At 46.4% G+C, this 144,179-nt stretch overlaps 1 protein-coding gene across 2 annotated transcripts; it reads left to right on the forward strand.

The window, feature by feature from the left end:
* Positions 1 to 10,840: 10,840 nt before the first annotated feature.
* Positions 10,841 to 120,071, forward strand: TIAL1 (TIA1 cytotoxic granule associated RNA binding protein like 1). 2 transcript variants are annotated; one of them, XM_056552754.1, is made up of 12 exons: positions 10,841 to 11,057; positions 43,464 to 43,560; positions 85,031 to 85,180; positions 90,348 to 90,402; positions 90,733 to 90,820; positions 108,704 to 108,779; positions 108,857 to 108,965; positions 109,037 to 109,150; positions 109,561 to 109,645; positions 109,729 to 109,852; positions 118,876 to 119,015; positions 119,088 to 120,071. In XM_056552754.1, exons 1-12 carry the CDS (start codon positions 11,029 to 11,031, stop codon positions 119,206 to 119,208), a joined length of 1,188 nt encoding a protein of 395 aa, XP_056408729.1. In that variant the 5' UTR covers positions 10,841 to 11,028; the 3' UTR covers positions 119,209 to 120,071. The 2 variants fall into 2 exon arrangements, with proteins under 2 accessions (XP_056408729.1, XP_056408730.1); XM_056552755.1 differs by having other exon boundaries at positions 10,843 to 11,057; positions 109,055 to 109,150; positions 119,088 to 120,070.
* The last annotated feature ends 24,108 nt before the right edge of the window (positions 120,072 to 144,179 follow it).

Below are 144,179 nucleotides of genomic sequence, written 5' to 3' on the forward strand. Positions count from 1 at the left end.
CAGGATACAGAGGGGGATAATATGGGGCAGGATACAGAGGAGGATAATATGGGGGCAGGATACAGAGGAGGATAATATGGGGGCAGGATACAGAGGGGGATAATATGGGGGCAGGATACAGAGGAGGATAATATGGGGCAGGATACAGAGGAGGATAATATGGGGCAGGATACAGAGGAGGATAATATGGGGCAGGATACAGAGGAGGATAATATGGGGGCAGGATACAGAGGAGGATAATATGGGGCAGGATACAGAGGAGGATAATATGGGGGCAGGATACAGAGGAGGATAATATGGGGCAGGATACAGAGGAGGATAATATGGGGCAGGATACAGAGGAGGATAATATGGGGGCAGGATACAGAGGAGGATAATATGGGGGCAGGATACAGAGGAGGATAATATGGGGCAGGATACAGAGGAGGATAATATGGGGCAGGATACAGAGGGAGGATAATATGGGAGCAGGATACAGAGGGGGATAATATGGGGGCAGGATACAGAGGAGGATAATATGGGGGCAGGATACAGAGGAGGATAATATGGGCAGGATACAGAGGAGGATAATATGGGGCAGGATACAGAGGAGGATAATATGGGGGCAGGATACAGAGGAGGATAATATGGGGCAGGATACAGAGGAGGATAATATGGGGGCAGGATACAGAGGAGGATAATATGGGGCAGGATACAGAGGAGGATAATATGGGGCAGGATACAGAGGGAGATATTATGGGGGCAGGATACAGAGGAGGATAATATGGGGCAGGATACAGAGGAGGATAATATGGGGGCAGGATACAGAGGAGGATAATATGGGGCAGGATACAGAGGGAGATAATATGGGGCAGGATACAGAGGGGGATAATATGGGGGCAGGATACAGAGGGAGGATAATATGGGGGCAGGATACAGAGGAGGATAATATGGGGCAGGATACAGAGGAGGATAATATGGGGCAGGATACAGAGGAGGATAATATGGGGCAGGATACAGAGGAGGATAATATGGGGGCAGGATACAGAGGAGGATAATATGGGGGCAGGATACAGAGGAGGATAATATGGGGCAGGATACAGAGGGGGATAATATGGAGCAGGATACAGAGGGGGATAATATGGGGCAGGATACAGAGGGGGATAATATGGGGGCAGGATACAGAGGAGGATAATATGGGGGCAGGATACAGAGGGGGATAATATGGGGCAGGATACAGAGGAGGATAATATGGGGGCAGGATACAGAGGAGGATAATATGGGGCAGGATACAGAGGGGGATAATATGGGGGCAGGATACAGAGGAGGATAATATGGAGCAGGATACAGAGGGAGATAATATGGGGGGCAGGATACAGAGGAGGATAATATGGGGGCAGGATACAGAGGAGGATAATATGGGGCAGGATACAGAGGGGGATAATATGGGGGCAGGATACAGAGGGGGATAATATGGGGCAGGATACAGAGGGGGATAATATGGGGGCAGGATACAGAGGAGGATAATATGGGGCAGGATACAGAGGAGGATAATATGGGGGCAGGATACAGAGGGAGATAATATGGGGGCAGGATACAGAGGGAGATAATATGGGGGCAGGATACAGAGGAGGATAATATGGGGCAGGATACAGAGGGAGGATAATATGGGGGCAGGATACAGAGGAGGATAATATGGGGGCAGGATACAGAGGGAGGATAATATGGGGGCAGGATACAGAGGGAGATAATATGGGGGCAGGATACAGAGGAGGATAATATGGGGCAGGATACAGAGGGAGGATAATATGGGGGCAGGATACAGAGGAGGATAATATGGGGGCAGGATACAGAGGAGGATAATATGGGGCAGGATACAGAGGGGGATAATATGGGGGCAGGATACAGAGGAGGATAATATGGAGCAGGATACAGAGGGAGGATAATATGGGGGCAGGATACAGAGGAGGGATAATATGGGGGCAGGATACAGAGGAGGATAATATGGGGCAGGATACAGAGGAGGATAATATGGGGGCAGGATACAGAGGAGGATAATATGGGGCAGGATACAGAGGAGGATAATATGGGGGCAGGATACAGAGGGGGATAATATGGAGCAGGATACAGAGGGGGATAATATGGGGCAGGATACAGAGGGGGATAATATGGGGGCAGGATACAGAGGAGGATAATATGGGGGCAGGATACAGAGGAGGATAATATGGGGGCAGGATACAGAGGAGGATAATATGGGGCAGGATACAGAGGAGGATAATATGGGCAGGATACAGAGGAGGATAATATGGGGGCAGGATACAGAAGGGGATAATATGGGCAGGATACAGAGGGGATAATATGGGGGCAGGATACAGAGGAGGATAATATGGGGGCAGGATACAGAGGAGGATAATATGGGGGCAGGATACAGAGGAGGATAATATGGGGGCAGGATACAGAGGAGGATAATATGGGGCAGGATACAGAGGAGGATAATATGGGGCAGGATACAGAGGAGGATAATATGGGGCAGGATACAGAGGAGGATAATATGGGGCAGGATACAGAGGAGGATAATATGGGGCAGGATACAGAGGAGGATAATATGGGGGCAGGATACAGAGGAGGATAATATGGGGCAGGATACAGAGGAGGATAATATGGGGCAGGATACAGAGGAGGATAATATGGGGGCAGGATACAGAGGAGGATAATATGGGGGCAGGATACAGAGGAGGATAATATGGGGCAGGATACAGAGGAGGATAATATGGGGGCAGGATACAGAGGGAGATAATATGGAGCAGGATACAGAGGGAGGATAATATGGGGGCAGGATACAGAGGAGGATAATATGGGGCAGGATACAGAGGAGGGATAATATGGGGCAGGATACAGAGGAGGATAATATGGGGCAGGATACAGAGGAGGATAATATGGGGGCAGGATACAGAGGAGGATAATATGGGGCAGGATACAGAGGAGGATAATATGGGGGCAGGATACAGAGGAGGATAATATGGGGCAGGATACAGAGGAGGATAATATGGGGCAGGATACAGAGGAGGATAATATGGAGCAGGATACAGAGGGGGATAATATGGGGGCAGGATACAGAGGGAGGATAATATGGGGCAGGATACAGAGGAGGATAATATGGGGCAGGATACAGAGGGAGATAATATGGAGCAGGATACAGAGGGAGGATATTATGGGGGCAGGATACAGAGGAGGATAATATGGGGGCAGGATACAGAGGAGGATAATATGGGGGCAGGATACAGAGGAGGATAATATGGGGCAGGATACAGAGGGAGATAATATGGGAGCAGGATACAGAGGGGGATAATATGGGGGCAGGATACAGGGGAGGATAATATGGGGGCAGGATACAGAGGAGGATAATATGGGGCAGGATACAGAGGAGGATAATATGGGGCAGGATACAGAGGAGGATAATATGGGGCAGGATACAGAGGAGGATAATATGGGGCAGGATACAGAGGAGGATAATATGGGGGCAGGATACAGAGGAGGATAATATGGGGGCAGGATACAGAGGGGATAATATGGAGCAGGATACAGAGGGGGATAATATGGGGGCAGGATACAGAGGGGGATAATATGGGGGCAGGATACAGAGGAGGATAATATGGGGGCAGGATACAGAGGGGGATAATATGGGGCAGGATACAGAGGAGGATAATATGGGGGCAGGATACAGAGGAGGATAATATGGGGCAGGATACAGAGGGGGATAATATGGGGGCAGGATACAGAGGAGGATAATATGGAGCAGGATACAGAGGGAGATAATATGGGGGCAGGATACAGAGGAGGATAATATGGGGGCAGGATACAGAGGAGGATAATATGGGGCAGGATACAGAGGGGGATAATATGGGGGCAGGATACAGAGGGGGATAATATGGGGCAGGATACAGAGGGGGATAATATGGGGCAGGATACAGAGGAGGATAATATGGGGCAGGATACAGAGGGGGATAATATGGGGCAGGATACAGAGGAGGATAATGGGCAGATAGGGGATATGGGGGCAGGATACAGAGGAGGATAATATGGGGGCAGGTTGCAGAGGAGGATAATATGGGGGCAGGATGCAGAGGGGGATAATATGGGGCAGGATACAGAGGGGGATAATATGGGGCAGGATACAGAGGGGGATAATATGGGGCAGGATACAGAGGGGGATAATATGGGGGCAGGATACAGAGGAGGATAATATGGGGGCAGGATACAGAGGGGGATAATATGGGGCAGGATACAGAGGAGGATAATATGGGGCAGGATACAGAGGGGGATAATATGGGGGCAGGATACAGAGGGGGATAATATGGGGCAGGATACAGAGGAGGATAATATGGGGGCAGGATACAGAGGAGGGATAATATGGGGCAGGATACAGAGGAGGATAATATAGGGCAGGATACAGAGGAGGATAATATGGGCAGGATACAGAGGAGGATAATATGGGGGCAGGATACAGAGGAGGATAATATGGGGCAGGATACAGAGGGGGATAATATGGGGCAGGATACAGAGGAGGATAATATGGGGGCAGGATACAGAGGGGGATAATATGGGGGCAGGATACAGAGGAGGATAATATGGGGGCAGGATACAGAGGGAGGATAATATAGGGGCAGGATACAGAGGGGGATAATATGGGGGCAGGATACAGAGGGGGATAATATGGGGCAGGATACAGAGGAGGATAATATGGGGCAGGATACAGAGGGAGATATTATGGGGGCAGGATACAGAGGAGGATAATATGGGGCAGGATACAGAGGGAGATAATATGGGGGCAGGATACAGAGGAGGATAATATGGGGCAGGATACAGAGGGGGATAATATGGGGGCAGGATACAGAGGAGGATAATATGGGGGCAGGATACAGAGGGAGATAATATGGGGCAGGATACAGAGGGAGATAATATGGGGGCAGGATACAGAGGGAGATAATATGGGGCAGGATACAGAGGGGGATAATATGGGGGCAGGATACAGAGGAGGATAATATGGGGCAGGATACAGAGGAGGATAATATGGGGCAGGATACAGAGGGGGATAATATGGGGCAGGATACAGAGGAGGATAATATGGGGGCAGGATACAGAGGGGGATAATATGGGGCAGGATACAGAGGGGGATAATATGGGGCAGGATACAGAGGAGGATAATATGGGGCAGGATACAGAGGGAGGATAATATGGGGGCAGGATACAGAGGAGGATAATATGGGGCAGGATATAGAGGAGGATAATATGGGGGCAGGATACAGAGGAGGATAATATGGGGCAGGATACAGAGGGGGATAATATGGGGCAGGATACAGAGGAGGATAATATGGGGGCAGGATACAGAGGAGGATAATATGGGGGCAGGATACAGAGGGGGATAATATGGGGCAGGATACAGAGGAGGATAATATGGGGGAGGATACAGAGGAGGATAATATGGGGCAGGATACAGAGGAGGATAATATGGGGCAGGATACAGAGGAGGATAATATGGGGCAGGATACAGAGGAGGATAATATGGGGCAGGATACAGAGGAGGATAATATGGGGGCAGGATACAGAGGAGGATAATATGGGGCAGGATACAGAGGAGGATAATATGGGGCAGGATACAGAGGAGGATAATATGGGGGCAGGATACAGAGGAGGATAATATGGGGGCAGGATACAGAGGAGGATAATATGGGGGCAGGATACAGAGGAGGATAATATGGGGCAGGATACAGAGGAGATAATATGGAGCAGGATACAGAGGGGGATAATATGGGGCAGGATACAGAGGAGGATAATATGGGGCAGGATACAGAGGAGGATAATATGGGGCAGGATACAGAGGAGGATAATATGGGGCAGGATACAGAGGAGGATAATATGGGGGCAGGATACAGAGGAGGATAATATGGGGCAGGATACAGAGGAGGATAATATGGGGCAGGATACAGAGGAGGATAATATGGGGCAGGATACAGAGGAGGATAATATGGGGCAGGATACAGAGGGAGATATTATGGGGGCAGGATACAGAGGAGGATAATATGGGGGCAGGATACAGAGGAGGATAATATGGGGGCAGGATACAGAGGGGGATAATATGGGGCAGGATACAGAGGGAGATAATATGGAGCAGGATACAGAGGGGGATAATATGGGGGCAGGATACAGGGGAGGATAATATGGGGCAGGATACAGAGGAGGATAATATGGGGGCAGGATACAGAGGAGGATAATATGGGGCAGGATACAGAGGAGGATAATATGGGGCAGGATACAGAGGAGGATAATATGGGGCAGGATACAGAGGAGGATAATATGGGGGCAGGATACAGAGGAGGATAATATGGGGGCAGGATACAGAGGGGGATAATATGGAGCAGGATACAGAGGGGGATAATATGGGGCAGGATACAGAGGGGGATAATATGGGGGCAGGATACAGAGGAGGATAATATGGGGGCAGGATACAGAGGGGGATAATATGGGGCAGGATACAGAGGAGGATAATATGGGGGCAGGATACAGAGGAGGATAATATGGGGCAGGATACAGAGGGGGATAATATGGGGGCAGGATACAGAGGAGGATAATATGGAGCAGGATACAGAGGGAGATAATATGGGGGCAGGATACAGAGGAGGATAATATGGGGGCAGGATACAGAGGAGGATAATATGGGGCAGGATACAGAGGGGGATAATATGGGGGCAGGATACAGAGGGGGATAATATGGGGCAGGATACAGAGGGGGATAATATGGGGGCAGGATACAGAGGAGGATAATATGGGGCAGGATACAGAGGGGGATAATATGGGGGCAGGATACAGAGGGAGGATAATATGGGGGCAGGATACAGAGGGAGATAATATGGGGGCAGGATACAGAGGAGGATAATATGGGGCAGGATACAGAGGGAGATAATATGGGGGCAGGATACAGAGGAGGATAATATGGGGGCAGGATACAGAGGGGGATAATATGGGGGCAGGATACAGAGGGAGATAATATGGGGGCAGGATACAGAGGAGGATAATATGGGGCAGGATACAGAGGGAGATAATATGGGGGCAGGATACAGAGGAGGATAATATGGGGGCAGGATACAGAGGAGGATAATATGGGGCAGGATACAGAGGGGGATAATATGGGGGCAGGATACAGAGGAGGATAATATGGAGCAGGATACAGAGGGAGATAATATGGGGGCAGGATACAGAGGAGGATAATATGGGCAGGATACAGAGGAGGATAATATGGGGGCAGGATACAGAGGAGGATAATATGGGGCAGGATACAGAGGAGGATAATATGGGGGCAGGATACAGAGGGGGATAATATGGAGCAGGATACAGAGGGGGATAATATGGGGCAGGATACAGAGGGGGATAATATGGGGGCAGGATACAGAGGAGGATAATATGGGGGCAGGATACAGAGGAGGATAATATGGGGGCAGGATACAGAGGAGGATAATATGGGGCAGGATACAGAGGAGGATAATATGGGGCAGGATACAGAGGAGGATAATATGGGGGCAGGATACAGAAGGGGATAATATGGAGCAGGATACAGAGGGGGATAATATGGGGGCAGGATACAGGGGAGGATAATATGGGGGCAGGATACAGAGGAGGATAATATGGGGCAGGATATAGAGGAGGATAATATGGGGGCAGGATACAGAGGAGGATAATATGGGGCAGGATACAGAGGAGGATAATATGGGGGCAGGATACAGAGGAGGATAATATGGGGCAGGATATAGAGGAGGATAATATGGGGGCAGGATACAGAGGAGGATAATATGGGGCAGGATATAGAGGAGGATAATATGGGGGCAGGATACAGAGGAGGATAATATGGGGCAGGATACAGAGGAGGATAATATGGGGGCAGGATACAGAGGGGGATAATATGGGGCAGGATACAGAGGGGGATAATATGGGGGCAGGATACAGAGGGGGATAATATGGGGCAGGATACAGAGGAGGATAATATGGGGCAGGATACAGAGGAGGATAATATGGGGCAGGATACAGAGGAGGATAATATGGGGGCAGGATACAGAGGAGGATAATATGGGGCAGGATACAGAGGAGGATAATATGGGGCAGGATACAGAGGAGGATAATATGGGGGCAGGATACAGAGGAGGATAATATGGGGGCAGGATACAGAGGAGGATAATATGGGGCAGGATACAGAGGAGGATAATATGGGGCAGGATACAGAGGGAGATAATATGGAGCAGGATACAGAGGGGGATAATATGGGGCAGGATACAGAGGAGGATAATATGGGGCAGGATACAGAGGAGGATAATATGGGGGCAGGATACAGAGGAGGATAATATGGGGCAGGATACAGAGGAGGATAATATGGGGCAGGATACAGAGGAGGATAATATGGGGCAGGATACAGAGGAGGATAATATGGGGGCAGGATACAGAGGAGGATAATATGGGGCAGGATACAGAGGAGGATAATATGGGGCAGGATACAGAGGAGGATAATATGGGGCAGGATACAGAGGAGGATAATATGGGGCAGGATACAGAGGGAGATAATATGGAGCAGGATACAGAGGGGGATAATATGGGGGCAGGATACAGGGGAGGATAATATGGGGCAGGATACAGAGGAGGATAATATGGGGCAGGATACAGAGGGAGATAATATGGAGCAGGATACAGAGGGAGATATTATGGGGGCAGGATACAGAGGAGGATAATATGGGGGCAGGATACAGAGGAGGATAATATGGGGGCAGGATACAGAGGGGGATAATATGGGGCAGGATACAGAGGGAGATAATATGGAGCAGGATACAGAGGGGGATAATATGGGGGCAGGATACAGGGGAGGATAATATGGGGGCAGGATACAGAGGAGGATAATATGGGGCAGGATACAGAGGAGGATAATATGGGGCAGGATACAGAGGAGGATAATATGGGGCAGGATACAGAGGAGGATAATATGGGGCAGGATACAGAGGAGGATAATATGGGGGCAGGATACAGAGGAGGATAATATGGGGGCAGGATACAGAGGGGGATAATATGGAGCAGGATACAGAGGGGGATAATATGGGGCAGGATACAGAGGGGGATAATATGGGGGCAGGATACAGAGGAGGATAATATGGGGGCAGGATACAGAGGGGGATAATATGGGGCAGGATACAGAGGAGGATAATATGGGGGCAGGATACAGAGGAGGATAATATGGGGCAGGATACAGAGGGGGATAATATGGGGGCAGGATACAGAGGAGGATAATATGGAGCAGGATACAGAGGGAGATAATATGGGGGCAGGATACAGAGGAGGATAATATGGGGGCAGGATACAGAGGAGGATAATATGGGGCAGGATACAGAGGGGGATAATATGGGGGCAGGATACAGAGGGGGATAATATGGGGCAGGATACAGAGGGGGATAATATGGGGGCAGGATACAGAGGAGGATAATATGGGGCAGGATACAGAGGAGGATAATATGGGGCAGGATACAGAGGGGGATAATATGGGCAGGATACAGAGGGGGATAATATGGGGCAGGATACAGAGGGGGATAATATGGGGGCAGGATACAGAGGAGGATAATATGGGGGCAGGATACAGAGGAGGATAATATGGGGGCAGGATACAGAGGAGGATAATATGGGGGCAGGATACAGAGGGGGATAATATGGGGCAGGATACAGAGGGGGATAATATGGGGGCAGGATACAGAGGAGGATAATATGGGGCAGGATACAGAGGAGGATAATATGGGGCAGGATACAGAGGGGGATAATATGGGCAGGATACAGAGGGGGATAATATGGGGCAGGATACAGAGGAGGATAATATGGGGCAGGATACAGAGGGGGATAATATGGGGGCAGGATACAGAGGGAGATAATATGGGGGCAGGATACAGAGGGAGATAATATGGGGGCAGGATACAGAGGAGGATAATATGGGGGCAGGATACAGAGGAGGATAATATGGGGGCAGGATACAGAGGGAGATAATATGGGGGCAGGATACAGAGGAGGATAATATGGGGCAGGATACAGAGGGAGATAATATGGGGGCAGGATACAGAGGAGGATAATATGGGGGCAGGATACAGAGGAGGATAATATGGGGCAGGATACAGAGGGGGATAATATGGTGGCAGGATACAGAGGAGGATAATATGGAGCAGGATACAGAGGGAGATAATATGGGGGCAGGATACAGAGGAGGATAATATGGGCAGGATACAGAGGAGGATAATATGGGGGCAGGATACAGAGGAGGATAATATGGGGCAGGATACAGAGGGGGATAATATGGGGCAGGATACAGAGGAGGATAATATGGGGCAGGATATAGAGGAGGATAATATGGGGGCAGGATACAGAGGAGGATAATATGGGGGCAGGATACAGAGGGGGATAATATGGGGCAGGATACAGAGGGGGATAATATGGGGGCAGGATACAGAGGAGGATAATATGGGGGCAGGATACAGAGGAGGATAATATGGGGGCAGGATACAGAAGGGGATAATATGGAGCAGGATACAGAGGGGGATAATATGGGGGCAGGATACAGGGGAGGATAATATGGGGGCAGGATACAGAGGAGGATAATATGGGGCAGGATACAGAGGGAAGTGTCATGGGGGAGGATACAGAGGGAAGTGTCATGGGGGAGGGGCCACCAAGGGTCAGGTACACTCAGGTTTCCCCCTCAGGCCGCTGTGCACGTTTCCCGCCTTCACTGTGACACGTAGAATAAAGCACGTAACGTGTGCGCGCATGCTCAGGGGAACACGTTACGTGTACGCGCAGTCTAAGGGAACGGCGCCTGCGCAGTAAGTGGATTCTCTCTGACTGGTCCGTGGTGGCGGCCGCCATTTTGCTGGGAACTGGACGGAGGTTTACGAGGCTTTCCGCCGGCTCCGGTGACGTCCTCGGCCTCCGCCGTCTTCTTGTGTGCGGAATCTTCTCACAAGAGCAGTCGGAGGAGCCATGGACGATGACGGACAGCCGCGGACCCTGTGAGTATGGCAGCTGCCGGTCCTGTCAGGTGTTATGGATGATGGGAGTGATTGTCCTCCGCTCCTGTGGTGGATGATGAAGTGAGCTCTGGTGTCACCCGGGTGGTCGTCATGTAACATGTCATGTGACCGGGGACCAATCCTTAATATAATATATAGAAGAGACCCCCCCCCCCCCCCATATGACAGCGACGACTACGGATAATATCACCGGGGTCCAATCCTTAATATAATATATAGAAGAGACCCCCTCCCCCATATGACTGCGACGACTACAGATAATATCACCGGGGTCCAATCCTTAATATAATATATAGAAGAGACCCCCCCCCCCCATATGACAGCGACGACTACGGATAATATCACCGGGGTCCAATCCTTAATATAATATATAGAAGAGACCCCCCCCCCCCATATGACCGCGACGACTACGGATAATATCACCGGGGTCCAATCCTTAATATAATATATAGAAGAGACCCCCCCCCCCCCATATGACCGCGACGACTACGGATAATATCACCGGGGTCCAATCCTTAATATAATATATAGAAGAGACCCCCCCCCCCCCCCCCATATGACTGCGACGACTACGGATAATATCACCGGGGTCCAATCCTTAATATAATATATAGAAGAGACCCCCCTCCCCCCCATATGACCGCGACGACTACGGATAATATCACCAGGGTCCAATCCTTAATATAATATATAGAAGAGACCCCCCCCCCCCATATGACCGCGACGACTACGGATAATATCACCGGGGTCCAATCCTTAATATAATATATAGAAGAGACCCCCCCTCCCCTATATGACAGCGACGACTACGGATAATATCACCGGGGTCCAATCCTTAATATAATATATAGAAGAGACCCCCCCCCCCCCCCATATGACTGTGACGACTACGGATAATATCACCGGGGTCCAATCCTTAATATAATATATAGAAGAGACCCCCCCCCCCCCCCATATGACAGCGACGACTACGGGTAATATCACCGGGGTCCAATCCTTAATATAATATATAGAAGAGACCCCCCCCCCCCCATATGACCGCGACGACTACGGATAATATCACCGGGGTCCAATCCTTAATATAATATACAGAAGAGACCCCCCCCCCCCCCCCCCCCCCCATATGACAGCGACGACTACAGATATCACCGGGGTCCAATCCTTAATATAATATATAGAAGAGACCCCCCTCCCCTATATGACAGCGACGACTACGGATAATATCACCGGGGTCCAATCCTTAATATAATATATAGAAGAGACCCCCCCTCCCCCATATGACAGCGACGACTACGGATAATATCACCGGGGTCCAATCCTTAATATAATATATAGAAGAGACCCCCCCCCCCCCCCCATATGACCGCGACGACTACGGATAATATCACCGGGGTCCAATCCTTAATATAATATATAGAAGAGACCCCCCCCCCTCCCCATATGACAGCGACGACTACGGATAATATCACTGGGGTCCAATCCTTAATATAATATATAGAAGAGACCCCCTCCCCCCCCATATGACAGCGACGACTACGGGTAATATCACCGGGGTCCAATCCTTAATATAATATATAGAAGAGACCCCCCCCCCATATGACAGCGACGACTACGGATAATATCACCGGGGTCCAATCCTTAATATAATATATAGAAGAGACCCCCCCCCATATGACTGCGACGACTACGGATAATATCACCGGGGTCCAATCCTTAATATAATATATAGAAGAGACCCCCTCCCCCCCATATGACTGCGACGACTACGGATAATATCACCGGGGTCCAATCCTTAATATAATATATAGAAGAGACCCCCTCCCCCCCCCATATGACAGCGACGACTATGGATAATATCACCGGGGTCCAATCCTTAATATAATATATAGAAGAGACCCCCCCCCCCCCCCCATATGACCGCGACGACTACGGATAACATCACCGGGGTCCAATCCTTAATATAATATATAGAAGAGACCCCCCCCCCCCCCCATATGACCGCGACGACTACGGATAACATCACCGGGGTCCAATCCTTAATATAATATATAGAAGAGACCCCCCCCCCATATGACAGCGACGAATACGGATAATATCACCGGGGTCCAATCCTTAATATAATATATAGAAGAGACCCCCCCCCCCTCCCCCCCATATGACAGCGACGACTACAGATAATATCACCGGGTCCAATCCTTAATATAATATATAGAAGAGACCCCCTCCCCCCCCATATGACTGCGACGAATACGGATAATATCACCGGGGTCCAATCCTAAATATAATATATAGAAGAGACCCCCCCCCATATGACCGCGACGAATACGGATAATATCACCGGGGTCCAATCCTAAATATAATATATAGAAGAGACCCCCCCCATATGACCGCGACGACTACGGATAATATCACCGGGGTCCAATCCTTAATATAATATATAGAAGAGACCCCCTCCCCCCCCCATATGACTGCGACGAATACGAATAATATCACCGGGGTCCAATCCTTAATATAATATATAGAAGAGACCCCCCCCCCCATATGACTGCGACGAATACGGATAATATCACCGGGGTCCAATCCTTAATATAATATATAGAAGAGACCCCCCCCCCCCATATGACTGCGACGAATACGGATAATATCACCGGGGTCCAATCCATAATATAATATATAGAAGAGACCCCCCCCCCCCTCCCCTATATGACAGCGACGACTACGGATAATATCACCGGGTCCAATCCTTAATATAATATATAGAAGAGACCCCTCCCCCCCCCATATGACCGCGACGACTACGGATAATATCACCGGGGTCCAATCCTTAATATAATATATAGAAGAGACACCCCCCCCCCCCCATATGACCGCGACGACTACGGATAATATCACCGGGGTCCAATCCTAAATATAATATATAGAAGAGACCCCCCCCATATGACCGCGACGACTACAGATAATATCACCAGGGTCCAATCCTTAATATAATATATAGAAGAGACCCCCCCCCCCCCCCCATATGACCGCGACGACTACGGATAATATCACCGGGGTCCAATCCTAAATATAATATATAGAAGAGACCCCCCCCCCCCCCCCCATATGACAGCGACGAATACGGATAATATCACCGGGGTCCAATCCTAAATATAATATATAGAAGAGACCCCCCCCATATGACCGCGACGACTACGGATAATATCACCGGGGTCCAATCCTAAATATAATATATAGAAGAGACCCCCCCCCCATATGACCGCGACGACTACGGATAATATCACCGGGGTCCAATCCTAAATATAATATATAGAAGAGACCCCCCCCATATGACCGCGACGACTACGGATAATATCACCGGGGTCCAATCCTTAATATAATATATAGAAGAGACCCCCCCCCCCCCCCCCCCATATGACTGCGACGAATACGGATAATATCACCGGGGTCCAATCCTTAATATAATATATAGAAGAGACCCCCCCCCCCCCATATGACTGCGACGACTACGGATAATATCACCGGGGTCCAATCCTTAATATAATATATAGAAGAGACCCCCCCCCCCCATATGACTGCGACGAATACGGATAATATCACCGGGGTCCAATCCTTAATATAATATATAGAAGAGACCCCCCCCCCCATATGACTGCGACGAATACGGATAATATCACCGGGGTCCAATCCTTAATATAATATATAGAAGAGACCCCCCCCCCCCCCCATATGACTGCGACGAATACGGATAATATCACCGGGGTCCAATCCTTAATATAATATATAGAAGAGACCCCCCCCCCCATATGACTGCGACGAATACGGATAATATCACCGGGGTCCAATCCTTAATATAATATATAGAAGAGACCCCCCCCCCCTCCCCTATATGACAGCGACGACTACGGATAATATCACCGGGTCCAATCCTTAATATAATATATAGAAGAGACCCCCCCCCCCCCCATATGACTGCGACGAATACGGATAATATCACCGGGGTCCAATCCTTAATATAATATACAGAAGAGACCCCCCCCCCCCCCATATGACTGCGACGACTACGGATAATATCACCGGGGTCCAATCCTTAATATAATATATAGAAGAGACCCCCCACCCCCATATGACTGCGACGACTACGGATAATATCACCAGGGTCCAATCCTTAATATAATATATAGAAGAGACCCCCCCCCCCCATATGACAGCGACGACTACGGATAATATCACCGGGGTCCAATCCTTAATATAATATATAGAAGAGACACCCCCCCCCCCCCAATATGACAGCGACGACTACGGATAATATCACCGGGGTCCAATCCTTAATATAATATATAGAAGAGACCCCCTCCCCCCCCCCATATGACAGCGATGACTACGGATAATATCACCGGGGTCCAATCCTTAATATAATATATAGAAGAGACCCCCCCCCCCCCCCCATATGACAGCGATGACTACGGATAATATCACTGGGGTCCAATCCTTAATATAATATATAGAAGAGACCCCCCCCCCCCCCAATATGACAGCGATGACTAAGGATAATATCACCGGGGTCCAATCCTTAATATAATATATAGAAGAGACCCCCCCCCATATGACAGCGATGACTACGGATAATATCACCGGGGTCCAATCCTTAATATAATATATAGAAGAGACCCCCCCCCCATATGACTGCGACGACTACGGATAATATCACCGGGGTCCAATCCTTAATATAATCTATAGAAGAGACCCCCCCCCCCCCCCCCATATGACAGCGACGACTACGGATAATATCACCGGGGTCCAATCCTTAATATAATATATAAAAGAGACCCCCCCCCCATATGACCGCGACGACTACGGATAATATCACCGGGGTCCAATCCTTAATATAATATATAGAAGAGACCCCTCCCCATATGACTGCGACGACTACGGATAATATCACCGGGGTCCAATCCTTAATATAATATATAGAAGAGACCCCCCCCCCCATATGACAGCGATGACTACGGATAATATCACTGGGATCCAATCCTTAATATAATATATAGAAGAGACCCCCCCCCTCCCCCATATGACAGCGATGACTACGGATAATATCACCGGGGTCCAATCCTTAATATAATATATAGAAGAGACCCCTCCCCCCTCATATGACCGCGACGACTACGGATAATATCACCGGGGTACAATCCTTAATATAATATATAGAAGAGACCCCCCCCCATATGACAGCGACGACTACGGATAATATCACCGGGGTCCAATCCTTAATATAATATATAGAAGAGACCCCCCCCTCCCCTATATGACAGCGACGACTACGGATAATATCACCATGGTCCAATCCTTAATATAATATATAGAAGAGACCCCCCCTCCCCCATATGACAGCGATGACTACGGATAATATCACCGGGGTCCAATCCTTAATATAATATATAGAAGAGACCCCCCCCCCCATATGACTGCGACGACTACGGATAATATCACCGGGGTCCAATCCTTAATAAAATATATAGAAGAGACCCCCCCCCCCCATATGACCGCGACGACTACGGATAATATCACCGGGGTCCAATCCTTAATAAAATATATAGAAGAGACCCCCCCCCCCCCCCATATGACAGCGACGACTACGGATAATATCACCGGGGTCCAATCCTTAATATAATATATAGAAGAGACCCCCCCCCCCCCCCATATGACCGCGACGACTACGGATAATATCACCGGGGTCCAATCCTTAATATAATATATAGAAGAGACCCCCCCCCCCCCCCATATGACAACGATGACTACGGATAATATCACCGGGGTCCAATCCTTAATATAATATATAGAAGAGACCCCTCCCCCATATGACAGCAACGACTACGGATAATATCACCGGGGTCCAATCCTTAATATAATATATAGAAGAGACCCCCCCCCCCCCCCCCCAATATGACAGCGATGACTACGGATAATATCACCGGGGTCCAATCCTTAATATAATATATAGAAGAGACCCCCCCCCCATATGACAGCGATGACTACGGATAATATCACCGGGGTCCAATCCTTAATATAATATATAGAAGAGACCCCTCCCCCCTCATATGACCGCGACGACTACGGATAATATCACCGGGGTACAATCCTTAATATAATATATAGAAGAGACCCCTCCCCCCATATGACTGCGATGACTACGGATAATATCACCGGGGTACAATCCTTAATATAATATATAGAAGAGACCCCCCCCATATGACCGCGACGACTACGGATAATATCACTGGGGTCCAATCCTTAATATAATATATAGAAGAGACCCCTCCCCCCTCATATGACCGCGACGACTACGGATAATATCACCGGGGTACAATCCTTAATATAATATATAGAAGAGACCCCCCCCCCCATATGACCGCGACGACTACGGATAATATCACCGGGGTCCACTCCTTAATATAATATATAGAAGAGACCCCCCCCCCCCATATGACTGCGACGACTACGGATAATATCACCGGGGTCCAATCCTTAATATAATATATAGAAGAGACCCCCCCCCCCCCCCCATATGACTGTGACGACTACGGATAATATCACCGGGGACCAATCCTTAATATAATATATAGAAGAGACCCCCCCCCCCCCTCCCCTATATGACAGCGACGACTACGGATAATATCACCGGGGTCCAATCCTTAACATAATATATAGAAGAGACACCCCCCCCCATATGACTGCGACGAATACGGATAATATCACCAGGGTCCAATCCTTAATATAATATATAGAAGAGACCCCCCCCCCCCCATATGACCGCGACGACTACGGATAATATCACCGGGGTCCAATCCTTAATATAATATATAGAAGAGACCCCCCCCCCCCCATATGACTGCGATGACTACGGATAATATCACCGGGGTCCAATCCTTAATATAATATATAGAAGAGACCCCCCCCCCCCCATATGACCGCGACGACTACGGATAATATCACCGGGGTCCAATCCTTAATATAATATATAGAAGAGACCCCACCCCTCCCCCATATGACAGCGACGACTACGGATAATATCACCAGGGACCAATCCTTAATATAATATATAGAAGAGACCCCTCCCCATATGACTGCGACGACTACGGATAATATCACCGGGGTCCAATCCTTAATATAATATATAGAAGAGACCCCCCCCCCCCTCCCCCATATGACAGCGACGACTACGGATAATATCACCGGGGTCCAATCCTTAATATAATATATAGAAGAGACCCCCCCCATATGACAGCAATGACTACGGATAATATCACCGGGGTCCAATCCTTAATATAATATATAGAAGAGACCCCCCCCCCCCATATGACCGCGACGACTACGGATAATATCACCGGGGTCCAATCCTTAATATAATATACAGAAGAGACCCCCCCCCCCCCCATATGACCGCGACGACTACGGATAATATCACCGGGGTCCAATCCTTAATATAATATATAGAAGAGACCCCCCCCTTATGACCGCGACGACTACGGGTAATATCGCTGGGGTCCAATCATTAATATAATATATAGAAGAGACCCCCCCCCCACTATGACCGCGACGACTACGGGTAATATCACCGGGGTCCAATCCTTTATATAATATATAGAAGAGACCCCCCCCCCCCATATGACCGCGACGACTACGGGTAATATCACCGGGGTCCAATCCTTAATATAATATATAGAAGAGACCCCCCCCCCCCAATATGACCGCGACGACTACGGATAATATCACCGGGGTCCAATCCTTAATATAATAAATAGAAGAGACCCCCCCCCCCATGTGACAGCGACGACTACGGGTAATATCACCGGGGTCCAATCCTTAATATAATATATAGAAGAGACCCCTCCCCCATATGACAGCGATGACTACGGATAATATCACCGGGGTCCAATCCTTAATATAATATATAGAAGAGACCCCTCCCCCCTCATATGACCGCGACGACTACGGATAATATCACCGGGGTACAATCCTTAATATAATATATAGAAGAGACCCCCCCCCCATATGACTGCGACGACTACGGATAATATCACCGGGGTCCAATCCTTAATATAATCTATAGAAGAGACCCCCCCCCCCCCCCCATATGACAGCGACGACTACGGATAATATCACCGGGGTCCAATCCTTAATATAATATATAAAGAGACCCCCCCCCCATATGACCGCGACGACTACGGATAATATCACCGGGGTCCAATCCTTAATATAATATATAGAAGAGACCCCTCCCCCCATATGACAGCGATGACTACGGATAATATCACTGGGATCCAATCCTTAATATAATATATAGAAGAGACCCCCCCCCTCCCCCATATGACAGCGATGACTACGGATAATATCACTGGGGTCCAATCCTTAATATAATATATAGAAGAGACCCCTCCCCCCTCATATGACCGCGACGACTACGGATAATATCACCGGGGTACAATCCTTAATATAATATATAGAAGAGACCCCCCCCCCCATATGACCGCGACGACTACGGATAATATCACCGGGGTCCAATCCTTAATATAATATATAGAAGAGACCCCTCCCCCCTCATATGACCGCGACGACTACGGATAATATCACCGGGGTACAATCCTTAATATAATATATAGAAGAGACCCCCCTCCCCTATATGACAGCGACGACTACGGATAATATCACCATGGTCCAATCCTTAATATAATATATAGAAGAGACCCCCCCTCCCCCATATGACAGCGATGACTACGGATAATATCACCGGGGTCCAATCCTTAATATAATATATAGAAGAGACCCCCCCCCCCCATATGACTGCGACGACTACGGATAATATCACCGGGGTCCAATCCTTAATAAAATATATAGAAGAGACCCCCCCCCCCATATGACCGCGACGACTACGGATAATATCACCGGGGTCCAATCCTTAATAAAATATATAGAAGAGACCCCCCCCCCCCCCCCATATGACAGCGACGACTACGGATAATATCACCGGGGTCCAATCCTTAATATAATATATAGAAGAGACCCCCCCCCCCCCCCATATGACAACGATGACTACGGATAATATCACCGGGGTCCAATCCTTAATATAATATATAGAAGAGACCCCTCCCCCATATGACAGCAACGACTACGGATAATATCACCGGGGTCCAATCCTTAATATAATATATAGAAGAGACCCCCCCCCCCCCCCCCCATATGACAGCGATGACTACGGATAATATCACTGGGGTCCAATCCTTAATATAATATATAGAAGAGACCCCCCCCCCCAATATGACAGCGATGACTACGGATAATATCACCGGGGTCCAATCCTTAATATAATATATAGAAGAGACCCCCCCCCCATATGACAGCGATGACTACGGATAATATCACCGGGGTCCAATCCTTAATATAATATATAGAAGAGACCCCTCCCCCCTCATATGACCGCGATGACTACGGATAATATCACCGGGGTACAATCCTTAATATAATATATAGAAGAGACCCCTCCCCCCATATGACTGCGATGACTACGGATAATATCACCGGGGTACAATCCTTAATATAATATATAGAAGAGACCCCCCCCATATGACCGCGACGACTACGGATAATATCACTGGGGTCCAATCCTTAATATAATATATAGAAGAGACACCCCCCCCCATATGACTGCGACGAATACGGATAATATCACCAGGGTCCAATCCTTAATATAATATATAGAAGAGACCCCCCCCCCCCCCACATGACCGCGACGACTACGGATAATATCACCGGGGTCCAATCCTTAATATAATATATAGAAGAGACCCCCCCCCCCCCCCATATGACTGCGATGACTACGGATAATATCACCGGGGTCCAATCCTTAATATAATATATAGAAGAGACCCCCCCCCCCCATATGACCGCGACGACTACGGATAATATCACCGGGGTCCAATCCTTAATATAATATATAGAAGAGACCCCACCCCTCCCCCATATGACAGCGACGACTACGGATAATATCACCAGGGACCAATCCTTAATATAATATATAGAAGAGACCCCTCCCCCATATGACTGCGACGACTACGGATAATATCACCGGGGTCCAATCCTTAATATAATATATAGAAGAGACCCCCCCCCCCTCCCCCATATGACAGCGACGACTACGGATAATATCACCGGGGTCCAATCCTTAATATAATATATAGAAGAGACCCCCCCCATATGACAGCAATGACTACGGATAATATCACCGGGGTCCAATCCTTAATATAATATATAGAAGAGACCCCCCCCCCCCATATGACCGCGACGACTACGGATAATATCACCGGGGTCCAATCCTTAATATAATATACAGAAGAGACCCCCCCCCCCCCATATGACCGCGACGACTACGGATAATATCACCGGGGTCCAATCCTTAATATAATATATAGAAGAGACCCCCCCCTTATGACCGCGACGACTACGGGTAATATCGCTGGGGTCCAATCATTAATATAATATATAGAAGAGACCCCCCCCCCACTATGACCGCGACGACTACGGGTAATATCACCGGGGTCCAATCCTTTATATAATATATAGAAGAGACCCCCCCCCCCATATGACCGCGACGACTACGGGTAATATCACCGGGGTCCAATCCTTAATATAATATATAGAAGAGACCCCCCCCCCCCCAATATGACCGCGACGACTACGGATAATATCACCGGGGTCCAATCCTTAATATAATAAATAGAAGAGACCCCCCCCCCATATGACAGCGACGACTACGGGTAATATCACCGGGGTCCAATCCTTAATATAATATATAGAAGAGACCCCTCCCCCATATGACTGCGACGACTACGGATAATATCACCGGGGTCCAATCCTTAATATAATAGATAGAAGAGACCCCTCCCCCATATGACTGCGACGACTACGGATAATATCACCGGGGTCCAATCCTTAATATAATAGATAGAAGAGACCCCCCTCCCCATATGACAGCGACTACTACGGATAATATCACTGGGGTCCAATCCTTAATATAATATATAGAAGAGACCCCCCCCCATATGACTGTGACGACTACGGATAATATCACCGGGGTCCAATCCTTAATATAATAGATAGAAGAGACCCCCCTCCCCATATGACAGCGACTACTACGGATAATATCACTGGGGTCCAATCCTTAATATAATATATAGAAGAGACCCCCCCCCCCCCATATGACTGCGACGACTACGGATAATATCACCGGGGTCCAATCCTTAATATAATATATAGAAGAGACCCCCCCCAATATGACCACGACGACTACGGATAATATCACCGGGGTCCAATCCTTAATATAATATATAGAAGAGACCCCCCCCCCCATATGACCGCGACGACTACGGATAATATCACCGGGGTCCAATCCTTAATATAATATATAGAAGCCCCCCCCCCCATATGACCGCGACGACTACGGATAATATCACCGGGGTCCAATCCTTAATAAAATATATAGAAGAGACCCCCTCCCCCCCATATGACAGCGATGACTACAGATAATATCACCGGGGTCCAATCCTTAATATAATATATAGAAGAGACCCCCCTCCCCCCCATATGACCGCGACGACTACGGATAATATCACCAGGGTCCAATCCTTAATATAATATATAGAAGAGACCCCCCCCCCCCCCATATGACAGCGACGACTACGGATAATATCACCGGGGACCAATCCTTAATATAATATATAGAAGAGACCCCTCCCCCCTCATATGACAGCGACGACTACGGATAATATCACTGGGGTCCAATCCTTAATATAATATATAGAAGAGACCCCCCCCCCCCCCCATATGACTGCGACGACTACGGATAATATCACCGGGGTCCAATCCTTAATATAATATATAGAAGAGACCCCCCCCCCCCCCCCCCATATGACAGCGACGACTACAGATAATATCACCGGGTCCAATCCTTAATATAATATATAGAAGAGACCCCCTCCCCCCCATATGACAGCGACGACTACAGATAATATCACCGGGGTCCAATCCTTAATATAATATATAGAAGAGACCCCTCCCCCATATGACAGCGACGACTACGGATAATATCACCGGGGTCCAATCCTTAATATAATATATAGAAGAGACACCCCCCCCCCCCCCCATATGACCGCGACGACTACGGATAATATCACCGGGGTCCAATCCTTAATATAATATATAGAAGCCCCCCCCCCCCCATATGACCGCGACGACTACGGATAATATCACCGGGGTCCAATCCTTAATAAAATATATAGAAGAGACCCCCCTCCCCCCCATATGACCGCGACGACTATGGATAATATCACCAGGGTCCAATCCTTAATATAATATATAGAAGAGACCCCCCCCCCCCCCATATGACCGCGACGACTACGGATAATATCACCGGGGACCAATCCTTAATATAATATATAGAAGAGACCCCTCCCCCCTCATATGACAGCGACGACTACGGATAATATCACTGGGGTCCAATCCTTAATATAATATATAGAAGAGACCCCCTCCCCCCCATATGACAGCGACGACTACAGATAATATCACCGGGGTCCAATCCTTAATATAATATATAGAAGAGACCCCCCCCCCATATGACCGCGACGACTACGGATAATATCACCGGGGTCCAATCCTTAATATAATATACAGAAGAGACCCCCCCCCCCCCATATGACCGCGACGACTACAGATATCACCGGGGTCCAATCCTTAATATAATATATAGAAGAGACCCCCCCCCCCCCCATATGACCGCGACGACTACGGATAATATCACCGGGGTCCAATCCTTAATAAAATATATAGAAGAGACCCCCCTCCCCCCCATATGACCGCGACGACTACGGATAATATCACCAGGGTCCAATCCTTAATATAATATATAGAAGAGACCCCCCCCCCCCCCATATGACCGCGACGACTACGGATAATATCACCGGGGTCCAATCCTTAATATAATATATAGAAGAGACCCCCTCCCCCCCCCATATGACAGCGACGACTATGGATAACATCACCGGGGTCCAATCCTTAATATAATATATAGAAGAGCCCCCCTCCCCCATATGACAGCGACGACTACGGATAATATCACCGGGGTCCAATCCTTAATATAATATATAGAAGAGACCCCTCCCCCCTCATATGACAGCGACGACTACGAATAATATCACCGGGGTCCAATCCTTAATATAATATATAGAAGAGACCCCCCCCCCCCCCATATGACAGCGACGACTACGGATAATATCACCGGGGTCCAATCCTTAATATAATATATAGAAGAGACCCCCCCCCCATATGACAGCGACGACTACGGATAATATCACCGGGGTCCAATCCTTAATATAATATATAGAAGAGACCCCCCCCCCATATGACAGCGACGACTACGGATAATATTACCGGGGTCCAATCCTTAATATAATATATAGAAGAGACTCCCCCCCCCCCCCATATGACCGCGACGACTACGGATAATATCACCGGGGTCCAATCCTTAATAAAATATATAGAAGAGACCCCCCCCCCATATGACCGCGACGACTACGGATAATATCACCGGGGTCCAATCCTTAATATAATATATAGAAGAGACCCCTCCCCCCTCATATGACAGCGACGACTACGGATAATATCACTGGGGTCCAATCCTTAATATAATATATAGAAGAGACACCCCCCCCCCCCCCCCCCCATATGACTGCGACGACTATGGATAATATCACCGGGGTCCAATCCTTTCAGGTGCTCCGGTGGGCTGGAAAAGGTGGATACATTCCTAGGAAAGAGTCTCCTAGGACTGTATCCACCTTTTCCAGCCCACGGGAGCACCGGATAGCTGAACTAATTTATGCAGGAAAAGTAATCAACTGCTGAGCTGAGAAGTTCGTGACGAATCGAATTTACTGTAAGTTCGCTCATCTCTACTACAGGGGTTAAAAATGGCAATTAAAAAAATTAGAAAAAGTTCAGAATGAGTAAAACATGACGTAAACGATACAAATCTGGTATTACTGTAATCAGGCGCCTAAAGTATAAAACTAACATGTTACCTCAACCACAAGGTAAATGGCGCAGAAAAGAAAATCACCAAATCTGCTAAATTATCTTTTACTATTTCCATTTCACTTCCCTTAATATATATATATATTTTTTTGGTTCAGAGAATGTTATTGAAAAATTTAAAGGTATCCTTATAGTAGGTAGTTATCATTATAGCAGGTAGGTAGCGTTATAGCAGGTAGGTAGCGTTATAGCAGGTAGGTAGCGTTATAGCAGGTAGGTAGCGTTATAGCAGGTAGGTAGCGTTATAGCAGGTAGGTAGCGTTATAGCAGGTAGTTATGGCTATTCTAGGGCGAGGAGGAAAAAATTAGAGCGTAAAAGCGAAAATTGGCCGAACAAGTGGATCGTCAGGAGGGACAAGTAGATTGTGCTCCGCTTTGGTCCCGTGGACGAGTAGATTGTGCTCCGCTTTGGTCCCGTGGACGAGTAGATTGTGCTCCGCTTTGGTCCCGTGGACGAGTAGATTGTGCTCCGCTTTGGTCCCGTGGACGAGTAGATTTTGCTCCGCTTTGGTTCCGTGGACGAGTAGATTTTGCTCCGCTTTGGTCCCGTGGACAAGTAGATTGTGCTCCGCTTTGGTCTTGTGGACGAGTAGATTGTGCTCCGCTTTGGTCTTGTGGACGAGTAGATTGTGCTCCGCTTTGGTCCCGTGGACGAGTAGATTGTGCTCCGCTTTGGTCCCGTGGACGAGTAGATTGTGCTCCGCTTTGGTCCCGTGGACGAGTAGATTGTGCTCCGCTTTGGTCCCGTGGACGAGTAGATTGTGCTCCGTTTTGGTCCCGTGGACGAGTAGATTGTGCTCCGCTTTGGTCCCGTGGACGAGTAGATTGTGCTCCGCTTTGGTCCCGTGGACGAGTAGATTGTGCTCCGCTTTGGTCCCGTGGACGAGTAGATTGTGCTCCGCTTTGGTCCCGTGGACGAGTAGATTGTGCTCCGCTTTGGTCCCGTGGACGAGTAGATTGTGCTCCGCTTTGGTCCCGTGGACGAGTAGATTGTGCGCCGCTTTGGTCCCGTGGACGAGTAGATTGTGCGCCGCTTTGGTCCCGTGGACGAGTAGATTGTGCGCCGCTTTGGTCCCGTGGACGAGTAGATTGTGCGCCGCTTTGGTCCCGTGGACGAGTAGATTGTGCGCCGCTTTGGTCCCGTGGACGAGTAGATTGTGCTCCGCTTTGGTCCCGTGGACGAGTAGTTTATTATATTTCCCACCCCTGATGTAGAAAGTGTTTTCCCATTGAATTTAAGGTAATTTAGCAGCAAAGGAAAATGTTTTGCAGGCGAGACATGGAATACACCCTAAAGAACTGTGTGTGAACATTGTCTAAATGGCGCTGTTCATTTGTCCGTGGTTTTAACCCCTTGCAGTGGGGGAAATCTTTAGTAGAATGTGCCAACCTGTTACCGTGACTATTGGGTATACTTGTTTGGTATATGTGAGGCTGAAGATGTGCTCCGCATTTGTTCACACCTTACAGATTTCATCCATCTGTGCATTTGGTGTACGGGAAATCCACCTTGTAAAATCCATAATGAAATTGATCTTATCCAAGGACAGAGGTGTCAGAGGAGGAGCAGATATTGTGTATTACAGGGGTATCACAGGAGTGGTGATGAATGAGGCCCCCACCGGTCAGAAGAACGGGATCTCTTATAACCCGGTGGGTGCGCGCTCTGTAGGGTGATAGCGGTGGACGGTGCTCAGCAGTCCTGTGGTGAGTGAATGGAGCTACAGTGGGCATCTCTTGTGATCAGCGGGGTCCCAGCACTCTGTTCCTCACCAATCTGATATCTATAGTCTATCCTGAGGATAGCTGATTAATTAGTCTTGGGAGGACCAGGTCGTTTTATTTTGGTGACCCTAAGGAATGAAACATTGATACAGATGTCGGAATGTGAGAATGGGCGAGCCTGAGAATTCCCTTATCAAAGATGATGGAGGGGCAGATGACAATGTTCTTACACAGAGGTGTGATCAGGAGATGCTGCACTGGTGATTGGTTTGTAGTGTGACAGGGACCTCCTGTATAAGGACAACCAGTCATACCAGCTGTATCCCCAGAGAGAACCCCCTGTATTCTGTGGAATCGGTAGATAAATGTTCGGACTCCGACAATTTTTGTACTTCCGACTCCCTGACTCCTCTGTATTAATATGCGAATGTATTTTATACATTCCTTGAAGGAAAGAAAGGTAACATACCGGTCATTACCACAGGACTACTGGCTGGGAAGCCAACAGTCTACTGTATTGAACAGTTTGTGTGCTGATCTGCTGCTGAAGATAGGGCAGTGGGAGGATCAAGGAAGGGGCATTTATGATAAAACTTGATTTCCCTAGTAGAATCCCATAGTCATGTTTAACCTCTTAAGGACCCATGACGTATACATACGTCATGTCTTTTCCTGGTCTCCGCCGCTCACCCGGCGGAGATGGGAAGCGGATCCCTGCTGAAATCCTTCAGCAGGGATCCAGGGCAAACGCCGAGGGGGGCCATGTAGGCCCCCATGTCGGCGATCGCCGCAAATCGCAAGGGAAATCGCCCTTGCGATCTGCGGCGATACCGGGCTGATTGGGTCTCTGTGACCCGACCACCCGGTAATTTTGCATGATCCCGGCTGTCAGACAGCCAGGACCATGCTGGAGGCTAGGAGCGAGGTTGCAAGCCTGCCACCTCCTCCGATCCCCTGCGATCTGTCGGTTAGTTAACCGACCAATCGATGGGGAGGGGGCGGTTACTTCCTCCCACCCTGCCCGGCCCCTTGAAGTCTGGAGAGGACGGGAGGAAGACCGGAGGACGCGGCGGGGGACGGGGGAGTGCTGAGGACCGGCCCCGGTACTTACCTCGTCCCTGAAGACCCGGATCCCTGCGATGAAGACGGCGGCGGCGACGGGTGAGTGGATCTTCAGCCGTGGTCGGGCCCTTTACAGCAATGCACGTTGCCGTAAAGCGACATGCATTGCTGTATTGGGACCCTGTATACTACAACTCCCAGCATGCCCAGACAGCCCTTGGCATCTGGGCATGCTGGGAGTTGCAGTTTTGCAACAAATTGAGGTCCGCAGTTTTGGGACCACTGTGCCCTTCCAGATGTTGCAAAACTACACATCCTCAGCATGCCCTTACTGTCAAGGCATGCTGGGAGTTGTAGTTCTGTAACATCTGGCCCTTCAGATGTTGCAGAACTACAACTCCCAGCATGCCTGGACAGTTTTGGCATACTGGAAGTTGTAGTTTTGCAACATCTGGAAGGGCACAGATTGGGAACCACTGTATTAGTGGTCTGCAAACTGTAGTCCTCCAGATGTTGCAAAACTACAACTCCAAGCATGCTGGGAGTTGTCATTCGGTAACATCTGGCTCTAAAGATGTTGCCGAACTACTAATCCCAGCATGCCTGAGAATGTTTGGGAGTTGTGGTTTTGCAATAACAGGAGGCACACTGGTTGGGAAACATTGTCTGTTTCCTAACTCAGTGTTTCCCAACCCGTGTGCCTCCAGCTGTTGCAAAACTATAACTACCAGCATGCACTGATAGCATGCACCCCCCCCCCCCCCCTGTGAATGTAGCAGGGGCTTACAGTGAGTATCAGGCTGCAAGTTTGCGATGCAGCAAATTTTGCGCGGCAGCTGAAACTCGCAGCAGGAAACTCGCTGTAACCCCCCACCCATGTGACTGTACCCTAAAAACACTACACTAATACAAAATAAAATAAAAAGTAAAAAACACTACATATACACATACCCCTACACAGCCCCCCTCCCTCCCCAATAAAAAGGTAAGCGTCTGGTACGCCACTGTTTTCAAAATGGAGCCTCCAGCTGTTGCAAAACAACAACTCCCAGTATTGCCGGACAGCCGTCGACTGTCCAAGCATGCTGGGAGTTTTACAACAGCTGGAGTCACCCTGTTTGGGAATCACTGGCGTAGAATACCCCTATGTCCACCCCTATGCAAATCCCTAATTCAGGCCTCAAATGTGCATGGCGCTCTCACTTTGGAGCCCTGTCGTATTTCAAGGCAACAGTTTAGGGACACATATGGGGTAACGCCGTACTCGGGAGAAATTGCCTTAAAAATTTCGGGGGGCTTTTTCTCCTTTCACCCCTTATGAAAAGGTGAAGTTGGGGTCTACACCAGCATGTTAGTGTAAAAAAATAAATTTTTTACACTAACATGCTGGTGTTGCCCTATACTTTTCATTTTGACAAGAGGTAAAAGGGAAAAAAGCCTCCCAAAATTTGTAACGCAATTTCTCCCGAGTACGGAGATACCCCATATGTGGGCGCAAAGTGCTCTGGGGGCGCACAACAAGGCCCAGAAGGGAGAGTGCGCCATGTACATTTGAGGTGATTTGCACAGGGGTGGCTGATTGTTACAGCGGTTTTGACAAACGCAAAAAAAACAAAACCCCACATGTGACCCCATTTCGGAAACTACACCCCTCACGGAATGTAATGAGGGGTGCAGTGAGAATTTACACCCCACTGGTGTCTGACAGTGGGCTGCGCAAATTAAAAATTTTGTACAGCCCACTGTTCCAAACATCTGACACACCAGTGGGGGGGGGGTAAATGCTCACTGTACCCCTTGTTATGTTCCTCAAGGGGTCTAGTTTCCAAAATGGTATGCCATGTGGGGGTTATTTTGCTGTCCTGACACCATAGGGGCTTCCTAAATGCAACATGCCCCCCGAGCAAAATTTGCTCTCAAAAAGCCAAATATGACTCCTTCTCTTCTGAGCATTGTAGTTCGCCCGTAGTGCGCTTCAGGTCAACTTATGGGGTACCTTCATACTCAGAAGAGATGGGGTTACAAATTTTGGGGGGGTATTTTCTGCTATTAACCCTTGCAAAAATGTGAAATTTGGGGGGGAAACACACATTTTAGTGGAAAAAAAAATTTTTTTTTGACGTATGCAAAAGTCGTGAAACACCTGAGGGGTATTAAGGCTCACTTTATTCCTTGTTACGTTCCTCAAGGGGTCTAGTTTCCAAAATGGTATGCCATGTGTTTTTTTTTTTTTTTTTTTTTGCTGTTCTGGCACCATAGGGGCTTCCTAAATGCAACATGCCCCCCAAAAAACATTTCAGAAAAACGTACGCTCCAAAATCCCCTTGTCGCTCCTTCCCTTCTGAGCCCTCTTCTGCGCCCGCCGAACACTTTACATAGACATATGAGGTATGTGCTTACTCGAGAGAAATTGGGCTACAAATAGAAGTATAAATTTTCTCCTTTTACCCCTTTTAAAAATTTAAAAATTGGGTCTACAAGAACATGCGAGTGTAAAAAAAATGAAGATTGTGAATTTTCTCCTTCACTTTGCTGCTATTCCTGTGAAACACCTAAAGGGTTAAACACTTACTGAATATCATTTTGAATACTTTGGGGGTGTAGTTTTTATAATGGGGTCATTTGTGGGGTATTTCTAATATGAAGACCCTTCAAATCCACTTCAAACCTGAACTGGTCCCTGAAAAATTGTGATTTTGGAAATTTTGTGAAAAATTGGAAAATTGCTGCCGAACTTTGAAGCTTCTGATGTCTCCAAAAGTAAAAACTCATAAATTTTATGATGCAAATATAAAGTAGACATATTGTATATGTGAACCAAAAAAAAATGTATTCGTAATATCCATTTTCCTTACAAGCAGAGAGCTTCAAAGTTAGAAAAATGATAAATTTTCAAATTTTTCATAAAATTTTGGGATTTTTCACCAAGAAAGGATGCAAGTTACCAAAAAATGTTACCACTAAGTTAAAGTAGAATATGTCACGAAAAAACAATCTCGGAATCAGAATGATAACTAAAAGCATCCAAGAGTTATTAATGTTTAACCTCCCTGGCGGTATGATTCTGTCTGGAAATGTGCACCAAAAGCGGCACAATTTTTTTTAACTGAATTTCACATCTCTCCCTTCTCCCCCGTCACATTCTCCCCCCCCCTTGTCACATTCCCCCCCCTTGTCACATTCCCCCCCCTTGTCACATTCCCCCCCTTGTCACATTCCCCCCCCTTGTCACATTCCCCCCCCTTGTCACATTCCCCCCCCCTTGTCACATTCCCCCCCCCTTGTCACATTCCCCCCCCCCCTTGTCACATTCCCCCCCCTTGTCACATTCCCCCCCCTTGTCACATTCCCCCCCCCTTGTCACATTCCCCCCCCCTTGTCACATTCCCCCCCCTTGTCACATTCTCCCCCCCCGACACATTCCCCCCCCCCTTGTCACATTCCCCCCCTTGTCACATTCTCCCCCTTCATGTTACATTCCCCCCCTTGTCACATTCCCCCCCCCTGTCACATTCCCCCCCCTGTCACATTCCCCCCCCTGTCACATTCCCCCCCCCTGTCACATTCCCCCCCCCCTGTCACATTCCCCCCCCCCTGTCACATTCCCCCCCCCCTGTCACATTCCCCCCCCCCTGTCACATTCCCCCCCCCTGTCACATTCCCCCCCCCTGTCACATCCCCCCCCCTGTCACATCCCCCCCCCCTGTCACATCCCCCCCCCCTGTCACATTCCCCCCCCCCCCTGTCACATTCCCCCCCCCCCCTGTCACATTCCCCCCCTGACACATTCCCCCCCCCCCTGACACATTCCCCCCCCCTTGTCGCATTCCCCCCCTGTCACATTCCCCCCCCCTTGTCGCATTCCCCCCTTGTCGCATTCCCCCCCTGTCGCATTCCCCCCCTGTCGCATTCCCCCCCCTGACACATTCCCCCCCCTTGTCACATCCCCCCCCCCCCCCCCCCCCCTTGTCACCTTGTCCTGCAGCAGTATACACTGGGTTGCCGGCAGATTTCAAACCTAGTGTATTTCCTGCAGAACAAGCCCTTTCCCCTTCAGCCAATCACAGGCTTTACACCACTGCGGCCTGTGATTGGCTGAAAAGTGAAAGGTCCTAGAAGATGAATAGTGAAGAGAGGACACCCCGGACCGCACGGAGGGGAACGACATCTGCAGGGACCGGGTCTAGGTGAGCAAAAGGTTTTTTTATTTTACTACTTCTTCCTTTTACACTTTGCTCAGTGTTTTTCTACCAGGGGGCCTCCAGCTGTTGTGAAACTACTACTCCCAGCATGCCCGGACAGCCTTTGGCTGTTCGGGCATGCTGAGAGTTGTAGTTTTGCAACAGCTGGAGGCCCCCTGGTAGGGAAACACTGACTTTTAGTATTTTTCTTTACCTGCTCTGGCCGTCCCCCGCAACGGGAGCCGACCAGAGCAGATAATCGCATGTTTTCCCGGGGGGCCGCATCGCTATATCGCATTGCTTTTGTGATATATCGTGCAGCCCGGCCGGGAACTCTGCAATTCTACCCCGAGCGTGACTCTGGGTTACCGATCCTGGAAGGGAAAATTAACCCCGAGTCACGCTCGGGATTACCGCTCAGGAGGTTAAAGTGACAGTGGTCAGATGTTCAAAAAATGGCCGGGTCCTAAAGGGGTACTCCGCCCCTAGACCTCTTATCCCCTGCCCAAAGGATAGGGGATAAGATGTCAGATCGCCGGAGTCCCGCTACTGGGGACCCCCGGGATCGCCGCTGCGGCACCGCGCTTTCATTACTGCACAGAGCGAGTTCACTCTGTGCATAATGACGGGCGATACAGGGGACGGAGCAGCGTGACATCACGGCCCGCCCCCTTAATGCAAGTCAATGGCAGGGGGCGTGACGACACAATAGGTCTGAGTTTTACATACGAAATCCATCCCACAGAAATTGCCTTCTTAGATCTCCTCCTTAAAAGAAAATAAGATTGCTTTCACCGTCAGAGTACATCCCAGTCTCTGGGAGAGGGTGGCATCCCGAAAGGCCAATATCTTGGGAGTATGAATTCCATACAGTACGAGATCTACTTCAGAGGTTTACCAATACGGGTTATCCAGTAGAGACCCCCCTTAAGAAGGCTTTCAAGTTTGCTGCGTCTCAAACATGAGAACCTCCTAGTACCCAGACAGAACCAGACCGACTCCAGAATAATTTGTCTTATTGGTACATTTGACATATCAGGCTGAACGTGTCAAAGGGATTCTGTCTGGCCATTCAGGGCCACCCTGCAGTAACTTATGGTAGGGGAAAGACTTGTTCATGGCCGTTATCAGAGACCGACTCCCGAGGCATCATGGCTTCAGCACTTTCATATGTGGAGGGGCGGAGAGCATGTCCATCTATTTCACGTACACGAGTTCACTAGTGTAACCACTGGTATCACTTACTCTGTGAGGGAGTAGTATATCTAGCCAAATGCACCTGCCCTCTTAATTATATTGGGAAGACCAAGAGGGAATTGCGTAGACTAATACATGAGCATCTTAACGACATTGTACATCAGAGAGACACCCCACTAGCCCATCACATCAATGACAGGGTCCCTCTATAAGAGGATAACCACTCCTACCAGCTGTATCCCCAGAGAGAACCCCTGTATACTGTGTGCTGTACTGGTAATAGGTCTGTAGGGTGACAGGGACCCTCTATAAGAGGATAACCACTCATACCAGCTGTATCCCCAGAGAACCCCTGTATCCTGTGCGCTGTACTGGTGATAGGTCTGTAGGGTGACAGGGACCATCTATAAGAGGATAACCACTCATACCAGCTGTATCCCCAGAGAACCCCTGTATCCTGTGTGCTGTACTGGTGATATGTCTGTAGGGTGACAGGGACCATCTATAAGAGGATAACCAGTCATACCAGCTGTATCCCCAGAGGACCCCTGTATACTGTGTGCTGTACTGGTGATATGTCTGTAGGGTGACAGGGACCCTCTATAAGAGGATAACCAGTCATACCAGCTGTATCCCCAGAGAACCCCTGTATCCTGTGTGCTGTACTGGTGATATGTCTGTAGGGTGACAGGGACCCTATATAAGAGGATAACCAGTCATACCAGCTGTATCCCCAGAGAGAACCCCTGTATACTGTGTGCTGTACTGGTGATATGTCTGTAGGGTGACAGGGACCCTATATAAGAGGATAACCAGTCATACCAGCTGTATCCCCAGAGAGAACCCCTGTATACTGTGCGCTGTACTGGTGATATGTTTGTAGGGTGACAGGGACCCTCTATAAGAGGATAACCACTCATACCAGCTGTATCCCCAGAGAACCCCTGTATCCTGTGCGCTGTACTGGTGATAGGTCTGTAGGGTGACAGGGACCATCTATAAGAGGATAACCAGTCATACCAGCTGTATCCCCAGAGAACCCCTGTATCCTGTGTGCTGTATTGGTGATAGGTCTGTAGGGTGACGGGGACCCTCTATAAGAGGATAACCAGTCATACCAGCTGTATCCCCAGAGAACCCCTGTATCCTGTGTGCTGTACTGGTGATATGTCTGTAGGGTGACAGGGACCCTATATAAGAGGATAACCAGTCATACCAGCTGTATCCCCAGAGAGAACCCCTGTATACTGTGCGCTGTACTGGTGATAGGTCTGTAGGGTGACAGGGACCATCTATAAGAGGATAACCACTCATACCAGCTGTATCCCCAGAGAACCCCTGTATCCTGTGTGCTGTACTGGTGATAGGTCTGTAGGGTGACAGGGACCCTCTATAAGAGGATAACCACTCATACCAGCTGTATCCCCAGAGAGAACCCCTGTATACTGTGTGCTGTACTGGTGATATGTCTGTAGGGTGACAGGGACCCTCTGTAAGAGGATAACCACTCATACCAGCTGTATCCCCAGAGAGAACCCCTGTATCCTGTGTGCTGTACTGGTGATATGTCTGTAGGGTGACAGGGACCATCTATAAGAGGATAACCAGTCATACCAGCTGTATCCCCAGAGAACCCCTGTATACTGTGTGCTGTACTGGAGATATGTCTGTAGGGTGACAGGGACCCTATATAAGAGGATAACCAGTCATACCAGCTGTATCCCCAGAGAACCCCTGTATACTGTGTGCTGTACTGGAGATATGTCTGTAGGGTGACAGGGACCATCTATAAGAGGATAACCAGTCATACCAGCTATATCCCCAGAGAACCCCTGTATACTGTGTGCTGTACTGGTGATAGGTCTGTAGGGTGACAGGGACCATCTATAAGAGGATAACCAGTCATACCAGCTGTATCCCCAGAGAACCCCTGTATCCTGTGTGCTGTACTGGTGATATGTCTGTAGGGTGACAGGGACCCTCTATAAGAGGATAACCACTCATACCAGCTGTATCCCCAGAGAACCCCTGTATACTGTGTGCTGTACTGGTGATAGGTCTGTAGGGGGACAGGGACCCTCTGTAAGAGGATAACCACTCATACCAGCTGTATCCCCAGAGAACCCCTGTATCCTGTGTGCTGTACTGGTGATATGTCTGTAGGGTGACAGGGACCATCTATAAGAGGATAACCAGTCATACCAGCTATATCCCCAGAGGACCCCTGTATCCTGTGCGCTGTACTGGTGATATGTCTGTAGGGTGACAGGGACCATCTATAAGAGGATAACCAGTCATACCAGCTGTATCCCCAGAGAACCCCTGTATCCTGTGTGCTGTACTGGTGATATGTCTGTAGGGTGACAGGGACCCTCTATAAGAGGATAACCACTCATACCAGCTGTATCCCCAGAGGACCCCTGTATCCTGTGTGCTGTACTGGTGATATGTCTGTAGGGTGACAGGGACCATCTATAAGAGGATAACCAGTCATACCAGCTGTATCCCCAGAGAACCCCTGTATACTGTGCGCTGTACTGGTGATATGTCTGTAGGGTGACGGGGACCCTCTATAAGAGGATAACCACTCATACCAGCTGTATCCCCAGAGAGAACCCCTGTATCCTGTGTGCTGTACTGGTGATATGTCTGTAGGGTGACAGGGACCCTCTATAAGAGGATAACCAGTCATACCAGCTGTATCCCCAGAGAGAACCCCTGTATCCTGTGTGCTGTACTGGTGATATGTCTGTAGGGTGACGGGGACCCTCTATAAGAGGATAACCACTCATACCAGCTGTATCCCCAGAGAGAACCCCTGTATACTGTGTGCTGTACTGGTGATATGTCTGTAGGGTGACAGGGACCCTCTATAAGAGGATAACCAGTCATACCAGCTATATCCCCAGAGAACCCCTGTATACTGTGTGCTGTACTGGTGATATGTCTGTAGGGTGACAGGGACCCTCTATAAGAGGATAACCAGTCATACCAGCTGTATCCCCAGAGAACCCCTGTATCCTGTGTGCTGTACTGGTGATATGTCTGTAGGGTGACAGGGACCATCTATAAGAGGATAACCAGTCATACCAGCTGTATCCCCAGAGAACCCCTGTATACTGTGTGCTGTACTGGTGATATGTCTGTAGGGTGACAGGGACCCTCTATAAGAGGATAACCAGTCATACCAGCTGTATCCCCAGAGAACCCCTGTATCCTGTGTGCTGTACTGGTGATATGTCTGTAGGGTGACAGGGACCATCTATAAGAGGATAACCAGTCATACCAGCTGTATCCCCAGAGAGAACCCCTGTATCCTGTGTGCTGTACTGGTGATAGGTCTGTAGGGTGACAGGGACCATCTATAAGAGGATAACCAGTCATACCAGCTGTATCCCCAGAGGACCCCTGTATCCTGTGTGCTGTACTGGTGATAGGTCTGTAGGGTGACAGGGACCATCTATAAGAGGATAACCAGTCATACCAGCTGTATCCCCAGAGGACCCCTGTATCCTGTGTGCTGTACTGGTGATATGTCTGTAGGGTGACAGGGACCCTCTATAAGAGGATAACCAGTCATACCAGCTGTATCCCCAGAGAACCCCTGTATCCTGTGTGCTGTACTGGTGATATGTCTGTAGGGTGACAGGGACCATCTATAAGAGGATAACCAGTCATACCAGCTGTATCCCCAGAGAACCCCTGTATCCTGTGTGCTGTACTGGTGATATGTCTGTAGGGTGACGGGGACCCTCTATAAGAGGATAACCAGTCATACCAGCTGTATCCCCAGAGAGAACCCCTGTATCCTGTGTGCTGTACTGGTGATATGTCTGTAGGGTGACAGGGACCCTCTATAAGAGGATAACCACTCATACCAGCTGTATCCCCAGAGAGAACCCCTGTATCCTGTGTGCTGTACTGGTGATATGTCTGTAGGGGGACAGGGACCCTCTATAAGAGGATAACCAGTCATACCAGCTGTATCCCCAGAGAGAACCCCTGTATCCTGTGTGCTGTACTGGTGATATGTCTGTAGGGTGACAGGGACCATCTATAAGAGGATAACCAGTCATACCAGCTGTATCCCCAGAGAACCCCTGTATCCTGTGTGCTGTACTGGTGATAGGTCTGTAGGGTGACAGGGACCATCTATAAGAGGATAACCAGTCATACCAGCTGTATCCCCAGAGAACCCCTGTATACTGTGTGCTGTACTGGTGATATGTCTGTAGGGTGACAGGGACCATCTATAAGAGGATAACCAGTCATACCAGCTGTATCCCCAGAGAACCCCTGTATCCTGTGTGCTGTACTGGTGATAGGTCTGTAGGGTGACAGGGACCATCTATAAGAGGATAACCAGTCATACCAGCTGTATCCCCAGAGAACCCCTGTATCCTGTGTGCTGTACTGGTGATATGTCTGTAGGGGGACAGGGACCATCTATAAGAGGATAACCACTCATACCAGCTGTATCCCCAGAGAACCCCTGTATCCTGTGTGCTGTACTGGTGATATGTCTGTAGGGTGACAGGGACCCTATATAAGAGGATAACCAGTCATACCAGCTATATCCCCAGAGAGAACCCCTGTATACTGTGTGCTGTACTGGTGATATGTCTGTAGGGGGACAGGGACCCTCTATAAGAGGATAACCAGTCATACCAGCTGTATCCCCAGAGAACCCCTGTATCCTGTGTGCTGCACTGGTGATATGTCTGTAGGGGGACAGGGACCATCTATAAGAGGATAACCAGTCATACCAGCTGTATCCCCAGAGAACCCCTGTATACTGTGTGCTGTACTGGTGATAGGTCTGTAGGGTGACAGGGACCATCTATAAGAGGATAACCAGTCATACCAGCTGTATCCCCAGAGAACCCCTGTATACTGTGTGCTGTACTGGTGATAGGTCTGTAGGGTGACAGGGACCCTCTATAAGAGGATAACCAGTCATACCAGCTGTATCCCCAGAGAACCCCTGTATCCTGTGTGCTGTACTGGAGATATGTCTGTAGGGTGACAGGGACCATCTATAAGAGGATAACCAGTCATACCAGCTGTATCCCCAGAGAGAACCCCTGTATCCTGTGTGCTGTACTGGAGATATGTCTGTAGGGTGACGGGGACCATCTATAAGAGGATAACCAGTCATACCAGCTGTATCCCCAGAGAACCCCTGTATCCTGTGTGCTGTACTGGTGATATGTCTGTAGGGTGACGGGGACCCTCTATAAGAGGATAACCACTCATACCAGCTGTATCCCCAGAGAGAACCCCTGTATACTGTGTGCTGTACTGGTGATAGGTCTGTAGGGTGACAGGGACCATCTATAAGAGGATAACCAGTCATACCAGCTGTATCCCCAGAGAACCCCTGTATCCTGTGTGCTGTACTGGTGATAGGTCTGTAGGGTGACAGGGACCCTATATAAGAGGATAACCAGTCATACCAGCTGTATCCCCAGAGAACCCCTGTATCCTGTGTGCTGTACTGGTGATAGGTCTGTAGGGTGACAGGGACCATCTATAAGAGGATAACCAGTCATACCAGCTGTATCCCCAGAGAACCCCTGTATACTGTGTGCTGTACTGGTGATATGTCTGTAGGGTGACAGGGACCCTCTATAAGAGGATAACCACTCATACCAGCTGTATCCCCAGAGAACCCCTGTATACTGTGTGCTGTACTGGTGATATGTCTGTAGGGTGACAGGGACCATCTATAAGAGGATAACCAGTCATACCAGCTGTATCCCCAGAGAACCCCTGTATACTGTGTGCTGTACTGGTGATAGGTCTGTAGGGTGACAGGGACCCTCTATAAGAGGATAACCAGTCATACCAGCTGTATCCCCAGAGAACCCCTGTATCCTGTGTGCTGTACTGGAGATATGTCTGTAGGGTGACAGGGACCATCTATAAGAGGATAACCAGTCATACCAGCTGTATCCCCAGAGAACCCCTGTATCCTGTGTGCTGTACTGGTGATATGTCTGTAGGGTGACAGGGACCATCTATAAGAGGATAACCAGTCATACCAGCTGTATCCCCAGAGAACCCCTGTATCCTGTGTGCTGTACTGGTGATATGTCTGTAGGGTGACAGGGACCATCTATAAGAGGATAACCAGTCATACCAGCTGTATCCCCAGAGAGAACCCCTGTATCCTGTGTGCTGTACTGGTGATATGTCTGTAGGGTGACAGGGACCCTCTATAAGAGGATAACCAGTCATACCAGCTGTATCCCCAGAGAACCCCTGTATACTGTGCGCTGTACTGGTGATATGTCTGTAGGGTGACAGGGACCATCTATAAGAGGATAACCACTCATACCAGCTGTATCCCCAGAGAGAACCCCTGTATCCTGTGTGCTGTACTGGTGATATGTCTGTAGGGTGACAGGGACCATCTATAAGAGGATAACCAGTCATACCAGCTGTATCCCCAGAGAACCCCTGTATCCTGTGTGCTGTACTGGTGATAGGTCTGTAGGGTGACAGGGACCATCTATAAGAGGATAACCAGTCATACCAGCTGTATCCCCAGAGAACCCCTGTATACTGTGTGCTGTACTGGTGATATGTCTGTAGGGTGACAGGGACCATCTATAAGAGGATAACCAGTCATACCAGCTATATCCCCAGAGAGAACCCCTGTATACTGTGTGCTGTACTGGTGATAGGTCTGTAGGGTGACAGGGACCCTATATAAGAGGATAACCAGTCATACCAGCTGTATCCCCAGAGAACCCCTGTATACTGTGTGCTGTACTGGTGATATGTCTGTAGGGTGACAGGGACCCTCTATAAGAGGATAACCAGTCATACCAGCTGTATCCCCAGAGAACCCCTGTATCCTGTGTGCTGTACTGGTGATATGTCTGTAGGGTGACAGGGACCATCTATAAGAGGATAACCACTCATACCAGCTGTATCCCCAGAGAACCCCTGTATACTGTGTGCTGTACTGGTGATAGTTCTGTAGGGTGACAGGGACCATCTATAAGAGGATAACCACTCATACCAGCTGTATCCCCAGAGAACCCCTGTATACTGTGTGCTGTACTGGTGATATGTCTGTAGGGTGACAGGGACCATCTATAAGAGGATAACCAGTCATACCAGCTGTATCCCCAGAGAACCCCTGTATCCTGTGTGCTGTACTGGTGATATGTCTGTAGGGTGACGGGGACCATCTATAAGAGGATAACCAGTCATACCAGCTGTATCCCCAGAGAGAACCCCTGTATCCTGTGTGCTGTACTGGTGATATGTCTGTAGGGTGACAGGGACCCTCTATAAGAGGATAACCAGTCATACCAGCTGTATCCCCAGAGAGAACCCCTGTATCCTGTGTGCTGTACTGGTGATAGGTCTGTAGGGTGACAGGGACCATCTATAAGAGGATAACCAGTCATACCAGCTGTATCCCCAGAGAGAACCCCTGTATCCTGTGTGCTGTACTGGTGATATGTCTGTAGGGTGACAGGGACCATCTATAAGAGGATAACCACTCATACCAGCTGTATCCCCAGAGAACCCCTGTATACTGTGTGCTGTACTGGAGATATGTCTGTAGGGTGACAGGGACCATCTATAAGAGGATAACCACTCATACCAGCTGTATCCCCAGAGAACCCCTGTATACTGTGTGCTGTACTGGTGATAGGTCTGTAGGGTGACAGGGACCCTCTATAAGAGGATAACCACTCATACCAGCTGTATCCCCAGAGAGAACCCCTGTATCCTGTGTGCTGTACTGGAGATATGTCTGTAGGGTGACAGGGACCCTATATAAGAGGATAACCAGTCATACCAGCTGTATCCCCAGAGAGAACCCCTGTATCCTGTGCGCTGTACTGGAGATATGTCTGTAGGGTGACGGGGACCATCTATAAGAGGATAACCAGTCATACCAGCTGTATCCCCAGAGAACCCCTGTATCCTGTGTGCTGTACTGGTGATATGTCTGTAGGGTGACGGGGACCCTCTATAAGAGGATAACCACTCATACCAGCTGTATCCCCAGAGAGAACCCCTGTATACTGTGTGCTGTACTGGTGATAGGTCTGTAGGGTGACAGGGACCATCTATAAGAGGATAACCAGTCATACCAGCTGTATCCCCAGAGAACCCCTGTATCCTGTGTGCTGTACTGGTGATAGGTCTGTAGGGTGACAGGGACCATCTATAAGAGGATAACCAGTCATACCAGCTGTATCCCCAGAGAACCCCTGTATCCTGTGTGCTGTACTGGTGATAGGTCTGTAGGGTGACAGGGACCCTCTATAAGAGGATAACCAGTCATACCAGCTGTATCCCCAGAGAACCCCTGTATCCTGTGTGCTGTACTGGTGATAGGTCTGTAGGGTGACAGGGACCATCTATAAGAGGATAACCAGTCATACCAGCTGTATCCCCAGAGAACCCCTGTATACTGTGTGCTGTACTGGTGATATGTCTGTAGGGTGACAGGGACCCTATATAAGAGGATAACCAGTCATACCAGCTGTATCCCCAGAGAACCCCTGTATCCTGTGTGCTGTACTGGTGATATGTCTGTAGGGTGACAGGGACCATCTATAAGAGGATAACCAGTCATACCAGCTGTATCCCCAGAGAGAACCCCTGTATCCTGTGTGCTGTACTGGTGATAGGTCTGTAGGGTGACAGGGACCCTCTATAAGAGGATAACCACTCATACCAGCTGTATCCCCAGAGAACCCCTGTATATTGTGTGCTGTACTGGTGATATGTCTGTAGGGTGACAGGGACCATCTATAAGAGGATAACCAGTCATACCAGCTGTATCCCCAGAGAACCCCTGTATACTGTGTGCTGTACTGGTGATAGGTCTGTAGGGTGACAGGGACCCTCTATAAGAGGATAACCAGTCATACCAGCTGTATCCCCAGAGAACCCCTGTATCCTGTGTGCTGTACTGGAGATATGTCTGTAGGGTGACAGGGACCCTCTATAAGAGGATAACCAGTCATACCAGCTGTATCCCCAGAGAACCCCTGTATCCTGTGTGCTGTACTGGTGATATGTCTGTAGGGTGACAGGGACCATCTATAAGAGGATAACCAGTCATACCAGCTGTATCCCCAGAGAACCCCTGTATACTGTGCGCTGTACTGGTGATATGTCTGTAGGGTGACAGGGACCATCTATAAGAGGATAACCACTCATACCAGCTGTATCCCCAGAGAGAACCCCTGTATACTGTGCGCTGTACTGGTGATAGGTCTGTAGGGTGACAGGGACCCTCTATAAGAGGATAACCAGTCATACCAGCTGTATCCCCAGAGAGAACCCCTGTATCCTGTGTGCTGTACTGGTGATAGGTCTGTAGGGTGACAGGGACCCTATATAAGAGGATAACCAGTCATACCAGCTGTATCCCCAGAGAACCCCTGTATCCTGTGTGCTGTACTGGTGATAGGTCTGTAGGGTGACAGGGACCCTCTATAAGAGGATAACCAGTCATACCAGCTATATCCCCAGAGAGAACCCCTGTATACTGTGCGCTGTACTGGTGATATGTCTGTAGGGTGACAGGGACCCTCTATAAGAGGATAACCAGTCATACCAGCTGTATCCCCAGAGAACCCCTGTATACTGTGTGCTGTACTGGTGATAGGTCTGTAGGGTGACAGGGACCATCTATAAGAGGATAACCAGTCATACCAGCTATATCCCCAGAGAACCCCTGTATCCTGTGTGCTGTACTGGAGATATGTCTGTAGGGTGACAGGGACCATCTATAAGAGGATAACCAGTCATACCAGCTGTATCCCCAGAGAACCCCTGTATACTGTGCGCTGTACTGGTGATATGTCTGTAGGGTGACAGGGACCATCTATAAGAGGATAACCAGTCATACCAGCTGTATCCCCAGAGAACCCCTGTATACTGTGTGCTGTACTGGTGATATGTCTGTAGGGTGACAGGGACCCTCTATAAGAGGATAACCACTCATACCAGCTGTATCCCCAGAGAACCCCTGTATCCTGTGTGCTATATGTTTCCAGCCTCTTATGCGGACATTTTCCTCTTTGATTTTCAGGTATGTTGGAAATCTCTCCAGAGACGTCACAGAAGTCCTCATCCTCCAGTTATTCAGTCAGATAGGACCGTGTAAAAGTTGTAAAATGATCACTGAGGTAAGTCCACAAATCTGCACCTTCCCAACTACAGCAGCACTTGTGACTGAACAACCATGTTATTTGGATATGTCAGAAGGTTTGATTGCACATGTTCTTACTTCTGAGAACCACTGTGATCGCTGGTAATAAGCCAGGGAAGTGCGCAGCATCGCACTTTACTCCCCAGACGGCAGATCTGACCTTTTCTCCGAGAGCATTTGCAGTGAGTCTGAGGAGTGAGTTGTGCTCTGCTGGGAGTGTTTGCAGTGAGTCTGAGGAGTGAGTGGTGCTCTGCAGTTAGTCTGAGGAGTGAGTGGTGCTCTGCAGTGAGTGTTTGCAGTGAGTCTGAGGAGTGAGTGGTGCTCTGCTGTGAGTGGTGCTCTGCAGTGAGTGAGGAGTGAGTGGTGCTCTGCAGTGAGTCTGAGGAGTGAGTGGTGCTCTGCAGTGAGTCTGAGGAGTGAGTGGTGCTCTGCAGTGAGTCTGAGGAGTGAGTGGTGCTCTGCAGTGAGTCTGAAGAGTGAGTGGTGCTCTGCTGTGTTTGCAGTGAGTCTGAGGAGTGAGTGGTGCTCTGCAGTGAGTGTTTGCAGTGAGTCTGAGGAGTGAGTGGTGCTCTGCTGTGAGTGGTGCTCTGCAGTGAGTCTGAGGAGTGAGTGGTGCTCTGCAGTGAGTCTGAGGAGTGAGTGGTGCTCTGCAGTGAGTCTGAGGAGTGAGTGGTGCTCTGCAGTGAGTCTGAGGAGTGAGTGGTGCTCTGCAGTGAGTCTGAGGAGTGAGTGGTGCTCTGCAGTGAGTCTGAAGAGTGAGTGGTGCTCTGCTGTGTTTGCAGTGAGTCTGAAGAGTGCGTGTTGAGGGATATTATGTTAGCTCTTCCTTTTCAGATGTGGATTCAGCCTGATGCAGAATATTAAAGCCTTACTGGGATTGATCCCCTGGTGCACTAGAAGTGTCCACAAGATTAGTTTAATCAGTTGATTGGTGGACATAATTGTGTGATAAATAGTGGATAGGGGATGTTTGTAAGATATTAAGTTATAAAGCCCCCCCCCACCACCAGCTCCATTTGCCGTGGCCCCGCCCCGACCACTTAAATGACTGCTCGTGTCACCGTCAGTAAAAAGTATTCAAATGTTTCCCAGTAACTAGTGTAAAAATAATAACTACCCTTTCTTAATAAAGCCCAATATTATCATAAAAAATAACCCTAAAACAATTATTGTGGTCACCTTGCCTTTAAAAAAAACCTAATAAAAATGATCAAAGGTAGAATGTATTGCAAAAATGGTACCAATAAAAAGTACAGCTCGGCCCGCCAAAAATAAGCCCTCAAACTGTCAGACGAAAAGTTATGGCTGTCAGAACATGCAACGCAAAAAAAACCACAAACAATGTTTTGCCATAATCATACTGACTCGCAGCATAAAGAGAGCGCCATTTTTACACCTTCCTTGTCTCCCAAAAAAGTGGAATAAAGATGATAAAAAGGTATCATGTTCTAATTAAAAGAACAAATATAAGCGCCACCAATGAATGGCGGACACTGAGTAACAAAAGGCGTGGGGCCTTCTAGAATAATGGCTATACTTGTACACATAACTCCTCCCATCCTATGACGGGTGTTTATGGTTCGAGTGATCAGTCACATATTTACGGTATGTTTCGCATGGTCCCTCATGGTGATATTTTTGGGATCGCTATCTGTAGCAGACGATTACAGTAATGCTGGAGAACCAGTTGGAGCGGTTCCACCATGTCGTTGACTGTGATTGGTCAGTTAGTGCTGAGTGACCAATCGCAGCAGTTGTGATGGTGTCTGGTGCTGCTTGATGCTCGGCAAAACCATTCCAGCAAAATGTGTCCTCCATTTATCCCTGGACCACCAGTCTGCATAGAGCATGCCACATATTGCTTGTACCCAGGAGAACCCACAAACCTTTCCTGGAGTGTCCGGCTTATCTGTGGGAAACCCCAAGTGTCACAATCGCTCTGCACAATCCCCATGACCTCTGTGGGGTCACATAGCTCAGGACCCCTGTATATGAATTCCATGAGGGGTGCAGTGTCTATGGGGTCACACAATGCAGTAAATGGGACTAGAACTGGAATTTGGTTTGGTGACATTTCTCTCCCAACCATAACCTGCCACATATGGGTACTGCTGTGTTCAGGAGAAATAACGTAACAAGGTTTGGGTGCCATCATGCCCGGCTCTCTCTGGCGAAAGTGAAAAATATTATAAAATTGAAACAATTTAATCTTCACGTCCCAACTCTAAAATGTTTTTAAACACCTGTGGGGTCTAAGGGGAACATTTATCATAGTGTGCAGTAGTCTCTAAACTGTAGCCCTCCAGATGTTGCAAAACTGCAAATCCCAAACAGCAAACAGCTGTCTGGGCATGCTGGGAGTTGTAGTTGTGTACCTTGAGCTGTTGCATAACTACAACTCCCAGCATGCCCTTTGGAGATCAGTGTGCCTCCAGTTGTTGCAACACTACAACTCCCAGCATTTCCGTATAGCCACTGACTGTCCAGGCGTGCTGGGAGCTTCGCAACAGCTGGAGGCACCCTGTTTGGGAATCACTGGTGTAGAATACCTCTATGTCCACCCCTATGCAATCCCCAATTTAGTCTTCAAATGCACATGGTGCTCTCTCACTTTGGAGCCCTGTTGTATTTCAAGGAAACGGTTTAGGGCCACATATGGGGTATTTCCGTACTCAGGAGAAAAAGCCCCCAAAATGTGTCCCTTTACCCGTCATGAAAAGGAAAAGTTGGGGGCTACACCAGCCTGTTAGTGTGCAAAAAATAAAACATTTTACAATACTTTTTATTTTCACAAGCGGTAAAAGGAAAAAAAAGACCCCCAAAATTTGTAACGCAATTTCTCCTGAGTACGGAAATAACCCATATGTGTTCGTAAAATGCTCTGGGGATGTTTGTAAGATATTAAGTTATAAATATTATCCAAAGGATAGGGGATAAGATGTCTGATCACGGGGGTCCCGCCACTGGGGACCCCCGCAATATAGAATGCAGCACCCCCCTGTATTTGCTTCCAGCAGGTTCTGGCCCTCGACCACGGGAACGGAAGATCGTGATGTCACTACTCCGCCCCTGTGTGACATCATGCCCCGCCCCCTCAATGCACTTTTTTACGTTTTGCCTGCAGTTGGGGTAGCAGTTGTCACATTCCAGTGTTCAGGGACACTTGTCAGTTTTTACGTTTTGCCTGCAGTTGGGGTAGCAGTTGTCACATTCCAGTGTTCAGGGACACTTGTCAGTTTTTACGTTTTGCCTGCAGTTGGGGTAGCAGTTGTCACATTCCAGTGTTCAGGGACACTTGTCAGTTTTTATGTTTTGCCTGCAGTTGGGGTAGCAGTTGTCACATTCCAGTGTTCAGGGACACTTGTCAGTTTTTACGTTTTGCCTGCAGTTGGGGTAGCAGTTGTCACATTCCAGTGTTCAGGGACACTTGTCAGTTTTTATGTTTTGCCTGCAGTTGGGGTAGCAGTTGTCACATTCCAGTGTTCAGGGACACTTGTCAGTTTTTACGTTTTGCCTGCAGTTGGGGTAGCAGTTGTCACATTCCAGTGTTCAGGGACACTTGTCAGTTTTTACGTTTTGCCTGCAGTTGGGGTAGCAGTTGTCACATTCCAGTGTTCAGGGACACTTGTCAGTTTTTATGTTTTGCCTGCAGTTGGGGTAGCAGTTGTCACATTCCAGTGTTCAGGGACACTTGTCAGTTTTTATGTTTTGCCTGCAGTTGGGGTAGCAGTTGTCACATTCCAGTGTTCAGGGACACTTGTCAGTTTTTACGTTTTGCCTGCAGTTGGGGTAGCAGTTGTCACATTCCAGTGTTCAGGGACGCTTGTCAGTTTTTACGTTTCGCCTGCAGTTGGGGTAGCAGTTGTCACATTCCAGTGTTCAGGGACACTTGTCAGTTTTTATGTTTTGCCTGCAGTTGGGGTAGCAGTTGTCACATTCCAGTGTTCAGGGACACTTGTCAGTTTTTATGTTTTGCCTGCAGTTGGGGTAGCAGTTGTCACATTCCAGTGTTCAGGGACACTTGTCAGTTTTTACGTTTCGCCTGCAGTTGGGGTAGCAGTTGTCACATTCCAGTGTTCAGGGACGCTTGTCAGTTTTTACGTTTCGCCTGCAGTTGGGGTAGCAGTTGTCACATTCCAGTGTTCAGGGACACTTGTCAGTTTTTATGTTTTGCCTGCAGTTGGGGTAGCAGTTGTCACATTCCAGTGTTCAGGGACACTTGTCAGTTTTTATGTTTTGCCTGCAGTTGGGGTAGCAGTTGTCACATTCCAGTGTTCAGGGACACTTGTCAGTTTTTACGTTTCGCCTGCCTCACAGATCTTTTTCCAGGGTGCCATCGGTAGGGAGTTGAGACACCTAGTTGTACCGCCATCACTGCCCACCTGGGTTTGACACCTACAAAAATGACTAAATGTGTCCACAGCACAGAAGAGGCCTATGCGATGCTGTTTGCTGATTCTGGCTCTGGCAGTGGAGAGGATCTGGAATATTTAGTATCCTCATCCGATGAATCCCCTGAAAGGCGCCCTGGGCCTAGTGCACAAGAGCAGCCAAGTTCAGATGTCCCTACATGAATCCCCACTAATCATTTTATACCCCAGATTTCTGATTTTACAGCCACTCCAGGCATCCATGTAGACGCACAAGGGTTTCGGTAAATTAATTTTTTTTTAATAGGTTTCCTCGGATGACCTAATAAACCTCATGGTGGCTGAAACAAGTTTTTATGCGGAGCAATTTATTGCACACAATCCCAGCAAATATTATGCTAAGCCCCACAAATGGACCCCCTACTGATGCCACAGAAATGTGCAAGTGTTGGGGAAAACTTCTGGGGGTTTTGGGCATTTCCAAAAAACCCGCTATAAGGTCCTACTGGGATACAGACCACCTATACCATATCCCTCTTTATCCCGTTGTGTCTAGGACTCGATTTGAATTTTTGAGATTCCTGCATTATAATAATAATAATAATAATGATGATGAATGCCTTCTCCAAGGTGACCTTGCCTTTGATAGGCTATTTTAAATTCGCCTTTAATTACCCATTATAATTCTAAATTTAGTAAAGTTTATACCCCCAAAAAACACATTTCAGTGACTGAATCTATGGTCCAGGGGCAGGCTATGTTTCAGGCAGTACCTTCCCAATAAAAGGGCTAGGTACAGAATAACGTTGTACAAACTTTGCAAAAGTGAAACAGGTTATACTTTTAAGTTTTAGGCTTCATGAAGTAAGATATATCCATTCAGCCCCCAGAGTGTCCCCCTGTCCTTAAAACAAGTGGGAGGATAGTATGGGATTTAATTCATCCCTTACTGGACCACAGTTACACCTGTATATTGATAATTTTTAGAAGTACAGCTGCGTTTGGCACCATCAGAGAAAATCAAAAAGACCTACTAAAAACCTTTCTTGTTACATCCGTGCCCAGAGGACAACGTAGGGCTGTTTGTTTAGACACTCGGATGTTGCTCAAATACAAGGACAAATGAGATGTCTTTGGTCACCATGGAGTGTTGTCAACCCCAGTCCCAATCCGAGGAACCACAGAGCATAACATCAAGCCTGTGTGTATCCAGAATTATAATAAATATATGGGAGGGGGTGAACCTTTCCGATCAGGCCCTACAGCGCCTTAAGAAAATCTAAGGCATGGTATAAAATGGTGTCCGTGTACCTGATCCAAGTTGGGTTATATCATTACCTTGTCCTTTATAGAAATGCTGCTCATGTAGGGACCTTCTTAGAATTCCAGGAAGCAGTGATTAAATCACTCCTATTTGGGGAGCAGGAAGAAAAGGCCACCAGTTCTTCCCAAATGGGGGTCTCAAGAATTGTCCATGGGCAGCATTTCCCTGGCATATTACTTCCCATAGAAAGGAAAAGGAGACTCAAAAAACGTTGTCATGTCTGCTATGCGAGAGGGATTCGAAAGGACACATATTTGTGAAATGTGCCCCTATAAACCAGGCCTCTGTATTGGCGAATGCTTTCAAGCTTACGATAGTCACTGATTTGAAAAAATTGTAAAAAAAATAAATAAATTCCTTATACTCCCTGGATTTTGTTTTATATTTTACATCCGCTTTCTCCCCATTTTACCATCTGACATTCCCTTCAAAGTAAAACAAATTCCCATTCTATCCCTACATGAATACTTTGATGGGTTACATTTTCTTCAAGGAGGCATTCATGTTCTTGGATCTCTTCCTAAAAAAACATTTAGCTCATATACCCTTCATATATTAACTCAAAAAGTGTACAGTAACCCCCCCCCCCCCCCCCCCGACCTACGATGGCCCCGCCATCGCATTAACTGCTATCCGACAGCGCAAAATGCTTAAGCTGCTGTCAGATAGCAGTGCATCCAGGGCAGGTTCACTTACCTATCCCCGCTGCTCCGGGTCCACTTTGCGATCCTCCGGCGTCTTCTGTATCTTCTCCAGGGTCCGGGCCTCGCTTTCCGGCGTCGTTATTACGTCACTACACATGCCGTGCCGGCGCAGCAGCATAATAACGTCACCAGAAAGCGAGGCCCGGACCCTGCAGAAGATGCGCAAGACACCGGCGGAACCTGAAGAAGACACCGGAGCAGCGGGACAGCATCGGGAGCCCCTGGGAAAGCATCGGGAGCGGTGAGGACGTGGTCCAGAGCGGTGGGGACAGGTGAGTACAGCTTCCTATACTTTACATTGCACGGATCCCTCAACATACGATGGTTTCAACAAACGATGGGTCATTTGGAACGAATTACCATCGCATGTTGAGGGACCACGGTACAATAGCAAAACGGATGCTCTGAAATCCTCTGGGGGCTCCTATAGTTTTGGACCCTGCCATGTGTCCAGACTTCGAGTACTGACCACAGTGGGGATATTTCTAGAAGTTAATAGCAAAAATAACAAAATGCACCACAAAACTTCTATGATCACGGCGCAAAAAATGAGCCCTCATACCGCCGCTTATACGAAAAAATGAAAAAGGTAGGTCTTCAAAATAGGGGGATTTAAACGTACTAATTTGGTTAAAAAGTCCGATTTTTTTTTTTTTTTTTTTTAAGCGCAACAGTAATAGAAAAGTATTTTATCATTTGTATCATTTTAACCCCTACAGGACCCATGACGTTACGTCCCGACACCCTGGGTCTTAAGGACCAAGGACTTACAGTTACGTCATGGGCAGTTCTGGTCCCCGCCGTGCGCTGGGCGGGGATCGGACCGGGATGCCTGCTGAAATCATTCAGCAGGCATCCCGTGCAAATGCCCAGGGGGGTCATCAGACCCCCCATGTCGGCGATCGCGGCAAATCGCAAGTGAATTCACACTTGCGATTTGCGCGATTCCGGGTCATTACGGGTCTATAGTGACCCAGTGACCCAGAATGTAAGGGGGATCGCGGGTGTCTAAGAGACCCAGGATCCCTCTGAAGCTATAGGAGTGAGGTGGCAGGGGTGCCACCCCTCCTATCCCTGCTATTGGTGGTCTAGACGCGACCACCAATAGCAGATCGGGGGGGGGGGGGGGGGGTTTACTTTTGTTTTCCCCGTCCTGCCCTACCACAATAGGCGGAGCAGGACGAGGAAACGACGGGGACCGGCGCCGAAGATCCACTTACCGATCCGGGCAGGCGACGGAGGCTGCGGGCGACTGAGATCGGCGGGCGGCGATGACGTGCGGCTGGATCCAACGGAAGCTGGTGAGTTGCCTAGCAACATCTGGAGGGTACAGTTTGAGACCATTATACAGTGGTCTCTAACTGTAGCCCTCCAGATGCTCTAAAACTACAACTCCTAGCATGCCCAAACAGCTGTTTGGTCATGCTGGAATATGTAGTTTTGCAACAGCTGGAGGGCTACAGTTTGAGACCACTATATAGTGGTCCCTAAACTGTAGCCCTCCAGATCTTGCAAAACTACAACTCCTAGCATGCCCAAACAACTGTTTGCTGTAAGGGCATGCTGGGAATTGTAGTTTTGCAACAGCTGGAGGACCACAGTTTGGATATCACTTTGCAGTGTTCTCTAAAACTGTAGCCCTCCAGATGTTGCAAAACTGCAAATCCCAGCATGCCCAAACACCAATCAGCTGTCTCGGCATGCTGGGAGTGGTAGTTGCGTACCTCCAGCTATTGCATAACTACATCTCCCAGCATGCCCTTCGGCGATCAGTACTTGCTGGGAATTGCCGTTTCGCAACAGTTGGAGGCACACTGGTTAGAAAATACGGAGTTAGGTAACTGAAGGTTTTCCAACCAGTGTGTCTCCAGCTGTTGCAAAAGTACAACTCCCAGCATGCACGGTCTGTCAGTACATGCTGGGAGTTGTAGTTTTGAAACAGCTGGAGGTTTGCCCCCCCATGTGAACGTACAGGGTACATTCACACTTGCGGGTTTACAGTAAGTTTCCTGCTTCAAGTTTGGGCTGCGGCAAATTTTTTGCCACAGCTCAAACTCCTAGCAGGAAACTCACCGTAACCCGCCAATGCGAATGTACCCTAAAAACACTACACTACACTAACACCTAATAAAGAGTAAAACACTACATATACACCCACTTACACTGTCCCCCCCCAATAAAAATGAAAAACATATTGAATGGTAGTGTTTCCAAAACGGAGCCTCCAGCTGTTGCAAAACAACAACTCCCAGCATTTCCGGACAGCCACTGACTGTCCAGGCATGCTGGGAATTTTGCAACAGCTGGAGGCACCTTGTTTGGGAATCACTGGTGTAGAATACCCCTATGTCCACCCCTGTGCAATCCCAAATTTAGTCCTCAAATGCGCATGGCGCTCTCTCACTTCGGAGTCCTGTCGTATTTCAAGGAAACGGTTTAGGGCCACATATGGGGTATTTCCGTACTCGGGAGAAATTGCACTACAAATATTGGGGGCTTTTTTTCTCCTTTTACCCCTTATGAAAAGGAAAAATTGGGTCTACACCAGCCTGTTAGTGTAAACTTTTTAATTTTTTTACACTAACATGCTGGTGTTGCCCTATACTTTTTATTTTCACAAGCGTTAAAAGGAAAAAAAGACCCCCAAAATTTGTAACGCAATTTCTCCTGAGTACGGAAATATCTCAGATGTGGGCGTAAAATGCTCTGCGGGCGCACAACAAGGCTCAGGAGTGAGAGCACTATGCACATTTCAGGCCTAAATTGGTGATTTGCACAGGGGTGGCTGATTTTACAGCGGTTCTGACAAACCCCCCACAAAAAAATACCCACATGTGACTCCATTTTGGAAACTACACCCCTCACGTAATGTAACAAGGGGTACAGTGAGCATTTACGTCCCACAGGTGTCTGACAGATTTTTGGAACAGTGGTCCGTGAAAATGAAAAATGTAATTTTTCATTTGCACAGCCCACTGTTCCAAAGATCTGTAAAACGCCGGTGGGGTGTAAATGCTCACTGCACCACTTATTAAATTCTGTGAGGGGTGTAGTTTCCAAAATAGGGTCACATGTGGGGGGGTCCACTGTTCTGGCACCACGGGGGGGGGGGGGGGGGGCTTTGTAAAAGCACATGGCCCCGGACTTCCATTCCAAACAATTTTTTTCCCAAAAGCTCAATGGCGCTCCTTCTCTTCTGAGCATTGTAGTGCGCCAGCAGAGCACTTGACGTCCACACATGGGGTATTTCCATACTCAGAAGAGATGGGGTTACAAATTTTGGTAGGTATTTTCTGCTATTAACCCTTGCAAAAATGTGAAATTTGGGGGGAAACACACATTTTAGTGAAGAAAATTTTTTTTTTTTTTTACATATGCAAAAGTCGTGAAACACCTGTGGGGTATTAAGGCTCACTTAATTCCTTGTTATGTTCCTCAAGGGGTCTAGTTTCCAAAATGGTATGCCATGTTTTTTTTTGTTGTTGTTTTTTTTTGCTGTTCTGGCACCATAGGGGCTTCCTAAAGGTAACATGCCCCCCAAAAACCATTTCAGAAAAACTCACTCTCCAAAATCCCCTTGTCGCTCCTTCCCTTCTGAGCCCTCTTCTGCGCCCGCCGAACACTTTACATAGACATATGAGGTATGTGCTTACTCGAGAGAAATTGGGCTACAAATATAAGTATAAATTTTCTCCTTTTACCCCTTGTAAAAATTCAAAAATTGGGTCTACAAGAACATGTGAGTGTAAAAAATGAAGATTTTGAATTTTCTCCTTCACTTTGCTGCTATTCCTGTGAAACACCTAAAGGGTTAAAACGCTGACTGAATATCATTTTGAATACTTTGGGGGTTCAGTTTTTATAATGGGGTCTTTTATGGGGTATTTCTAAGATGAAGACCCTTCAAATCCACTTCAAACCTGAACTGGTCCCTGAAAAATAGCGAGTTTGAAAATCTTGTGAAAAATTTGAAAATTGCTGCTGAACTTTGAAGCCTCTGATGTCTCCAAAAGTAAAAACATCTCAACTTTATGATGCAAACATCAAGTAGACATATTGAGGGGCATTTACTAATCTTTTACTATGTAGTCTGGTTTTTACCCTGTTTTTTTCTACTTCCTTTTTGACTATGTGCGACATATTTACTAAATTGTTGCCCGGCATTAATAAATTTGGCGCACATAGGCAAAAGTGGGAAATTTACTTCATGTAGTAGAAAAAATAGTCTGTTCCTTTTTCCTGCTGTCTGAATAGGTTTGGCTGCTGGTTTCCTTCTGGATCTTTTTATTTTTATTTATTTTTAATCTTTTTCACCACATCTAAATAATTCAATAACTACAGTGGTCCCTCAAGTTACAATATTAATTGGTTCCAGGAAAACCATTGTAAGTTGAAACCATTGTATGTTGAGACCATAACTCTATGGAAACGTGGTAATTGTTTCTAAAGGCACCAAAATGTCATCCAAAATAGGAAAAAGTGACAAAGAAAAATAAGTAGATAACTAATATAGATAAAGCAAATCCTTACATATAAAAGTAATAAAGATCTGCTGGGAGCTGTAAATCACTGTCTATGTCAGTGTTTCCCAAGCAGGGAGCCTCCAGCTGTTGCAAAACTATAACTCCCAGCATGCCTGGACAGCCAAAGGCTGTCCGGGCATGCTGGGAGTTGTAGTTTTGCAAAAGATGGGGCCACCCTGCTTGGGAAACACTGGTCTATGTAGAGGACAGGAGCTTCTTCAGGGGTCCTGTACAGTACAGGCAATGTCCCAAACAAGTAATGGAGTCGCCCTCACCTGGTGTCCAAAAGAGCAGCTAACCCTGATACAGGTAAAGTCTACAGAACATGTAATACCAGACACCAGTCAGTGCATACACTTCAGTAATACAGGGGTTTTACCAGTGAATGCCCATTTTGATTGGTTGCTTCTTCCAGCCATTGACACGTTTCACAGATCTGGACTGTCTGTAGCATTGTATGTTGAGTCTGGTTTCAACTTACGATGGTCCAGAAAAGACCATTGTATGTTGAGGCCATTGTAAGTTGAGGGATCACTGTAAATTGTAGTCATGGCTCAGAAGTGGTAAGCGGTGTTTAGTGTGTGTGTGTGTGTGTGTGTGTGTGTGTGTGTGTGTGTGTGTATTACATTTTTTTAACACAGTTTTTTTTCTCCCTAAATGTACTTACACTTTTTTTTTTTTGGTTACTTCTTCTACAGATCGGTGTATCCTGTGGACTCCTTCGGATTCGGTGGACTACTTCGACGACCAGCGTTTTTCTTTGCTTGATGTTAATAAAATGGTTAACGAGGGCTTGTGGGGGAGTGTTTTTTTGTAATAAATTTTTTTTTAAACCTGTTGTGTTTTTTTTTATTTTACTATACTAGACAGGCTTAGTAGTGAAAGCTGTCTTATAGACTGAGTCCATTACTAAGCCGGGCTTAGCGTTAGCCACAAAAACAGCTAGCGCTAACCCCCAATTATTACCCCGGTACCCAACACCACAGGGGTGCCGGGAAGAGCCGGTACCAACAGGCCCGGAGCGTCAAAAATGGCGCTCCTGGGCCTAGGCGGTAACAGGCTGGCGTTATTTAGGTTGGGGAGGGCCAGTAACAATGGTCCTCGCCCACCCTGGTAACGTCAGGCGGTTACTGTTTGGTTGGTATTTGGCTGAGAATAAAAATAGGGGGACCCTATGCGTTTTTTTAATATATTTAATTATTCATTAAAAAAAAAAAAAACGCATAGGGTCCCCCCTATTTTCATTCTCAGCCAAATACCAACCAAACAGTAACAGCCTGACGTTCCCAGGGTGGGCGAGGACCATGGTTACTGGCCCTCCCCAGCCTAAATAACACCAGCCTGTTACCACTTAGGCCCAGGAGCGCCATTTTTGACGCTCCGGGCCTGTTGGTACCGGCTCTTCCCGGCACCCCTGTGGCGTTGGGTACCGGGGTAATAATAGGGGGTTAGCGCTAGCTGTTTTTGTGGCTAGCGCTAAGCCCAGGTTAGTAATGGACTCTGTCTATAAGACAGCTTCCACTACTAAGCCTGTCTAGTAAAGTAAGAAAAAAACACAACAGGTTTTAAAAAATTTTTATTACAAAAAACACTCCCCCACAAGCCCTCGTTAACCATTTTATTAAAATCAAACAAAGAAAAACGCTGGTCATCGAAGTAGTCCACCGAATCCGAAGGAGTCCACAGGATAAACGGATCTGAAATGAGAAGAAAACAAAAAAAATGGGTTAGTACATTTATTATCACCTGCTCACACATCTCCCGCCCCGCACGACTACAACTGCCAGCATGCCCTTACAGTAAGGACATGCTGGGAGTTGTAGTTGTGTGGTGCAGGAGATGTGTGGGCAAGTGACAAGCTTGTCCCCTGCCCCCAACTGCAGGACTACAACTCCCAGCATGCCCTTACAGTAAGGTGGGGCGGAGGCCGGGCACAGTGTTTCCCAACCTGGGACTTGTAGTTTTGCAACATCTGGAGGCACCCTGGTTGGGAAACACTGTTTTAGGCCAGTGTTTCCCAACAAGGGTGCCTCCAGCTGTTGCAAAACTACAAGCCCCAGCATGCCTGGACAGTCAAAGGCTGTCCAGGCATGCTGGGAGTTGTAGTCTTGCAACATCTGGAGGCACCCTGGTTGGGAAACACTGTTTTAGGCCAGTGTTTCCCAACAAGGGTGCCTCCAGCTGTTGCAAAACTACAACTCCCAGCATGCCTGGACAGCCAAAGGGTTTCCAGGCATGCTGGGAGTTGTAGTCTTGCAACATTTGGAGGCACCCTGGTTGGGAAGCTTGCGCAACTTACCGGCTTCCGTAGGATCCAGCGCTGCACGACGATCTCCATCAGCGATCGTCGCTGGAGCCTCGGAAGGGTAAGTGAACGTTTTCGCCGGTCCCCTTCATATGTTTAGTTTTGCAACAGCTGGAGGACTACAGTTTACAGACCACACACCAGTGGTCTGCAAACTGTGGCCCTCCAGCTGTTGCAAAACTACAACACCCAGCATGCCTGGACAGCCAAAGCCTATGGCTCTCAGGGCAGGAGCCCGGGCTGACATTACAGTGCAGCCGCCCGGGCTCCTCATACGGTCTCCCCGCTACCCCCCCTTGTCTCCCGCCCGGGCTCCTCATACGGTCTCCCCGCTACCCCCCCTTGTCTCCCGCCCGGGCTCCTCATACGGTCTCCCCGCTACCCCCCCTTGTCTCCCGCCCGGGCTCCTCATACGGCCTCCCCGCTACCCCCCCCCCCCCTTGTCTCCCGCCCGGGCTCCTCATACGGTCTCCCCGCTACCCCCCCCCCCCCCCCCCCCTTGTCTCCCGCCCGGGCTCCTCATACGGTCTCCCCGCTACCCCCCCTTGTCTCCCGCCCGGGCTCCTCATACGGCCTCCCCGCTACCCCCCCCCCCCTTGTCTCCCGCCCGCGCTGCTCAGCTCCCGCTGCTACAAGACTACAACTCCCAGCGTGTCCTCACTGTAAGGGCATGCTGGGACTTGTAGTCTTGCAACAGCAGACAGATGGGAGTTGTGTGGCGCTGGCAGGTGAGAGGGGGGGGGATGTAAATCACTGCAGTGTCCCGGTAGCGCAGTGAGGGTAGCGGGGAGAAAGTATGTCGGAGCCCGGGCGGCAGTAGCTTTTCCTGCTCCATGTTGGAGCTGGAGTAAATTTAGTCAATTTTTACGGCCGTTGCTACAGTTTATTGCGCAACTGCGACTGTCTCAGTTAATAAATTCCTGACCACTGCAAGTCAAAACTGAAAACTTGCGTAAATTAAGCGGGAAAAAAAAATTTGACTTTCTAGCTCTTGCTAGGGAAAGTCGCACAATTTATAGGGTAGGCGCAATTGCGACAATTTTGCGCCAAAAATAGTCAAAAAAAAATGACTAAACCCCTTAGTAAATGCCCCTCATTGTATATGTGAATCATTCTGGGGGAATATCCATTTTCCTTACAAGCAGAGAGCTTCAAAGTTAGAAAAATGCTAAATTTTTAAATTTTTCATAAAATTTTGGAATTTTTCACCAAGAAAGGATGCAAGTTACCACTATGTTAAAGTAGAATATGTCACGAAAAAACAATCTCGGAATCAGAATGATAAGTAAAAGCATCAGAGTTATTAATGTTTAACCCCTTAAGGACCAAGGACGTACAGGTACGTCCTTGGTCCTGCTCCGGTGATATAACGCGGGGTTACACGGTAACCCCGCATCATATCACGGCAGGCCCAGCGTCATAGTGAAGCCGGGTCCCGCCGCTAATAGCGCGCGGCGCCACGCGCTATTAACCCTTAACCGCGCGCTCAGATCTGAGCCGCGCGGCTAAAAGCGAAAGTGAAAGCTGCCGGTTAACTCAGTGGGCTGTTCGGGATAGCCGTGGCGAAATCGCGGCATCCCGAACAGCTTACAGGACAGCAGGAGGGTCTCTACCTGCCTCCTCGCTGTCCGATCGCCGAATGACTGCTCAGTGCCTGAGATCCATTCATGAGCAGTCAAGCGGCAGAATCATCGATCACTGGTTTCTTATGAGAAACCAGTGATCAATGATAAATATCAGTGTGTGCAGTGTTATAGGTCCCTATGGGATAACAATGATCAATGATAAAGATCAGTGTGTGCAGTGTGATAGGTCCCTATGGGATAACAATGATCGGTATAAGAGATCAGTGTATGCAGTGTTATAGGTCCCTATGGGATAATAATGATCAGTATAAGAGATCAGTGTGTGCAGTGTTATAGGTCCCTATGGGATAACAATGATCAATGATAAAGATCAGTGTGTGCAGTGTGATAGGTCCCTATGGGATAACAATGATCGGTATAAGAGATCAGTGTATGCAGTGTTATAGGTCCCTATGGGATAATAATGATCAGTATAAGAGATCAGTGTGTGCAGTGTTATAGGTCCCTATGGGATAATAATGATCAGTATAAGAGATCAGTGTGTACAGTGTTATAGGTCCCTATGGGATAATAATGATCAGTATAAGAGATCAGTGTGTACAGTGTTATAGGTCCCTATGGGATAATAATGATCAGTATAAGAGATCAGTGTGTGCACTGTTATAGTCTCCTATGGGATAATAATGATCAGTATAAGAGATCAGTGTGTGCAGTGTTATAGGTCCCTATGGGGTAACAATGATCAGTATAAGAGATCAGTGTGTGCAGTGTTATAGGTCCCTATGGGATAATAATGATCAGTATAAGAGATGAGTGTGTGCAGTGTTATAGTCTCCTATGGGATAATAATGATCAGTATAAGAGATCAGTGTGTGCAGTGTTATAGGTCCCTATGGGATAATAATGATCAGCATAAGAGATCAGTGTGTGCAGTGTTATAGGTCCCTATGGGATAATAATGATCAGTATAAGAGATCAGTGTGTGCAGTGTTATAGGTCCCTATGGGATAATAATGATCAGTATAAGAGATCAGTGTGTGCGGTGTTATAGTCTCCTATGGGATAATAATGATCAGTATAAGAGATCAGTGTGTGCAGTGTTATAGGTCCCTATGGGATAACAATGATCAGTATAAGAGATCAGTGTGTGCAGTGTTATAGTCTCCTATGGAATAATAATGATCAGTATAAGAGATCAGTGTGTGCAGTGTTATAGGTCCCTATGGGATAATAATGATCAGTATAAGAGATCAGTGTGTGCGGTGTTATAGTCTCCTATGGGATAATAATGATCAGTATAAGAGATCAGTGTGTGCGGTGTTATAGTCTCCTATGGGATAATAATGATCAGTATAAGAGATCAGTGTGTGCAGTGTTATAGTCCCCTATTGGATAATAATGATCAGTATAAGAGATCAGTGTGTGCAGTGTTATAGTCTCCTATGGGATAATAATGATCAGTATAAGAGATCAGTGTGTGCAGTGTTATAGTCTCCTATGGGATAACAATGATCAGTATAAGAGATCAGTGTGTGCAGTGTTATAGGTCCCTATGGGATAACAATGATCAGTATAAGAGATCAGTGTGTGCAGTGTTATAGGTCCCTATGGGATAACAATGATCAGTATAAGAGATCAGTGTGTGCAGTGTTATAGGTCCCTATGGGAGCTATAACACTGCAAAAAAGTGAATAAAGATCATTTAACTCCTCCCCTATTAAAAGTTTGAATCACCCCCCTTTTCCCATAAAAAAAAAAAAACACAGTGTAAATAAAAATAAACATATTTGGTATCACCTTGTGCGGAAATGTCCGAATTATAAAAATATATTGTTAATTAAACCGCTCGGTCAATAACGTGTGCGCAAAAAAATCCAAAGTCCAAAATAGTGCATTTTTGGTCACTTTTTATATAATTTAAAAATGATCAATAAGTCTTATCAATGCAAAAATGGTAACGTTAAAAACTTCAGATCACGGCCCATACACGGAAAAAAAAAAAGTTATAGGGGTCAGAAGATGACATTTTTTAAACGTATAAATTTTCCTGCATGTAGTTATGATTTTTTCCAGAAGACAAAATCACCTATATAAGTCGGGGATCATTATAATCATATGAACCTACAGATTAATAAGGTGTCATTTTTACCGAAACATGTACTGCATAGAAACGGAAGCCCCCAAAAGTTACAAAACTGCGTTTTTTTTTTCAATTTTGTCGCACAAATTTTTTTTCCCGCTTCACCGTAGATTTTTGGGCAAAGTGACCGACGTCATTACAAAGTAGAATTGGTGGCGCAATCATATGGATTTTTAGGTGCAAAATTGAAAGGGTTATGATTTTTTAAAGGCAAGGAGCAAAAAACGAAAATGCAAAAACGGAAAAACCCCCGGTCCTTAAGGGGTTAAAGTGACAGTGGTCAGATGTGCAAAAAACGCTCTGGTCCTAAGGTGTAAAATGGCTTGGTCCTTAAGGGGTTAATCGTATTGACCCAAAGAATAAAGAACACTTCATTTTTTCCGTAAATTGTACGGCGTTAAAATTAAATCTTCCAAAATTAGCAAAATTGCGGTTTTCTTTTTAATTTCACCACACAAATAGTATTTTTTTGGGTTGCGCCATACATTAAATGGTAAAATGAGTGATGTCATTACAAAGGACAACTGGTCGCGCAAAAAACAAGGCCTCATACTAGTCTGTGGATGAAAAGAGTTATGAGGAAAAAACGAAAACTTAAAAATTTTAATTGTCTGCGTCCTTAAGGCCCAAATGGGCTGCGTCCTTAAGGAGTTAAAGGGGTACTCCACTGTAAAACTTTTTTTTAACCCCTTAAGGACCAAGCCCATTTTCACCTTTAAAGGAGATATCCAGTGCTGAAAAACTTATACCCTATCCTATGGATAGGGAAGAAGTATCAGATTGCAGGGGGTCCGACCGCTGGGGCCCCCGTGATCTTGTGTGTTTACCACCGTACGAAGCGTCCGCTGACACACCCCCTCAATACAACTCTATGTCACAGCGGGAGTGCTGCCATCATACAGGATTATATTATGTCACCATCATACAGGAGATATCTTTATATTATTATATACAATATATTATGTCCCCATCATACAGGAGATATCTTTATATTATTATATACAATATATTATGTCACCATCATACAGGAGATATCTTTATATTATTATATACAATATATTATGTCACCATCATACAGGAGATATCTTTATATTATTATATTATATACAATATATTATGTCCCCATCATATAGGAGATATCTTTATATTATTATATTATATACAATATATTATGTCACCATCATACAGGATATATCTTTATATTATTATATACAATATATTATGTCCCCATCATACAGGAGATATCTTTATATTATTATATACAATATATTATGTCACCATCATACAGGAGATATCTTTATATTATTATATACAATATATTATGTCACCATCATACAGGAGATATCTTTATATTATTATATACAATATATTATGTCACCATCATACAGGAGATATCTTTATATTATTATATTATATACAATATATTATGTCCCCATCATACAGGAGATATCTTTATATTATTATATACAATATATTATGTCCCCATCATACAGGATATATCTTTATATTATTATATACAATATATTATGTCACCATCATACAGGAGATATCTTTATATTATTATATACAATATATTATTTCCCCATCATACAGGAGATATCTTTATATTATTATATTATATACAATATATTATGTCACCATCATACAGGAGATATCTTTATATTATTATATACAATATATTATGTCACCATCATACAGGAGATATCTTTATATTATTATATACAATATATTATGTCCCCATTATACAGGAGATATCTTTATATTATTATATACAATATATTATGTCACCATCATACAGGAGATATCTTTATATTATTATATACAATATATTATGTCCCCATCATACAGGAGATATCTTTATATTATTATATTATATACAATATATTATGTCCCCATCATACAGGAGATATCTTTATATTATATTATATACAATAAATTATGTCCCCATCATACAGGATATATCTTTATATTATTATATACAATATATTATGTCACCATCATACAGGAGATATATTTATATTATTATATTATATACAATATATTATGTCACCATCATACAGGAGATATCTTTATATTATTATATACAATATATTATGTCACCATCATGCAGGATATATTTTTATATTATTATATACAATATATTATGTCACCATCATACAGGAGATATCTTTATATTATTATATACAATATATTATGTCCCCATCATACAGGAGATATCTTTATATTATTATATACAATATATTATGTCACCATCATACAGGAGATATATTTATGTTATTATATACAATATATTATGTCACCATCATACAGGAGATATCTTTATATTATTATATACAATATATTATGTCCCCATCATACAGGAGATATCTTTATATTATTATATACAATATATTATGTCCTCATCATACAGGAGATATCTTTATATTATTATATACAATATATTATGTCACCATCATACAGGAGATATCTTTATATTATTATATACAATATATTATGTCCCCATCATACAGGAGATATCTTTATATTATTATATACAATATATTATGTCACCATCATACAGGAGATATCTTTATATTATTATATACAATATATTATGTCACCATCATACAGGAGATACCTTTATATTATTATTATATACAATATATTATGTCACCATCACACAGGAGATATCTTTATATTATTATATACAATATATTATGTCCCCATCATACAGGAGATATCTTTATATTATTATATACAATATATTATGTCACCATCATACAGGAGATATATTTATGTTATTATATACAATATATTATGTCACCATCATACAGGAGATATCTTTATATTATTATTATATACAATATATTATGTCACCATCATACAGGAGATATCTTTATATTATTATATACAATATATTATGTCCCCATCATACGGGAGATATCTTTATATTATTATATTATATACAATATATTATGTCCCCATCATACAGGAGATATCTTTATATTATTATATACAATATATTATGTCCCCATCATACAGGAGATATCTTTATATTATATACAATATATTATGTCCCCATCATACAGGAGATATCTTTATATTATTATATTATATACAATATATTATGTCACCATCATACAGGAGATATCTTTATATTATTATATTATATACAATATATTATGTCCCCATCATACAGGAGATATCTTTATATTATTATATACAATATATTATGTCCCCATCATACAGGAGATATCTTTATATTATTATATACAATATATTATGTCTCCATCATACAGGAGATATCTTTATATTACTATATACAATATATTATGTCTCCATCATACAGGTGATATCTTTATATTATTATATACAATATATTATGTCCCCATCATACAGGAGATATCTTTATATTATTATATACAATATATTATGTCCCCATCATACAGGAGATATCTTTATATTACTATATACAATATATTATGTCACCATCATACAGGAGATATCTTTATATTATTATATACAATATATTATGTCCCCATCATACAGGAGATATCTTTATATTATTATATACAATATATTATGTCCCCATCATACAGGAGATATCTTTATATTATTATATACAATATATTATGTCCCCATCATACAGGAGATATCTTTATATTATTATATACAATATATTATGTCCCCATCATACAGGAGATATCTTTATATTATTATATACAATATATTATGTCCCCATCATACAGGAGATATCTTTATATTATTATATACAATATATTATGTCCCCATCATACAGGAGATATCTTTATATTATTATATACAATATATTATGTCACCATCATACAGGAGATATCTTTATATTACTATATACAATATATTATGTCCCCATCATACAGGAGATATCTTTATATTATATACAATATATTATGTCCCCATCATACAGGAGATATCTTTATATTATTATATACAATATATTATGTCACCATCATACAGGAGATATCTTTATATTATTATATACAATATATTATGTCCCCATCATACAGGAGATATCTTTATATTATTATATACAATATATTATGTCACCATCATACAGGAGATATCTTTATATTATTATATACAATATATTATGTCATCATCATACAGGAGATACCTTTATATTATTATATACAATATATTATGTCCCCATCATACAGGAGATACCTTTATATTATTATATACAATATATTATGTCTCCATCATACAGGAGATATCTTTATATTATTATATACAATATATTATGTCACCATCATACAGGAGATATCTTTATATTATTATATTATATACAATATATTATGTCACCATCATACAGGAGATATCTTTATATTATATACAATATATTATGTCCCCATCATACAGGAGATATCTTTATATTATTATATACAATATATTATGTCACCATCATACAGGAGATATCTTTATATTATTATATACAATATATTATGTCACCATCATACAGGAGATATCTTTATATTATTATATTATATACAATATATTATGTCACCATCATACAGGAGATATCTTTATATTATTATATACAATATATTATGTCACCATCATACAGGAGATATCTTTATATTATTATATACAATATATTATGTCACCATCATACAGGAGATATCTTTATATTACTATATACAATATATTATGTCCCCATCATACAGGAGATATCTTTATATTATATACAATATATTATGTCCCCATCATACAGGAGATATCTTTATATTATTATATACAATATATTATGTCACCATCATACAGGAGATATCTTTATATTATTATATACAATATATTATGTCCCCATCATACAGGAGATATCTTTATATTATTATATACAATATATTATGTCACCATCATACAGGAGATATCTTTATATTATTATATACAATATATTATGTCATCATCATACAGGAGATACCTTTATATTATTATATACAATATATTATGTCCCCATCATACAGGAGATACCTTTATATTATTATATACAATATATTATGTCCCCATCATACAGGAGATATCTTTATATTATTATATACAATATATTATGTCCCCATCATACAGGAGATATCTTTATATTATTATATTATATACAATATATTATGTCCCCATCATACAGGAGATATCTTTATATTATTATATACAATATATTATGTCACCATCATACAGGAGATATCTTTATATTATTATATACAATATATTATGTCACCATCATACAGGAGATATCTTTATACTATTATATACAATATATTATGTCCCCATCATACAGGAGATATCTTTATATTATTATATACAATATATTATGTCACCATCATACAGGAGATATCTTTATATTATTATATTATATACAATATATTATGTCACCATCATACAGGAGATATCTTTATATTATATACAATATATTATGTCCCCATCATACAGGAGATATCTTTATATTATTATATACAATATATTATGTCACCATCATACAGGAGATATCTTTATATTATTATATACAATATATTATGTCACCATCATACAGGAGATATCTTTATATTATTATATACAATATATTATGTCCCCATCATACAGGAGATATCTTTATATTATTATATACAATATATTATGTCACCATCATACAGGAGATATCTTTATATTATTATATTATATACAATATATTATGTCACCATCATACAGGAGATATCTTTATATTATTATATTATATACAATATATTATGTCCCCATCATACAGGAGACATCTTTATATTATTATATTATATACAATATATTATGTCCCCATCATACAGGAGACATCTTTATATTATTATATTATATACAATATATTATGTCACCATCATACAGGAGACATCTTTATATTATTATATTATATACAATATATTATGTCCCCATCATACAGGAGACATCTTTATATTATTATATTATATACAATATATTATGTCACCATCATACAGGAGATATCTTTATATTATTATATTATATACAATATATTATGTCACCATCATACAGGAGGTATCTTTATATTATTATATACAATATATTATGTCACCATCATACAGGAGATATCTTTATATTATTATATACAATATATTATGTCACCATCATACAGGAGATATCTTTATATTATTATATTATATACAATATATTATGTCACCATCATACAGGAGATATCTTTATATTATTATATACAATATATTATGTCCCCATCATACAGGAGATATCTTTATATTATTATATACAATATATTATGTCCCCATCATACAGGAGATATCTTTATATTATTATATACAATATATTATGTCACCATCATACAGGAGACATCTTTATATTATTATATACAATATATTATGTCCCCATCATACAGGAGATATCTTTATATTATTATATACAATATATTATGTCCCCATCATACAGGAGATATCTTTATATTATTATATTATATACAATATATTATGTCCCCATCATACAGGAGACATCTTTATATTATTATATTATATACAATATATTATGTCACCATCATACAGGATATATCTTTATATTATTATATACAATATATTATGTCTCCATCATACAGGAGATATCTTTATATTATTATATACAATATATTATGTCACCATCATACAGGAGATATCTTTATATTATTATATTATATACAATATATTATGTCACCATCATACAGGAGATATCTTTATATTATTATATTATATACAATATATTATGTCACCATCATACAGGAGATATCTTTATATTATTATATTATATACAATATATTATGTCACCATCATACAGGAGATATCTTTATATTATTATATTATATACAATATATTATGTCACCATCATACAGGAGATATCTTTATATTATTATATACAATATATTATGTCACCATCATACAGGAGATATCTTTATATTATTATATACAATATATTATGTCACCATCATACAGGAGATATCTTTATATTATTATATACAATATATTATGTCCCCATCATACAGGAGATATCTTTATATTATATACAATATATTATGTCCCCATCATACAGGAGATATCTTTATATTATTATATACAATATATTATGTCCCCATCATATAGGAGATATCTTTATATTATTATATACAATATATTATGTCACCATCATACAGGATATATCTTTATATTATTATATACAATATATTATGTCTCCATCATACAGGAGATATCTTTATATTATTATATACAATATATTATGTCACCATCATACAGGAGATATCTTTATATTATTATATTATATACAATATATTATGTCACCATCATACAGGAGATATCTTTATATTATTATATTATATACAATATATTATGTCACCATCATACAGGAGATATCTTTATATTATTATATTATATACAATATATTATGTCACCATCATACAGGAGATATCTTTATATTATTATATTATATACAATATATTATGTCACCATCATACAGGAGATATCTTTATATTATTATATACAATATATTATGTCACCATCATACAGGAGATATCTTTATATTATTATATACAATATATTATGTCCCCATCATACAGGAGATACCTTTATATTATTATATACAATATATTATGTCCCCATCATACAGGAGATATCTTTATATTATTATATACAATATATTATGTCACCATCATACAGGAGATATCTTTATATTATTATATTATATACAATATATTATGTCACCATCATACAGGAGATATCTTTATATTATTATATACAATATATTATGTCCCCATCATACAGGAGATATCTTTATATTATTATATTATATACAATATATTATGTCACCATCATACAGGAGATATCTTTATATTATTATATTATATACAATATATTATGTCACCATCATACAGGAGATATCTCTATATTATATACAATATATTATGTCCCCATCATACAGGAGATATATTTATATTATTATATACAATATATTATGTCACCATCATACAGGAGATATCTCTATATTATATACAATATATTATGTCACCATCATACAGGAGATATCTTTATATTATTATATTATATACAATATATTATGTCACCATCATACAGGAGATATCTCTATATTATATACAATATATTATGTCCCCATCATACAGGAGATATCTTTATATTATTATATACAATATATTATGTCCCCATCATACAGGAGACATCTTTATATTATTATATACAATATATTATGTCACCATTTCCTAAAATTTGTAACCCAATTTCTCTCGAGTAAGGAAATACCTCATGTGTATGTCAAGTGTTCGGCGGGCGCAGTAGAGGGCTCAGAAGGGAAGGAGCGACAGTGGGATTTTGAAGAGTGAGTCTTTCTGAAATGATTTTTGGGGGCATGTCGCATTTAGGAAGCCCCTATGTTGCCAGAACAGCAAAAAAAAAAACTCACATGGCATATTTTGGAAACGTAAGAAGGGGTACAGGGAGCCTTAACACCCCACAGTTGTTTGACGACTTTTCGTTAAAGTTAGATGTGTAAATGCAATTATTTTTTCAATAAAATGCCCCAAATTTTACATTTTTACAAGGGGTAATAGGAGAAAATTACCCCCAAAATTTGTAACCCCATTTCTTCTAGGTATGGAAATACAATGCTCAGAAGAGGAGGAGCGCCATTGAGCTTTCGGAGAGTGAATTTGGTTGGAATAGAAGTCAGGGGCCATGTCCATTTACAAAGCCCCTCGTGGTGCCAGAACAGTAGACGACCCCCACCCCCACGTAGCCCCATTTTGGAAACTAAACCCCTCACGTAATGTAATAAGGGGTGCAGTGAGTATTTACACCCCACTGGCGTTTGACAGATCTTTGGAACAGTGGGCTGTGCAAATGAAAAATTACATTTTTCATTTTCACAGACAACTGTTCCAAAAATCTGTCAGACACCTGTGGGGCATAAATGCTCACTGTACCCCTTATTACATTACGTGAGGGGTTTAGTTTCCAAAATGGGGCTACGTGGGGGTGGGGTCCATTGTTCTGGCACTATGGGGGCTTTGTAAACACACGTGGCCTTCAATTCCGGACACATTTTCTCTTCAAAATCCCAATGGCGCTCCTTCTCTTCTTAGCATTGTAGTTTGCCCGCAGAGCACTTTACATCCACATATGGGGTATTTTATTACTCAGAAGAAATGGGGTTACATTTTTCCTATTTTCCCTTGTGAAAATGAAAAATTTAGGGTAACACCAGCATTTTTTTTGAAGAAAAAGTTTTTCTTCATTTTCCCATCCAACTTTAATGAAAGTTCTTCAAACACCTGTGGGGTGTTAAGGCTCACTATACCCCTTGTTACGTTCTGTGAGGGGTCTAGTTTCCAAAATGGAGTCACTTGTGGGTATTTATGTTTTTGTGTTTATGTCAGAACCGCTGTAAAATCAGCCACCCCTGTGCAAATCACCAATTTAGGCCTCAAATGTACATGGTGCACTCTCCCTCCTGAGCCTTGTTGTGCGCCCACAGAGCATTTTACACCCACATCTGGGGTATTTCCGTACTCAGGAGAAATTGCGTTTCAAATTTTACGGAAGAGTACGGAAATACCCCATATGTGACCCTAAACTGTTTACTTGAAATACGACCGGAAGTGAGAGAGCGCCATGCTCATTTGAGCACTAAATTAGGGATTGCATAGGGGTATTCTACGCCAGTGATTCCCAGACATGGTGCCTCCAGCTGTTGCTAAACTCCCATCATGCCTGGACAGTCAGTGGCTGTCCAGAAATGCTGGAAGTTGTTTTGCAACAGCTGGAGGCTCCATTTTGGAAACACTGCCGTACAATACGTTTTTCATTTTTATTGGGGGGGGGGGGGCTGTGCAAGGGGTGTATATGTAGTGTTTTACCCTTTATTATGTGTTCGTGTAGTGTTGTGTTTTTAGGGTACATTTGCACTGGCGTGTCACCCTGAGTTTCCCGCTAGGAGTTTGTGCTGCTGCGAAAAATTTGCCGCAGCTCATACTTGAAGCAGGAAACTTACTGTAAACCCGCCTGTGTGAATGTACCCTGTACATTCACATGGTGGGGGCAAACCTCCAGCTGTTTCAAAACTAAAACTCCCAGCATGTGCTGACAAGACCGTGCATGCTGGGAGTTGTACTATTGCAACAGCTGGAGGCACACTGGTTGGAAAACCTTCAATTAGGTTCTGTTACCTAACTCAGTATTTTCCAACCAGTGTGCCTCCTGCTGTTGCAAATCGACAACTCCCAGCATGTACTGATCGCTGAAGGGCATGCTGGGAAATGTAGTTACGCAATAGGTTCCCATTGTGGGTGGACTGAACGGGAAACCGAAAGTTAACCCCCCGATCTGCTATTGGTCGTCGCTTATAGACGACCAATAGGAGGGGTGGCACCCCTGCCACCTCACTCCTATCCCTTCAGGGGGATCGTGGGTGTCTTGGACAACCCTCATCCCCCTTATATTCCGGGTCACCATAGACCCGTATGACCCGGAATCGGCGCAAATCGCAAGTGTGAATTCACCTGCGATTTGCGCCAATCACCGACATGGGGGGGGGGGATCTGATTTTCGCGGGGTGCCTGCTGATCGATATCAGCAGTTACCCCGGTCCCAGCCCGGCGCGCGCGGCAGGGACTGAAATTCCCCATGACGTATGCGTACGTCCTTGGTCCTTTATGTGGTTAAACTATGATGTATTAATATAATATTTTAATAATTAAACTTCATCACATAAGTGGGTTAGTTCAGATATCAGTAGATTACTTTGTGTAGAGATCATCACATTATATGATATCCTATGGGAATATTATCTCTAGATACATAAAAAGGAATAAACCCTGCCCAGTCCTAACCACAACTTTCTCTGGTAAGATACAGTACTAAATATACTATTTATTAGGAAAACGTAAGTTTCCTCGTGGCAATTATGTCATGTGGAGAGAGATCCAATAGACTATGCAATATAGATTTGAAAAACTTTGAATCTGTGTAGTTCACTCAGCTCTTAAGAGATATACCCGAGGTGAACTGGTGTTAGTCTGACACGTATTATATAGTAAAGTTGATGAATCCACTGTAAACCAGTCCTCAAGGTATATTTTAAGAAATATTAAAAGACAAAGTGTAATAGAAAAGAGATAAAAAAAGGGAGGATCCTGATATAAAAATGAATTTAATATTTATTAAAATAATCACAAAATTGTTGATTTATCACGGATATTTGCTGTCCCTGCAGGGCCCTAACATGGGACATAGAAGTCAGCAAAAATATAAGAAAAATGTATATCATACAAATTAAATTAAAATAGAATCTTGCATCGAAGTGAATAATGAGCTATTAAGTAACAGAAAGGGAGTTCTGTATTTTTCAATTGCTGTAAAGTTTAGTTCCAATAGCAAGGTAGTGACAAAGTTCAGCAAAGTTCAAATGTAGCAATCTTAGTATCTGATGAAATGGCAGTCATTGGTGGAACAGTGTTACAAACTATAACAAATCACTTGATGTAATAGATGGATACGAGGTCTGGTGCACAGCACCACTCACCGCTCCTGACACCGTCTAGGTAACTGGCTGTACGGGCTGGTGTGGAGATGTCAGTCTCCAGCGATTCCCGTGGTCTCTGCTAGCCGTGCGGATCTCCTTCTCCTTTGGTCCTTGGCTGGCACAGGTGGCACCGGCCTTTCAGGTATGCCATGGATCGTGGGTTGGTCCGGTGAGACAGCAGTGATGGCAAAAAGAAGCAATGTAATAGCAGCAATGGCGATGTAGTGGCAGCAATATAATTATTTCTACTGAGAAAAATGCCCGAGGCATTGAAACGCGTCTAGAACCCAACCATAGACTTGCATCTACCTAAATCCATCGGAATTTATCTTCAATATAGCGTTATTAAAAAGTCCCTTTGCAACTGCTGGAATTCCCTAGTTTCGGGATCACCGCTGCACTACGCACGCACAGCGCTCAGTTCACACGAGGCACGCCGCACCTATTCTCACCGCTGCCACTACATCACCATTGCTGCTATTACATTGCTTCTTTTTGCCATCACTGCTGTCTCCCCGGACCAACCCACGATCCATGGCATACCTGAAAGGCCGGTGCCAGCCGAGGACCAAAGGAGAAGGAGATCCGCACGGCTAGCAGAGACCACGGGCATCGCTGGAGACTGACATCTCCACACCAGCCTGTACAGCCAGTTACCTAGACGGTGTCAGGAGCGGTGAGTGGTGCTGTGCACCAGACCTCGTATCCATCTATTACATCAAGTAATTTGTTACAGTTTGCAACACTGTTCCACCAATGACTGCCATTTCATCAGATACTAAGATTGCTACATTTGAACTTTGCTGAACTTTGTCACTACCTTGCTATTGGAACTACTTTGCAACACTGTACCACCAATGACTGTCATTTCACTATATACAAAGATTGCTACATTTTGAACTTTGCTGAACTTTGTCACTACCTTGCTATTGGAACTAAACTTTCCAGCAATTGAAATATACAGAACTCCCTTTCTGTTACTTAATAGCTCATTATTCACTTAGATGCAAGATTCTATTTTAATTTAAGATTTTCCTAGTATAGTGAAGGAAAATTTGGATTTTATAAAGACAGGAGGCTCATATCAGAATGCAATATCCTTCTTTATTAAACTCAATAGCAGAAAGAAATGCAATGCAACTAAACATATAGAAGAAAAAAGGATGCAGGTCACCTAGCAACCTAGGAACCCCTCCTAGGTCCTTCCACCTAGGAACTCCATATCAATAACCTAGAAAAAAGAAAACATAAACATGACAGGGATGGGAAATTAGGGAGGGCTGATACTCGCCTCCTGTCTTTATAAAATCCAAATTTTCCTTCACTATACTAGGAAAATCTTAAATTTTATGACAGACAGGAGGCTCATATCAGAATGCAAGTTCAAAGCATACATAAATAAACGATCAAAAACTATAGCTACATAAGACTACAAGACAGACATAGACACATGCTGATCAGGTCTAAAGTAAAATGTCCTAAACGTATGTTCAGACGACCAATCTGCCGCCTTCAAAATATCAGACAGTGAGCCACCAGTCTATGCCACTTTAGTGGCCATGGCACTCCTAGAAGAATGTGCCTTAAAAACCGAAACATCAATACCCGCTAAAATCATCACACTCCTCACCCAACGCGAAAGCGTCGGAGAAGAGACCGGACGATACGGAGAACAAAAAGATATAAGAAGCTGTGAAAAATTCGGTAAACGTAAAGTCGCCGTCCTAGTCTCATAAGACCGTAAACAACGCACCACACATAACTTGGGGTGCGACAAAAACCGCGGATAAAAAAACGATCTAATATCATTCTTAGTACAACGCATCACAGTGAAAACAACACCCTGAGGAGTAAATGGTCTTCTCGAAATGTCCAATGCGCGTACGTCGGAAACACGTTTGATAGAAATCAAACATAATAACATAGTTAATTTATAGGACAACCACTTAAGAGATAACTCGTCGTTATCCCCCCAGGAAGTAAACAGCCGCAGAACCAAGGACACATCCCATGTAGATTGATATCTAGGTGCCGGGGTCGAGTAAGACGAACCCCTTTCAAAAGACGACAAACCAACGGATGCCGTCCCACCACCATACCGTCCATCATGGCATGTTGCGCCAATATAGCGGACCGGTATACATTAATGGTCCGAAAAGCCTTTCCGGCCTCAAACGCCTCAGATAAAAAATGTAAAACTCCAGACAAAGGGGCATGAATGGGATCCATTTGCCGCTGTGCGCACCAATGAACCCATAATCTCCAGGCTGATCGGTAAGCCGATCTGGTACCTGGAACCCATGCCTCTCTAATGAGGTCTTTAGATGTCCGTGAAATGAATCTATCAGACCTTGTTGACCCGATATCGGCCAAGCAATCAATCTCAACTGTCCGGACAACACCAAAGGATGTAAGTCCCCCACTGGACTCCGAAGAATCTCCGGGCAAGGCGGACACACCCTTGGCCAGTCAACAGTCATCCCTAGTACCTGAGGGAACCAGGATTGGGTCGGCCACCACGGGGTGATCAACACCAGCGTAGACTTCTGAGACTCCGCCTGCCACAGTACCCTGGGAATCAAGGCAAAAGGAGGAAATGTGTACAACGTTCCTTGCGGCCAGACCTGAAGAAACGCATCTGTCGCGACCGCATCCAGATCCGGTCTCCAGCTGAAAAACTGGGGCAATTGTCAATTGAGTCGAGAAGCGAACAAGTCGAGACTCAACGGACCCCACAAAGCCTGAATGGCCCGAAACAATGTCGGATGCAACATCCAATCGCTGGAATCCGACAGGTGTCTGGAGTTCCAATCCGCCACCGAATTGGATACCCCCGGAAGATATTCCGCCTGCAAAACAATGTTCCTTTGGAGGCAAAATATCCACAACTCCTTTGCCAGGTCCGCTAATATCTTGGACCTCGTGCCCCCTAGACGGTTGATGTATTGCACTGCCGTGATATTGTCCAACCGAAGTAGGACACAACAATCCATCCTGTGGCAGACAAAGCTCTTGAGCGCGGACGACCCTGCTAGGAGTTCCAGGCAGTTGATGTGCAACTGTGCTTCCGTTTGCGACCACTTGCATTCTGTTGAAGATGATCCGCACCTGGCTCCCCAGCCGCTTAGGCTGGCATCCGATTCTATGATCAGATACGGCTTGGAATTGAAGATTGTTCTCCCATTCCAATCCTCCACATGACGGAGCCACCATATGAGTTTGTCGTACGCTTCCTGCGACAACTGGATACGATCTGAATACGCTAACCCCTCCGCTAAATGTTTGATCTTTAGCCGTTGTATGCTTCACAGAAGGGGTATAACAACTTAAAACTTAACATTTATTGTGCTATTTAAAAGACAGGACCCCACTGACAACAATACAACAGAAAAAGTAGTCACACCGGACCCAGAGGCCATAGATTGTGGACAGCAGTCTGAGTCAGTCACAAGGCCAAGGTGATGGTCAGGGAGTGATAGGGGATAAGCAATATGAGACCAGGGTGGGTAGGGCTGTGGCCCTAGTATACCCTATCAGGGAGATGTCGTGCCACTACCCCTGCTCGCTCAGGGAACTGTCGGGGCACTCGTCCTAGAAAGGACGACCCCTGCCCCGGTCTACCCCTTTGTCAATCCCTGTAATAAGGAATAGTAAGCCCGCCCGCCCAACGCGTTTCCACCAGATCACTGGGTTCGTCAGGGGCTACAGAGCATAAACAGCCAATGTCACAAATATAAACTACAACTTAGTGACACAGAGTGTAAGATAAAAGCCGAGGCCAAAAAGGTGCAACAGTTACAATAAAGTGCACCATCTGAAGTAAACAAAATGAAACACACCGCAATCACATCCCATCCGTTTAGGCACCCCTCAAAAACAAGTAATAGTGCAGGGAGTAGCGATGTGCTAATGACCCAGAGCAGAGCCCTGCTCCTGGGTATTGACTCACGTGACCCACAGTGGCGGTCTGCGAGATGCTGGCATCTGTAGTGGCAGAATGCACAGCTATGGCGTCTGTTTTCCGCTGGTTTGATCAGCGAAAAAGGAGCCCTCTTATAGCACTTACCTAGTCAGACGTTGCTACGCTCGGATCGCGCGCCACTGCCGGATGCCGACGTCACGCTGGTGAGTCTGCATCACTTCCGGGGGCGCGTCAACAGTACAGAGCGGAGCGTCTGCCGTTGCCTGGCGACACCATCGTGCTAAGTGCAGGCGTCGTCCGCAACTTTGTAAACAATGACAGAATGAGTATTTTGGGGCTGGATCTGGGACATCAGTGGTAAGTAAAACATAGAGGTAGTGCAATCCTACTAATTGGGGACATGTTAGTCAGTGTCGGGCAACTGAAAAAATATTTAATAACCTTCAGACAGGTAGATTCAGAGTACCGAGTGAGTAAATCATTGTAGTAGAAATAAAACAAAGTAATAACAAGCGTGTGAATGGCGGAGGAACCATAGAGATAGGCCAAGTGATGGAGTAACAGGGCATGAGGGTATAGGCTCAAATTGACCATATACATATCTCAGCTATAAAAAACATGCGTAACTTAATTTCTCATTTAAGCCTTTCGGGGACTGAGTCTGGAGACGAAAAATCCACTGGGCCTCTTTTTGCAAAATCAATTTGTCCCAGTCCCCTCCCCTAAGGGGGGGTCTTACCAGCTCAATCCCCACAAAGGTCACCACTTTTGGGTCCCCCCCGTGGCTGTCACAAACATGTCTTGCCAAGGGTTTATCTGCTTGATTTGCAATATCCCTCAAATGCTCCCCTCTCCTCCTTCTCAGTTCACGCTTGGTTTTGCCGATATACTCAAGACCACATATACAGTTGGCCTTATATACCACCCCCTTGCTCCGACAGTTTATGAAATCATGGATATTGAATATGCCCCCTGTGATGGAACTCCTGAAGGTCTTGGTCACTGCTATGTGGTTACATGCAATACACCCACTGCATCTAAAGCAGCCCTTGATTCTGCGGTCTAGCCAAGTATGTCCTTGATTGGGTCTGGAGAAATGGCTGCGAACAAGTCTGTCCCGCAGATTCCGACCCCGCCGGAATGAAATCTGTGGGCGAGTGTCCAAGACCTCCTGGAGATCTTTATCCATCAGTAGGACATGCCAATACTTTTCAATAATGGCTCTGACCTGCGGGGTGCCACTGTCAAAAGTAGCCACTATCCGTGTGATGTCTTTACCTGATGTTTTTTGTCGGGGTGCAAGGAGTGAATTGCGTTCTTTGTTCATAGCCTCCTGATATGCTTTCCTTAACACCCAATCGGGGTACCCCCGTTCTCTGAACCTCTTCCGTAAGTCAGCAGCCTGCTATCTGAACTCCGAATCTGTAGAGCAGTTGCGCTTTATGCGCAGGTACTGTCCTTTCGGAATCCCTCGGCAGACAGATCTGGGGTGATGACTATCCCAGTTTAGTAGTGAATTTGTGGATGTGGGCTTGCGGTATATCGTAGTGTCTAATCCACCAATGTCATTTCTCGAGATCAGAACATCGAGAAATGGGATCTGGTCCTTGTGTATCTCAAAAGTAAAGCGTAATCCCAGATCATTGTGATTAAGAGCATCCACAAACTCTCTAAACTGGATTGATGATCCATTCCAAAGAATGAATATATCATCAATATAGCGCGCCCACAGGCCGACCAGCTCCGTGTAGCGTAGAAGACTCTCACCAAAAACAACGGATTCCTCCCACCACCCAAGGTAGAGATTTGCATAGGTTGGGGCGCAGGGGCTCCCCATCGCGGTCCCCCGCGTTTGATGGTAAATACGCCTATCAAAAAGGAAATAATTTCTGGTGAGAGTAAAGCGCAAAAGTTCGGAAACTAGTCGGCTGTGGGCCTGAAATTGAACACCCCTTGTTTGGAGAAAGAAGTCAACCGCTGCCATCCCAAGATCATGTGGGATGGAGGTGTACAGAGATTCGACGTCTATGCTCGCCAGTAGGCAGTCACCCTCAAGGGATAGACCATCCAGTTTTTGCAATAGGTCTGTAGTATCTCTGGTGTAGGAAGGTAATGCCATTACAAAGGGTTTTAGTATGTTATCAATATAGATACCCACATTCTGAGTGATGTTTCCTACACCAGAGACAATTGGACGACCCTTGAGGGGAGATGTGCCCTTGTGGACCTTGGGTAAAGCATAGAACGTCGAGATCCGAGGAAAACGGGGTACCAAAAAGTCTATCTCTTCATCACTTAGTAAGTTGAGGCCTTTAGCCCCCTCCACTATTTGTTTGAGTTCAGAGAGATAGACCTCTGTGGGATTTCCCTCCAGAGTCTCATAAGCCGTTTAGCCGTTGTAGCGCTCTGTAATGGAGAGGCGCCAAGAAAATTGCCTGGACCGAGGCTGATAACAGACCCACAATGCAAGCAATTTTCCGCAACGAGACCAGTTGCCTGCGAAGCAAGGCCCTGATCTCTTTCCGTAACAATGCCAATTTTTTGCACGGTAGGCTCAAAGTCGCCAGCCGAGTGTCCACCATAAACCCCAAAAACTTGAGTTCCTGTGTCGGAACCAGGACTGATTTTTTGATGTTGTTAAAAAATCCTAGCTCCGTCAAAATGGACATCGTCCCCTCTATATGAAGTAGTGCCTGACTTCTCGTACGAGCCATAATCAATGTATCGTTGAGATATATTATGAGCCTCACACCCCGACTCCTGAGAACCGCCATGACTGGCTTCAGAAGCTTGGTGAAACACCACGGGGTGGAAGACAGGCCGAACGGGAGACGGGAGAACTCCCATCTCCTGCCCTCCCACACGAACTAGATACCGACTGGAAGAAGGATGAATCGGTACCGTGAGGTACGCATCCTTCAGATCGATCTTTGCCAACCAATCTCCTGGTAGCAAAAGATCCCTGAGGAGGTGTATACCCTCCATCTTGAAATGACTGTACCGGACATACTCGTTTAAGTCTCGCAGATTTGACTGGCCTGTGGCCTCCGTCTTTCTTTTTTATGAGAAAAACATTGCTCAGAAAACCCGGACTGTCCACGTCCACCTGTCTTATCGCATTTTTTGCGTAAAGATCCGAAACCTCCAAGTGAATCAGTTCTCTGTCGGGTTCTGAAAAATGGATGGTTCGTGGCCATCGCTTTTGTATCGGCGCGGACATGAACTCTATTACGTATCCTGACACTGTCTGCAGAACCCAAGGGTCTGTAGTAATCATAGACCAGGCGTGGATAAAACAACCCAGTCTGCCCCCCACCGGAGGCTGATGTACCATCCCCGATTGACGACCCACCTGAACTCCTCCCTCTCTCGCCCTCCAGGGCCGACCTCGACTGGGGAAGAAGGGAGTTGTTGCCATCGGGGCTGCCATGGTATGCAGTTGAGGCCGTTCTTGAACGTATTGGGTCTGATGTCTACCATAGGGTCTAAAATAGGATGCTCGGCCAGAAGGGTGACCCCTGCCCCTTCCGGCCTTGCCGAAAACCTTATTAATTTTAAGTGAAGTTTGGGCCTTGTCTAAACTAGAAAAAAGCCCCACAAATTTAATATTCTTGATGAATGAATCACCAAACAAGAGCCCCTCAGCTGAAGGCCCCTTTTCTTCAGTCGCCAGGTGGGACAACTGCGGGTCCAGCTGCATCAATATAGTGCGTCTGCGCTCTGTGGGCATAGCTGTGTTCGCATTGTCCAGCAAACAAGTAGCCCTCAGGGCCCAACCACTAAGGATCTCCGGCTCAATGGGATCGCCAGTGGCCACGGCGTGCTCTGACATATTCCGAATTTTCGTGAGCGGACCCAACAAATCAAGCAGCTTATCCTGTACGGATCTGAATGACTGATCAAGCCCTTTCTTCGCGTTTTTTCACGATTTGACCAAATACTTGGTCAAAATGGGGTCTAGCTCGGGCGTAGTCGCCACCTTGTTAGCCAAGGAAGGACGGGGGCATTCGGCCCGTAACTTATTTCTGTTGCCTCTGTCCAATGGCTTTCTGACCCACGCTTCAATGTACTTAGCCACTTGGGGCAAGGGGGCCCATTCCCCTGATTGAGGGTGAGTTATGGCATCGGGGTCGAAAAACGGGACTCCCTGAGAGTCCAATATTGCAGCCATGTCAGCTTCTGAAGTCACCCCCGCAGAAGGAACATCCTGATCTACGTCCTCCCCCTTCCGCATCACTGCTGACCGAGGAAGGAACATAATAGTTAGAGTCTGACTCCTGTTCCGACTCATCCACGAAGGAGTCTGGCTTGTTCCTTTTTGAGGAACGTATTGCCCGGCTAGTAGAAACGTCCTCCCGGGCGGAGGGTCTAGAGCCCGTAGGCGGGAAAGAGCCCGATTGAGAAGGGCCAGCAGAAATATCTATTCCATCTCCCGCCAAATTCTTCAGGGAGGGAGAGGTCAGATTTTCCAGATTTTAATCGCACCAGTAGGTGGCATAGCGGGTACCGCAACCGCCGGCGAGGTCGCCGTGGCAACGCACGCCTCTTGGTGCGACTGGGACATCGCCAACGAGACCGACTTTGTAATACTTTCATTCATTGACGCCATGGCAGACGCCAGCGCCGAATGCACAGATGTATTAACCAGACGCTGAATTTGATCAGCTGACATGAAATCTGAGTCATGTTGTACAGCGGGGCCATCCCCCATGGTCACATCCAACTTTCCTTCAGCCATAATGAATATAAACGTCAGTATGGAAAAACAACTGCAGGTAGAAAGCAGAGCTGTGGAGAGGAGAGAACACAGGGGAAAAATCTGTTAAATAACAGTAAAACACTTTTATTTTTTCTACTGTTATAATACATTAAAGTGTATAACAGTAAAGGACTGCGCCCCTAACCTCCATGGGAGATAGGAGTCAGCAGCTCAGCTAGAACCCTAATCCCCTGAATCCCACAAGCTAACAGAGTGAGCGGGGAGAGGAGGGGGGGATCGGGGTGCGCGGGCAACAGCGCTCAATGTAGTAATACAGGAACACTGAAAGGGGAAGACCCCGCCCCTATCACTCCACCGGTGCCAGCAATCACTAGCTCCGGAGGATAAAGAGGGCGAACGCAGCAGCCGCAGAGTATGCGGTCGCACGTCCTGACGCGAGTCTTGCAAGACCTCCGGAAGAGCGTGCAGCAATGAAGGAGGGCGGAGCGCGATCCCAGAGGACAACTATTGACTTCACCGGAATGGCGGCCAGCCAGCCGGCGGCGCACAGGGTAAGACAAAAGCCCCCCCAAATATAGATAAAGGGACTCAAGGAAAGGGTATAGAGAACAGTGTATATATACACTTAAATGTAATATAGAAAACAGACAAGGAGGCCGGTGTATGCAGTATCTACACCGGCTTCCACACCAAGAAATAAGCCCTGAAGGGTACCTAGCACCCTCAGAGGAAATACCGGGGTGAAAATAGACCCCAGTTGATAGCAAGCAGTTTGTATCTAAAGTATCCCACAACTAAGCTCCCCACAGTGTATAAGAGCAAAATACTTATCTGTTGAATCCAGCTATTGAGCAGAAAGAAAGAGGAGGAGGCGGGTCCGAAGGCAGCTTATATAGAGTGGGCATGGAATGTGATTGGTGGAAGGACCTGCATCCTTTTTTCTTCTATATGTTTAGTTGCATTGCATTTCTTTCTGCTATTGAGTTTAATAAAGAAGGATATTGCATTCTGATATGAGCCTCCTGTCTGTCATAAAATTTAATTTGGATGATGTAAATTTTTCTTATATTTTCGCTGACTTCTATGTCCCATGTTAGGGCCCTGCGGGGACAGCAAATATCAGTGATAAATCAACAATTTTGTGATTATTTTAATAAATATTAAATTCATTTTTATATCAGGATCATCCCTTTTTTTATCTCTTTTCTATTAAACTTTGTCTTTTAATATATCTTTAAATATACCTTGAGGACTGGTTTACAGTGGATTCATCAACTTTACTATATAAGACTATGCAATATGATCATCACATTGATCCCCATAAGGCGCCCCGTTCATCTGCAGTAGAAGGGGGTGTGGCTTATACACTACTGTTACCATCTCACAATTGAGGATATATAATAAGGCGGTCTGCTCATGAACATGACATAACTGTCCACATTAAAATGAGGTAACTTAATCAAACAAGAAACCAGTGTATCTTACAGAGATCACTTCTGGATAAAAGAAAGATGGCTGCCTGGAGTCCATGGGAACGCCTGGAGTCATAACTGGTTAGCAGGGAAGAGTGACTATGGATTTAAATTCTCTCCCTGACTCTTCATGGCTCCGCCCCTTCAGGTAGCCTCTAGAATCTTCTGTGATGAGGAATGGGGTGCCTCTGTCCTTCTGTGTGTTTTCTGTGTGTCCCCCCTGTCCTCCTTACACCCGCTTTTAGCTTGTCTCTTGTCTAAAAGATCCACCCCCACAAATATCAGATCATCCAATGATGACTTGTGGGTGTGTATGGAGATCAGGGTAGTGACATAACATCGCAGCTAATCATTAATTATAGCCGGTATATTCTGTATGATTAAATTCACCATAAGGGATAAATATATCTATACCAGGTATTATGGCTACTATTTTTTCCTAATATGATATATTATTCCTGAGATTAATAATATTTATGAATTAATCAATCAGGCAACACCAATTACATGATTTGACATCTCACACATTATTTATACACCTGAATACAGTATATAGCTGTCTACACAATAATAATGCTAATTGTTATAATGCCCCTATCTGATAGAGATATATATATATATATATATATATATATATATATATATATATATATATATCTCTATCTCTATCTATCTATATATATATCTCCATATTGTATAATAGGGCAAGATAGCATATTCCTGCTACAAACATCATATTATGAGAGCTGTTTTTATGAAGACGTTACATGTTAACTTTTTGTTCACCTTTGGCTGTCTATAACTGCTTATAGTAAACCCTCTCAGGGACATGTCTGTTTACAGACCCCAGTATCACTTAGCTCAATAAATACAAGAGCTATTGTGTTCAGATTTTAGCGAACACTTTTAAGAGGTGAATACCTTGAGCATTTGCTTTTTAAGATTTCCGTCATTATTCAAGGTAGAGCACTGTCAATAAACTATTGTCTTTGACCCTTAGTTTCTTTACATGTCCCTTAGAAGAGATACACATTTCCAAACATTCAGGCAAGGTCTGTGCCCTTTCAATGAACTACACTTTAGCCCTATTTTGGGTCTTCTGAGAATGGAGACAACATGGAGGACATATTGCCATGTTCTATTAAACATAGTGATTGATATTTGGGGCCTATGATAAGTATGACAAAGTTAAGGGGGCCAGTAATTGTGTCCAGCCCATTTTTGGAGTTTGGTGACATTAGGCCCAATTTGCTTTTTTTCCCTCCTTTTTTGGTTTAGTTCCAATACACACAAAGGGAATAAACATGTGTATAGCAAAACCTGTGTTACTGCAATATATATATATATATACAGAGGAGAGGAGATCTCTCTATATATATATATATATATATATATATATATATATATATATATATACAGAGGAGAGGAGATCTATATATATATACACACAAAGGGAATAAACATGTGTATAGCAAAACCTGTGTTCCTGCAATCCTTTCCTGTGAGAAATACTTCATTATATAGAAACATTTCCGGGGGGCAACATTTACGGCCATGACTGTATATATAGATCGGACAGTATATACCATTCACTATAGACTGACTCCTCCTGTTCTGTAGATATCGCCTCTTAGCAGTCTCCTCATGATCATCTACATACTTCCCTGCTTTGTTTTGATACCCTAATGCCCTTTGTTATGGTCACGTTATGGCATCCATATAAGTGGTGACACAAGCTGTAATCTCCTGGTCTATCCCAGGTAGTTTAGTTATTCTTTGGGTGGGCAAGCGGGGGGGGGGGGGGGGAGATGGTTTAAAAAGTGGGACTAGAGCGGGGCCATGTGTTGTAGTAGATAGAACTTTCTTTCCCTAGCTTCTCTGGCCAGTAACAGCACTGCACACACTCCTCTCTGCTATAACATGTGATGCTGGAGAAAGTGAACTGGACTGGACAGGTTAGCACTGTGCCAGAGGATGATTTACACAGTAAACTACTATAGATGGGATGTGAAGGGCATTACTGATGTGCAGGGTGCTATGAGAGCAGAAAGGAAAGAAACAGCAGCAGCACAGCAAGGAAGGAGTTACACTTAGCACCGAGCTGACAAGCTAAAGGAAGGGAGGATCACACTGCAGCACGGGACATATAGCAACAGCGGCCTTCAGGTACATGAGTGGTAAAAGATAAGGTGGGGGAGGCAGGGGGTGTATTGTCATGGACCATGCCCAGTGGGTCAGATCTAAAAGAAAGCAAACCAACCCAAAAAAAAAAACTACTCATCTCCTGCGGTGTCTACTTCATTCTGCCGAATGTGATCTTCTAGCTGCAGCTCTGTCCTGCCTTACCCTGTGATTGGCTGAGCGACAGCTATATCCCACCTTGGCCCGTGATTGGCTGAGCTGCAGCTATGTCCTGCCTTGGCATGTCATTGGCTGAGCTCCCTCCCCCCCCCTTGAACAGCTCAGGCTAGGTTCACACTGCCGTTTGCATCAGACCTGTGAAGGGTATGATCGGCTTCTTTTTTTTTTTTTTTTTGAGCTGATCAGACCCTGAAACGGGTCAGATGCATCGGGTCATGACGGACGCCATTCACTTACATGTGCTGTGATGTGTTACCGCCATGTTCTGGGACTAGGATCCATATCATATAGAACATGGTTCATACGTGAGGCTTTACATGTGACTGTTCCTAGAATCGTGTACCATATGATACTTTCATGAAATTCTGTTGTGTGACTCTCATCGGGAAGCAGTGATGTCTGAGGTGATAGGATAGTTGTGAGGAGCACTACATCAAGTATATAACAAGTGACTCTTTATTCTTCATCAACAGCAAACGGACAGTCGGAGAGTCGCTGCATCTGTCGGATTCTCTGTCATACCAAACGCCAGCAATGACCCCTACTGCTTTGTGGAGTTTTTTGAACATAGAGATGCAGCAGCCGCATTAGCCGCTATGAACGGGCGAAAGATTCTGGGAAAGGTAAGAAGCCAGGCCTTACTTACTTTTTGTAGTTATATGAAGGAGCTGACCTGTATTCCTCCTCCACCATCCCCGATCACTACTTGTAGTTATATGAAGGAGCTGACCTGTATTCCTCCTCCACCATCCCCGATCACTACTTGTAGGTGTATGAAGGAGCTGACCTGTATTCCTCCTCCACCATCCCCGATCACTACTTGTAGGTGTATGAAGGAGCTGACCTGTATTCCTCCTCCACCATCCCCGATCACTACTTGTAGGTGTATGAAGGAGCTGACCTGTATTCCTCCTCCACCATCCCCGATCACTACTTGTAGGTGTATGAAGGAGCTGACCTGTATTCCTCCTCCACCATCCCCGATCACTACTTGTAGGTGTATGAAGGAGCTGACCTGTATTCCTCCTCCACCATCCCCGATCACTACTTGTAGGTGTATGAAGGAGCTGACCTGTATTCCTCCTCCACCATCCCCGATCACTACTTGTAGGTGTATGAAGGAGCTGACCTGTATTCCTCCTCCACCATCCCCGATCACTACTTGTAGGTGTATGAAGGAGCTGACCTGTATTCCTCCTCCACCATCCCCGATCACTACTTGTAGGTGTATGAAGGAGCTGACCTGTATTCCTCCTCCACCATCCCCGATCACTACTTGTAGGTGTATGAAGGAGCTGACCTGTATTCCTCCTCCACCATCCCCGATCACTACTTGTAGGTGTATGAAGGAGCTGACCTGTATTCCTCCTCCACCATCCCCGATCACTACTTGTAGGTGTATGAAGGAGCTGACCTGTATTCCTCCTCCACCATCCCCGATCACTACTTGTAGGTGTATGAAGGAGCTGACCTGTATTCCTCCTCCACCATCCCCGATCACTACTTGTAGGTGTATGAAGGAGCTGACCTGTATTCCTCCTCCACCATCCCCGATCACTACTTGTAGGTGTATGAAGGAGCTGACCTGTATTCCTCCTCCACCATCCCCGATCACTACTTGTAGGTGTATGAAGGAGCTGACCTGTATTCCTCCTCCACCATCCCCGATCACTACTTGTAGGTGTATGAAGGAGATGACTTTTATTCCTCCTCCACCGTCCTCCAATCAATTCTTGTAGGTGTATGAAGGAGATGACTTTTATTCCTCCGATCACTTCTTGTAGGTGTATTCCTCCTCCTCCTCCACCATCCCCGATCACTACTTGTAGGTGTATGAAGGAAATGACCTGTATTCCTCCGATCACTTCTTGTAGGTGTATGAAGGAGATGACCTGTACTCCTCCGATCACATCTTGTAGGTGTATGAAGGAGATGACCTGTATTCCTCTGATCACTTCTTGTAGGTGTATGAAGGAGATGACCTGTATTCCTCCGATCACTTCTTGTAGGTGTATGAAGGAGATGACCTGTATTCCTCCGATCACTTATTGTAGGTGTATGAAGGAGAGGACCTGTATTCCTCCGATCACTTATTGTGGGTGTATGAAGGAGAGAACCTGTATTCCTCCAATCACTTATTGTAGGTGTATGAAGGAGAGGACCTGTATTTCTCCGATCACTTCTTGTAGGTGTATGAAGGAGATGACCTGTATTCCTCCGATCACTACTTATAGGTGTATGAAGGAGATGACCTTTATTCCTCCGATCACTACTTATAGGTGTATGAAGGAGATGACCTTTATTCCTCCGATCACTACTTATAGGTGTATGAAGGAGATGACCTGTATTCCTCCTCCACCATTCTCCGATCACTTCTTGTAGGTGTATGAAGGAGATGACCTGTATTCCTCCGATCACTTATTGTAGGTGTATGAAGGAGAGAACCTGTATTCCTCCAATCACTTATTGTAGGTGTATGAAGGAGAGGACCTGTATTTCTCCGATCACTTCTTGTAGGTGTATGAAGGAGATGACCTGTATTCCTCCGATCACTTCTTGTAGGTCTATGAAGGAGATGACCTCTATTCCTCCGATCACTTCTTGTAGGTGTATGAAGGAGAGAACCTGTATTCCTCCAATCACTTATTGTAGGTGTATGAAGGAGAGGACCTGTATTTCTCCGATCACTTCTTGTAGGTGTATGAAGGAGATGACCTGTATTCCTCCGATCACTTCTTGTAGGTCTATGAAGGAGATGACCTCTATTCCTCCGATCACTTCTTGTAGGTGTATGAAGGAGATGACCTGTATTCCTCCTCCACCATTCTCCGATCACTTCTTGTAGGTGTATTCCTCCTCCTCCACCATCCCCGATCACTTCTTGTAGGTGTATGAAGGAGATGACCTGTATTCCTCCGATCACTTCTTGTAAGTGTATGAAGGAGAGGACCTGTATTCCTCCGATCACTTCTTGTAGGTATATGAAGGAGAGGACCTGTATTCCTCCGATCACTTCTTGTAGGTCTATGAAGGAGATGACCTGTATTCCTCCGATCACTTCTTGTAGGTGTATGAAGGAGATGACCTTTATTCCTCCGATCACTACTTATAGGTGTATGAAGGAGATGACCTGTATTCCTCCGATCACTTCTTGTAGGTCTATGAAGGAGATGACCTCTATTCCTCCGATCACTTCTTGTAGGTGTATGAAGGAGAGGACCTTTATTCCTCCGATCACTTCTTGTAGGTCTATGAAGGAGAGGACCTTTATTCCTCCGATCACTTCTTGTAGGTGTATGAAGGAGATGACCTTTATTCCTCCTCCACCGTCCTCCGATCACTTCTTGTAGGTGTATGAAGGAGCTGACCTGTATTCCTCCGATCACTACTTATAGGTGTATGAAGGAGATGACCTGTATTCCTCCGATCACTACTTATAGGTGTATGAAGGAGATGACCTGTATTCCTCCTCCACCATCCCCGATCACTACTTGTAGGTGTATGAAGGAGCTGACCTGTATTCCTCCTCCACCATCCCCGATCACTACTTGTAGGTGTATGAAGGAGCTGACCTGTATTCCTCCTCCAATCACTTCTTGTAGGTGTATGAAGAAGATGACCTTTATTCCTCCTATCACTTCTTGTAGGTGTATGAAGGAGATGACCTGTATTCCTCCTCCACCATTCTCCGATCACTTCTTGTAGGTGTATTCCTCCTCCTCCACCATCCCCGATCACTACTTGTAGGTGTATGAAGGAGCTGACCTGTATTCCTCCTCCACCGTCCTCCAATCACTTCTTGTAGGTGTATGAAGAAGATGACCTTTATTCCTCCTATCACTTCTTGTAGGTGTATGAAGGAGATGACCTGTATTCCTCCTCCACCATTCTCCGATCACTTCTTGTAGGTGTATGAAGGAGATGACCTGTATTCCTCCTCCACCATTCTCCGATCACTACTTGTAGGTGTATGAAGGAGATGACCTGTATTCCTCCTCCACCATTCTCCGATCACTTCTTGTAGGTGTATTCCTCCTCCTCCACCATCCCCGATCACTTCTTGTAGGTGTATGAAGGAGATGACCTGTATTCCTCCGATCACTTCTTGTAAGTGTATGAAGGAGATGACCTCTATTCCTCCGATCACTTCTTGTAGGTGTATGAAGGAGATGACCTGTATTCCTCCGATCACTTCTTGTAGGTGTATGAAGGAGATGACCTGTATTCCTCCGATCACTACTTATAGGTGTATGAAGGAGATGACCTTTATTCCTCCGATCACTACTTATAGGTGTATGAAGGAGATGACCTTTATTCCTCCGATCACTACTTATAGGTGTATGAAGGAGATGACCTGTATTCCTCCGATCACTTCTTGTAGGTGTATGAAGGAGATGACCTGTATTCCTCCGATCACTACTTATAGGTGTATGAAGGAGATGACCTGTATTCCTCCGATCACTACTTATAGGTGTATGAAGGAGATGACCTTTATTCCTCCGATCACTACTTATAGGTGTATGAAGGAGATGACCTGTATTCCTCCGATCACTTCTTGTAGGTGTATGAAGGAGATGACCTGTATTCCTCCGATCACTTCTTGTAGGTGTATGAAGGAGAGGACCTGTATTCCTCCGATCACTTCTTGTAGGTGTATGAAGGAGAGGACCTGTATTCCTCCGATCACTTCTTGTAGGTGTATGAAGGAGAGGACCTGTATTCCTCCGATCACTTCTTGTAGGTGTATGAAGGAGATGACCTGTATTCCTCCGATCACTTCTTGTAGGTGTATGAAGGAGATGACCTGTATTCCTCCGATCACTTCTTGTAGGTGTATGAAGGAGAGGACCTTTATTCCTCCTCCTCCGTCCTCTGATCACTATTTTTCACATTGCTATTCTTGGTCTCTGTTCTCAGTCGTAGGATCCACATGTAGGTGTATGAAGGGGTGATCTATAGAAGGACATAGTGAGATGTATTATACTGGTTGTACATCGTATTCTTGTGATACCAGTATGGGGGCCCTAAGACACGAGGCGATTATCACCCTGTGTAATGGGGACAGCGATCAGCTGACGAATGAGCAAATACCGGTCTTCTCCCCACGGCGATCTCAGTGGTGTTTTTTGCTGCAGTCTATATTATTGACAATCTAAAGGTCATGAAAGTGAGCGCCTTCTCCAGGTCACATGATGTTTAGTGTGCAGGGCCATTCATAGAGCCCCTACTCCCAGGTCACATGATATTTAGTGTGCAGGGCCATTCATAGAGCCCCTACTCCCAGGTCACATGATGTTTAGTGTGCAGGGCCATTCATAGAGCGCCTACTCCCAGGTCACATGATCTGTAGTGTGCAGGGCCATTCATAGAGCCCCTACTCCCAGGTCACATGATATTTAGTGTGCAGGGCCATTCATAGAGCCCCTACTCCCAGGTCACATGATCTTTCCTGTGTAGGGCTGTTTATAGGGTCCTTCTCCCAGGTCACATGATCTTTCCTGTGCAGGGTTGTTTTTACGGCCCCTTCTCCTAGGTCACATGATCTTGCACCATTCTCATCTCATTGGGGGAGATTTATTAAAACCTGTCTAAAGAAAAAGTTGGTGAGTTGCCCATAGCAACCAATCAGATCACTTCTGAAAAGGCCTCTGAAAATGAAAGAAGCGATCCGATTGGTTGCTATGGGCAACTCTGCATCTTTTCCTCTGGACAAGTTTTGATCAATCTCCCCCATTCTTTAAAGCTTTGCGCCATATCTGACATTTACTGATAAATCTCTTGTTCTTGCAGGAAGTGAAAGTAAATTGGGCCACGACTCCGAGCAGTCAGAAGAAGGACACGTCCAGTAAGTAGAGGCTCCTGGCGGTGGCGCTCTCTCCTCCACTATCTTGTCTGTCATGTGACTGTATGATGCTGCTATTAATCCCTTTTTGTTGCAGGCCCCTCCAGCAGAGAAAGGGTTAGGAGGCTTTTTCCCGTCCCTGTGCTGTTTAGGCTCCTCTCTTGGTATTCTCTCTCATTTATTCTCAGCTCTTCTCTGTGTTACATTTCTGCGGGGCCCTTAGCACTGTGCGTGTCACGTAGCCCCCGTCCTGTGTAGACCCCACAATGTCCCGGACGCCTCGGTGAAGTGGCTGTGTCTGCCGCCCGCTAACATCAAGCCCTTTCTTTACAGATCACTTTCATGTGTTTGTTGGAGATCTGAGCCCAGAAATCACCACAGAAGACATAAAATCTGCGTTTGCTCCATTTGGTAAAATATCGTAAGTATTTTGGCGCACAGGCACGTGACCGGGCTCCGCCCCCATCTGTCATTGCTCTACATGTGGCGTCATCTGATCTTTAATACATTTTGACTTGGGTTATTGTGAATTGTCCTATTGGTGGCTGATACCCCGTGTTCCCTGTGCGGTGGTCGAGCACCTCACCTGTTCTTATATTGGGCTCCTCTTAGGGCGTCCCCACTCCTGCTGGGGGCTGCACCCTGGTTTGTGTTTTTCTCCAACATTTTGTGTTGCCATCAACCCACAGATGTAGCACAAATCTCATAGTTCTGTATGTACTGTGGGGAGGGGTGGGGGTTCCATTAATTTGTATATAGACTGGGGGAGTCTCAGACTTGGCTGTCTGTGGTGCATGAGATCACTGGTGGCATTAGGGGGCACTTCTCCTGTCACAATTGTGCGCCACAGTATTGGTGGTCACCACTACAGAGCGCCCCCTATCCAGTTATACCTATGGACTCTTCTGTCATGGAGGCTGTTGTGCTCCCCATTATATGGCTCACTAGTCACTACCGTAGAGCGCCCCCTATCCAGTTAGATCAATAGACTCCTCTCCTGTCACCAACACCATTGTGCTCCCATTATATGGCTCACTAGTCACTGCCGTAGAGCGCCCCCTATCCAGTTAGATCAATAGACTCCTCTCCTGCCACCAACACCATTGTGCTCCCATTATATGGCTCACTAGTCACTACCGTAGAGCGCCCCCTATCCAGTTAGATCAATAGACTCCTCTCCTGCCACCAACACCATTGTGCTCCCATTATATGGCTCACTAGTCACTACCGTAGAGCGCCCCCTATCCAGTTAGATCAATAGACTCTTCTCCTGCCACCAACACCATTGTGCTCCCCATTATATGGCTCACTAGTCACTACCGTAGAGCGCCCCCTATCCAGTTAGATCAATAGACTCCCCTCCTGTCACAGAGACCATTGTGCTCCCCATTATATGGCTGACTGGTCACCACTACAGAGCATAGAAACATAGAATGTGTAGATAAGAACCATTTGGCCCATCTAGTCTGTCCAATACTCTAAATCCTATCAATAGTCCCTGGCCCTATCTTATATGAAGGATAGCCTTATGTTTATCATTATCTTATATGAAGGATAGCCTTATACCTATCCCTATCTTATATGAAGGATAGTCTTCTACCTATCCCTATCTTATATGAAGGATAACCTTATACCTATCTCTATCTTATATGAAGGATAACCTTATACCTATCCCTGTCTTATATGAAGGATAGCCTTATGCCTATCCCTATCTTATATGAAGGATAGCCTTCTGCCTATCCCTATCTTATATGAAGGGATAGCCTTATACCTATCTCTATCTTATATGAAGGATAGCCTTATACCTATCTCTATCTTATATGAAGGATAGCCTTATACCTATCTCTATCTTATATGAAGGATAGCCTTATACCTATCTCTATCTTATATGAAGGATAGCCTTATACCTATCCCTATCTTATATGAAGGATAGTCTTATACCTATCCCTATCTTATATGAAGGAGAGCCTTATACCTATCCCTATCTTATATGAAGGATAGCCTTATACCTATGTCTATCTTATATAAAGGATAGCCTTATACTTATGTCTATCTTATATGAAGGATAGCCTTATACCTATCCCATGTCACTATCCAGTTATATCTCTGGTTGCCCACTAGTGCTCCCATTATGGCTGACTGTGACAGGAAAAACATCCACAGATATAACTGGATAGGGATGTTCTGTACTGGTGACCAGTTGGCCATAGTGTGGATGCAATGGCTTCTGTAACACAAGACTAGTCCATGGGTACAACCAGATTGTGACCATAGACCATTGTGCTCAACATCATGGCTGACTGCTCGGTCCTATTTTATGTATGTATATATATATTATTGACTCTTCTCCAGTCACAGAGACCATTGCGCTCTATTACCACCGGTCACCAGTACAGGGTGCCCCCTATCCAGGTATATCCGTGTCTGCCCACCAGTGTCCTCATTATAACTGGTCACCATTACAGGGTGCCCCATATCCAGGTATATCTGTGTCTGCCCACCAGTGCTCTCCATTATAACTGGTCACCACTACAGGGTGCCCCCTATCCAGCTAAATCTGTGACTGCCCACCAGTGTCCCCATTATAACTGGTCACCACTACAGGGTGCCCCCTATCCAGGTATATCCGTGTCTGCCCACCAGTGTCCCCATTATAACTGGTCACCACTACAGGTTGCTCCCTATCCAGCTATATCCGTGTCTGCCCACCAGTGTCCCCAGTATAACTGGTCACCACTACAGGGTGCCCCCTATCCAGCAACATCTGTGACTGCCCACCAGTGTCCCCATTATAACTGGTCACCACTACAGGGTGCTCCCTATCCAGCTATATCCGTGTCTGCCCACCAGTGTCCCCAGTATAACTGGTCACCACTACAGGGTGCTCCCTATCCAGCTATATCCGTGTCTGCCCACCAGTGTTCTCATTATAACTGGTCACCATTACAGGGTGCCCCCTATCCAGGTATATCCGTGTCTGCCCACCAGTGTCCCCATTATAACTGGTCACCACTACAGGTTGCTCCCTATCCAGCTATATCCCTGTCTGCCCACCAGTGTCCCCATTATAACTGGTCACCACTACAGGGTGCCCCCTATCCAGCTATATCCGTGTCTGCCCACCAGTGTTCTCATTATAACTGGTCACCATTACAGGGTGCCCCCTATCCAGGTATATCCGTGGCTGCCCACCAGTGTCCCATTATAACTGGTCACCATTACAGGGTGCTCCCTATCCAGGTATATCCGTGGGGGCCCACCAGTGTCCCCATTATAACTGGTTACCATTACAGGGTGCCCCCTATCCAGCTAAATCTGTGACTGCCCACCAGTGTCCCCATTATAACAGGTCACCACTACAGGGTGCCCCCTATCAGCTATATCCATGCCTGCCCACCAGTGTCCCCATTATAACTGGTCACAATTACAGGGTGCCCCATATCCCGGTATATCCGTGACGGCCCACCAGTGCTCTCCCCATTATGGCTGGTCACCACTATAGGGTGCTCCCTATCCAGGTATATCCGTGGCGGCCCAACAGTGTCCCCATTATAACTCGTCACCATTACAGGGTTCCCCCTATCCAGGTATATCCGTGTCTGCCCACCAGTGTCCTCATTATAACTGGTCACCACTACAGGGTTCCCCCTATCCAGGTATATCCGTGTCTGCCCACCAGTGTCCCCATTATAACTGGTCACCACTACAGGGTTCCCCCTATCCAGGTATATCCGTGTCTGCCCACCAGTGTCCCCATTATAACTGGTCACCACTACAGGGTGCCCCCTATCCAGCTATATCCGTGGCGGCCCACCAGTGTCCCCATTATAACTGGTCACCACTACAGGGTGCCCCTATCCAGGTATATCCGTGTCTGCCCACCAGTGTCCCCATTATGGCTGGTCACCGCTACAGGGTGCCCCCTACCCAGGTATATCCGTGGCGGCCCAACAGTGTCCCCATTATAACTCGTCACCATTACAGGGTGCTCCCTATCCAGGTATATCTGTGGCTGCCCACCAGTGCTCCCTATTATAACTGGTCACCACTACAGGGTGCCCCCTATCCAGGCATATCCGTGTCTGCCCACCAGTGTCCCCATTATAACTGGTCACCACTACAGGGTGCCCCCTATCCAGCTATATCCGTGGCGGCCCACCAGTGCTCCCCATTATGGCTGGTCACCACTACAGGTTGCCCCCTATCCAGCTATATCTGTGACTGCCCACCAGTGTCCCCATTATAACTGGTCACCACTACAGGGTGCCCCCTATCCAGCTTTATCCGTGGCGGTCCACCAGTGTCCCCATTACAGGGTTCCCCCTATCCAGGCATATCAGTGTCTGCCCACCAGTGTCCCCATTATAACTGGTCACCACTACAGGGTGCTCCCTATCCCGGTATATCCGTGGCGGCCCACCAGTGCTCCCCATTATAACTGGTCACCACTACAGGGTGCTCCCTATCCAGGTATATCTGTGTCTGCCCACCAGTGTCCCCATTATAACTGGTCACCACTACAGGTGCCCCCTATCCAGGTATATCCGTGTCTGCCCACCAGTGTTCTCATTATAACTGGTCACCTTTACAGGGTGCCCCCTATCCAGGTATATCCGTGTCTGCCCACCAGTGTCCCCATTATAACTGGTCACCACTACAGGTTGCTCCCTATCCAGCTATATCCGTGTCTGCCCACCATGTCCCCATTATAACTGGTCACCACTACAGGGTGCCCCCTATCTAGGTATATCTGTGACTGCCCACCAGTGTCCCCAGTATAACTGGTCATCACTACAGGGTGCTCCCTATCCAGCTATATCCATGCCTGCCCACCAGTGTCCCCATTATAACTGGTCACCATTACAAGGTGCTCCCTATCCAGGTATATCCGTGGCGGCCCACCAGTGTTCCCCTTATAACTGGTCACCATTACAGGGTGCCCCCTATCCAGCTACATCTGTGACTGCCCACCAGTGTCCCCATTATAACAGGTCACCACTACAGGGTGCCCCCTATCCAGGTATATCCGTGGCGGCCCACCAGTGCTCTCCCCATTATGGCTGGTCACCACTATAGGGTGCTCCCTATCCAGGTATATCCGTGGCGGCCCACCAGTGCTCCCCATTATAACTGGTCACCATTACAGGGTTCCCCCTATCCAGGTATATCCGTGTCTGCCCACCAGTGTCCTCATTATAACTGGTCACCATTACAGGGTGCCCCCTATCCAGCTACATCTGTGACTGCCCACCAGTGTCCCCATTATAACTGGTCACCACTACAGGGTGCTACCTATCCAGGTATAACCGTGTCTGCCCACCAGTGTCCCCATTATAACTGGTCACCATTACAGGGTGCCCCCTATCCAGCTATATCCGTGTCTGCCCACCAGTGTCCCCATTATAACTGGTCACCACTACAGGGGGCCCCCTATCCAGCTATATCTGTGGCGGCCCACCAGTGTCCCCATTATAACTGGTCACCACTACAGGGTTCCCCCTATCCAGGTATATCTGTGGCTGCCCACCAGTGCTCCCCATTATAACTGGTCACCATTACAGGGTGCCCCCTATCCAGGCATAGCCGTGTCTGCCCACCAGTGTCCCCATTATAACTGGTCACCACTACAGGGTGCCCCCTATCCAGGCATAGCCGTGTCTGCCCACCAGTGTCCCCATTATAACTGGTCACCACTACAGGGGGCCCCCTATCCAGCTATATCTGTGGCGGCCCACCAGTGTCCCCATTATAACTGGTCACCACTACAGGGTTCCCCCTATCCAGGTATATCTGTGGCTGCCCACCAGTGCTCCCCATTATAACTGGTCACCATTACAGGGTGCCCCCTATCCAGGCATAGCCGTGTCTGCCCACCAGTGTCCCCATTATAACTGGTCACCACTACAGGTTGCTCCCTATCCCGGTATATCCGTGTCTGCCCACCAGTGCTCCCCATTATGGCTGGTCACCATTACAGGGTGCCCCCTATCCAGCTATATCCGTGGCGGCCCACCAGTGTCCCCATTATAACTGGTCACCACTACAGGGTGCCCCCTATCCAGCTATATCCGTGGCGGCCCACCAGTGTTCCCATTATAACTGGTCACCACAAAAGGGTGCCCCCTATCCAGCTATATCCGTGGCGGTCCACCAGTGTCCCCATCATAACTGGTCACCATTACAGGGTTCCCCCTATCCAGGCATATCAGTGTCTGCCCACCAGTGCTCCCCATTATGGCTGGTCACCACTACAGGCTGCACCCTATCCAAGTATATCCGTGTCTGCCCACCTGTGTCCCCATTATAACTGGTCACCATTACAGGGTGCCCCCTATCCAGCTATATCCGTGTCTGCCCACCGGTGTCCCCATTATAACTGGTCACCATTACAGGGTGCTCCCTATCCAGGTATATCCGTGTCTGCCCACCAGTGTCCCCATTATAACCGGTCACCACTACATGGTGCTCCCTATCCAGGTATATCCGTGTCCCCATTATAACTGGTCACCATTACAGGGTGCCCCCTATCCCGGTATATCCGTGTCTGCCCACCAGTGTCCCCATTATAACTGGTCACCATTACAGGTGCCCCCTATCCAGGTATATCCGTGTCTGCCCACCAGTGCTCCCCATTATGGCTGGTCACCACTACAGGGTGCTCTCTATCCAGGTATATCTGTGACTGCCCACCAGTGTCCCCATTATAACTGGTCACCACTACAGGGTGCCCCCTATCCAGGTATATCTGTGAATGCCCACCAGTGTCCCCATTATAACTGGTCACCACTACAGGGTGCCCCCTATCCAGGTATATCCGTGTCTGCCCACCAGTGCTCTCCATTACAACTGGTCATCACTACAGGGTGCCCCCTATCCAAGTATATCCGTGGCGGCCCACCAGTCTCCCCATTATAACTGGTCACCACTACAGGGTTTCCCCTATCCAGGTATAACTGTGACTGCCCACCAGTGTCCTCATTATAACTGGTCACCATTACAGGTTGCTCCCTATCCAGGTATATCCGTGTCTGCCCACCAGTGTCCCCATTATAACTGATCACCACTACAGGGTTCCCCCTATCCAGCTATATCCGTGTCTGCCCACCAGTGCTCTCCATTATAACTGGTCACCATTACAGGGTGCTCCCTATCCAGGTATATCCGTGGTGGCCCACCAGTGTCCCCATTATAACTGGTCACCATTACAGGGTTCCCCCTATCCAGCTACATCTGTGTCTGCCCACCAGTGTCCCCATTATAACTGGTCACCACTACAGGGTTCCCCCTATCCAGCTATATCCGTGTCTGCCCACCAGTGTCCTCATTATAACTGGTCACCATTACAGGGTTTCCCCTATCCAGCTACATCCGTGTCTGCCCACCAGTGTCCTCATTATAACTGGTCACCACTACAGGGTTCCCCCTATCCAGGTATATCTGTGACTGCCCACCAGTGTCCCCATTATAACTGGTCACTACAGGGTGCTCCCTATCCAGGTATATCCGTGGCGGCCCACCAGTGTCCCCATTATAACTGGTCACCACTACAGGGTGCTCCCTATCCAGGTATATCCGTGTCTGCCCACCAGTGTCCCCATAACTGGTCACCACTACAGGATGGTCCCTATCCATTTATATCCGTGGCGGCCCACCAGTGTCCCCATAATAACTGGTCACCATTACAGGGTGCTCCCTATCCAGGTATATCCGTGGCGGCCCACCAGTGTCCCCATTATAACTGGTCACCATTACAGGGTGCCCCCTATCCAGCTACATCTGTGACTGCCCACCAGTGTCCCCATTATAACTGGTCACCACTACAGGGTGCTCCCTATCCAGGTATATCCGTGGCGGTCCACCAGTGTCACCATAATAACTGGTCACCACTACAGGTTGCTCCCTATCCCGGTATATCCGTGTCTGCCCACCAGTGTCCCCATTATAACTCGTCACCATTACAGGGTGCCCCCTATCCAGCTATATCCATGCCTGCCCACCAGTGTCCCCATTATAACTCGTCACCATTACAGGGTGCCCCCTATCCAGGTATATCCGTGTCTGCCCACCAGTGTCCTCATTATAACTGGTCACCATTACAGGGTGCTCCCTATCCAGGTATATCCGTGGCGGCCCACCAGTGTCCCCATTATAACTGGTCACCACTACAGGGTGCTCCCTATCCAGGTATATCCGTGGCGGCCCACCAGTGTCCCCATTATAACTGGTCACCATTACAGGGTGCCCCCTATCCAGCTATATCCGTGTCTGCCCACCAGTGTCCCCATTATAGCTGGTCACCACTACAGGGTGCTCCCTATCCAGCTATATCCGTGTCTGCCCACCAGTGTCCCCATTATAACTGGTCACCATTACAGGGTGCCCCCTATCCAGCTATATCCGTGTCTGCCCACCAGTGTCCCCATTATGGCTGGTCACCACTACAGGGTGCTCCCTATCCAGGTATATCCGTGGCGGCCCACCAGTGTCCCCATTATAACTGGTCACCACTACAGGGTGCCCCCTATCCAGGTATATCTGTGAATGCCCACCAGTGTCCCCATTATAACTGGTCACCACTACAGGGTGCCCCCTATCCAGGTATATCCGTGTCTGCCCACCAGTGCTCTCCATTACAACTGGTCGTCACTACAGGGTGCCCCCTATCCAAGTATATCCGTGGCGGCCCACCAGTCTCCCCATTATAACTGGTCACCACTACAGGGTTTCCCCTATCCAGGTATAACTGTGACTGCCCACCAGTGTCCTCATTATAACTGGTCACCATTACAGGTTGCTCCCTATCCAGGTATATCCGTGTCTGCCCACCAGTGTCCCCATTATAACTGGTCACCACTACAGGGTTCCCCCTATCCAGCTATATCCGTGTCTGCCCACCAGTGCTCTCCATTATAACTGGTCACCATTACAGGGTTCCCCCTATCCAGCTACATCTGTGTCTGCCCACCAGTGTCCCCATTATAACTGGTCACCACTACAGGGTTCCCCCTATCCAGCTATATCCGTGTCTGCCCACCAGTGTCCTCATTATAACTGGTCACCATTACAGGGTTTCCCCTATCCAGGTATATCTGTGACTGCCCACCAGTGTCCCCATTATAACTGGTCACCACTACAGGGTTTCCCCTATCCAGCTACATCCGTGTCTGCCCACCAGTGTCCTCATTATAACTGGTCACCACTACAGGGTTCCCCCTATCCAGGTATATCTGTGACTGCCCACCAGTGTCCCCATTATAACTGGTCACTACAGGGTGCTCCCTATCCAGGTATATCCGTGGCGGCCCACCAGTGCTCCCCATTATAACTGGTCACCACTACGGGGTGCCCCCTATCCAGGTATATCCGTGGCGGCCCACCAGTGTCCCCATAATAACTGGTCACCATTACAGGGTGCTCCCTATCCAGGTATATCCGTGGCTTCCCACCAGTGTCCCCATTATAACTGGTCACCATTACAGGGTGCCCCCTATCCAGGTATATCCGTGGCGGCCCACCAGTGTCCCCATTATAACTGGTCACCACTACAGGGTGCCCCCTATCCAGCTATATCCGTGTCTGCCCACCAGTGTTCTCATTATAACTGGTCACCATTACAGGGTGCCCCCTATCCAGGTATATCCGTGGCTGCCCACCAGTGTCCCCATTATAACTGGTCACCATTACAGGGTGCTCCCTATCCAGGTATATCCGTGGCGGCCCACCAGTGTCCCCATTATAACTGGTTACCATTACAGGGTGCCCCCTATCCAGCTAAATCTGTGACTGCCCACCAGTGTCCCCATTATAACAGGTCACCACTACAGGGTGCCCCCTATCAGCTATATCCATGCCTGCCCACCAGTGTCCCCATTATAACTGGTCACAATTACAGGGTGCCCCATATCCCGGTATATCCGTGACGGCCCACCAGTGCTCTCCCCATTATGGCTGGTCACCACTATAGGGTGCTCCCTATCCAGGTATATCCGTGGCGGCCCAACAGTGTCCCCATTATAACTCGTCACCATTACAGGGTTCCCCCTATCCAGGTATATCCGTGTCTGCCCACCAGTGTCCTCATTATAACTGGTCACCACTACAGGGTTCCCCCTATCCAGGTATATCCGTGTCTGCCCACCAGTGTCCCCATTATAACTGGTCACCACTACAGGGTTCCCCCTATCCAGGTATATCCGTGTCTGCCCACCAGTGTCCCCATTATAACTGGTCACCACTACAGGGTGCCCCCTATCCAGCTATATCCGTGGCGGCCCACCAGTGTCCCCATTATAACTGGTCACCACTACAGGGTGCCCCTATCCAGGTATATCCGTGTCTGCCCACCAGTGTCCCCATTATGGCTGGTCACCGCTACAGGGTGCCCCCTACCCAGGTATATCCGTGGCGGCCCAACAGTGTCCCCATTATAACTCGTCACCATTACAGGGTGCTCCCTATCCAGGTATATCTGTGGCTGCCCACCAGTGCTCCCTATTATAACTGGTCACCACTACAGGGTGCCCCCTATCCAGGCATATCCGTGTCTGCCCACCAGTGTCCCCATTATAACTGGTCACCACTACAGGGTGCCCCCTATCCAGCTATATCCGTGGCGGCCCACCAGTGCTCCCCATTATGGCTGGTCACCACTACAGGTTGCCCCCTATCCAGCTATATCTGTGACTGCCCACCAGTGTCCCCATTATAACTGGTCACCACTACAGGGTGCCCCCTATCCAGCTTTATCCGTGGCGGTCCACCAGTGTCCCCATTACAGGGTTCCCCCTATCCAGGCATATCAGTGTCTGCCCACCAGTGTCCCCATTATAACTGGTCACCACTACAGGGTGCTCCCTATCCCGGTATATCCGTGGCGGCCCACCAGTGCTCCCCATTATAACTGGTCACCACTACAGGGTGCTCCCTATCCAGGTATATCTGTGTCTGCCCACCAGTGTCCCCATTATAACTGGTCACCACTACAGGTGCCCCCTATCCAGGTATATCCGTGTCTGCCCACCAGTGTTCTCATTATAACTGGTCACCTTTACAGGGTGCCCCCTATCCAGGTATATCCGTGTCTGCCCACCAGTGTCCCCATTATAACTGGTCACCACTACAGGTTGCTCCCTATCCAGCTATATCCGTGTCTGCCCACCATGTCCCCATTATAACTGGTCACCACTACAGGGTGCCCCCTATCTAGGTATATCTGTGACTGCCCACCAGTGTCCCCAGTATAACTGGTCATCACTACAGGGTGCCCCCTATCCAGCTTTATCCGTGGCGGCCCACCAGTGTCCCCATTATAACTGGTCACCATTACAGGGTGCCCCCTATCCAGCTATATCCATGCCTGCCCACCAGTGTCCCCATTATAACTGGTCACCATTACAAGGTGCTCCCTATCCAGGTATATCCGTGGCGGCCCACCAGTGTTCCCCTTATAACTGGTCACCATTACAGGGTGCCCCCTATCCAGCTACATCTGTGACTGCCCACCAGTGTCCCCATTATAACAGGTCACCACTACAGGGTGCCCCCTATCCAGGTATATCCGTGGCGGCCCACCAGTGCTCTCCCCATTATGGCTGGTCACCATTACAGGGTGCCCCCTATCCAGCTATATCCGTGTCTGCCCACCAGTGTCCCCATTATAACTGGTCACCACTACAGGGGGCCCCCTATCCAGCTATATCTGTGGCGGCCCACCAGTGTCCCCATTATAACTGGTCACCACTACAGGGTTCCCCCTATCCAGGTATATCTGTGGCTGCCCACCAGTGCTCCCCATTATAACTGGTCACCATTACAGGGTGCCCCCTATCCAGGCATATCCGTGTCTGCCCACCAGTGTCCCCATTATAACTGGTCACCACTACAGGGTGCCCCCTATCCAGGCATAGCCGTGTCTGCCCACCAGTGTCCCCATTATAACTGGTCACCACTACAGGTTGCTCCCTATCCCGGTATATCCGTGTCTGCCCACCAGTGCTCCCCATTATGGCTGGTCACCATTACAGGGTGCCCCCTATCCAGCTATATCCGTGGCGGCCCACCAGTGTCCCCATTATAACTGGTCACCACTACAGGGTGCCCCCTATCCAGCTATATCCGTGGCGGCCCACCAGTGTTCCCATTATAACTGGTCACCACAAAAGGGTGCCCCCTATCCAGCTATATCCGTGGCGGTCCACCAGTGTCCCCATCATAACTGGTCACCATTACAGGGTTCCCCCTATCCAGGCATATCAGTGTCTGCCCACCAGTGTCCCCATCATAACTGGTCACCATTACAGGGTTCCCCCTATCCAGGCATATCAGTGTCTGCCCACCAGTGTCCCCATTATAACTGGTCACCACTACAGGTTGCTCCCTATCCAGGTATATCCGTGTCTGCCCACCTGTGTCCCCATTATAACTGGTCACCATTACAGGGTGCCCCCTATCCAGCTATATCCGTGTCTGCCCACCAGTGTCCCCATTATAACTGGTCACCATTACAGGGTGCTCCCTATCCAGGTATATCCGTGTCTGCCCACCAGTGTCCCCATTATAACCGGTCACCACTTCATGGTGCTCCCTATCCAGGTATATCCGTGTCTGCCCACCAGTGTCCCCATTATAACTGGTCACCATTACAGGGTGCCCCCTATCCCGCTATATCCGTGTCTGCCCACCAGTGTCCCCATTATAACTGGTCACCATTACAGGTGCCCCCTATCCAGGTATATCCGTGTCTGCCCACCAGTGCTCCCCATTATGGCTGGTCACCACTACAGGGTGCTCTCTATCCAGGTATATCTGTGACTGCCCACCAGTGTCCCCATTATAACTGGTCACCACTACAGGGTGCCCCCTATCCAGGTATATCTGTGAATGCCCACCAGTGTCCTCATTATAACTGGTCACCACTACAGGGTGCCCCCTATCCAGGTATATCCGTGTCTGCCCACCAGTGCTCTCCATTACAACTGGTCATCACTACAGGGTGCCCCCTATCCAAGTATATCCGTGGCGGCCCACCAGTCTCCCCATTATAACTGGTCACCACTACAGGGTTTCCCCTATCCAGGTATAACTGTGACTGCCCACCAGTGTCCTCATTATAACTGGTCACCATTACAGGTTGCTCCCTATCCAGGTATATCCGTGTCTGCCCACCAGTGTCCCCATTATAACTGGTCACCACTACAGGGTTCCCCCTATCCAGCTATATCCGTGTCTGCCCACCAGTGCTCTCCATTATAACTGGTCACCATTACAGGGTGCTCCCTATCCAGGTATATCCGTGGTGGCCCACCAGTGTCCCCATTATAACTGGTCACCATTACAGGGTTCCCCCTATCCAGCTACATCTGTGTCTGCCCACCAGTGTCCCCATTATAACTGGTCACCACTACAGGGTTCCCCCTATCCAGCTATATCCGTGTCTGCCCACCAGTGTCCTCATTATAACTGGTCACCATTACAGGGTTTCCCCTATCCAGCTACATCCGTGTCTGCCCACCAGTGTCCTCATTATAACTGGTCACCACTACAGGGGGCCCCCTATCCAGGTATATCTGTGACTGCCCACCAGTGTCCCCATTATAACTGGTCACTACAGGGTGCTCCCTATCCAGGTATATCCGTGGACGGCCCACCAGTGTCCCCATTATAACTGGTCACCACTACAGGGTGCTCCCTATCCAGGTATATCCGTGTCTGCCCACCAGTGTCCCCATAACTGGTCACCACTACAGGATGGTCCCTATCCATTTATATCCGTGGCGGCCCACCAGTGTCCCCATAATAACTGGTCACCATTACAGGGTGCTCCCTATCCAGGTATATCCGTGGCGGCCCACCAGTGTCCCCATTATAACTGGTCACCATTACAGGGTGCCCCCTATCCAGCTACATCTGTGACTGCCCACCAGTGTCCCCATTATAACTGGTCACCACTACAGGGTGCTCCCTATTCAGGTATATCCGTGGCGGTCCACCAGTGTCACCATAATAACTGGTCACCACTACAGGTTGCTCCCTATCCCGGTATATCCGTGTCTGCCCACCAGTGTCCCCATTATAACTCGTCACCATTACAGGGTGCCCCCTATCCAGCTATATCCATGCCTGCCCACCAGTGTCCCCATTATAACTCGTCACCATTACAGGGTGCCCCCTATCCAGGTATATCCGTGTCTGCCCACCAGTGTCCTCATTATAACTGGTCACCATTACAGGGTGCTCCCTATCCAGGTATATCCGTGGCGGCCCACCAGTGTCCCCATTATAACTGGTCACCATTACAGGGTGCTCCCTATCCAGGTATATCCGTGGCGGCCCACCAGTGTCCCCATTATAACTGGTCACCACTACAGGGTGCTCCCTATCCAGGTATATCCGTGGCGGCCCACCAGTGTCCCCATTATAACTGGTCACCATTACAGGGTGCCCCCTATCCAGCTATATCCGTGTCTGCCCACCAGTGTCCCCATTATAGCTGGTCACCACTACAGGGTGCTCCCTATCCAGCTATATCCGTGTCTGCCCACCAGTGTCCCCATTATAACTGGTCACCATTACAGGGTGCCCCCTATCCAGCTATATCCGTGTCTGCCCACCAGTGTCCCCATTATGGCTGGTCACCACTACAGGGTGCTCCCTATCCAGGTATATCCGTGGCGGCCCACCAGTGTCCCCATTATAACTGGTCACCACTACAGGGTGCCCCCTATCCAGGTATATCTGTGAATGCCCACCAGTGTCCCCATTATAACTGGTCACCACTACAGGGTGCCCCCTATCCAGGTATATCCGTGTCTGCCCACCAGTGCTCTCCATTACAACTGGTCATCACTACAGGGTGCCCCCTATCCAAGTATATCCGTGGCGGCCCACCAGTCTCCCCATTATAACTGGTCACCACTACAGGGTTTCCCCTATCCAGGTATAACTGTGACTGCCCACCAGTGTCCTCATTATAACTGGTCACCATTACAGGTTGCTCCCTATCCAGCTATATCCGTGTCTGCCCACCAGTGCTCTCCATTATAACTGGTCACCACTACAGGGTTCCCCCTATCCAGCTATATCAGTGTCTGCCCACCAGTGTCCTCATTATAACTGGTCACCATTACAGGGTTTCCCCTATCCAGGTATATCTGTGACTGCCCACCAGTGTCCCCATTATAACTGGTCACCACTACAGGGTTCCCCCTATCCAGCTATATCAGTGTCTGCCCACCAGTGTCCTCATTATAACTGGTCACCATTACAGGGTTCCCCCTATCCAGGTATATCTGTGACTGCCCACCAGTGTCCCCATTATAACTGGTCACTACAGGGTGCTCCCTATCCAGGTATATCCGTGGCGGCCCACCAGTGCTCCCCATTATAACTGGTCACCACTACAGGGTGCCCCCTATCCAGGTATATCCGTGGCGGCCCACCAGTGTCCCCATTATAACTGGTCACCATTACAGGGTGCCCCCTATCCAGGTATATCCGTGGCGGCCCACCAGTGTCCCCATTATAACTGGTCACCACTACAGGGTGCTCCCTATCCAGGTATATCCGTGTCTGCCCACCAGTGTCCCCATAACTGGTCACCACTACAGGATGGTCCCTATCCATTTATATCCGTGGCGGCCCACCAGTGTCCCCATAATAACTGGTCACCATTACAGGGTGCTCCCTATCCAGGTATATCCGTGGCGGCCCACCAGTGTCCCCATTATAACTGGTCACCACTACAGGGTGCTCCCTATCCAGGTATATCCGTGGCTTCCCACCAGTGTCCCCATTATAACTGGTCACCATTACAGGGTGCCCCCTATCCAGGTATATCCGTGGCGGCCCACCAGTGTCCCCATTATAACTGGTCACCACTACAGGGTGCTCCCTATCCAGGTATATCCGTGTCTGCCCACCAGTGTCCCCATAACTGGTCACCACTACAGGATGGTCCCTATCCATTTATATCCGTGGCGGCCCACCAGTGTCCCCATAATAACTGGTCACCATTACAGGGTGCTCCCTATCCAGGTATATCCGTGGCGGCCCACCAGTGTCCCCATTATAACTGGTCACCACTACAGGGTGCTCCCTATCCAGGTATATCCGTGGCGGCCCACCAGTGTCACCATAATAACTGGTCACCACTACAGGTTGCTCCCTATCCCGGTATATCCGTGTCTGCCCACCAGTGTCCCCATTATAACTGGTCACCATTACAGGGTGCCCCCTATCCAGGTATATCCGTGTCTGCCCACCAGTGTCCCCATTATAACTGGTCACCATTACAGGGTGCTCCCTATCCAGGTATATCCGTGGCGGCCCACCAGTGTCCCCATTATAACTGGTCACCACTACAGGGTGCTCCCTATCCCGGTTTATCCGTGTCTTCCCACCAGTGTCCCCCTTATAACTGGTCACCATTACAGGGTGCCCCCTATCCAGGTATATCCGTGTCTGCCCACCAGTGTCCCCATTATAACTGGTCACCATTACAGGGTGCTCCCTATCCAGGTATATCCGTGGCGGCCCACCAGTGTCCCCATTATAACTGGTCACCACTACAGGGTGCTCCCTATCCCGGTTTATCCGTGTCTTCCCACCAGTGTCCCCCTTATAACTGGTCACCATTACAGGGTGCTCCCTATCCAGGTATATCCGTGTCTGCCCACCAGTGTCCCCATTATAACTGGTCACCACTACAGGGTTCCCCCTATCCAGCTATATCAGTGTCTGCCCACCAGTGTCCTCATTATAACTGGTCACCATTACAGGGTTCCCCCTATCCAGGTATATCCGTGGCGGCCCACCAGTGTCCCCATTATAACTGGTCACCACTACAGGGTGCTCCCTATCCCGGTTTATCCGTGTCTTCCCACCAGTGTCCCCCTTATAACTGGTCACCATTACAGGGTGCCCCCTATCCAGGTATATCCGTGTCTGCCCACCAGTGTCCCCATTATAACTGGTCACCATTACAGGGTGCTCCCTATCCAGGTATATCCGTGGCGGCCCACCAGTGTCCCCATTATAACTGGTCACCACTACAGGGTGCTCCCTATCCCGGTTTATCCGTGTCTTCCCACCAGTGTCCCCCTTATAACTGGTCACCATTACAGGGTGCTCCCTATCCAGGTATATCCGTGTCTGCCCACCAGTGTCCCCATTATAACTTTTCACCACTACAGGGTGCTCCCTATCCCGGTATATCCGTGGCGGCCCACCAGTGTCCCCATTATAACTGGTCACCACTACAGGGTGCTCCCTATCCCGGTATATCCGTGGCGGCCCACCAGTGTCCCCATTATAACTGGTCACCACTACAGGGTGCCCCCTATCCAGGTATCTCCGTGGCGGCCCACCAGTGTCCCCATTATAACTGGTCACCACTACAGGGTGCCCCTATCCAGGTGTCTCCGTGGCGGCCCACCAGTGCTCTCCCCACAGACAGCCCCCTGGTCCCCAGCCGGATCCCTGTGTTTTGCGGCTGTGTCTGCGCTCTTGGGTAAGTCGTATAGCAGGGTGTAAGTCTTTCCTCACTCCCGCTCACCATTATACTGAATAGCATTCTGATTATTTTGCAGAATTGCTGGTAGATGGACGGTATCTTGGCGCTTTCAGCAAGGAACTGTACACACTTGGACTCAGTTGTAGCTTTTTTTATTCTCTTCTATTTATTCTTATTTCTCTGCGTTCTCTTGATATATATGCAGTTATCTCATTCTCTATTCAGTGCAGATTACATCTCTGTGTAAGTTTTGTTGTTTTGTACTGGTGTGCTGAACTTATTGTTCTTTAGTTTTATTCTCCTTTCTTAAATTTTCTGAAAATGTCAATTTTTCAAAATTTACAGCTGCCCAAACTCCAAAATGGTGGTAAAGAATTGACCAAGAAAAATAAAGAAATCTGTTAACAGGCCATGTATGCCTTTTAATTCCTACTTTTTCCTCTTTTTCAATTTTGATATTTCATATATTCTGAAGCCATTGATTTTAGTGAGTGCATGGTGAGCCAGGACTGTGAGTGCGTAGCCTAGCCAGAGCGTTGTGCAGGGTAGCCTAACACTAGGTTGCATGTTAATTCCATGTTAATATTAACGCTGTGTGCCGTAGATAGAATGTACATTGTGGCAGGCTAGGCAAGGTGCTAGCCATCTAGCGGTAGGATTACGGGCAGTGTTAGGCCAGATGCAGAGGAGGCTGTCTTCACAGTGTGTGTGGTTCCTTATAGATCTGTATTGATGATTTACAGCGTGGTCTCCTGCTGCCTTCTTGGTCTTATCATCTGTGCTTTCTTCTCACAGTGATGCCCGGGTGGTGAAGGATATGGCCACAGGGAAATCCAAGGGCTACGGCTTTGTGTCCTTCTATAACAAGCTGGTAAGTGGAGGTCTGTGTCGCAGCCTCGTCCTTTATGCTCTTGTGTGTCTCTGGGCTTATCCGTGCTCTTCTCTCAGGATGCAGAGAACGCTATTGTGCACATGGGAGGTCAATGGTTGGGCGGACGGCAGATTAGAACTAACTGGGCAACGCGCAAACCCCCTGCACCCAAAAGCACCCAGGAAAGTGAGTGTCATGGTCCTCAATCTGGCGCTCTAGTGCTGAGCGTAGCTGTAAAGCTGCTGAATAATGTGCAGGATCTTCTCTCACTTCAGATAACTCCAAACAGCTGAGGTTTGAAGATGTCGTCAATCAGTCCAGCCCCAAGAATTGTACCGTGTACTGTGGGGGTATCGGCTCTGGATTAACAGGTGAGTGCACACTCCATACAGACCGTCCTACTGCACTTTCATGGTACATGAGGATGAGTTCCTGTCTTGTGTACATTGTAAATTTCCTGGATAAAAAGAAGCCGCGCTTCAAAATCTTAGGTGCGATTCTCAGATTCTACTGTCTACTGTGGGTTCAGATTCTAAAGCGCTGCTGCACTTACTTCCCTTTGTCTTCTGGATTCCACTAGGACCTCAGAAACTGGTCTTGTCCAAGCTCTGATTTATGGGATCTTAAATGCCGTCTGATCACATTGCTCCAGGCAGTGTGCGCCCCCAATGTGTAGACAGAACACTCACATCTCACCATCTACTTATATCTGGGATACTCAGAGATGTGACGCATTGCTCTTGGGATCATTTGGATTTATTTGTGCACTCCTGTCTTACAGATCAGCTGATGCGGCAGACGTTTGGAGTGTTTGGTCAGATCATGGAAATCCGGGTTTTTCCTGAGAAAGGCTATTCTTTCATTAGGTAAGTAGATGCTGCAGCCATATACAGATCACTGACCACAAGTCGCTGACCACTTTACATTTTTTGCTTTGTCTCTCCTTCAGGTTTTCCAACCATGACAGCGCTGCCCATGCCATAGTGTCTGTGAATGGGACCACTATAGAGGGTCATGTGGTGAAGTGTTACTGGGGCAAAGAGACTCCAGACATGACAAAAAATTTCCAGCAAGTAAGAGTCATACGGTGGCCCACATGTTGTAGGGTCAGTTCTTGGCTGACTGTATTTTATGTATAATATAATCTTTTAGTAACAAGTGAGAACTTACTATTGGACTCACCTTAGAGCTTATAAGTTAGTATAGGGGGCGCTGCATCAGCACACAGAGCACATATATAGGGTGACCCTAAAAGGTTTGTGTTCTTGGGAAAATTTTATCCCTTTATGCCGCCATCTTTTCATTTTCAGCACGGCCTGCAGGTAATAATCGCCACAAATTGATCATTTTATGACTTAGGCATGTCGTTTGTATATCACTGGACGGGATCAGAAATAACTCATATCTCAGCTGTATATCACTGGGGGGATCAGAAATAACTCCTATCCCAGCTGTATATCACTGGGGGGGGGGGGGGGGGATCAGAAATAACTCCTATCCCAGCAGTATATCACTGGGGGGGGGGGGGAATCAGAAAGAACTCCTATCCCAGCTGTATATCACTGAGGGCGGGGGATCAGAAATAACTCCTATCCCAGCAGTATATCACTGGGGGGGGGGGGGGATCAGAAAGAACTCCTATCCCAGCTGTATATCACTGAGGGCGGGGGATCAGAAATAACTCCTATCCCAGCTGTATATCACTGGGGGGGATCAGAAATAACTCCTACCCCAGCTGTATATCACTGAGGGGGATCAGAAATAACTCCTATCCCAGCTGTATATCACTGAGGGGGATCAGAAATAACTCCTACCCCAGCTGTATATCACTGGGGGGGGGGGGGGATCAGAAATAACTCCTATCCCAGCTGTATATCACTGGGGGGGGATCAGAAATAACTCCTATCCCAGCAGTATATCATTGGGGGGGGGGTCAGAAATAACTCCTATCCCAGCTGTATATCACTGGTGGAGATCAGAAATAACTCCTATCCCAGCTGTATATCACTGGAGGGGGATCAGAAATAACTCCCATCCCAGCTGTATATCACTGGGGGGGATCAGAAATATCTCCTATCCCAGCTGTATATCACTGGGGGGGTCAGAATTAACTCCTATCCCAGCTGTATATCACTGGGGGGGATCAGAAATAACTCCTATCCCAGCTGTATATCACTGGAGGGATCAGAAATAACTCCTATCCCAGCTGTATATCACTGGAGGGGATCAGAAATAACTCCTATCCCAGCTGTATATCACTGGGGGGGGGGGGATCAGAAATAACTCCTATCCCAGCTGTATATCACTGGGGGGATCAGAAATAACTCCTATCCCAGCTGTATATCACTGAGGGGGTTCAGAAATAACTCCTATCCCAGCTGTATATCACTGGACGGGATCAGAAATAACTCCTATCCCAGCTGTATATCACTGGGGGGATCAGATATAACTCCTATCCCAGCTGTATATCACTGAGGGGGATCAGAAATAACTCCTATCCCAGCTGTATATCACTGAGGGGGATCAGATATAACTCCTATCCCAGCTGTATATCACTGAGGGGGATAAGAAATAACTCCTATCCCAGCTGTATATCACTGGGGGGGATCAGAAATTATTCCTATCCCAGCTGTATATCACTGGAGGGGGGTCAGAAATAACTCCTATCCCAGCTGTATATCACTGGGGGGGATCAGAAATTACTCCTATCCCAGCTGTATATCACTGGATGGGGATCGGAAATAACTCCTATCCCAGCTGTATATCACTGGGGGGGATCAGAAATTACTCCTATCCCAGCTGTATATCACTGGAGGGATCAGAAATAACTCCTATCCCAGCTGTATATCACTGGAGGGGGATCAGAAATAACTCTTATCCCAGCTGTATATCACTGGAGGGGGGGGGGGGGATCAGAAATAACTCCTATCCCAGCTGTATATCACTGGAGGGATCAGAAATAACTCCTATCCCAGCTGTATATCACTGGAGGGGGATCAGAAATAACTCCTATCCCAGCTGTATATCACTGGGGGGGATCAGAAATAACTCCTATCCCAGCTGTATATCACTGGGGGGGATCAGAAATAACTCCTATCCCAGCTGTATTTCACTGGACAGGATCAGAAATAACTCCTATCCCAGCTGTATATCACTGGGGGGGGGGGGGGGGATCAGAAATAACTCCTATCCCAGCTGTATATCACTGGGGGGGGGGGGGGGGTCAGAAATAACTCCTATCCCAGCTGTATATCACATGGGGGATCAGAAATAACTCCTATCCCAGCTGTATATCACTGAGGGGGGGGGGGATCAGAAATAACTCCTATCCCAGCTGTATATCACTGAGGGGGGGGGGATCAGAAATAACTCCTATCCCAGCTGTATATCACTGGGGGGGGGGATCAAAAATAACTCCTATCCCAGCTGTATATCACTGGGGGGGGGGGGGGATCAGAAATAACTCCTATCCCAGCTGTATATCACTGGGGGGGGGATCAGAAATAACTCCTATCCCAGCTGTATATCACTGGAGGGGGATCAGAAACAACTCCTATCCCAGCTGTATATCACGGGGGGGGGGGGGGGGGGGGCGGGGGGTGATCAGAAATAACTCCTATCCCAGCTGTATTTCACGGGGGGTGAGGGGGATCAGAAATAACTCCTATCCCAGCTGTATATCACGGGGGGGGGGGATCAGAAATAACTCCTATCCCAGCTGTATATCACTGGAGGGGGGGGGGGTATCAGAAATAACTCCTATCCCAGCTGTATATCACTGGAGGGGGGATCAGAAATAACTCCTATCCCAGCTGTATATCACTTGAGGGGGGATCAGAAATAACTCCTATCCCAGCTGTATATCACTGGAGGGATCAGAAATAACTCCTATCCGAGCTGTATTTCACTGGGGGGGATCAGAAATAACTCCTATCCCAGCTGTATATCACGGGGGGGGGGGGGGATCAGAAATAACTCCTATCCCAGCTGTATATCACTGGAGGGGGGATCAGAAATAACTCCTATCCCAGCTGTATATCACTGGAGGGGGGATCAGAAATAACTCCTATCCCATCTGTATATCACTGGGGTGATCAGAAATAACTCCTATCCCAGCTGTATATCACTGGAGGGGGATCAGAAATAACTCCTATCCCAGCTGTATATCACTGGGGGGGATCAGAAATAACTCCTATCCCAGCTGTATATCACTGAGGGGGATCAGAAATAACTCCTATCCCAGCTGTATATCACTGGAGGGGGGGGGGGGTCAGAAATAACTCCTATCCCAGCTGTATATCACTGGAGGGGGGGGGTCAGAAATAACTCCTATCCCAGCTGTATATCACTGGAGGGGGGGGGGTCAGAAATAACTCCTATCCCAGCTGTATATCACTCGAGGGGGATCAGAAATAACTCCTATCCCAGCTGTATATCACTGGAGGGGGATCAGAAATAACTCCTATCCCAGCTGTATATCACTGGGGGGATCAGAAATAACTCCTATCCCAGCTGTATATCACTGGGGGGGGGGGGGGGATCAGAAATAACTCCTATCCCAGCTGTATATCACTGGGGGGGGTTCAGAAACAACTCCTATCCCAGCTGTATATCACTGGAGGGGGGGGGGATCAGAAATAACTCCTATCCCAGCTGTATATCACTGGGGGGGGGATCAGAAATAACTCCTATCCCAGCTGTATATCACTGGAGGGGGATCAGAAATGTCTCCTATCCCAGCTGTATATCACTGGGGGGGGGATCAGAAATAACTCCTATCCCAACTGTATATCACTGGAGGGGGATCAGAAATAACTCCTATCCCAGCTGTGTATCACTGGAGGGGGATCAGAAATATCTTCTATCCCAGCTGTATATCACTGGGGGGGGGGGGGGGATCAGAAATAACTCCTATCCCAGCTGTATATCACTGGGGGGGGGGGGGGGGGGATCAGAAATAACTCCTATCCCAGCTGTATATCACTGGGAGGATCAGAAATAACTCCTATCCCAGCTGTATATCACTGGAGGGGGATCAGAAATAACTCCTATCCCAGCTGTATATCACTGGGGGGATCAGAAATAACTCCTATCCCAGCTGTATATCACTGGAGGGATCAGAAATAACTCCTATCCCAGCTGTATATCACTGGAGGGGGGGGGGGGGGTCAGAAATAACTCCTATCCCAGCTGTATATCACTGGAGGGGGGGGGGGTCAGAAATAACTCCTATCCCAGCTGTATATCACTGGAGGGGGATCAGAAATAACTCCTATCCCAGCTGTATATCACTGGAGGGGGATCAGAAATAACTCCTATCCCAGCTGTATATCACTGGAGGGGATCAGAAATAACTCCTATCCCAGCTGTATATCACTGGAGGGGGATCAGAAATAACTCCTATCCCAGCTGTATATCACTGGAGGGGATCAGAAATAACTCCTATCCCAGCTGTATATCACTGGAGGGGGATCAGAAATAACTCCTATCCCAGCTGTATATCACTGGAGGGGATCAGAAATAACTCCTATCCCAGCTGTATATCACTGGACAGGATCAGAAAGAACTCCTATCCCAGCTGTATATCACTGGGGGGGGGGGGGGGGGGATCAGAAATAACTCCTATCCCAGCTGTATATCACTGGGGGGGGGGTCAGAAACAACTCCTATCCCAGCTGTATATCACTGGAGGGGGGGGGGGGGGGGTCAGAAATAACTCCTATCCCAGCTGTATATCACTGGGGGGGGGGGATCAGAAACAACTCCTATCCCAGCTGTATATCACTGGAGGGGGATCAGAAATAATTCCTATCCCAGCTGTATATCACTGGGGGGATCAGAAATAACTCCTATCCCAGCTGTATATCACTGGAGGGGGATCAGAAAATCAGAAATAACTCCTATCCCAGCTGTATATCACTGGAGGGGGATCAGAAATAACTCCTATCCCAGCTGTATATCACTGGGGGGATCAGAAATAACTCCTATCCCAGCTGTATATCACTGGAGGGATCAGAAATAACTCCTATCCCAGCTGTATATCACTGGGGGGGGGGGATCAGAAATAACTCCTATCCCAGCTGTATATCACTGGGGGGGATCAGAAATAACTCCTATCCCAGCTGTATATCACTGGAGGGGGATCAGAAATAACTCCTATCCCAGCTGTATATCACTGGAGGGGGATCAGAAATAACTCCTATCCCAGCTGTATATCACTGGAGGGGGATCTGAAATAACTCCTATCCCAGCTGTATATCACTGGAGGGGGATCAGAAAATCAGAAATAACTCCTGTCCCAGCTGTATATCACTGGAGGGGGATCAGAAATAACTCCTATCCCAGCTGTATATCACTGAGGGGGTTCAGAAATAACTCCTATCCCAGCTGTATATCACTGGAGGGGGATCAGAAATAACTCCTATCCCAGCTGTATATCACTGGAGGGGGATCAGAAATAACTCCTATCCCAGCTGTATATCACTGGAGGGGGATCAGAAATAACTCCTATCCCAGCTGTATATCACTGGAGGGATCAGAAATAACTCCTATCCCAGCTGTATATCACTGGAGGGGGATCAGAAATAACTCCTATCCCAGCTGTATATCACTGGACAGGATCAGAAAGAACTCCTATCCCAGCTGTATATCACTGGAGGGGGATCAGAAATAACTCCTATCCCAGCTGTATATCACTGGAGGGGGGGGGTCAGAAATAACTCCTATCCCAGCTGTATATCACTGGACAGGATCAGAAATAACTCCTATCCCAGCTGTATATCACTGGGGGGGGGATCAGAAATAACTCCTATCCCAGCTGTATATCACTGGAGGGGGATCAGAAATAACTCCTATCCCAGCTGTATATCACTGGGGGGGGGGGTCAGAAATAACTCCTATCCCAGCTGTATATCACTGGGGGGGGGGGGGGGTCAGAAATAACTCCTATCCCAGCTGTATATCACTGGAGGGGGATCAGAAATAACTCCTATCCCAGCTGTATATCACTGGAGGGGGATCAGAAATAACTCCTATCCCAGCTGTATATCACTGGAGGGGGGGGGGGATCAGAAATAACTCCTATCCCAGCTGTATATCACTGGAGGGGGATCAGAAATAACTCCTATCCCAGCTGTATATCACTGGGGGGGGGGGTCAGAAATAACTCCTATCCCAGCTGTATATCACTGGGGGGGGGGGGGTCAGAAATAACTCCTATCCCAGCTGTATATCACTGGAGGGGGATCAGAAATAACTCCTATCCCAGCTGTATATCACTGGAGGGGGATCAGAAATAACTCCTATCCCAGCTGTATATCACTGGAGGGGGGGGGGGGGATCAGAAATATCTCCTATCCCAGCTGTATATCACTGGGGGGGGATCAGAAATAACTCCTATCCCAGCTGTATATCACTGGAGGGTGATCAGAAATAACTCCTATCCCGGCTGTATATCACTGGAGGGGGATCAGAAATAACTCCTATCCCAGCTGTATATCACTGGGGGGGATCAGAAATAACTCCTATCCCAGCTGTATATCACTGGAGGGGGATCAGAAATAACTCCTATCCCAGCTGTATATCACTGGGGGGATCAGAAATAACTCCTATCCCAGCTGTATATCACTGGGGGGGATCAGAAAGAACTCCTATCCCAGCTGTATATCACTGGAGGGGGATCAGAAATAACTCCTATCCCAGCTGTATATCACTGGAGGGGGGGGGATCAGAAATAACTCCTATCCCAGCTGTATATCACTGGGGGGATCAGAAATAACTCCTATCCCAGCTGTACATCACTGGGGGGGATCAGAAATAACTCCTATCCCAGCTGTATATCACTGGAGGGGATCAGAAATAACTCCTATCCCAGCTGTATATCACTGGAGGGATCAGAAATAACTCCTATCCCAGCTGTATATCACTGGGGGGGGATCAGAAAGAACTCCTATCCCAGCTGTATATCACTGGAGGGGGATCAGAAATAACTCCTATCCCAGCTGTATATCACTGGAGGGGGATCAGAAATAACTCCTATCCCAGCTGTATATCACTGGAGGGGGATCAGAAATAACTCCTATCCCAGCTGTACATCACTGGGGGGGATCAGAAATAACTCCTATCCCAGCTGTATATCACTGGAGGGGATCAGAAATAACTCCTATCCCAGCTGTATATCACTGGAGGGATCAGAAATAACTCCTATCCCAGCTGTATATCACTGGGGGGGGATCAGAAATAACTCCTATCCCAGCTGTATATCACTGGAGGGGATCAGAAATAACTCCTATCCCAGCTGTATATCACTGGAGGGGGATCAGAAATAACTCCTATCCCAGCTGTATATCACTGGAGGGGGGGGGGGGATCAGAAATAACTCCTATCCCAGCTGTATATCACTGGAGGGGGATCAGAAATAACTCCTATCCCAGCTGTATATCACTGTAGGGGGATCAGAAATAACTCCTATCCCAGCTGTATATCACTGAGGGGGGGAGGATCAGAAATATCTCCTATCCCAGCTGTATATCACTATATCACTGCCTGACTGTTATGTATAATACAAAATGGTGTCACGATCAGCGGAGATAACAGTCCTTACCTGCCTCCTCGCAGTCTGACCGGTGGCTCGATGGTCCTGGAAGCCTCAGTAGCCTGAAGCAATCGAGCACCGATAACACTGACCAATGTAATGGTGACTCCTATAGCACAGATCAGTGTTTGCAATGAGAAGATTCCATGTAATAGTTTCCTATGGGGAATAAAAAATTACATAAAAATAAATAAATAATAAAAAGTTAATGTGAATTAACCCCTTCCATAATAAAAGTTAATGTGAATTAACCCCTTCCATAATAAAAGTTTGAATCACCCCTTTTTCCCGTAAAAAAAAATGTAAAGAAAAATAAACATATGTGGTATCGCCGCTTGCGCAAATGTCTTAACTATAAAAATAAAGCGTTACTTAAACCGCACAGGCAATGGCGTACACGTAAAATAAATACCAGAGTCCAGAATTGTGTAATTTAGGCAATTTGTTTACCCTAAATAAATTAAGTTAATTGCTTAAAGTAGAATTCTTGTCCCCAATATCTTCATATAATGCTGGGGCTGAAGAGAAGCTGTATATACCTCCTCTGGTCCCTGTAGAGAAGCTGTATATACCTCCTCTGGTCCCTGTAGAGAAGCTGTATATATCTCCTCTGGTCCCTGTAGAGAAGCTGTATATACCTCCTCTGGTCCCTGTAGAGAAGCTGTATATACCTCCTCTGGTCCCTGTAGAGAAGCTGTATATACCTCCTCTGGTCCCTGTAGAGAAGCTGTATATACCTCCTCTGGTCCCTGTAGAGAAGCTGTATATATCTCCTCTGGTCCCTGTAGAGAAGCTGTATATACCTCCTCTGGTCCCTGTAGAGAAGCTGTATATACCTCCTCTGGTCCCTGTAGAGAAGCTGTATATACCTCCTCTGGTCCCTGTAGAGAAGCTGTAGGTTCCTCCTCTGTTCCCTGTAGAGAAGCTGTATATACCTCCTCTGGTCCCTGTAGAGAAGCTGTATATACCTCCTCTGGTCCCTGTAGAGAAGCTGTAGGTTCCTCCTCTGTTCCCTGTAGAGAAGCTGTAGGTTCCTCCTCTGGTCCCTGTAGAGAAGCTGTAGGTTCCTCCTCTGGTCCCTGTAGAGAAGCTGTAGGTTCCTCCTCTGTTCCCTGTAGAGAAGCTGTAGGTTCCTCCTCTGGTCCCTGTAGAGAAGCTGTAGGTTCCTCCTCTGGTCCCTGTAGAGAAGCTGTAGGTTCCTCCTCTGGTCCCTGTACAGAAGCTGTAGGTTCCTCCTCTGGTCCCTGTAGAGAAGCTGTAGGTTCCTCCTCTGGTCCCTGTACAGAAGCTGTAGATACCTCCTCTGGTCCCTGTACAGAAGCTGTAGGTTGCTCCTTTGACCTCTCATCTAGGAAGCTGTGGGGGGTGAGGGGCAGGTAAGTATAGGTTTTATTTCTTTCCAGCTGCAGACTATTTGGGGACACCCGTTAGACCCTCATATGTGCTCAGTTCCGGATTGGTCTGTTATTCAGTTGAGGTAATAATTTGTTCCATCTTTTCCAGGTAGACTACGGTCAGTGGGGTCAGTGGAGCCATATGTACGGGGGCCCCCAGCAGTATGGCCAGTATGTCACCAATGGCTGGCAGGTGCCATCATACGGCATGTATGGACAGAGCTGGAATCAGCAGAGTTTTGGCGTAGAGTAAGTGTCGTGCTGTGTGATGGGCATTGCCTTACAGACTTTCTCCCCTTATTGCCATTTCTTGTTTTGCAGACAGTCACAGTCAGCCACATGGATGGGGGGCTTCAGCGCTCAGCCTCCCCCTCCAGCACAGGGTCCTCCAGTGATACAGAACCCACCCGGGTACAGTATGGCCAGTTACCAAACCCAATGAAAGAACTTTACCAAATGTCTATAATCCGCAGCGGCTTGTTACCTGGAGGATACTAACTGGGGCCTAATGGAGGCCGACGCAGGAGGGGAATCCATAGACTATATTTATTTTAAGCTCAAACCGTTGTGCAGCCGCTGCCACCGCTATCATCTAATGGACTGGTCGTTTTTTTTTTTTTTTGGTTTTTTATTTTATTTTTTGCTTTTTAAGAAACCTTTTTCCCCCTGAAGTTCAGGACTGGTCTTAAATTCAGATTTCCTTCTGTACACAATAAAAGCCATTTCAGAGATGTGGGTGGAGGAGCCCCCTGTAGTTCTTCCTGTCTCCACAAGCTGATTGCAGACGTGGTGTCTGAGGGCCCGGCGTGAGGCGCTCTGTAGCAATATGTGTTCTGTGTATATAACGCAAAGGTTTTGTATGCGATCGCAGCTCTGTCCGCTCCACATCACATGTCTTTCCTCCTTGGATGTGTATATAGATGTTCCCTGCATGCTGCATACAGCCCATCACTTCTACAATATGGAGTCTGTAAGAACTGGGTCAATGGAAGAGAAGTCACGGATCCCAGAGAAGCCTTAATTCACTTTCTGTGCCCCTCCCCATATGTAAATTCATTGTTTACGTTTAGGTGAGTTCTTTTGGGTTAATAAGAGGATTTTTTTCCTCTATAACTGTTGTTTTTATTTTTTTAACCAGATTTGATAATTTAACCTTTTTTTGAGGTTGGCTGAATCCCGTGCTGACGCCACTCATATTGTGGAGGCAAACACTCAACCACATTTTATTTGAGGATTATCTTTATTTTTTAACCCAATTATAACTTGCCAATAAATTTTTAATGATAGAATCAAACAATGGCGCCTCCTTCACTATAATCCTATGCCGGGGGCGGGGGGGGGGGGGGGGGGGGGAGATAATCGTCGTATACTCAAATTGTTCTTGTCCAGGGACCAGTATCTCATTTGGATTACCCCACTGCCTCCTAGTCCCGACCTACAGCCTGACAGCAGCGCCCACAGCCCCCGGCCTGGCAGCAGCGCCCACAGCCCCCGGCCTGGCAGCAGCGCCCACAGCCCTGGCCTCCAGCCTGGCATAATAAGCTTTGGGAGAAGAATTGTCAGTATTTTGTCGGGGTCAGTGCCTCTACAGCTGGAGTAATGTCTCCTATTCTGTGACGTTCTTCTGCATCTCTTCCCACATGCTGCGCTCTTGTGTCTGGACTCAGTATGGAATCATATGAGGAATATGTGCCGGGGATTTCCTCCTGAATGTCTACTGCAGCCCTTATTCTGCAGAGCTTTCCTCTCTGGTGTAACCGGTTGGATGTATCTTGCTGCAAGTCCCACACTGTTCGCTATACTGGATCCAATTGGTCACAGCAGTTTCAGCCTTTAACATAATTACTTCAAAAATTCCAAAAATAAAAGATCAAGATAGCAATAAAAGCAGAAGATTGTAAGTAGAATGTCCACCATGGAAAATATCATAAACCAGAACGGATTACAATACTGGAGACAGACTCAGATTGTCCTCATCATGTTTTCTGCTGGGATTTTCTCTTACCAGATGCTGCAATTTGGTCAGTCGTGGCAAAGGTGCGCTGTGATTCTGAGGCCTAATCTTTAACCCCTTAAGGACCCAGCCAATTTTCACTGTAGGACCCGGCCATTTTTTGCACATCTGACCACTGTCACTTTAAACATTAATAATTCTGGGATGCTTTTACCTTTCAGTCTGATTCCGAGATTGTTTTTTCGTGACATATTCTACTTTATGTTAGTGGTAAAATTTTGTCAATACTTGCATCATTTCTTGGTGAAAAATTCAAAAATTTTATGAAAAAATTAAAATTTTGCATTTTTTTTTACTTTGAAGCTCTCTGCTTATAAGGAAAATGAATATTCCAAAATATATTGTATATGTGAATCAATATATAATTTGTCTACTTTGTTTCCATCATAAAGTTGAGATGTTTTTACTTTTGGAAGACATCAGAGGGCTTCAAAGTTCAGCAGCAATTTTCCAATTTTTCACAAAATTTTCAAAATCGAAATTTTTCAGGGACCAGTTCTGTTTTGAAGTGGATGTGAAGGGCCTTCATATTAGAAATACCCCATGAATGACCCCATTATAAAAACTGCACCCCCCAAAGTATTCAACATGTTTGTTAAAGTGTTTCACAGGAATAGCAGCAAATTGAAGGAGAAAATTCAAAATCTTCATTTTTTACACTCGCATGTTCTTGTAGACCCAAGTTATTGAATTTTTACAAGGGTTAAAAGAGAAATCTTCCTAAAATGTGTAACCCAATTTCTCTCGAGTAAGAAAATACCTCTTATGTGTATGTCAAGTGTTCGGCCGGCGTAGTAGAGGGCTCAGAAGGGAAGGAGCGATAATGGGATTGTGGTGAGTATTTCTGAAATGGTTTTTGGGGGAATGTCACATTTAGGAAGCTCCTATGGTGCCAGAACAGCAAAAAAAAAAAACACATGGCATACTATTTTGGAAACTACACCCCTCAAGGCACGTAACAAGGGGTCCAGTGAGCTTTAACACCCCACAGGTGTTTGACGACTTTTCGTTAAAGTTGGATGTGTAAATTATTTTATTTTTTTTCACTAAAATGCTAGTTTTCCCTCAAATTTTGAATTTTTAAAAGGGGTAATAGGACAAAATGCCCCCCAAAATTTGTAACCCCATCTCTTCTGAGTATGGAAATACCCCATGTGTGGACGTCAAGTGCTCTGCTGGCGCACTACACTGCTCAGAAGAGAAGGAGCGCCATTGAGCTTTTGGGGAAAAAAAATTGTTTGGAATGGAAGTCAGGGGCCATGTGTGTTTACAAATGTATCTGGAAGCTTTTCTGCCAATAGTCTTCTAAAATGCTTCTTCAATCCACCAGTCCAGTCCTACACCCAAAGTACAAGCAGCACGGCCGTCCTACAGCCACTGTCTCTTCCCCCCTCCATGGTCCTTTCTATGCTGCTGAAGTGTCTGACAACTCGAGTTACTCTGCCACCTCAGACAAGAATACAAGTGCCTTATGGTTTATCGGCCTCCTATCTGCCTCCACTTTCCGTTTCAAATAAGTTTTCTTTCAATTAAGTACACAATATAGAAAAAACATAACGGTAATGGAGTTAACACCACCCAGATATTAGTAGTGCTCAATATCGGTCTCCACTTTTAACTCTGTATTTGCCTTTGTAACTATGGGGCCACAGTACAATCAAGCAGTAGCACAACAATGTCTTTGTAGCCTCCAGGTTAGTAAACGTTTGCTCATGTTCTTCCTTTTGGTCTTTCTGTAATTCTACAGCAGAAGCCACAGTTCTGTAATATCGCATCATCTTGAACTTTAATTTTTAGAGCTAAATCCTTCTTGAAGAGCCGAATACTGTTACAGATTTCTTTTGATTAGTTAAAGGAATAATTTTAGGTTTAGCTGCAAATTCTTAGTGTCCATAAACAATAATACAATTATTCAGAAAATCTTTAGACCCAGTTACATTCACATTTGGTTCTTTTGCTCCTTGTATATGCCTTAATAAGCCATGACAAAGTGATCACAGCATGTTCATACCCTTTACTTAGGTGAAGCCCAATCATCTTGGGGATAAGGCCACAAGGGTAACACCCCTGGATTTGGGGATTTTCTTCTCTGCAGATCCTCTCAGCTCTGCCAGGTTAAATGGGACAGTCGGTGAAGCCATTTTCAGGTCTCCAGATATGCCCCATTGGGGTTAGGATCTGGCTGGACCACTCAAGGACATTCAGAGTTGTCCTTAATCCGCTCTTGTGTTGTCTTGGCTGTGTGCTTAGGGTCATTGGGGGAGATATATCAGAACCAGAAGTTTTCTACTTAGCCCATAGCAACCAATGAGATCGTGTCTTTCATTTTTCAGAGGCCTTTTCAAAAATAGAAGTGATCTGATTGATTGGTATGGGCAACTCAGCAACAGTTCCTCTATACAGGTTTTGATAAATCTCCCCCATTGTCTTGTTCGGATGTGAATCTTCTGCCCAGTTTGAGGCCCAGAGCCCTCTGGATCAGGTTGTGTTTTTTTTTTTTTTTCCCCTAAGAATATCTCTATACTTTGCTCCATTCAGCTTTCCCTCAACTCTGACCAAAGTACAATCTGTTTCCCCAGACATGATGCTGCCCCCACCATGATCACTGTAGGGGTGGTATTGGGCAGGTGATGGTCAGTACCTGGTTTCCTCCAGACATGATGCTGCCCCCAACATGATCACTGTAGGGATGGTATTGGGCAGGTGATGGGCAGTACCTGGTTTCCTCCAGACATAATGCTGCCCACACCATGATCACTGTAGGGATGATGGGCAGTACCTGGATTTCTCCAGACATGATGCTGCCCCCACCATGATCACTGTAGGGATGTATTGGGCAGGTGATGGGCAGTACCTGGTTTCCCCCAGACATGATGCAGCCCTCACCATGATCACTGTAGGGAAGATATTTAACCTATCAACACACAAGCTGACTCCCCATGAGATCAATCTACTACAAAAGGGCTTACCATTCTGCCCCAAGTACAACCCATATGACTTCACCTTATTTCTCGACCTCCATCAGTTCACAAGAAAACTCACCCTCCAGAGACACTTCACTACCACAAAATAACAGTCAAAATACCGGACCAGACCTGACTCCATTAGAGGGAAAACATCCAGCCATCAAAAACAAATCCCATTTTTACCCGATCCAAAGTCAAGGACATTACATCAAAATTTTCCACGATCTGGTGGCAGAAGATCTCAAGAACCTCACGAAAATCACTTCCCACCACAAAAAGGCCACCTAACTCCAGCAGAACACCAAGCTCTAAAAGACCTCAAGAACAACGACCAGATAGTAATACGTCCGGCGGACAAAGGAGGTGGAATCGTCATCCAAGACTACACAGAATATCACTACGAAGCCCTGAAAATCCTGGATAACACAGAATACTACAGAAAATTGACAAGTGACCCCCTCCCAGAACTGCAGAACAAAATAATACAACTACTGGACGAAGCACTAGAACAGAACATCACCACCAAGAGCGAAAAAAGATTCCTACTGGTCAACAACCCATCCACTCCATTCTACTACCACCTGCCCAAAATACATAAAAACACAAAAAATCCACCAGGCAGACCCATAATATCCAGTATCATCAGTCACACATCCCAGCTGTCACATTACTTGGATCTCATCCTCCAGGACTATCTACAAGCACTCCCTAGCTACTTAAAAAGCTCAGACGACCTCATAACATTACTCAAACCCATCGGATGGAAAGAAAACTACACATTCCTTACTATGGACGTAACCGCCTTATACTCAAACATCAGACACGACATTGGCCAAAACTGCGTAAAATTCGCAATCCCACCAGCACAGAAACAATTTCTGATGAACTGCCTTGAACTCACCCTCACCAACAACTTCTTTCAGTATAACGGTGCCACCTACCACCAGACGCGGGGCACCGTGATGGGGACACTGGTGGCACCATCGTACGCAAACTTTGTAATGGGAGCCTTTGAAGAACGCTACATCACCTCCCAGGACATCTTCACCAAACACACCATAATCTACCGTCGATATATATAGATGACCTATTCCTACTATGATATGGACCACCTGAACTAATCGAAGAACTCATCCGCAACATCAACACTAATGACTGGGGGATCAATCTCACCAAGAACCATTCCATGGAAAAAATCCAATTCCTTGATCTGGAAATCAGTCATTAAGATGGGACTATCAACACCATTACTCATTTCAAACAGGTTGACTCTAACAGCTACATACCTTTTAACAGTGGCCACCACAAACAATGGAGACTGAATATACCGTACAGTCAATACAAAAGGATTAGAAAAAACTATACCAACCAGACCAACTTCTAAAACCAAGCCAAAATACTATATAACCGTTGTAAAGAAAAAGGGTATCCAACACCACTTCTCAGAGAGGCCTACAATAGAACAAAGGATCTAACACAAGAAGACTGCCTAAAACCAATACAGCCACAAACCCAGAAGACGACAAAAAGATGAAACAAAATTTCATCACTACATATAATTCAGCCCACAGTCACATCCAGGCCGTACTAAGCAAGCATTGGCACGTACTACTCATTCACCCATTCCTTAAAAGCACTCTTCCCAGATAACCCAAGATCACCTACCGACGGGCCCCCACCATAAGAAATAAGGTGGCACCCAGTAGACTTAAACAACACAAAAAAAAATAAATCAAAGAAGCACCACTGCCAAAAAAGGCTGTTACAGATGTGGAACCAAGAGATGCCTCTGCTGCCAGACCATCACGCACAAAAAGGAGCACTTCAAAAACAATACCACCGGAGAGTCATTTCCCATCAAGTATCACCTCACTTGCAAATCTCAATTCGTCATATATGTTATCACCTGTATCTGCGGCCAACAATGTCGGCAGGACTACTCAAGAGCTACACTCAAGACTGAACAAGCACAGGAACAATATCAAGTGGAAATACCTAATGCACAGTGTGTCCAGACACTGTGCAATGAACCACCCTGAAGAAACCAATCCCATTACAATTTCTCCCATCGATTTCGTCCCCAGTCACAATCAGAATAGATTCCAGACCCTCACAAGAAGAGAGATGTTCTGGATTTTTAAACTCAACACGCTCCAGCCCCATGGGCTGAACGAAGCCACCGGACTCATCAGATGAAACCACATCCCACACGCCACACTCCCCTCCCCCCCAACCCACTTCCATCCCCCTATGCCCCCCTCCCCATCATCTGCACCCACATCCCCATCTACACACATCTACTAACTAAACTTATTCTCCCATGCCCCTCCTCCATACACACACTAAAACATCAACTCCACAACACCACTCAACTAATACAGCAACTTATATGGATACCTTGTTAACCCAGTGACACAGTTCTGTCCATCATCATTAACATACTATGAGCAAACTAAAAACGAACTATATCTACCAGCGACGGAACTCGATCCGGCTTACAAGTCCCCCATACACCACACAGCCAGATATTCCTCTGTGTAGCGATCCCACTCAGCCTCACTCACTTGCATAGGCTGTAACCAGCCTATTGTAATAAATGGGTAAAATGTCATAATGTTATACCCACACAGGACTCAATCTCCTCTGTACACGATCCCACACCCGGGATCAGGGGGTGGGTTTCCCGCCAATTTTTGATCTTCCAAAACTGTATATATACCTGATTATGTTGTATGTTATGTAAAGGACCTGAAGATGAAGGAAAACCTTTGAAACGCGTTGTCCTGTTCACACTGCATGTTTTATGGATTAATAAAGCCTGCTTTTTTTGCACTATACTAAAGTGTGCGCCTCCTAGTCAAAATCGGATTTTCCTGCCGAAGCTCTTAGGGAACCTTGCCAGGGGCTCACAGAACCAACTGTTTTCTCCTGTATCCACACCACTTGCATAGCGGGACCGACGGACAGCTGCCTCCCGATAATGAACATTGCTTCCAGCTACTTACTACCTGCAATCGCCAGTGTTGTGCCTGCCTGCACAACACCAATAGGTGAGCAATATTCTGTTTTTGGACAGCTGTCCGCCCCTTTTAATAAGGATTAACTGCACTATATTGTGCCATCACTGCACTTCTTTCCTCTCCTGAAGGAAATAACATAGGCCCGGATTTATCAAACTGTGTGTGAGAAAAAAAATTTTGATTTCCCCACAGCGACCAATCACAGCTCAGGCTTCTCTTTACCAGAGCTCATTAGCTGAGCTGTGATTGGTTGCTGTGGGAAAATCGCTATTTTTTTTTCTCACACAGTTTGATAAATCTCCCCCCATAGTTACTGCGTAATAACCCAGACTGGCCTGTAATCCCGGAAGCAAGATCATGCGGCATATGAGTGAACTAGAAGACAGGTCAAGGTAACACAAGGATAATACTGGTACTTGCAGCATAGAAGAACATTGGTCTGGACCCCGGTCCGGCAGTTTTACATCAACCCTTATACACAGAGGGAAAAAAAATAAACGTGCATCATTTTATAGCAGGACCCTGCAGTGCTGAACACCTGAACACTCCGCCTTGTCCCTGCACAGGCAGAAAGAAAGAAAAAAAAAAGACACAAAGTGTCAATTTTCTTACTGAAATTTTTGCTTTGCATGAGTCCGAAAGCTAAGCAGCATAGGAAAATGAATGGGTTAACCGGATATTCCTTACGGTTAGGCAGAAGAAACAATCCAATCAATTTATTAGTACAAATTGCCAATTAGAGCAAGTCCATAAAACCCCCCAAAGATAAGACAAGATTGTGATACAGCAACAATATATTTATTGGGTGGGGTGCTGTGCTGCCTACGGACTCATGGAAAGAAGAAAACATTTTTTGGAAGATTTAAACGTTCCATATCATCCTACTGCAGCAAAGGAAAAGGAGTGGGAAAGCAGGAAATTAACAGGGAGGGTGGACTGCAGGCTTCACATCAAGCACTCTCCTGCTGACTGATGCCTCACGATTGATGATCACATCCAGAGTGCAGTGCCTCACAAATGTGGTTGGTGTTGACCATGTGGCAGCACAGAACATCTGATCCATTGACACTTGTGCCAGGGAAACCCACGATGTGGATGCTGATCTAGTAGAATGCACCCTGATCTGGTAAAGGCAATCCTCTTGAGGTGTAGACTCATCTTTGATCCATCTAAAGAACAATCCTTCAGACGCAGGGTTACCCTTATTTGGGGACCTAAAATTGCAGAAAAAGGCCATTTGACAATCTGAAGTATGCTGACTTTTTCAGATAGGCCAGAACCACTTCTCTTCACATTCCAGCAGTGCAATCTATGCTGCTCCTTGTTTGCGGATTCTCACGGTGCTGGAAGAAAGATTCCTTCATTGACAATATCTGTTGAAAGAACCTTGGCTCTGAAAGATGGCTTGGGCCTCAGAATAAGACAGTCTTGAGAAGTCCTTAGATATGGTTCCCTGCTTGACAGGGCCTGTAGTTCACCAACTATTTTAGCCGTACATATGGCTACCAAAAACAGGGTTTTCCAGGACAGGAAGTTAACCGAAATATTCTGTATAGGCTTGAAAGGATCTTTAGATCAACAATCAAATGACAAATCCCATGAGGCCACGGGTGGCTGTACGGGTGGACGGAGGTTCTTGATGGATCAAAAAAAACGCTTACTACATCAATCACTTTTGGAATATTTTTTCTCGAACAGATAATTTACTTTAGAGAAATGCACCTTAATGTGTTGAACTTAAAATTTCTGCAAGAGGGATTTGATAAAGGTTTAAAGACATTTGGCAAAGGAGGGTGAAGGGATATTGGCTCTTCTACTGTAGACCCTGATAGTGGAGGGTCTACAAGATGAGATGAGAATATTGACTACCTCTTTGGGGAAGCCCCTTTATCTTAGTGTTCTCCTGTTGGTTTCCAAGCCTTATGCAGAATGCCATGAAACCAGGCCCTCCTGGGCTAAAACCGGCACGATGACTATGCCGTTGCTTTTTGAATATACCTCAGTATCTGGAACTAAAGGAATAGGAGAAAAGGTATACACCAACTTGTGACTCAACTGACGGACAGACAGTCTACTTGATGGTGACTAAGCCAATCCTCCTTGATATTGTACCCGAATGTGGATAGCTCGGATCTCCAACCAACACCTTCCGACCCTGAAGCAAGCGAGAAGTGACACAGGGCTAAATGGACCACACACCACTCCCTGAGGTTGGATGAACTCTGACTCTCCAAGGCTGACCATTTTCTCTGAACCCAAAGGTTCCTGATGTGTGCTCCCCAACCGACCTTGGCATCCGTTGTCAACACCTGCTGGGGAACACTGGACAGACACCTCCCTCAGGTCACTTTGTCCCTGCGTAACCACCATACCAGATCCTGCTTGGTGTCTGGGAGACAAGAGATCTGTAAAAACCATTCAACTAGGATAGAATGTTCCCCTGGAGCAGCCTCATATGCCCCCTGGACCAAGAAACTGCCTCCAGGCAAGACTTCATGAGCCCTAGCACCCTCATGCCCATCCGGATGGAGATGCGGTCTGACAGCAGAGCTTTTGAGTCGATGATAAAACCCAGAAAACTGCATCTCTTTGAGGGTACCAGGTTGGATTTCTGATGGTTGATGAAGAATCCATGATGTTCTTAAATTCTGATGGTCATCTGGACATGATGCAGCAGAACCTGAGCTGTTTTGGCCATGATGAGCCAGTCGTCAGGTAAGGTACCAGAAGGACTCCTTGCAGACAAAGATGTGCAGCTAGAACCACCACCTTCGTAAATATTCTCCCCTCCTTGGCGATTTGCGACCCTGTGGAACATGCAGTGAACCTGGTTGATGGGGACATGCTGGTAGGCATCTTTGAGTGAGCTTGAGTGTGGCTGCTACATCGCCCTCTTGTAGAAATACCATGATCATTATGACCTTCTCCATTCTGGGATTCGCATTTGATGAAATGATAGGTCTATAACCAAGCACCATTGACCTCCCTTCTCAGGTAGGGCAAACATTCTGGAATAGACCCCAAAGCCCTTCTGATAAAAAGGGACAATCTCTAGAGCTCCTTTTTTGGATGACGTCTTCTACGAGATCTACCAGTGTTGGCTTTCTGGGACTGGCTTTATGATCTGTGTTGGCTTTGTGGGACTGGCTTTATGATCTTTGTTGGCCTGGAAAGGCGGCTTCTTTGCTGGAGGAGTGAGCAGCTCTGAACCGGTGTTGTCGGACCTGTTGTGTCTAGATATTCTGAAAGGGAACCTCCTCTGTTGCCTCCGAAAAGGCCAAAACTAAGGCTTCTTGGTCATCATAGGAAAGGAAGCTCCTTTTGACTAATTCAGCGACTCCAAAATATAATTTAACTGTGGTCTAAACAAATTGTCAGCCTGAAAAGCAAGAGAGCAGAAATGGTTCATGGAGGGAATATCCCCCCCGACTACTTCAGCCACAGAGCCAGTCTTGCTGCTGTAGATAATACTTTGAGCCCAATCTCAGCATATCAAGTGGAAAATCACACTAAAAAATCTCCAGTTCTTTTCATGTCTGGAACTGCCTTAAGAATTTCCTCTCTAGGAACCCCATTGGCCCCATTTTTGGCTAGTTGGCTGATCCACATTCTGGCAACTGGAACCACAGCTTTAGCCTCAGCGTTAAGAATTGAATGGCTGTGTTGTGAGATAACTAGAGATGAGCGAACTTACAGTAAATTTGATTCGTCACGAACTTCTCGGCTCGGCAGTTGATGACTTATCCTGAATAAATTAGTTCAGCTTTCAGGTGCTCCGGTGGGCTGAAAAAGGTGGATACAGTCCTAGGAGACTCTTTCCTAGGAATGTATCCACCTTTTCCAGCCCACCGGAGCACCTGAAGGCTGAACTAATTTACACAGGATAAGTCATCAACTGCCGAGCCGAGAAGTTCGTGACGAATCAAATTTACTGTAAGTTCGCTCATCTCTAGAGATAACCATAAGCCAAGCACAGATCCTTCCTGAGTATGTCCATTACTGTCTGGTAGGTAAGTACTAAAATCACCTTACAAGAGAACAAGAAAACCAAATTCAAACATACTCCAGGCAGTTGCAGAGCAAGGCTCAAGAAGGGTTACGTAGAATGTATAAGGCATAGCATCAATCAGCATGAGAAAGGGTACATATGGCATTCCAAAGAAGCCCCATTAAGCAACTGATCTGGCAGAAGTGGGGCACTCACCCTGCAACCCTGGAGCAAAATAGGCCCAACAATGACAGACAAACAACCACATTCATACACCTTTCATACCCCGGCGCTCCCATCCCTTTCACCACTACCAAAGATAAGGTACACTAAGCTCCATTTAACTGCTCTGGGGAATCTGTGGAGGCATCAAGGATCAACCTAGGCATCCAGATGTTATTACATTTCTTTGGGTACTTATGACTGAAGTACAGGGCTTGATACATCGGAACATACTTATTAATTAAACTAACCCACTGGGAGAGGGGGGGGGGGTATCCTTCCAAGTCATCACCACCACCTTATTTGCACAAAAGAGGAGAAAACAGACTAAAAGATGCCTATGGGCCCCTGACTCATCATTGACAAGTTCCAGCAGGCAGACTTTGGGCGTAAGAAGAAAGGGGAAGTCTAAGTTTTCTGCCAGGTACTACATCACCTCCCTCCAAAATGGAGCAACACAAGGGCAGCTCCAAACCACGTGTAGAAGAGTACCCACCTCCGCTGAGCAGCGGAAATAAACATCAGAGGGGGAGACACCAATGTGCTTCAGTTTCTCCAGAGTGTAATTAAGACGCAGAATAAACCAGGATTGGATTAACATGTCCCTAGTGCTGTCGGAAGGCATAAGCCTGTGTAAGGGGCTTAGAAAAGTCAGTAGTGCCCAGGAGAAGCTCCACTTCAGAAACTACCAGGGAGCACAGCATGTCATTACTGGAGGTGCCAAAAAAAGGATGCTCCTAGGGACAGGATATCGAGCCTGCACGTCAGAAAATTTGATTCCATGTGTACCTCAACAGCCGGCCTCTTGTAACCCATGTAGGTGAGGCAGATGGACATTCCCCCACAAAGGTGCCCCAGGAGAGACTACCGGCTGCGGAAAACACCATGGACCAAACCACGGCCACAGGTTTAATAAGTGTAAGATACGTGGAAGAAGCAGAATACCTGTATAGGGTGTTGGTAAGGCCCTTGTAGGACCCCATAAGTGCTCCACCCAAGGCAGTAGCTGCATTCCAGAGATCCAGGTCGATCTACCACGCTACATAGACCAATTGAGAGGCAAGAAAATAGTTATACATGTCAGGATCGGCTAACCCACCGTGACATTTTTGGCACCTGGAGAGGAGCCCAACCGAGTCTGGGAGGTTTGCCCTGCCAGTATAATGATCTTGTCACATTGGTTGAAACAAGCCGGGATTCCTCGGCGCAATCCATGCAAATAAACTTGAATGAAGCAAGGTGTTTAAAATAACAGTCATTTATTTCCAATGCCAGAATAAAAGACCCGTTTTGGAGCTTGAACGGCCCTTTTTTCAATGTTAAAAATGGCTTGTGTGCATACAGTTAAAATTGCAGGGTATATATGGAGCAACAAATAAGCGCCAACTGATTCAATTAAGAGTAGTCTGACGTCATCACTCCCCTCGGGAGGTACTGCATGCTGATGACGAGTGGTATAAACAGTGTCAAATGACACCTACTCTTATGAGCAACAATTGGAGGATGCGTTGCTTGCATAATATATTGAGTAAATCATGTTTGGAGTTCGCATCGCATTTATTCATATGGTGGGGAAAAAAACTGAAAACATATTTATTTAGATGTACGCATGGCAGAGTCCTTGCTGTCAGTCAGTGTGGGTTCTGCTCTTCTCATATGCCGATCTGGCGTGTGTAACTAGGGACGCCGTCTGCATAGATTCTGAGCGTAAGTTATAGTGAATGACCTCGAGGTCATTCAAGTGCGCTGATGTGCGAAAGCAGATTAAATTATTTTCGTTGACATGAACGGCATCAGATTGGTGCGCCCGCAAGGTTCCTGAGGGTAGGTTTGTGTGAATGAGTGAACTCGGGGTTATTGAATTCGCGCATGCACGAAAGCAGAATAAATAGTTTCCGTGGATATGACAAGCATCAGGTCGTTGCGCCCATAGTGTCTTGTGCTAAATAGTGTCATTGTCGAGTCAGATGGGTGATTTGGTTCGGCGTGATGAGGCAAAACAGGTAAATATCCTGTTAACACCTACTTCCAAGCAAAATAAGCTTAAGGTTACCAGCACTGCGCACATGAGAATGAGAAGTTCATCATATTGAGTCGGACAGATGGGCCAATCCAAGATATCAGGGCAGATTGGTGAAATATACGTTTATCCAACCATCTGTCCCTTTTGTGGAAAGTGGATCAAGGAACTCTTCCGGGGACTCTGGATAGTTTATATGAATGGTGTAGGGTACCATATATTTGAGTATAAGTCATTGGGATGTTGGCAACTGAAAGGAGACTGCTTGGATCGCTATTTTAGGGACCAACTGCAATAGTCTGTCCAGATGATTTTCTCTTAGCAGATATTTTCAATGCCTTCGTTCAAACCATATGGGTGGAGAGAATTAATTTTATAAATCCAATAAAACTCTCGTCTCTTTAGGCTCGCAAAGCGGTCCTGTGCTTTGATTGGAATTTGTTCAATTTCTGTTACTATGTAGGCTGCAAAGTCACTGTTGTGGACCTCAGTAGCATGTTGTGAAATGCTGTTTGGTAAACTCGTGGACCACATTATGGCGGTGATTGGGCATTTGTGTCCGAAGTTGTTGCTTTGTTCTGCCAATGTATTGGAGCTTGCACTCGCATTCCATCAAATATATCACATAGGTGGATGAACAATCCAGTGTGGACTTGATGCTAAACATTTGCATTTTTCTAACTTTGAAGCTCTCTGCTTGTAAGGAAAATAGACATTCCAAATAAATTATATTTTGATTCACAAATACAATATGTCTACTTTATGTTTGCATCATAAAGTTGAGATGTTTTTACTTTTGGAAGACATCTGAGGCTTCAAAGTTCAGCAGCAATTTTCCAATTTTTCCACAAAATTTTCAAAATCAGAATTTTTCATGGACCAGTTCAGGTTTGAAGTGGATTTGAAGGGCCTTCCTATTAGAAATACCCCACAAATAATCCCATTATAAAAACTGCAGCCCTCAAAGTATTCAAATGACATTCAGTAAGTGTGTTAACCCTTTAGGTGTTTCACAGGAATAACAGCAAAATAAAGGAGAAAATTCAAAATCTTAATTTTTTACACGCATGTTCTTGTAGACCCAATTTTTTTATTTTTACAAGAGGTAAAAGGAGACAAATCCTCTCAAAATTTGTAACCCAATTTCTCTCGAGTAAGGAAATACCTCATGTGTATGTCAAGTGTTCGGCGGGCGCAGTAGAGGGCTCAGAAGGGAAGGAGCGACAGTGGGATTTTGGAGAATGAGTTTTTCTGAAATGGTTTTTGGGGGGCATGTCGCATTTAGGAAGCCCCTATGGTGCCAGAACAGGAGAAAAAACGCCACATGGCATACCATTTTGGAAACTACACCCCTTAAAGCACGTAACAAGGGATCCAGTGAGCCTTAACACCCCACAGGTGTTTGATGACTTTTCGTTAAAGTTGGATATGTAAATGAAAAATGTTTTTTTTCACTAAGGTGCAGTTTTCCCCCCCAAATTTACCATTTTTATAAAGGGTAATGGGAGAAAATGCCCCCCAAAATTTGTAACCCTATCTCTTCTGAGTATGGAAATACCCCATGTTAGGAAGTAAAATGCTCTGCGGGCGAACTACATTGCTCAGAAGAGAAGGAGTCATATTTGGCTTTTGGAAAGCAAATTTTGCTGAAATGTTTTTTGGGGGGCATGTCGCATTTAGGGAGCCCCTATGGTGCCAGAACAGCAAAAAAAAAACACATGGCATACTATTTTGGAAACTACACCCCTCAAGGAACATAACAAGGGGTACAGTGAGCCTTAACACCTCACAAGTATTTCACGACTTTTTGTTAAAGTTGGATGTGTAAATTAAAAAAAAATTGGGGGTAATTTTCTCCTATTTCTTCTGAGTATGGAAATACCCCATGTGTGGACGTCAAGTGCTCTGCTGGCGAACTACAATGCTCAGAAGAGGAGGAGCGCCATTGAGCTTTTGGGAATTTGTTTGGAATGGTAGTCAGGGGCCAAGTGCGTTTACAAATTTAATAAGTGGTGCAGTGAGCATTTACACCCCACTGGCGTTTGACAGATCTTTGGAACAGTGGGCTGTGCAAATGAAAAATTACATTTTTCATTTTCACAGACCACTGTTCCAAAAATCTGTCAGACACCTGTGGGGCGTAAATGCTCACTGCACCCCTTATTACATTTTGTGAGGGGTGTTGTTTCCAAAATGGGGTCACATGTGGGTGGGTCCATTGTTCTGGCACTATGGTGGCTTTGTAAACAAACATGGCCTTCTCTTCTGAGCATTGTAGTTCACCCGCAGAGCACTTTACATCCACATATGGGGTATTTATATACTCAAGAGAAATGGGGTTACACATTTTGGGGGGGCTTTTTTCCTATTTTCCCTTAGGGTAACACCAGCATTTTTTTTTCCCATCCAACTTTTATGAAAATTCGTGAAACACCTGTGGGGTGTTAAGGCTCTCTATACCCCTTGTTACTTTCCATGAGGGGTGTAGTTTCCAAAATGGGGTCACATGTGGGTATTTATTTTTTTGTGTTTATGTCAGAACCGCTGTAAAATCAGCCACCCCTGTGCAAATGACCAATTTAGGCCTCAAATGTACATGGTGCGCTCTCACTCCTGAGCCTTGTTGTGCGCCCGCAGAGTATTTTACGCCTACATATGGGGTATTTCCGTACTCAGGAGAAATTGTGTTACAAATTTTGGGGTCTTTTTTTCCTTTTACCTCTTGTGAAAATAAAAAGTATGGGGCTACACCAGCATGTTAGTGTAAAAAAAAATTTTACGCTAACAGGCTGGTGTAGACCCCAACTTTTCCTTTTCATAAGGGGTAATAGGAGAAAAAGCCCCCAAAATTTGTAGTGCAATTTCTCCCGAGTACAGAAATACCCCATATGTGGCCCTAAACTGTTTCCTTGAAATACAACAGGGCTCTGAAGTGAGAGAGCGCCATGCGCATTTGAGGACTAAGTTAGGGATTGCATAGGGGTGGACATAGGGGTATTCTACGCCAGTGATTCCCAAACAGTGTGCCTCCAGCTGTTACTAGACTCCCAGCATGCCTGGACAGTCAGTGGCTGTCCGGAAATGCTGGGAGTTGTTGTTTTGCAACAGCTGGAGGCTCCGTTTTGGAAACACTGCTGTACAATACGTTTTTCATTTTTATTGGGGGGGGGGGACATTGTAAGGGGGGTGTATATGTAGTGTTTTACCCTTTATTATGTGTTAGTGTAGTGTTTTTAGGGTACATTCGCACTGGCGGAGGCTTACAGTGAGCTTACCGCTAGGAGTTTGCTATGCGGCGAAAAATTTGCCGCAGCTCATACTTCTAGCAGGAAACATACTGTAAACCCACCAAGACAGTTAGCCATGATCTTAGCCATAATTTTAATATCAACGTTTAGTAGGGAAATGGGCTTGTAAGAATCTGGTAATGTCAGATCCTTGTCAGGTTTAAGGAGCACCACTACTGTAGAATCTGGAGGAGCACCGGATTCAGCTGCAACCTGGAACAATTTCAACAGAATGGGAACCAGCCTCTCCTCATTCATCCTGTACCAGTCCCCAGTCACCCCATCAAAGCCAGGAGTCTTCCCCGAGGGCAAATCTCTAATAGCCTGCACCATTTCTTCAGCCATGAAAGGGGCATCCAATGCTGCGGCCTGAGCGACACTTAGAGGAGTGAGGGGCAGAGCATCCAGGAAGGAAGTCAGCCCCTCCCAGCAAGAGCGAGACCTAGACGAGTATAGCGAGGAGTAAAACTACTGAAACACTTTATTTATAGCAGGGGGATCCGTCACCATGGACCCACTCCCATCCAGTATGCAAGGAATTGAGGCTACTGGTCAACTCGCCCTCGTCAAGTAAGCCAACAGCCTCCCATTTTTATCCCCAAAACTCAAACAGGGCGGCCTCACTAGCCACTAATTTTTTTTTTTAACTCTATCCTTCTGAACTATCTGCAGGGATCTCTGTGCCTTAGCCCGTGTCCGCTCACTGTCTGGGGAAGGATCCCTAAAAAAACACCTCCAAAGATCGGACTTCAGCCTGCAGAGCTCTCTCCTGATCTGAATGTTGCACCCGTTGGCCTGAAACCCTGGCAATAAAAGCCCCTCTCACTGAGGCTTTATAGGCATCCCACTGGACAAGGGTATCGGGATCACTAGCATTGTGCTCCAATATTCCACAGGGGACACTACCAAGGCGTCTGAGACTGCTTCGGATTGTAACCAGCCCGGGGGCATATGCCAGAACCTGGACTTGGGGTAGGGACTTTAGTGTTAGAATTATGGCAGAGTGGTCTGAGATCCCTCTACTAGTATACTCAATGTCTCTTACCACCGGTAAACGGTCCGCCGATGGTAAGGCAAAGTGAATCCTAGAAAACAACCTGTGAACCGCAGAGTAGAAGGAGAACCCAGACTCAGTCGGATACCTCCACCTCCAGAAATCTGTGAGGCCCAACACCAGGTGCCATGTGGAAAATGAAGAGGAGCCTAGGTCTGCAGCAGTGGTGCGGTTGAGCAGCGGATCAGGGACCCCTTTGAAGTCTCCTGTAAAAAGCATCAGAAGTGAAGGACACCAGTTTGTCAGTAAACAAATCAAGTACAGAAGTTTGAAATGGGGGAGGAACATAAGAACACTAAGGTGAAACTTAAAGATTTAACAGTACAAACCTCCCAAAATGGCCACACCAGGCCTGAGAGACTATAGGAAGTGGTTGGAGACCAAGACCGAGACCACCCTTGCAAAATTAGAATAGGAGGCATGATAACCTCTTGCAATTCAGGCTCTTTTAAGAGCTAGTACCTTTTGCCCTGTAATATGAGTTTCCTGTTAACATAATAAATGTGGGGAATGCCTCCTAAAATCTAGACACAGGACCCTCTAGAATTTAGATTTCACCCCCCCCCCCCCCACACACACACACGTTCCAACTTAAGAGTCTCCATGATGTCCAGAATAAACAGAGAACCTCAGGACCAGGCTCAGAGTATATACAACCAAAGGGGAGGAAACCGAGACAGACAGGGCCGGGAACACAGGGACAGACAGGGAACACAGAGACAGACAGGGCACACACAGAGAGACAGGGAACACACCGAGACAGACAGGGAACACAGAGAGACGGGGAACACACAGACAGACAGGGCACACAGACAGGACACACAGACAGAGACAGACAGGACATACAGACTGAGGCAGACAGGGCACACACAAAGACAGGGAACACACAGAGACAGGGCACACACAAAGACAGACAGGGAACAGAGACAGGGCACACAGACAGGACACAAAGACAGACAGGGCACACAGACAGAGGCAGACAGGGCTCACACAGAGACGGCACACACAAAGACAGACAGGGCACACAGACAGGACACACAGACAGAGACAGACAGGGCACACAAACAGAGGCAGACAGGGCTCACACAGAGACGGCACACAAAGACAGACAGGGCACACAGACAGGACACACAGACAGAGACAGACAGGGCACACACAGAGACAGGGAACACACAGAGACAGACGGGAGAGACAGACAGGGAACACACAAAGAGACAGACAGGGAACAGACAGACAGACAAGGCACACACAAAAACACAAACAGATAAGCAGACAAATTCAATAAAATTCTAAAAAATGTAAACTCCCCATCTTACACCAAAGGCAAAAGTGCAGACCTAGACCCTAAACACTAACTAAATCCAGATTATTTTTTAAATTCTGAATTCTTTATTCTGAATTTATTTGTGGTGATTAGCTATTAAAAACGTCTATTTCCGGGCTACAGAGAGCCTCAATAGGGGTGTAGAACACTTAGCCTTGTCCTAACACGCATAGGGAGTGTGCTGGGGTAGTGAAATAATACTGTTATTCAGAATAACATGCAGATTACCCACATCGCTATTAGAATCACTGCCACAGAGCGGCACAATAACAGAGCCTTTGAGGACCTTTTTTGAGGACCCATTGGAGGGCAATTCTGGTGCCAGCATCCGCGATAATTCCAGCTCCAATAGTGTATAATTGCTGCAGTGTATAAGTTGCTACAGTGAAAAAGCTCTTGAAAAAACTTGTATCTTAAAATTGAGCTGGCGCGAAGCCAGCTACCGCCTGTCTAAGCCCCTGCCTCAGCGCACCGCCATGCTTATAACTGAGTGTCCCGGGTGCCCGAAACATTTACTGTCGAACTACAAGATCAATATATACTGTCGAACTACAAGATCAATATAACAAGGAGACCACATGACAGAGCCTAGAGGTGGCAGCAGCCTCACAATTGAAAAGATGAAAGATATTTTTTTAAATTTAAATTGAAGATTTTAAATAGATCATGAATATTAAAATTTTTATTTAATGTGTCAGCAGTATGAGGAGACCACATGGCGGCAAAATGACAGCCTGGAGGTGGCGGCAGCATGAGGAGACCATTTAGTGGCTGACACAACTTAGAGGTGGCAGAAGCACAAAGAGACCAAGTGGTGGCAGAATGACATAGCCTGGAGATGGCAGCAGCATGAGGAGACCATATATTAAATGAATGACAGCCTGGAGGTGGTGGCAGCATGAGTAGACCATTAAGTGGCAGAATGACACAGCCTGGAGGTGGTGGAAACATGAGGAGACCAAATGGCGGCAGCTTGAGGAGACCATATAGTGGCTGAATGACAGACTGGAGGTGGCGGAATCGCAAGGAGTACAAATAGTGGCTGAATGACACAACCTGGAGGTGGAGACAGCATGAGGAGAACATATAGTGGCAGAATGACACAGCCTGGAGGTGGCGGAAGCACTCCGGGCACCCTGCTTACCTCGGTGCGCTCACAGCGTGTGTCCCCAGGCAGCACTCCGGTCACCCGATGTCAGCGTGCGCGTACCCGCTCTACAGGGCGTGAAATGGCGGGACTCTTAAATTTAAAGGGCCAGTGCACCAGTGATTGGTGCCTGGTCCAAAGTGGTTAATCTAGGGTTAAAGGTTCTGCTTTGACTTAATTAGGCCTGTACCTGTGCACTACCTATAAGTACCATGTCCTCCCACAGCTTCCTGCGGATCTTTGTTGCCTTAGTGCCCTAGAGAAAGCGTTTGTGTGTATTCCCTGCCTGATGCTGAACCTGTTGCTATTGACTACCGCCTGAGAACCGTAGCCGCCTGCCCTGACCTTTGCTACGTCTGACCTTGCCTCTGCCTGATCCTCTTGTACCTTGCCTCATCTCAGCAGCCAGAGAGGTTGAGTCGCTACTGGGTGGAACGACCTGGGGGTTACCTGCTGCAGCAAGACCATCCCGCTTTGCAGCGGGCTCTGGTGAAAACCAGTAACTCCTTAGACTCCGTTCCCCTGGTACGGCCCACGTCATCTCCTCTCTGGCACAGCGGATCCACCTCCAGCTCCTGCTAGCTCCTGCCAGTCTGGATCCTGACAAGAATGACACAGCCGGGGGGGTAATGGCAGCATGAGGAGACCATATAGGGGCTGAATGACAGCCTGGAGGTGACAGAAGCATGAGGAGACTAAATGGCGGCAGAATGACAGCCTGGGGGTTGCGGCAGCATGAGGAGACCATATAGTGGTTGAATGACACAGCCCGGAGTTGGCGGCAGCATGAGGAGACCGAATGGCGGCAGAATGACATAGCCTTGAAGTGGCAGCAGCATGAGGAGATTAAATGGTGGTAGAATGACACCGCCTGGAGGTGGTGCCAGCATGAGAAGACCATATAGTGGCTTAACGACATAGCCTGGAGGTGGCGGCAGCATGAGAATACCATATAGTGGTTGAATGACACAGCCTGGAGTTGGCGCCAGCATGAGAAGACCATATAGTGGCTTAACAACACAGCCTGGAGGTGGCGGCAGCATGAGGATGCCATATATTGGCTGAATGACAAATCCTGGAAGTGGCATAAAGGATGAGGATTCCAAATGGCGGCAGAATGACACAGCCTGGAGGTGGTGACAGCATGAGGAGAACATATAGTGGCAGAATGACACAGCCTGCAGGTGGCGGAAGCATGAGGAGACCAAATGGCGGCAGCTTGAGGAGACCATAGAGAGGCTGAATGACAGACTGGAGGTGGCGGAAGCACAAGGAGTCCAAATGGTGGCAGAATGACAGCCTGGAGGGGGTGACAGCATGAGGAGACCATAGAGTGGCTGAATGACACAACCTGGAGGTGGTGACAGCATGAGGAGAACACATAGTGGCAGAATGACACAGCCTGGAGGTGGGAGAAGCATGAAGAGACCAAATGGCAGCAGGATGACACAGTCGGAGGGTAACGGCAGCATGAGGAGACCATATTGGGGCTGAATGACAGCCTGGGGGTGGCGGCAGCATGAGGAGACCGAATGGTGGCAGAATGACACCGCCTGGAGGTGGCAGCAGCATGAGGAGACCATATAGTGGCTTGGAGGTGGCGGAAGCATGAGGAGACCAAATGGCGGCAGGATGACACAGCTGGGAGGTGGCGGCAGCATGAGAAGACCAAATAGTGGCTTAGCGACACAGCCCGGAGGTGGCGGCAGCATGAGGATACCATATAGTGGTTGAATGACACAGCCTGGAGTTGGAGGCAGCATGAGGAGACCATATAGTGGCTTAATGACACAGCTTGGAGGTGGCGGAAGCATGAGGAGACCAAATGGCAGCAGGATGACACAGCTGGGAGGTGGCGGCAGCATGAGAAGACCATATAGTGGCTTAACAACACAGCCTGGAGGTGGCGGCAGCATGAGGATATCATATAGTGGTTGAATGACACAGCCTGTAGTTGGTGGCAGCATGAGGAGACGGAATGGTGGCAGAATGACACCGCCTGGAGGTGGCAGCAGCATGAGGAGACCATATAGTGGCTTAATGACACAGCTTGGAGGTGGCGGAAGCATGAGGAGACCAAATGGCGGCAGGATGACACAGCTGGGAGGTGTCGGCAGCATGAGACCATATAGTGGCTGAATGGCAAAGCCTGGAGCTGGCGAAAGCACGAGGAGACCAAATGGCAGCGGAATGATACAGCCTGGAGGTGTTCGCAGCAAGAGGAGACCATATAGTGACTGATTGACAAAGCCTGGAGGTAACAGAAACATGAGGAGTCCAAATGGCGGCAGAATGACACAGCCCAGAGGTGGCGGCAGCATGAGACCATATAGTGGCTGAATGACACAGCCTTGAGGTGCCGGCAGCATCAGGATACCAAAATACCAAATGGCGGCAGAATGACACAGCCTGGAGGTGGCAGCATTATAAGGAGATCATATAGTGGCTGAATGACACAGCCTGGAGGTGGTGGAAACACGAGGAGACAAAATGGCAGCAAAATGATACCTCCTGGAGGTGGCGGCAGCATGAGGAGACCATATAGTGGCTAAATGACAAAGCCTGGAGGTGGCGGAAGCACGAGGAGACCAAATGGCAGCAGAATGATACAGCCTGGAGGTGGCGTCACCATGAGGAGACCATATAGTGGCAGAATGACGCAGCCTGGAGGTGGCAGCAGCATGGTGAGACCAAATGGCAGCAGAATGACACAGCCTGGAGGTGGTGGTAGCATGAGAAGATCATATAGTGGCTGAATGACACAGCCTGGAGGTGACAGCAGCATGAGACCATATATTGGCTGAATGACACAGCCTGGAGGTGGCAGAAGCAGGAGGAGACCAAATGGTGGCAGGGTAACACAGCCTGGAGGTGATAGCAGAATGAGGAGACCATATATTGGCTGAATGACACAGCCTGGAGGTGACGGCATCATGATGAGACCATATAGTGGCTGAATGATACAGCCTGGAGGTGGCGGAAGCACGAGGAGACCAAATGGCAGCAGAATGATACAGCCTGGAGGTGGCGTCACCATGAGGAGACCATATAGTGGCAGAATGACGCAGCCTGGAGGTGGCAGCAGCATGGTGAGACCAAATGGCAGCAGAATGACACAGCCTGGAGGTGGTGGTAGCATGAGAAGATCATATAGTGGCTGAATGACACAGCCTGGAGGTGACAGCAGCATGAGACCATATATTGGCTGAATGACACAGCCTGGAGGTGGCAGAAGCAGGAGGAGACCAAATGGTGGCAGGGTAACACAGCCTGGAGGTGATAGCAGAATGAGGAGACCATATATTGGCTGAATGACACAGCCTGGAGGTGACGGCATCATGATGAGACCATATAGTGGCTGAATGATACAGCCTGGAGATGGCGGTACCATCAGGAGTCCTGAAAGTTATCCGGTGACAGAGTGCGGTGGTGGGTGGCAATACTAGTACCTGCTGACGAAGGTGGGTGAAAGAAGAAGCATTTGGCATCAGATGTGAGGCATCAGGCGGGTAGCAGGATCAGAATTGCAGAAGAGGCAGGTAGGCAGAAGAAACTGGTCTCTTTTGTCAAAGTGTTGGTGTGCACAAGTAAGTATTGAGGATATGCATTAGCTAAAACTTAAGTTTTAATAATATTCTTAGGATAAAATATATGGAAGATTAGCACTATACGAAATTATGGTCCTGTACCCGACCAATGGTATAGATCCTCTAGGCATATACAAAATTATCTTAATCACCAGCTGACCAAAATTAAACTGGGTGTTAGAGGTGCCTAAAATATAGCTTTTATTAGTCCATTTAAAAGTTTAAAGCAATTAAAGTGTAAAAAGTTAAGGATTAGAGTTAGGAAACACATCTATTCGGTCAGAAAAGGAGGTGGCTCACCTAGGTTCACTCATCATATGCATGAAGTCCATAAAAGTGATTGCTCCAATTTGAAGTTTGGGGGTCTCGCGCTGGTACAGAAATGTGCTAATGGGGTAGATCGAAGACGTCTTTTACTCCAAGCAGAGGGCCGATGGATATTAGGTGTTGATGACAGGCTCGACTTATCCCCGTTCTTGTAAATTTCTCGCTTCTTTGCACCTTAATACTCTTATTATTTGGTAACCTACCTGGGAAGATCATTAGTTAACAATTTTGAATTGTAAATGAACTCCTGTTTTCCTTTTTCGTCTTACGTTTTTTCCGTTGTGATTGCACCTGAGATCACATGACTCCTCACCTGCACTATAACATTGAACAGCGCGATGACGTGAAACGAGGCCGGAAGAAGCACATTTCTATGCGTGAAACCGCAGGCAGTCGCCTCTGAGCTCCCCATGCTGTCCTGAGAGCTGTGCCGGAGTATCAGCCCGAGATGGAAGCC

This window comes from Hyla sarda, unplaced genomic scaffold (genome assembly GCF_029499605.1).
Source record: "Hyla sarda isolate aHylSar1 unplaced genomic scaffold, aHylSar1.hap1 scaffold_187, whole genome shotgun sequence".
NCBI lineage: Eukaryota > Metazoa > Chordata > Amphibia > Anura > Hylidae > Hyla > Hyla sarda.

Excerpts from the sequence above, each read along its gene's own strand:
- TIAL1 (XM_056552754.1), top strand. The coding sequence starts at position 11,029 with ATGGACGATGACGGACAGCCGCGGACCCT. Across the intron at positions 109,853-118,875 it reads TGACAAAAAATTTCCAGCAA|GTAGACTACGGTCAGTGGGG; the intron begins GTAAGAGTCATA and ends CATCTTTTCCAG. Across the intron at positions 119,016-119,087 it reads CAGCAGAGTTTTGGCGTAGA|ACAGTCACAGTCAGCCACAT; the intron begins GTAAGTGTCGTG and ends CTTGTTTTGCAG.